This window comes from Panicum hallii, chromosome 9, assembly GCF_002211085.1.
Source record: "Panicum hallii strain FIL2 chromosome 9, PHallii_v3.1, whole genome shotgun sequence".
Classification (NCBI taxonomy): Eukaryota; Viridiplantae; Streptophyta; class Magnoliopsida; order Poales; family Poaceae; genus Panicum; species Panicum hallii.
Genome location: NC_038050.1, coordinates 66,477,806 through 66,579,864, shown reverse-complemented (window position 1 = coordinate 66,579,864; position 102,059 = coordinate 66,477,806). Strand labels below are relative to the sequence as shown.

Genomic DNA, 102,059 nt, shown 5'->3' with positions numbered 1-102,059 from the left:
GGACTCGACCGCGCCGCGGAGCATAGTACTCGTTGAGCGGGGGCTGTCTGCGACTGGGATGCGGAGCATCACGGAAGGCCGTGAGGCCCATCACGAGCTCTGCTCGCCGCCGGCCACCATCCTCGTCTCCGACGGCTCCTGCCGCCGGATCCACCACCGCCCGCCGCCACCACGCTCGGCTTCTTCCTACGCGCCCCCATTAGTGTTAGACGTGACGTGTATCTTTACGGTGAGACAAGGTACTATATCACTCAACGCATTCGTCACGTCGCTTTAGATCTCGAAGATTGTACTCACGTCTCGAGAGTGCTCGACATGCCGGAGACGATTGCCTGCTTCCGTGGAGTACGCAGGCTGCCGGGCTGCTGTTGTTGGTAGGGATGAAAACGGTCGCGGCGAAAGGCTTTTTTCATTTTTATATTTTTTATCGGAAACGAAAATGATACGGTAACGGAAACGAAAATGGCACCGGGTAATTTCGGAAATAAAAATATACGATCGAGAATGCATTGATGAGAATGCATTGATAATGATCGAAACCCATCAAAATGATATTTTGAAAAACACTAAATATATTAAATAATAGACCACAACACTAACTATATGACTTGTCATATTCTATACACAAGTACTGATAGTTAATATATTAATCCAAGTATCCATTCATCCATGAAACTATCCGTAGTCCCATGAAACTATAACATGTATCTTATTTTATAGTACTAAAAATTTAGATATTAGTCCCACCATCCATAAAAATATCCATAATCCCGTGAATTCAGATCGCTAGGTTATGATTTTTAGTTAGAATAAATGAGTCATGAATCTAAAAATATAGATATGATATTCTAAAAATATAGATAGTGGGGTGTGCTGGTATTGTATATGAATATAATATTTCTATCGGTAAAATATGGTAGAATACCATGAAAATACGATATTTCTCAAAAATGATCAGAAGGTGCTCAAATTATTTTCTTTTCATTTCCATATTTTTCTATCATTTTCGTTATATTTTTCGGATAATTGTTTTCATTTTCATTTAGCCTTAAAAGTTGATAAAATTTCGAAAATGATTTTCGAAAATCAAAATTTCTATTTTTGTTTTCATCCTAGCTGTTGGAACGCGTCCTTATCGAAATGGACGCAGCCAATCCTGCCGAAGCTAACCCAGGAGTGCTCCTTGGACCAAAATAAGCTGGGCGCTGCTCATAGTAAGGTTTCGATGCGCCTCCGGCTCCTGATCTGCGGTGCTCGGACCATGCCCCCCGCGCCTGTTTCTCAACTGGTCGCCTCCATCGATCAACTTGGCGCCGGCGTTTAATGGTCTCAGTGCATCCGCATTTAACCACAAGGAAAAAAAAACCCAGCTTTTCCGACGACACCATGCGTAGCACGGCGGGACGTGCACGGAGACGGAGGGACTCATCAAGCGACGCCGCCGCCGAACGGCCTGCGCGCGCCCGTGCCTCGCTCCAACCACCACGCGCGGCCACGCCGGCACGCCCCCCGACCCCGCGCCGCAACAGCGGAGGACACCCGTCAGGATGCAGATTCAGTGGGTCAACCCACTAACCCATTGCCCTAAATATCCGGCTTGGTGTAAATGCCCGTCCGATCGACCTACTCAATTCTAGTGTAAATTGGTACCGAACGTTCTAGTTTTACTGGGTAACCCAATCGACACCCTCCCTTCGCCTATCTCGCGGCTTGCGAGTTCCCCAACTTCGCTGCAGGCAGGCAGCCGTGCACCGGCCTCACCCGTTGCCAACCCACCTTCCGTGAGGCAGCAGCAGCAGGCGGCATGGCCGACACGCCTGCACCGGCGCCACGGCCGCCGCGCTGGTGTTCGCTGCGTTGTCCGTCGCCGTGGCGGCTTTCGGCTACCTCTTCCCGCGTGTGCGCTAAAGCTGGGGCATGAGGGAGAGCCGGAGTGGGGAGGACAAGTTGCAGCAGGAAATTCAAACGGAGCGGAGCGGAAGCCATCGAAGGAAAAGGGAGGTCTACCTCGATTTGGTTCCAATTGATTGAGACCCAACCGCCGGATAATCGGAGCCATCCATCTCCGGCGAACTGTGGCCAGTGCGGGTTCCGTTCCGTGCGGCGGCGGCGCATGGTTACAGGCTCACGGCTAGAGAGCAGAGAGAAGAGAGAAATTATTGCTTCATTCTCCGTATCGACTTGCTGGGGTCGAAGACTTATCGTTCCCGGCAGCCGCGGAGCATGATGATTCAGGCGTGTTTGGATCCAGTGATTTATTTTTATTTCGTATTATATATGATATTTGGATGTCAATAAAAAAAAGTATGATCTAATTATAAAACTAATTTTATAAATGGAGACTAATTTACGAGACAAATCTATTAAATCTAATTAATCTATCATTAGCATATATTTACTGTAGCACAACATTAATAAAAGCATAGACTAATTAGATTTAATAGAATGTCTCACGAATTAACCTTCATTTATGCAATTATTTTTATAATTAGCCTATATTTAATACTACATTCAACATCCGATGTGATGAAAATTTATTTGTAATTAGAATATATTTAATATCGCGTCTAACATCCAACATGCAATGCAACGGGGCGTTTAGTCCCTCGAACCAAACGGGACCTCGCTCGGCTACAGTGTTTTGGTTGATCGTTTGGGTAAACATTGAAATGCGTTAGTATAACCCAAAATCCAAAAATAGTTTTGATGGGTACTCTGGGTCAATCACGGGCTCCGCGGACATTGCTGCTGCTTTGTTTAACGCTCATCATTGACGACGATGCTACTGCCAACGACCTAAATGTATTGCCGCAACCTACTACGACCATCATTACTTATTGTTTTTGGTTGGTGCGTCTCTCGCCGATCTGATGTCTCCCTGTCCCTGTCCCTGACCCTGAAGGAGTGAAGGCCATGCCCCGGTGTCCTTAATTTAATTGGGATTTGCCTGATGAGAGAGAGAGAGAGAGAGAGAGAGATGTCATCACATCAGTCCTGCATTGCATTCACACTGTAGTGTTTTATTTCAAAAAAGAAAATCGCACTGTAGGGCAACTGCGCAAGCTGCTCGACTGTATTGGTATCGCCACTGCAGGCGCTATTGTGCACTGATATTTTTGCGACTGTGGAACCAGTCCAATGCACGGGAGCGAGGTCAGCTACTTGAAGGGGAGATTATTTATTTTTTTTACTTTCTTGCGAAGATTATACATTTATTTATTTATCCTTGTGTTGCATCAGAGAGAACGATAATGATGGGAACGTTTCCTTTTTCTCGTTGGCAAAGTTAAGCATGGAAACTTTGCCAAAGGTATGGTTTGAGAAAGGATGGATACCAAGGTCCAAGTACACACACCGAGCACCACCTTCGATGAGCGAGAAAATCTTCCCTGTTTCTATTATAAGATACTGCTCCATTTAAACTGGAGGTCGTTTCATCGAATCTAGATATCTATACATCTCGATGTACAGTATATATTTAGATATATAGAAAAAATTATATACTTAGATTTGCTAAAATAAGAGTAATATATATGAATTTTGACTCGACTTAAAGCGATTTCAGTTATTCAGAAGTGCAAACCAATCTCTATCAGCTAAACAAACAATATACTACGTAGAATCATCTGGCGTGAACTACAGGGCAGCAACAGATCTAGAGCCTCCTCTCCGTGTACTTCCGGTGGCTCGGACCACGAATTCTCGTCGAGATCGACTCGCTGGAAGAAAAAACAAGAAAGAAAAGGCAGCCAAGTCGCGGCCCTATCCGGAATCGAAGCGGAGAGATACCGACCTCCGCACTGCACCGGGTCTACCTCTCCGTTGGACGTCGTCGGCGAGCTCGAGCAAGTCGCCGCTCCGCATTGTAGCATGACGATGGTGATATGATTGAGAAATGCCCGTAAACATCGCTGCAACTTGCACCAAAAGCGCCGTACAGCAACCTCCACCGCGGCCGCCCGGGCGATCGGTTTGACCGCCGTCTGTCACAGCTTGCTTGCACCAACCACGTCGCCGGCGCCGGCGGCGGAGTGGCGGCGGACGAAGTCGGCCACCTGCGCGGTGAACTCCGCGGCGCAGTTGGGCTTGAACAGCTCCATGGCGTGGTACCCGGCGCCGTCGAGCCTCGCTTCCACGGCGACGCCGGCCTTCTGCAGCGCGTTGGCCAGCGTCCTCGTCCGGTCCCGCGGCGGGTCCTTGCGCCGGCCGAGCACCAGGCAGGGCGGGAGCCTCCGCAGTCGCGCCGCGCCGACGCGGGCGAGCATGGGCTCCGGGTTGCAGTACTCGTGGTCCCGGTCGGCGCCCACGGGCAGCGCGAGCTCCCAGAGCAGGTCGTTGGCCGGAAGCGGCAGCACGCGGTCGTCCACCGAGGCCGCCTCCGCGGGCGTCCGCGCCGCGCCGCCGAGGTGCGGCTGGTTCAGGATCACCCCGCGCAGCTCCACGCCGGCGTCCGCCGCCGCCAGCGCCGCGCGGAACGCGATGCTGGCCCCGTTGTGGCTGCCCATCACGAACACCGGCCGGCCGGCGGCCGCGTGCGGGCGCGCCCACAGCACCGCGTCGGCGGCGTCCTCGAACGCGGCTGGGAGGCGGTGCTCGGGCGCCAGGCGGTAGTCGACGGACGCGACGACCGCCGGGGCTGCGGCGGCGAGCGCCGTGCAGGTGTTGTGGAACGGCTCGGAGGCCGCGCGGAAGAGGACGTACCCGCCGCCGTGGAAGTAGAGGACCAGCGGCAGCCGGGCGTGTCCGCCGGACGGCACGAAGAGGCGGAGGCCCGTGCCGGCGGCCTCGCTGAGCGGGACGTCGTTGGAGTGGACCACAATGCGGCGCGGCCCCTGCTCGCCGTCCTCGCGCCCCTCCGCCGCGACCGCCACGGGCTCCCCCGCCGGCGCCGCCGGGAGGAGCGGCGCCTCCCCGTACCGGTACAGCGAGCCGTCGGGGTTGAACCGGATCTTGAGGTACTTGTACGGGTCCATCGCTCCCCACCTCTGCTCTGCGCAGCTCAAGCTCGGCGGGGAGTTTACTCGCACAGCAACCTGGGACTGCTGAGCTACTCGAGTAGTCGCCGAGTGCACAGCTGAGCTAGAGCGCGGCGTTTATATACCGCGCGGCCCGCCTGAGCCTGACCTCCTTGGCCTGAGACTCCGAGAGCGACGGCCGCGCGCGACCTGGTTGGGTTCAGACGCGCCATGGGACAGGGCGACGGGATCGGCTGGATCGCCATTCGCCCCGGGGGGGGGGGGGGGGGGTGGCGCGGCGGGGGGCGTGGATTGGAGAAGGCGGAAAGGGACCGCGGGTCGCCGGCCTTTAAGCGCGCGCCAACGAGCACCGAGCGCGTGCGCGCCGCGGCCCGCGGCCCAGGGCGCCGAGTGGCCGCGGTGAGGCCACGCGGGGCCGTCCGACCGACCGGGTACACCCGTACACCGGACGTGATGAGGATGGTTGCGCGGGTGCCTCCGTCTCCGTGCTCCGAGCACTCCCGCCCCGTCCTTGAACCCAGGCAGAACGTCAGCGCGCGATTGGCGATCGAGGTGACAGTTTCCCGTTCGATGAGACGGGAGGCTGCACTGTACTGTAACACAAAGTCATGCACGGCCGAAAGAAAATGTCCCCTCTCCCCATGGTAGAAAACAGTTGGCCATGAGAAACAATTGTAAATTCGCTTTTTAAAACGTGCATACACAGTAAATTGTTCAACCAATACGAGTACACGACCCTGCTGGCCTGTTATTCAGATGGTGTTTAGATCTAAATGCTAATATCTAAAAATACTAAATTTCAGCGCTAGTCTACCCAAACATTAACAAATTACTAATAACGTGGGCTAAACTTTAGCTAAGATTTAAAAATTTTAACATAGATATAAGTGCTAATTTATAGATTTAGCATTTAACTTTAGTCTGTCTAAATATACCCTTAGCCAACGCAAAGTGGCACGACGTGCTGCAACCAAGATTTGAGATGACAGTATTATCAGCGGATATGGCACTTCCCGATCATGAAATAGAAACGAAAGCTTGCGCTGTTTGGAATCGTTCAGAGCTCTCGCAGCGCGAAAGGAACCACCAACCAGAGAGGTATGAAAAGGAACTGGACGGAGCACGGTAGGATCTCCCGTCCCGTGGCGATGTCAAGCTTTTTTCCACGGAAATGATTCCAAAGCCGGCTGACCGAGTGTGTACCTGCGCGTGTGAGTGTTCGGTCCGGATAGCTGACCTGTCAGCGCAACGGCAACCGGCCATACCGGGAGGCTTTTCCGGCCACGGCCCATAATTCAAGCGACCGCCCCATCTCGGCAGCTGCACTTGCACGACGATCGCCTTATCCCTGATCGTGTCCTCTTTCCTTTTCCACCGATGGAGAAACGAGCCGGCCAGATGTCACCGCCGGCCGGGCCATGCGCCCGTATGGGTGGAGTCGCCACTCACCGGCCGCTCCGAGCGCGGAAGCACCGCCCGGCCCGGCCGTCCGCAATTCCGCATCCTTTTTACGGGAAAAGACGACGGGCGGGGCGTTATCCGCGGGCTCGCCGCGTCCACACCGGGGGTAGTCGCCGCGGGAGCGAGACCAGCCGGTTCTAGATTTCCCAGCAGTCGCCGTCGTCGGGCGGTGCGCTTTCCCGGCCGCCGGCAGCGGCGGCCGCGCGTACTGTGGACGCGGCCCGCGCGGCGCGGCGAGGACGACGACCCCCGGCCGAACTCGTGCGCCATGCACTGTTGACGCGGCGGCAGGGCGGAGACGTGGGGAGCGTGGCATTTCGGTGCTCGGTTCTCTGTTCTCCCCGGCATGTGGGAGTGGAATGGAACAGAACAACGCCGCGTCGCTGTCGGGAGCCGAGCGGGGCACCACGCGCTGGCCGGAGCCCCCCGGCCCCGGCCCCCGGAGGCGAGATCCTTTTTCGCCATGTGCGGCGCCGTAGCCTACCTAATAGGCCACATGTGCTCGGTCATCCCACTACGACGAAAAAGTCTACTCCTTTTGTCCTTTTCCTACGAGTATTTGTCTACCTACTAATACGGTGAAAGGCAAAGAGTTTGGTTCATAGCCACATTAGTGTTCTCAGCATCTACTTGTAGCTATTGAGATGATGGTAAGAATCTGCAATGAATCTTGCAAGATCTCACAAAGATGAGGTCAAACTCCCAAGTATCAAAGCATTGTAATCAGGCATTGCTTAGATGCCATAATATTTTCTTCGCCCACATGGCTGTAACCAGAGGGAAAAATAATATATTATCATGAAGATACAGTTCGGGCACAAAATCTAATAATTGGAAATTGCACGATAGCATTGCATGGTCCTTGTTTTGTGTCCATTAGCATCGACACAAGTACACAACATCATGGAAGGACTAATTGGCTTGGGACTCGAAGAATCAAATCCATGATACCATGCACCGAGGGAGTTGTGCATGGCATGTTAATTTTAGAGAGTGACATGATACAATAGACACAATAGCATTGGGGCGAAGTTGTTTCGTACGATACTTGTTTTTTGCGTTCATTAGAATAGACAACATCGTACAACTTAACTTGGTTCTCTAAGAAACTAGCTCAAGATACTTCACATTGAGTCGTATCAGACTTGTGTTATATGATGCGGCAATTTTAAAGAAACTAACATGATACAGCAGATTAGGAGTATATGATTACCAAGTCTAAGCGCTTCATTGACGTTGTAGGATGCCATTTAATAAGTGTATGCGCGTCTATATATATTTCTGTTTTTCTGAATTGATTTTTCTAAGACCTGGGTCATTTTTGTCAATGAGAATAAATATCATCACAGGAGAAAGGGGTACTGCATTCGTCTGAAAGTGTACGTCGTTGGTCTTCCAATAAAAATTAACAGCTCACTATGTGGACTCAGATAGATAATATGGCAATGAGTCGCTCAGGTTACAGGGAAAATCAATACTACATGGAAATCAGCAAGATGTACAGCACAAACGCACTATTCTTCGACATCACTGTTACTACAAAATTTTATTTTGCAAGTACTTTAGGTATGAGCAACAACAAGATCAATTCATCAGATGTAGAAATGTACAGGTTATGTACATTTACCAAACGCACACGGCCTAGAGTACACATCACGTAGAAAGGGTTCCATTTCGTCTTCAAGGGAATCTGGCGTGGATCAAAAGTGGTCTGAAAGAACTGACGCAGAAACCCTCTTCAAGGATGAGGAAAGTGTGGAGATGTCTGATTCAGTGTGGCCAGCTGATACAAACAGGCGGATTCCAATGGGAAGTTTGCACCTATCAAGATTTGACTTCTTCGATGTCACAATGAAAACTGAATCTTCCTTCAAGACCTGTTGGAAAAAGAATGTATAAACAGGTGCTTGCAAAAAGTCATGTAAACTGCAGCTTGAAGTTTTACTAGAGTTGATTCAAACTTACCCTCTCAGCAATAGTTTCAAGAAGATCTAGGTCGGTGGTAGGAGAACCTGTCGATTTTTTCAGTTTAAGGAAGACAATAGGTGACAGAACATGGCTGGAAATTTCAAGCCCTGGAGTATCTGATAGTTCTGCAGAGTGAATAAAAAGGGTGTCAAGATGCTGGCCACTGGTATGCTGCTTAATAGTTGGCAATCATCTTGCGCGTGAACAATAGTAGTTAATGCATGCCGTATTATACGTTCTTAGCTCATATAATGGATTATGTATATCTGTTTCACAACTAAATTTTGTTTTACCTTGTGGTTAGGAACCTAGGGCTCACAGGGGCAAAAATATTGTATAGTAAACTCATATAATGACTTGCGTATAGTTTAGAAGTCTACACTTAGGTAGCTGACTAAGTGGCGTGCGCAAATAAATAAGAATGGATCAAGCAAATAGTTTAATGACAATAAAATCATCTTTACCTTTATGCAAAAGAGCAATATTGTTCCTTAGGTTTGCAAGAACTGATGGGTTTTCCTCCAGGTAGTTGACAGCAGAAACAGCAGCACTGGCAAGATAAGGTGGTAGCGAGGCAGAGAAAACATACCCAGAGCTACTTAGACGCTGCAAAATTATATCTCCTTGATCAGATAAAAGATATGCAAGAATTTCTACGTAAAAAGATCGATGTTCCATCAATCTGGTATTGCATCTACCTGATGATCAACAACTCTGACACTTCCTGTACAGAAGCCACCATCAGTGGCCAATGCATTTCCCATTCCAGCAGTGATGATATCAATTTTTTCAATCTGCACAAGCATGGTGGAATTTCAGAAAATGGAAGAATGTGCTCAAGTATCCAGTTAAAAGTACTAGATCCATATTCCATGGATCAATTGGTGACGGCCCAGGAAGCTGTGGACTATAACACTTGGCTTTCTTTTTACACCATTTTAGTGTCACAGCAAAACATGTTGAAAAAAAGCCGAAGCAAAATACTCACGGGAACTCCATAATGTTCAGCAAGGCCACGCCCAGACTTGCCAAGCACCCCAAAAGAATGACTCTCCTCCAGAATAACACGGAACCGATATTTCTCCTTCAACCTGACAATCTCATCCAAGGGGGCAATTTGGCCAGAATTCTGCATTCACAAATCACAACAGCAGTAAGATAAGTTTCATGAATTGATTAGGTGTGCTGTCTCATGTTGCAAACTTTCAACCCTACATACAAAACAGACAACACATATCTACACAACAATCGCAAATGGCACCACACCTGGTAAATGGATTCTACAACAATGTAGCGTCTGATCTTTTCAGCACGTTTATTTCCATGAGTGAGTTTTTCCAAAGTGCTTGCAAGTGAAGCCATATCATTGTGCTTGAAGTACACCACAGTACTTCTTGATAGATGGAGACCATTTTGCACTGCCCAGTGAACACCTTCATCGCTGCAATCACATTCAACATAAGTGGAAATTCAGCAACAGAAAAATAGAAAGAAATAAATTAATGGAAAAAATAGCCAGGTGGAGTGAGGAGCAATAGCAATTAATAGAGACAAGAAAAAGGTGACAACTTTGCTGAAGCTTATGAGCTATAGATAAATTCATGGTGCCTAAAAGGTCAAGCATGTGGTCATCACTACAACAAGCATGTCAAAGTTCCATGACTAATTGTACATTTCATAAATTTTCATCAAAGAAGAAGGTGAACTTACGCGACTATGATATCTCCTTTCTTACAAAAGGCCGGTATCACACTGAATATTGTAGAAATCCCATAAGAATACAGAATGGAGTCTGGAGTTCCGAGGAATTTAGCTATTTTTGCCTCACAGTCAAGGTGGACATCTGCAAGGGTACATTGAAAAGGTAAGTTCCTACTCTATATTTGCAACCGAGGTCATTGTCTGTGAAAGATGGTACTAACCAATTGTTCCATAAAAGCCACGTGGACCACAAGACCCAACACCATATTTCTCCAGTGAACCAACGCAAGAATCCTGAAAGTCACCCACTTCATTTAGATATTCCCCAAAGGCCCAAACAAACAAAAAAAACAATTGTTGAAACAGTGTCAAGCAATGGACTTGTCTCTTACAATAATTTTCTCATTGCCAATTAAACCAAGGTAGTTTGCCGACGCAAAGTTGACAACTTCTTTACCATCAACGATTGTATGCGGTCCGGCAGCACTGTATAAAAGCAGAATAGAAGGGTTAATTCTGATGCTCAGAAGTTCAAATAATATAAGATGTCGAACAACAACAGACATACTGCAATCATAACTACTTCACATCGTATTCCATACTGCATGCATCTATTCTGATAACAGAAAACCAGAAATGTTTCGAGGAAAATTTCTGTGAATTAAATAACATACACAGATAACTTAAACATACTAAAGGTATAGGGGAAGTTCAGCAGAAAGAATATTCCATGTACAAGAGTGACTTCATATATAGCACTGCCATCATAAGGGATGCTCAATAGCCATTCCTCCAAAGAAAATATAAAATGCAATTATAGCATGCAGCTATGCATGCTGGCAGGAATTGCTGACTAAGAGAGCGCACATTGATGAAATTGCCGTGTTATTAGTGAAATCCAATCATAGAAACAACATAATATTGGCAACTACTTGAAGGTACAAGCTTATAACCTGATGGCAAGAAACCCTCCTATTAGATAGATACTATCCAGCACCATACATTAGGTGCACTGATGATTCTACTGATATCAGAGAAGAGAGAAACAATCCAAGAAGCCTGTAGGCATTTGGGTAGCAAGGGAAATGATATTGTATGTGGTTCATGGTGCTCCTAGCTGCTTATTCACGAGTTCATGGTTTCATGTAGCATAAATGTATAATCTAGCGAGAAGAAATGTTCCAGATCAATATTGGTCCTTCACATGGCACTATTAAGTTAAGTGAAAACCAATGTAAGAAGAGCACCAACACCCCCACAATTTTAACAGCGAATCCATCCAGTTAATCATAGATATGAAATAATATGTAGGCCTACTCATCATGCAACAATGATCTGGATTGACCCTAAAAGTATTTGTGAATTCACTTTGAGAATAAGCCACTAGAATGAAAAGTTTTCGACACCATTGGTTCAACTACTGTTTTAACTAGTAGTCATGGAAAGCAAGCCATCGCACAAACCTTTCCAACATTGGAGTGTCAATCCTGGCCCCCTCCTTGATCGGAGGGCATAGTGGCTCTGGCTCCCATTCATCACATAGCTCATCAATCTCCTGCAGAGACCAAAATGCCAACCTTCAGTTATATGCTTCATGAAGCAATGACCAAACAAATACTATGTATCCATTAACTGATCCCAGTAGTTAGCAATGAGAAGAACACCTCACCTTTTCAGTTAGTGGCTTCTTTGGGGGTTTGTAGCTCTTCCTGGTGAGCTGGAACACTATTACTGCAATAAGAAGCCCTTCCACGACCAAGTGCCCTGCCAAATCATATCGCCAGCGAATGTCAGACACTAAGCCCAACCGAGCCAACTCATCAATCCAATAGGAAAGAGGGATTACCGTCAATATGGACCCCGAAGACGACGGCACGGGCAAGAGGAGCATTGAACGCAGCCGAGACACGGGCGAGCACCACCGCTGTGGCATTCACAACGGGCAATGCCATGTCCATGTCCCCCAGGAGCTTCTCGTACGAACTATCAGCGCCTTGAATCTGCCAACCAGACAGTGCCAACCGATCAGATCGATCGCTGGATAGCCGAAAGCAGGGGCCGCGGCGGGCAGTGCGTGGGGGGAACTCGTGGGTTCAGCTGAACCCCTTTCGAATTCTCGGGGGATATAAACCACTGTTACTATCCCCCGCACACAGCAAGGGAACCCGCTACAAATTGGACGGGTTGGAGCGCCCGCCCCAGCAAGGGAGATTCGGATTTGATTGGCAGCAGCGGGAAGATCCAGCGGAAGAACGCAGACAATTCATCCAAGCGAAGCTAGGGCTTCCTTACCGAGAGAGAGGGGGAATCAGCCCCAACTCCAGCGGGATCTCCGCCCCGCGCAGTCTACGAGAGGGCGGCGGGTAGTACAATCCCTCCGATGTGGCGCGCTTCGCTTTGAGCGGAACTCGGAGGCGCTCTCTCGCCGGCGACGGGTCGGCGAATGGACCCGGGAGCCAGGCGGGGGCAGGCGCCGGTAAGTCGGATTCGAGCAGTGGAGGGCGACGAGTTCGAGGCGGTGGTCAGTGCAGCGGCGATGCGGTTGTAATATAACGGGGGGCGGGGGGACGGAAGAAGGAGAGACGACGACGCGGAGGAGGAAGACGAGACGCGATGCGTTTGAGTGGGCTTGCGCCCGGGCGGCGGCGGTCGCCTTTGGCTGGCGCTGCCTGGGCTGGCTCGGCTCGGCTCCCTGTCTGTCGTCTCGACCGGGCCAGCCGGCCAGCGTTGATCCGGGTGGCAATGGTCAATCCCGGCTGATACTAATTCTACGAAAATTAGTGACGTCTGCTGCTGCTGCAAACTGCATCATTTCCTGGGCTTTTAGTGGTTGGTTAACCACCTAGGACCTGCCTGTCTTCTTCATGGCTCCCCTGCCTGATGGCCCCTCAAGACTGACTCCAGTCTAGACTTTTTTTTAGAAAAAAAGATTTTCAGCTCAGACTTCGGAGTTGAGAGCAGCGTCACAGAACAGAAAATGGCATGTCGTGTCGTGAGGTGGTGTTTTGACGTGGTTGCGTTCGGGTCGACCTTCGTGCAGGAGATGGGGGTGGACTGCTTCAACGCACAGGAAAACGGCCTGGAATGAATGACCGGTCAGTCTGTGTGCGAGGGCAGAGCAGGAGACGTCAACTGATTTGTCAGATCTTTTTTTTTCTAATAGAATGTCAAATCTGGAAGGCGTTATAAAATCGCATGTCGTACCAGAGTATCAGAAAAATGAAAAATGATGGAAGAGAGAGAGATCGTGACTGGCTGACTGACTTCTCATCTGGTGCTGCAATAGCATCGGTGCTATTCAGTGGCAGCTTCAGCCTTGGAGGCTAAGGGTGTGTTCGTTTCATGGGGTCTAAAGTTCAGAGGGGTCACGTCAAAGAGAATCTTGTCATTTAGAAGTATTAAATAAAGTCTAATTACAAAACTAATTGCAGAACCCCAGTGCTAATTCGCGAGACGAATCTAATGAGGTATATTAATTTATGATTAGCGGATGATTACTGTAGCATCACTGTGGCAAATTATGGATTAATTAGGCTCATTAAATTTGTCTCGCGAATTAGCACCCAGCTGTGCAAAAAATTTTATAAACAGATTTTATTTAATACTTCTCAATAGCAAGATTCTCTTTGATGTGATGGGTCTAAAATTTAGAGGGTAGGAAACGAACGGGCCCTAAGTCGCACATGACTATGGGAATAGAGTGACATTCTGTAGATGAATTTTGCAGAAAGTCGTGCAGGGCCACCTTATAATGCGCGGATTTCACATGAATTTATCGGAAGTGGCAAAATCCTTGTAGAAATCGGGGAGGGGGAACATACGGATGATTGTAAAGTACGGTGAAGGTGCTTGACTGGGCCGAACGGGATTCTGTCCGCTGGGCTATTAGGTTGGGCTTCACTGACCGTTTTCCAATCCACCAGTTGCAGAAGTTTCACCAATAAAAGAGCCTACTTTGATGGCACAGTTAATCTGAAATTCTTTTTTTAAGAACGTGTTAAGAAGAAGAAGGATTACAACATACAAGTAGCTGAGGCTACTACATAAACATAAAACACAATACACTACTTTATAAAGCAAGAGAGCAACCCGCTACACAGTACGAGAAACTACAGGCCTGATGAAGCCACTGGACATGTAGTCCAATCTTGCATGCGTCAACGAGCCATCACCTAAGCTTCGCGATGAGAGTGAAGAGAAAGAGAGCGACCACCTCAGCTCCACAACCAATGAAGTAAATGCGTTGCTGCTGCTGCCTCACAAGCTAATCCAGAGACCATCGAGCGACACACACCCTCTGTGAAAAGAGAATAGACCGTCGAAACCAATCATAGCGCCCACATATATACAACATGAGCACGGAGAGATCCTTAAGATGACTCCTTTAGGAAGGAAACGACATTCAAGTGCCGCCGCCGTCCATCTGATAAAGACTAAATTTTCACCTAAGGATACAAGATCAAGATCACCATAATGCCTCCAGCAAGATGAACGACATCCGTAGACGTCATCATTGTTTGCGCCAGCCGAAGCCAGGCAACATTTTCGCTTGAGATCTAAAGACCCATCCTCCATCCAAAACTACGGTAGCGAGGCATGAAATCGAAATAGATAAATAACAAAAACGTAGTAGTGCAGGGTGAAAGAAGAAAATGCAGACGGCTCCAATAAAGATATACCAGCCACGACAACCCAAAACCACACCACGGGATCCCACCTTAGCTTGAGAGGGGAACGGACGGGGTGGCCACACGACCAGAGAGGTGGAGGCGGCTGCGGCTAGAGCCGCCCACTAACCCACCCCCGAAGATGACCGGAAAAGGCAGCCTAGACAGCGGCAACGGGAGGCAGCGACGTAGCACTCCCAAAGCGGCGGCCACCAGCGGTGGGAGAGCGTCCAAGTCCAGTAGCACGCACATCCGGACCAGTGAAGGTCCGATCCTGCGTGAGGTGGCCGGAGCAACCCCAACTGGGGGTGATGAGCACGACGACCTCCTTTTTTTCGCAAAAAAGAAAAAGTTAATCTATAATTCCGGTCAACCTTTGGTACGAGCTTATATGCTTTGTATTGGCTGATATTAGCGCATGTGCATGACGTGTGGCACAATATGATTAGATGGACATGTGTTCGTGATTAATTATTTTCAATCTCAACTTGAAATGCGTTTTCTCTCGAACCATGAATCCATTTTCAATCCGTTTAAACTGTCATGTTACATTTTAATTATTTTTTGTTTTTTGAATATAATATTTGGAATGCACTACTTCAACATTGTGAAATATACAGTTCCAACGTTTTAAATAAACTGTTTTGATATTTTCATGTAGATGTTCAACTAGTTTATCCGAAATATTGATTCAGGTTCTACAAATTATTAGATCAAATTTGATAAACCATGTAAAATGTAAAAGGTCATAATCTTGAGCGATTGGAATAGAAAATACAAATCAGAAAAAAGGACAAACTAATCTACTTGTTTGTTTCGTGGTTTATTGTTGGTAGATTGTAATAATTAGACCCAACGGTTATTGGCGATCTGATGTAAGCAGACCATCTTTCACAAGATAGATAAGAGAACCCCAGTTAATTAGCGTAAAAGAGCACTTCTTGCAGGAGATACTACTACTTGCCCAATCAAACAAACAATGACTTTCATTTCGAATTCGTAAATAAGAATCAGAATTATTCTGTGTTAATCCCATATATGTGAATCAGATTTGTGAATGTTCCGCTCAAGTAAAAAAAAGTTCTGCTCAACAAAAAAGCAATGTTGTGTTCAGTCCCATTAGTGATAGCACAAGAAAGAAAATGATTTCCTATTTTAAATTATGAATGTTCTGCTCAAGAAAAAATAGCCTAGCCGCATGATAAAAATGATCTGTCTTTATTTCAAAAAAAAATAAAAATGATCTGTTAGTTGATCTCTAGATGGTTCAGTGTATATTCAATGATTAAAAAGTGACTGACAGGTAAGCAAAATATCAGTCACGGTGAGACAGACCAATGACCTCCTTCCAAAATAAAACAATTGCCTCAGGTCAGTTCGCCAAGACGCGAAAAGCGAACGCTGACATACTCCATAAAACCATTTTCTTTCTGCAGAAATGAATGATTCTGCTGGTTGGTCAAGCCCTCGGTCTAATTAGGAGCTGGCCTTTCGCATAAGGCCGTGCTGTATTCTCCTCCCTGCACCCTCAGATGGCGAGTCCTACTACTGGTGGAGTGGTGGAGGAGGTGCATGGAGAAGATGAAAAGATTGCCCGTCCAGCATATCTGTGTAACAGTGGAATATGCGAGCGCTCCTCATTTCCTTTGCATTCCAGAACCTGTAGCTTTTGCATAAGATGCAAATCTTGTGTCCCCAGCAATGAAACTTGTAATCTGCTTTTCAGTAAAAGCAGGCGAAATGCCTTCCCGTGGAAAAGAAAATACTAGCGAAATCAATCCCGTAGATAGAGCTCTGAAGGTAAATTTCTTGCAAGAACAACCGGCAGAGCAGTCACGCAGTTGTAAATTAGTTGATTGATTATGAGCAGTCACACAATAAGCTTTACATGCACTGCAATATAGGATGGTCGGAGAGCATTGCCGCCGGCCGACGAGCCGCTCCACGGCAGAAGCTATAGCTAGCAGGCCATGCGACGCACTACGTACTAAGCCACTGCTGAACAGGCTTTGTCCAGAACCTGACAGACACTGAGACACAAGACTTGGGCACACCTGCATGCTTCATGCGTATACACACGGCATATACAAATATATATATATTTGTATATCTGATTCTGATGACATGGCGAACGATGGAGCTGTAGCTTATGTCGCCGCCGCGCGCGGTTCCATCAGGTCTGCGGCCGGTTGGCTCTGCCCCTGCGAAATCGCACCGTGCACAGGTGAACCGGGCATTCAGAAGTCAGAACCGAAGCGTGCGTGTGACGGGACTTGGGAAGCGTACGCACTACGCACCTGTTGTTGTTCCTGTTGCCGTTGCGGGCGTCGCCGGAGCGGCCGTTGGGGTTGCCGCCGTAGCCGCCGGACTCGATGTCGCCGACGTCCACGATGAGCTGGGCGTAGTGGCGCCTCGCGTCGTCGGCCGTCTTGCCGCCGCCCACCGCGGCCGCCACGCGCTCCCACCGCCCGGGGGTGTCCTCGTCGTAGGTGGCCAGCGCGCGCTCGAACCGCGCGTTCTCGCTGATGCTCCACGACATGATCCCTCCTCTGCTCAGCTCTCGCCGCTTCCTACCGCACTTAGCCTGTTCAAGGTGACCACCAGCGTCTAGCTACCTCGCTTCTCGACTGGACTTTGGCTACTAGCTCCCTGCCCCGGGAATGGATGGGTCGATCTGTGTTGCTTCGAACCAAGCATTCGAGGCCTGACGATATTTATAGAAGGACAAATAAGAAAGGCTTCGTCGCAACATGGGTCTAAATTAAAACCTCCTACATGCTACGCTGCAGCAAATCGATCGGCATAATAATGGTAGTGATGCTGCTAACAATATTCTAAGAGGCGAGTTGCTAAAGCTCAATGCAAGGGGGTGGGAGGGATCGCAATGGCAGGTAGCCGATGAGCGAGCTGATTGGCGGGAGTTTTATTCGACAGACGTAAGAAAGTATCGGGGCTTTAGACGATGTCGCATTATTTAAACGGCAGCTTGGCTTTCTGTTAAATGGGTGCCAGATCAGAGGGATCGATGCCCTTACCGGCCGGGCTAATAGCTTAGCGCTTAGGTTGCTGGCTTCTACTACTGCAACTTCATGTCATTGTTTTTTTTCAGTTCAGTGTTTGAAAAGATAATGTCAATTCAGTTCATATTTGAGCAGATGTTAGAGAAGGGAATTTTTCATGATAGGGGGATACAGATCATACTCCCTTCATTTCTTGTACTAATCCACCCGTGTATTTCAAGATTCAAGCTTCACAGTCTTTAACCAACGATTAGCTCTTAGGTTTGCTGCATGAAATTGACACCTTTTTCGAAACCATCTTAAAGTAATTACATATATAGTATCATAATTTCATTAGAAATTAGCAGCTAAGTGTTTTCTTGAAGATCACATCAAATCAAACTGCACCAAATATTTTGATAGGAAGGCAGTAGAATTGTACAAAGTAACTGTCGGAGGATTTTTCCAGCGGGGTGGCGGAGTGCACCCGTCTAATCCTAGCTTATGATGAGTTTGGGGGTAGTCAATGAATGCTCGATCTATAGGCGTATGAACACGAGTAGTACACACGGGTTTAGAGTGGTTCGGGCCGCCTGAGCGTATTACCCTACGTCCACTGTGTGATGTATTGCTTGCAAGCTGGGGGAGAAACTCCTAGCCCTGTATGAGTGTGAACCTTTCGGTGAGTGTGAACTCTTCTGAGTCTGTGTTCTAACGTGCGCGCTCTCCCTTTTATAGACTCAAGGGGAGCGCGTACATTGAGCGGGGCCCTGACAGGTGGATCCGGCGATATATTAAATAACGTACAGATTGGAGTCTTAAATACCTCAGATCCGGAGATCTTCCTCGTCAGCCTCCGTGCATATCCTTCGTCTGGATATGGTCTTGTGTCGTCTTGCCAGCATAGGGTCTGCTGCCGCTGACATGCGTAGAGGGAGTCGTGCTGTCGATATAGAGTCAGCTCCGACTGATAGGCGAAGGGGCTACACTGACCTGCCGTGATGTAGTCTTTGCGCACTGTAGCAACGCATGTTGTGGCCTTCCTGCAGCAGGTCATAATAACTCTTCGTCCACGCGGGCGGCGCTGTGATTATACGTCTCCATATCCTGCGAACCGCCTCGGTAACTGGCGGGCCGCCTCAATAACTGGCGGGCTTACCGTGCCGTCACCCATACCTGCCCAACATGTCAAAGGTCAGCCCATACCCTGTTTTGGGTACGCGCATCCCAACCACCCGCATTTAATGCGGTAGTTGGGCTGGCTTCTCGTAGAAAGCTGGAATCCAGTGGACATGTGGCGGTGCTGGTTTAGCGGCCGCTTCCTCAGGAGCACATGGCGGCACCGGATCCCCTTCCTGGTGGGATGGGAGGTCCGGACCCCCTGGCTGGCCCAGGCGCTCAGGCCCCCTGGGGGTCCGGCTTCCACACGAGGGGGCCCAAGACCATCCCGCTGTGGTCCGGGCCCGTGGTAGCTGTTCCTGAGCACTTCGTCCATGCGGGCACGTGGAGGCACCGGACCTGCTAGTACGTGGGGGGAGGTCCGGAGACCGTGCCCCCAGTTGTCATGTCCGGGCCTTACGCCCTGTCGCCCAGAAGCACAGTGCGAGGTCACGAATAATCTCGCACCCCTCGGACTGGATACACTGGTAGGAGGTAGCTCTATCCGTATGTACTGACGGTAACCATCTTCACAACAACAACAAAAGTTCAGCTCATATCTTCGTCTATCCTGGTATCAAACAATAAATAGGTCACTAAGAAGTGTCTATCATGCTTTGATTCAGCATTCACTTGAGTTGTGGCAAAACTGGTTCATTTGGAGTCGACATTACAAAACAAGCTGCAAACGGAATAATACTTAAGCTGCGAATTGTACGTGAGAGCTTCTAATGTTTTGGTTACGTGTTTCTTGGAAACATGATGCGGCTAACCTTGTAGCAGTAACTAATTTCTATACTAATTGTGGTCTGATGCAGGATGCCTGAATCCAAAAATATACCATCAATTATCCAAAAAAAACTACAGCTCAAATAAGGGAAAACAAATGCTTTTGGAAAGTCTCCGTGATGCCAAACAGAGGCAGAAGGTAGTCGGCAGCCGGCACCACATGAACAGTTTGCTGCCGCTGGATGCAACGAATGAACCAGATAATCTAGAATTTTTCCTTTCCTCCTGTATACACTAGTTAAAAAAAAAGTTCCAATAAGCTAGATTTGCATTCTGGATTGCTTGCCTTATATTGAAAAGAGGATAGGCCAATCATGTAGTATCATCTAACAAATTTGGCATGCCATAACAATGGTGCCATCAGGGTTTTGGTCAAGTTGTGCATCTGACTTTATGCCCAACATTTCCCGGCTTTTGGTTCTCGGCAGAGCCTGCTTGGGGATCACGAACAAAAGGCAAATGATAGCGAATAATTGCATTTTTTTTTATATGTAACACAGCCGCAAGTGCACTAAAGGCAGGGGACTTGGATTCCTCCAACAATACTATGCGCACACTAACAACTTCACAGGTGGGTTTGTTATTGCATAATTGCATGGCACGGTGATGGATACAACTTTAATTTACCTGAGATAATCACGCACCAGATAGCATATTAGCATCAAAGAATAGTCTCAGTTTGCAGTGTTGGCGGCATGGAATTTGACTATATATAGTCAGTCTCCTGCAACGTGTATTCACAGACACAAGTAGTGCTTCGAAGGCTAGTCAATATTGTTCCCCTGTCCAGTCAAGTCATATTTTGAACACCGATACAGATATCAGACACACTAATTTATTCGCAAAAAAAAAAATCAAACACACTAATTTGACAAGTAATTATCGACACGGTATAGAAATTCTGCAATGCTGTGAAACTAGTTGTCATGACAAATCTAGCTATAACATTTTTTGAAGTTTTATTGAAATGTTGAAAGGATGTATAGATGGTCAAAAGTTGAATATATAAGCTAGCTGATTGCAGATAACCTAAGCAGTGCTATTTTGTTGTTAGGGAGGTTACAGAAGCAAGGTAGTGACTGATGGGCTTTGACTAATGAGACTTTCTCATGCATAGCCAACTAGGTGAGTGAACCGCTGCAGTATTTCAAGTGCATGCTAATATGATTTCAGTAAAACAGTCCCCACACGGAAAATATATTTTTACAGGATTTTTTTGCTTTTGCCGTGAGGTGGTCCGCCCTCTTGCTTTCACAACTAGAATGTTTCCTTTTTTTTTCATTTGGCGTCGTTCCATTAACATGCTTGCTCATTTTTGCCTCTTCAAACTTACTGAAGGTTGCGGCAAAACTCAAAAAAGGTGGAAAATTCATTGGGAAAAGGCAAGAAGTAGGACCTAGCTCTTTAGCTGGGAAAAAAACAAAATTTTCCACTTTGTACTATACTCGTTCACTGAATCGTGACGTATCTTCTCTAGATCGAGGTCAGAAGAATCAAGGAAAGAATCTACTCAGCTACTGGTTACTTGTGTAAAAGAAATTATAGCACTGAAAGAAAGGTGGCAAGCATGCGTTGGAAGCTCCTAGATGGAGAATTTCACTGCAATTTACAGTCCTCTGTATTATACCATCTTGTGATTGCTCCACAACGATGAACTTTTCCCTCTAATTTTAATTGTGTGGGCGCACGCCGGAAGATTAGATGCTTCAACTTGTAAGATTTTGTCTATCGCATCATATATCGTTCACTAAATAAGAAGCCAAGATAGATGAGCACACTCAAGTGTCTGGGAAGCTTAAAATTATCGGAGCCTTTAGCTTGTTCCCATGCATTAGTATTTTGCATCACTGCTCACACAACAGTATTATTATATTGTCTCTACCGTGGTTACTGGAGCTAAGAGTGTAATGCATAGTGCTGTTTCTATTCCATACCCGATTCCCTTAAAAGGAATCTTCCGTAATGCAAGTCTCAACTCTCAACATATATGTTGTGCTGTGCTGTCGCCTAGAGACATGCTGTATATGCCTACAATACAAGGCTGCAGCTTTAATCCCACTACTTCCCAACCTATCTGCTGAAAACCTAACTTTACACTTCATCCAAAAGCATGCCTTCTTCTTCTTCCCACAAGATTGTAGGCACTCATCAGCACCTGGAGGGTAGCCTTTCGAGGAGGAGACCAATTCAACCTGATCCAATCATATGGTAGTGTGATTAGCCTCGAAAATTAAACCTAAGGAGGTACCATATCAAAAACAACCAAATTATTCTGATGGTTTGGAAGCAAGAATTTACGCAAATTGAAGGATCGCATAAGAAACAATCCTTTCAACCAATCTGTGGTAGTGTTGGATCTCCCAAAGAGGCCTTCAGCTAATCCCTCGGATAAGGCCATGCACTTGACTGTGAGAAAAGTTGAGACCAACTGAGCTGTTCCCACTAGTGCTGATCAGCTCCCTCCCTCCAACTCTGCAGCACACAATAATACCTCGGAAACAATAGGATAATGTTGTTCGATCCATGAGTCAACTACGAAGGTGGCGTAAGGCTACATTCGCCTCTTTCCCCCCAAGAGCTTTTCACGTTTTCTACGACCAAATACTCGCCATATATTCCTCTTCTACGTAAGCATATCTGTCATGCAGATGCGGGGATGCCCTTCTGCGAGGAGCCAGCAAAAGATTTGCATTGCAGTACAGGATATATGCCTGGGATACAGATCAGCACAGAGTTAGTTACATGGGACGAGAACGATGAGCACGACGCCACGACCTCCCCTTTGGGTTCATCTATTCTAAAGTGCCCCGAGAATGTACTTGGCGTACGATGCTTGTACCCACATGCAGATATCTTAATGGACTTGGTGAAGGTAGGCACAATGCTCTCCAACCAGACGCCTACTTAGTGAGCTCAACTTTTCCTCAGGGTAACCCCTAGCTCTGATCTCTCTATGTTTATTCATAAAGGAGAGCTCGACGCTTCCACCACTTTTGTTGTAATATAATGGTTTGAATGGGTGTTTACATATATGATCGACCTAGCCACCTAGGTGGCGCCCCAAATGATAGGCAATGGCCGGCAGCCTCAATGGGGCAAGTCGACACTGTAGCCACCGATCCAACCTTCTCTCACCAGTAAGTGTTCTTCACCACCATCGTTCCTCCTCCAGGTCCCTTCTTTTCCCCTCAACATCCTTTCTTATTCTTCTCTTTTCTCTCGTCACCTTGGCCTATTCTATACAGGCCCCGTTTAGAAATTAGATCACCTGAGTAATTTCACAGAGCATCGACTCCTTTTATTGCTAAAGGTATAAAAGAATTACCTTAATGTCTATTTACCTTTTGATGCGCACGAATATGGTTTGGAGTTTATTTTGTGGTAACTTGGCCTAGTTGTGTTGCAACGTAGTGCCGTGTAGAACGTTAGGACCACTGATTTATGCAACCAAGGGCCTGTTTAGATTCCAAAACTTTATAATTTTTGGTACTGTAGCGCTTTCGTTTGTATTTGACAAATTTTATCTAATTATGGACTAACTAGGCTTAAAAGATTCGTCTCGTGATGTACAATTAAACTGTGCAATTAGTTATTTTTTTTACGCATTTACTGCTCCATGCATGTGTCCCAAAATTGATGTGATGGAGAGAGAGTGTAAAAAGTTAGAATTTTGATGGGATCTAAACAAGGCCCAAGGGCCAGTAATAACAAAAGTCATGCTTATTTTATGAACAAATTGAAGTTCCATCGATTGGTGAATGGCGAATACCTGGCATTCCGGCCGTGACCTTCAGCATTTCCCAAAAGCCAAAGCCAAATTCATAGCCTACAAGCTGACCTCCTCCGAGGCTCAAACCAGAAATAAATAAAGCATCCTGCCCTAGATCTCCCACAATTGTGATCTTCGCGTTCCCTCACGAAAGGCCAAAGTGAGCCCTATCCCAGCTAGGATAAGAACAAACATCCTGACATGCAAAACGGCTTGCAAGTTACAAAGGACCAAAACGACCAGCCATGCGGATTCATGTGGAGGGTTCAAAAATAGAAGCTTAGATCGACATTATCATGTACAATAATCTAAATGTACTTCCAGGGGATGGGACAAAACTTCTTATTCTACAACATTGTCAGCCGTAAACATGCTGAAGTCTCATGTAAACCATGGACGAGGAGTTACAGTACGGTCTTTGGTATGAATTTATTCAAATAGCTTGACATTTCGTCTCGTACATTCCATAGCTACAGGCACTACCAAATCCATGGAAATCTCTAAAATTTCTTATTTTCTACACTCACGGACAGTCCCTTTGAACAATGCGCTATCTTGCTGCAAGTGCAGCACTTATTTGGCATAATTGGGTACTTCTCAATGAAGAGATATTAATGTTACACCTTACTTAAACGGAATTTATTAACAGTAGTATCAATTAATTTGAATGGATGATACAGCTGCTGACACCTCCCTTGTTCTTGGGTCAGCATCTTCCAGGGAAACACCCCGATGGTCTCCTCGAACAAGAAGTGGCAGAACGCCAACTGAGCTCCAGGCACTTGCTACAGCATTACTTGCATCACCCAAAGTCACTGAAAAAACTGCATCAAAGCCACCAGCTCCGGGGACTCCAGCTAGTAGAACACCCTCCATATTCATAGTGGCATCTAGTAGTTTTGTTTGTGACTCTGGCTCAATCTACAAAATTAGGGCGAAAAGGGCACACAAGATTAAATAAGAATATTGACACTATTATCTACACTAATATTGACAAACCAGTAGTGATTCATGTTGCGGTGATCATGCTAAACATCACACCGAAGATACTTCTTAGAACATGCTATACTACAACATTTGCAGTTTCATAGAGGCGGTCTTACTTGAACACCGGCTGCTATGCCCATCTCACGCATATGAAGCCTGATCTCAAGGAAAGCATCCCTTGCACCCAGCAGTGATCTAACGATTACTTCTTGATGTTGGTTAGTAGCCACCTCTGTCCACTGGTAAGAACAAAGAGAAGACTATAGTTTAAAAAAACGGTAGCAGAAAATAAATTATTTTTTTTACTTTTTTGCTTTCTTTTTCTCACAGATTTCAGAATAAAGTGATAGGTGGTGATTAAAAATGGGTGTCAAAGCTCTGGAGAAACAAAAAGGCAAAAGTATTAAGGTTTATCCTTTTTTTGCGAGTGTTTATCCTAACACTGCCATCTCCCTGTTTATCGATGTATTACTCCAAACAAATGTAAGTTGTTTTCAGAAATTTGATAATGTAACCAAATAAATATAGATATAAGTATATAACAAAAAATTGTAGTTACCTTCCCATATGCGAGACGACTACAGGACCGCACTACGGATTCATATGCCTCCTGGTGCTGTTCAGAAAGTTTTTTTAAGATTCTCAGTTGGTTCTCCAGCGCTGAATTGGCAATTCCCAGCTTACTCCAGGTATCTTTGGATTTCTCAGGGTCAGACTTCTGCCACCGTTTCACAGATCCAACCATTGATGGAGTAGATGTTCCTCCAGTTCCAGGTTCCCCAAGGAGCTAGCAAAAAAATCCCAACACTATATTAGAATACTAGAAGACATCCTTATGAATCAACAAACAAAAACAGCACCAAATAAAATAGCAGCAAATACTGTTGGTTCATTAATAGAGGTTCCCCCCTGGTTCTTACTGTGTCTTTTGAATAGAAAGACATTTTTTTGAATGGCATGCTTCAGAATGTTGACTAAGAAATCAACTGTGCAACGGCAAGGCAACATTTTCTTTAAACCCCGTGCTGTTTTGCAATGCATGCCACAGAAGTCTTATAATGGAAATAATGTGAAGAAACAGAGATAGAACTTTTCAAGGAAATTTTTAAAGGGAAGGCAAAACTGTGACAGACTAAGGTGAAGCCAGGGGCGGATCCAGGGGGGGCCTCGAGCCCCCCCTACCACCCTGGCTCCCATGGAAGCACGCGCCCCCCCCCCCCCCAAACAAATTTTGAGGAGGAGGAAGAAGGAAGGAGAGGAGGGAGGAGGAAGAAGGAAAGGAGAGCACCCCCTAGCCCTCAATCCTGGCTCCGCCACTGGGTGAAGCAGGAGGCATATCTACTGATGGTGAGAATACAAACAAACAGACCAACCATTCTACAACTTATCAATTTTCAAATCTGCATGGCATCAACATTAGCATGACGTGCATGTGTGATAGATGTGACATGAGGTTATAACAGAAGTCTTCTCCCATATGCTGCCACTATCAGCATAAGGCATGGCCTAATGGCTATAGCCTAGAGGCATCGTAGCATTGCATGTATTCAGTAAACAAACTGTAAATCGCATATCACTGGTAGCAGACCAGTAGTTCTGGTGGCTGGTGATAACTAGTAAAAATTTGACTACCATTTCATAAAACCCGACCATTGACCATGAGGCATGGAAACTTACAAGGGTCATCAGAGGAGGCAATGAAAATTGTGTATTCTCATGATCCCACCTTCGTGTAACAATATCTGATACTACATCCGGCAAGCAAGTCCCACCTGTAGCCTGTAAATATTGCAGTACATAAATTACCAGTTCATCAAATGTAGTGAGATTCTACTGACAAAGTCGGTGAGCTACACATTATCTAGCACTGAAGTTTCTTACCTGAGCTGAGGAGAGTATTTCTGGAGAGAACCTTATGTAGCGCTGACTCCCATAGACAGCAGCACTAACATCAAAACCACTTCCAATTTTCCCTTGTGCTATACAATGTGCACTTTGGGCAATAGCATGAACCAGGTTAAGATCTCGTCCAGTTGAACCATCACTGGAAGATTGTCCAGGACATGAAAGGTCAATAGCACCAAGATAGTGAAGAAGAGCTGCAACAACTGATGTGGTCATGGCAGCCGATGACCCAAGTCCAGTTTTGGCTACTTCAGGTTTACATTTTTCTCCAGTCATTGTTCCATTAGCAACTTCTGAGTTAAATGTAATTGAAGAGAATGGAGGCAATGAAAGCAATACCTCCGGAGTAAGAGGCAGACCACGTGCTTCAATCTGGAAGAAACAAAGGAAAGCAACAAGCTAATTATTTCCAAATGATATAGTGTTTTCTGGGTGAGCTCTAGTTGCAAACATAAACTATGTCAAACAAGGAAATTTGATATGGTCTGTAGGAGATATTTATAATATGTAAAAGAGAAAGTAAACTCAGATGTTGCAGTTTATTAAATAATGCAAGGAGAGTAACTTCTGAATGTTTTACAAATTACACCCAGCAGTCCAGTTCATCAATTCGACATTTTACAGCAGGCCATTCCTTCAAATTTCATTGAATCTTTAGTTTCATAATGCATAAAGCATAAAGAAGAAGAATCTACACAAACTTTATAAGAAAAGGAAAGCAAACATTACATATAAAAGTAATACTTTGAGTTCTGCATCTGATTTCCTCCTCTACAGTAGGAAGCTCCCTATGCCGATTTTGGTCATAAGTAATACTTTTTATCACAAAGGTATGATCATCATGGAGAAAATACAGAACCAAAGCTCGGTACAAAAAAGTTATACTCTGGCAACCATGCTATTATTTTGGTTGAACATGTAGAGATCATAAAATGTATGTTTAAGATTAGATAGATCATTTTTTAACTGACTGTTCAAGTAAGAAAGCTAAAAGGAGCTACAAGGGTTATGTTAACATCGACTACCTCTTTTCTTTACCAATTGCATTGGGTTTTTGGGTATAGTAGAGTTCTGCAAAAGGTAAGCTTATACAAATAAGAACCTTTACCTGCTTTCTATAAGAATAGAAGTCATTGCAACCCAGAATCGTAATGCTCACACCTGCATGAACAAATTGAAACATTTTACGAAAATGAAATGAAAATATGCTCTAGTATACATCAAATAATGTAACCAGTGTATTGCTTTAGAGGTACTAAGAGAAGCTTCACAACCTTGCAACAGCAGCTTATCTAGCGCATCCTTCCTCTCCTTGTCAGTAATGGTCGCTTTAGCGGCTGCTACGGAGAACTGTATGGCCTGCTCCACAAAAGGGTTTGCAGATTCCCTGAAATGCAACACTAAAACTGTCAGTGATACTACCACCAAACTTGAGTCTCAGCAATAATTCAACAAAACACGAGCACTTTGCCACGAGAATCGTTAACAATGATGAGGAACTCGCCTTGCAGACGTCAATTGCAGCGTCGATTTCTTCAGGGACAGCTTGTATGTGGCCTCCCGGGAGAGCTGAGGGGAAGCCACTTTGACATCCGTCCATGCCTGGCATCAGTACAGGACAAAAAGAGTGAGGAGCAAGGCCAACACACTGTGGCTGCTGAAACCAGCGGAATGGCAGAAGGGGAGTGCGGTGAAGGGGAGGGGCGCAGTTGAAGAGGACTCACCCAGGCCCAGGAGTCAGCGGGGAGGCTGTCGCGGAGGGGGCGGACGACGGCGTAGAATCGGGCGGTGGTGCTGAGGACGAGGCCGGCGTTCGGGCGCTCCAGCACGAGGTAGCCCCCAGCGATGAGCACCTTCCCGGGCGCCGACGCCACCCTGCGCCGACGCGGCACGCGCAGCTCGGTCAGATCGGAGCCCAGAGATAGACGCGGAATCTAGCGGAGTAGAGGGATGGTAAGATGTCGGTGCTAGCGAGCACTCACACTTCCATGGTCTTCGGATTCAGCTGATCGCCACTGCTGGAGCTTCGCGGGGAGTGCAGAGAGAAGAGGACGGACTGAGCACAGCGCGGTGGTACGCTCTCGCGGTCGCGGCGACGGCTGCTGGGGAGGCGCGGGGGGAAGCGTGCGGCGGATGCGGAGGAACCGAGGAGAACTTGGCGACGTGGCCCGTGGGGACACCGCGGCGAGCTGCCGAGGGTGACAGCCCAGAGGCTGCCAGCCCAGATGGCTGTTCAACAGAACCAGGCCTCTCTCGCTGAATCTTGCGTGATCCGCCAGCAAAGTGGGCTAAGACCGACTAAGCCAGCCCGTCAGTTTTGGTAGATGAGTGGGCCGTGCGAGCTGGCTTGGGCTGGACGACGCGGCCGGGCTCTCTGCTGCGTGATGTGCCCTTTTCCTTTTCCTTTTTTTTCGCAAAACAAGCCTTTTTGAAACGATTCTCGAAACAAGCTTTGATCTGCCTATCGCTTCTGCTTGCTTCGAGAAGTTTGTGGGGTTGAACGGTGGAAAAATACAAGGGGATTTGCAGGTAATCAAGCATAGATGTTGCAGAAAATATATCGACCCTTCTTCTGTTTAGCATGCAAACTGTAGAAGGAAAAAAAATGCGAGCGTTTCTGCAATCCTGGCATTGTGAACTGTTGACTCGATTTTGATCTACTCTTTGACCGGGAGTCCTCATCTGCAAGACCTGTGACCCTCTTGTGGAAGGCAGATAGGCTGCCTAACACTGACAAGCCCTAATAGAGACAGATCCAGAAGAACTGCCCGGAGTAGGCGCGTCCGGTTATGATGCAATTAGTTGGAGGAATCTCTCAATCTCCCTGCACGCGAACCACCAGCAGCGGAGGCCCCTCCCGCCGCATGCCACCATCCAATTGGCCATCGCCATGCCACCATCTGATGCGCGGTCAGATCGATCGTTAGCTGCAAATCAAGCCCCCTCCCTGCCCACTGATCCCCACTAAACAAAGCCCGGTCAATGGGGGCGTCGCGGGCAGGCGAGAGCGCGAGCTCCCTCGCGGCTCTGGCTCTTCCGACAGGGACACGTTGTGGTCCATGGCCTCTCGAGCCTGAAGGGGACCCGGCGATCGATCCATGGATCCATCCATCGACTGAGCTGAGCTGCATTATGAGCTGCAACCTCCAGCAGGAGAGCAAGGCATCTGCTCTACCCGATGGGTCGATCAGCTGCCTCTCTGAAGAAGAAAATATATGTGTATGTACAAGTGGCCTGCTTCCGGCCTCTCCTTGAGCATTGTTTGAACCACCGATCACCTGATCCTCAGAGGGAGCCTCATATGATATGATGATTGGGGACGTTGTCTTTTTTTTTTTTTGGTTGGCCTTGTGGGGGCTGGTGGAGTAAAATAGGAGAGGGATGGCATGTGAGACAATGTGGCTTTGTTCCCTATTGAATTATCGCTCTAACAAATTATATTCAGTCACCAGTGCTTTCTTAATTCGGGGGTCAACAGTTGAATTTCTGAACTTTCTGATGATATATATGTACAGTGCGATTAAACCGCTGGGTTAACCGCCAATCCAGAGTTACTAAAAGACCTTTATACAACAGTAGTAGGTGAAAGACCTCAGCGCTCACCGCCTCAACTGAAAGAACATTTTACAAGTTGCTTTGGATCTGTACTGTGTTCAGTTACTAGAAGTTGAATGGCAGGAACTCTTCTCATTGCCAATCAGAATCAAGTGTTTTTGTTTTCTGAACAGCCTTGCAGGTTATATATATGTAGTAGTATTACTGTATTATATATAGTTGTTTATAGAATGGAAAGATCCAAGTACAGAATGCATATATATTACAGTTATGGGCGTAGGAAAGAAAGAAAGACCCCAAGACCGGGCCATGGCGCCCGGAGCTAGGTTCATGAACCTAGCTCGACAATGATTGGTTCGTTGGGCCGAGAAGGAGACGATCGAACAGTTGGCGCGGCCTCGCGAGAGGAGAGTGAGGACGACGACGAATGATGGACGCCCGGAAGCTTTCGTCGCCTCATCAAAGTTTGCGAAAGCGTTAAAGGATCCCCTTGAACTAACCCTTTTTTTAAGATGCTCGCTTTTGTTGCTGCTAGATGAAGCAGATGAAAAGGAGCGCTCCTTGTTGTTCTTGTAAAGTGGGGAAACAATGTGCGCTGCACAACTGTAAATAAACAAGGGCCAGCTCCCAGCTCTCTGTTTGTTCGAGTGTGCGTGCCTTGCCTTGCCTGCACGTCGCCACTCGAGTCCAGTGTCGTTTTTCTCCTTGAGGAAAGTCACTTGAAGCCATGATGGGACCTAGGATCTGCGAGTGTGTGACTGACATGATGAGCAATGATACTATCTTCTTTTTACTGTCCTAGGTTACTGGCAAATCCTAGGCAGTAGGCACGTTGATCGACCGGCAGCTGCTTTGAGCCCGTGAATGCCGGCTTTGTCACCCAAATCGACCGGATCACGCAAAGCATCAGCCTTCGAGTAACCAGCTGAGGATTGAATTGGAGACCGGTGGCGTGCCGAGCTCTCAGGTTCAGTAGCGCCGTGCTGCTTTGTTCAGGCTTCGATTTCTTTTCCTCCTTTTCAGATTCAAAAACTTGCCCGAGCGAAGCAACGTTCCTGTTGCTGGCCGTCCGGCCGGCCGGTCACGTGTCCGTGCTGTCGTAGCGTAACCGTGTATGTACGCAGCTACAGGCCGCGCGGCGCGGGCGGAGCAGGCAGGCGCACGCGGCAGCGCCCTGCAGAGTCGCGCCGCGGTCGCCGGCCGGCGCCGCGCGGCGGGACAGGCGTGCATGGCCGCGAGGCCCGGTGTCGACGCGGCCGGGCAACGTGCACGTACATCTCCGCCCAGCTCGGCTCGCTAGCTACAGCATGCATGTGCACAGTACACTGCACGCACTCGTAATGACTGGACTGGGCGACTACTGGCTTAGCGTACGTGCGCTACACGACGCCGCCCGGTAGTCGTACGCCGCGCCGCGCGTTGCCGGGGGCGGCGTACGCGTTCGTCGCGTTCGGAGCTAATAACGCCACGTACGTGCAGTGCCAGTGCATGCACTTGTGTGGGAGACACGCAAGGAAAGGAAGCATCCTAGCTAGCTAGATGATGCTACACTGGCTCTGGCTGCAGCGTTCAGCTTCAGTATACTTGAGCTGTGGAGCATGATAGTTGGCTGCAGTGTTCGCCGGCTTGCGTGCATCTACAGACACTAGTTGGACTCAGGACTAGTACCACACGTTTTCACTGTGCACAGAGAGAGAGAGAGAGAGAGAGAGATTGCCCATCCTCCTATAGATCTATCAACCACCTCTTGCTTGAAGATGAGTTGCAGTCTCGCAGACGCGACGGGAGCGGTGAACAGCACACGCGTTACACTTCACCGACAAGCTAAAAGGCAGGCTACAGCGTGTGTACATTTGACTCGATGCCATTGCTGCGCAGCAGTAGCACGTAGTGGCTGCTGGCTCGTATGTTTAGGAGATCGACCAGATCGCGCGCGCGCGGTAGCTAGCACTAGTGTGTTGCCTAGAGCAAGCTGGCCACTACGGAGTATTAGCCTACCAGCTGGTTGCTTGCTCGGGCAGCTGCGCTGACTTGTGCGTGGAGACGGAAGGATCAAGCAGCCCGAGTGGCTGCGCGCAACTCCAAGCTCCGCACAGGGATCCGCGACGCCCAACACACGGATTCGCCAACCCCAACATCCTGCACGCGTGGATGCGCCGATCGACACAAGCAAGCAAAGTCATCCATGCATCCTCACATGTGTGTGAGTGTGTGACCTCGTTCTTCTCTCCAACTAACCTGCTAGGAACCAGCGACCAGTTTACCAGTACTCTCTGATGCTGGGTAAAAATCAAAATTGCTGCAGTAACCTACACGCTTGATCGAGCCGCCTCTCTTGCATCATCCACATGTAAAGACCACTTCTTTATCCATCGTTTCGGTTTTACCGGTAGCACGCACGGGCGTACACGTCACGATTGTACGGCGGAAATGGTTTCTATACGGCCTCCCAAGTCCATGCTAAGCTGGTGTATCGGTAACCCCACACTGTTCAGCAGAAAACTGGATGCAGGTTACTGCTGCTAGGTGAGTCAGCACAGAGACGGAGAAGAAGCAGATCGCAGTCAGCATCCAGGAACACAAACATGCGTAGTCAATTGCCCGGGGTAGCTGTTGCGCGGCGGTGCCGTGGCCTAGATCGAAGATCGCGCTGCGGGTAATTTGGCGGTGAAAAACTGTCTGGTCGGTTGCAACTTGCAACCGGCCGGTACATGCATGTGGGGCTGCGACTGCGACCGGCTGGGCGCGGCCACTAGTTTTATACCTTCCCAGGTACGATCCCAACTGTCATCTCCGGCGATCTCACTTAATTAGAAGAGAAGATCAGTCTGAGCGTGTCGCTTGTGCTTATTACTGCCATCTGCAGCAGGTGCGAGCTGCACCACCTCCATTACAGAACAAAAAGAATCGTTTCAGTGCAATCCATTTCAGATCTCGCTCGTCCGAAACCCGGCGTCTCTCGTTCGATTCTGGTGTTCCTCAGCGAAGCGGTTAGTCAGACGCGGACAACTAGCACACACCTGCAGCCTCTAGCGCCGGCATTATATTAGCCTGACCACTAGCGCCACAACAAATCAAACAATTACAAATTAAAACGCGCGCAGGTGGGTCGAGCTCGAGCCAGCCGCAAAGCTTCTGCCGGATTCGGCGTCGAACGGCCGGGCAAAGCGATGGAGCGCGCCCTCGCCAATCATTTGGGGGCGCGGCGATGCGAAGGAAATCCCAGCATGTGGCGGCCGCCCCGCCGGCGCCGGACCTGTACTCGCGCGAGTTTTCTTTCACCGGCTCGCATGCGGATCGGGAGCGGAATAAAGATCGATCAGGAATCTTGCCGCGGAAACCCAGCCACCAGCTAGCGGGGAGCGATCGGGAACGAGCTGCGCGCGCGCACGAGACCGGATGCCCGCGCTCAACATGCGAGCCGGCGGGGATCGCAGAATCTCGAAGGGTGGGCGGCGCCGGCGGAGATGCCACTGCCAGAGTCAGAGAGGGCATCAACGCATGCACGCCCGAGCGTGGACGGCCGAACTAGAGGCCTGTTCATTTGCAACTTGGGGAGGATTCATATTGTTCTTAGTTGTGACGGGAACTAGACTGTTTAGTTCCCTCTCATTTTTTCACGTGTCAAACGTAACCTTAACCGTGTAAACGTTAGGTCCCTATACATGTAAGGGGTATGCACTGGCCAGTCACCCGTATACTCACTACCACTAGATTATGAGGGACTTAATTGGATTGGTAGGTTGGGATGAGTTCTGGTGTGGCACAATTTGCGTTCGATTGACTTGTTTAGTCGTCGTGGCTTAGCTTAAAGCTAGGCAGATGTAACAGCTTAGCTATAGGTTAGTGAGAGGGATCGCAGAGGACAAGCGAACAAGTTCATCCATCACCCAATCGAAAGGTGCCGCGTTTGGTAGACGAGCCGGGCGGGGCATCATTCAGCACTAGAATTACGACCGGGAATAGGGGCTTTTTTTTACCTACTCATATTCCTCAAGCCTGGCATTGGGCGCATTTAGCCACTTCTCTTCTCTGAATAAAAATACGGATTGTTCGTTCCTAACTATTCTTCTCGACACCTAATTAAGCCGGTCACAGTGAACGACCGAGCTAACGAGCCGTGTACATGCCGCCTAACCTAACTCGATGCATCTGCCTTAATTATGCGTCGTATGTCTTTGGCACGTACTGGAAGTTGACCTCAGGGTCGATCGGGAAAAGGTTAGGAGCGATACGTGTCAGGTGCATCATCTATTCGCGCAGAGTGTGGCACACGTCCGCCGGCATTACCGTTGCAGACAAACCTACCTTGCCTGCCGGTTTACTGCGTGCTGAGAAGAATACTTAATTGTCACTAGTCTATCAACCGCGCTCCAGCACGGGTTAATTAAAATTGATATAAAAATAAATATTATAGCTAATAATTATAATTATCTCTAATAATTATAATTATCTATCTCATACCCTCCTTCATCTATTAAATATTCTAACACACACTCTAAAAATACATATTCATCATTATCTAGCTAGTTACACTGGATTTCATTTTGCATTACACGTCTCCATGGATGTTTGATATATATTTAATTGAACCTCGTATATCTTCCATCATATATGAATATATGGTGACACACATATCGTGGGTAGTATTTTATCTCAACAATAACATAAATAACATATAATAATGATAGAAATAGTAATTTAAAATTTTATATTGGTGCACTTTAGTATTTTGTTATAATTATATAATTTAGATTCAGATTTGGAGGTTATTTTAACTTCTAATAATAATATAATTGGATTAGTTATATGAAAATTTAGGGATTTATTTATATTATTTTTATAATGGTATAGGTGAGTAATTTACATGAAGATTAGGGGGTTAATCTATATTTTTTATAACGGCAGAGGTGGGTAATTTAGATACATGTTTAGGAGGTTATTTTAGTCTATTTTCAGAATAATAGATGCGGGTAATTTATTAGGAAAGATAACAGATCCGATGACTATTATAATTAGAGTTGTCAGATTGATGGCCGGATGTTTTTAATTTTTGTGAAAATTTCTAGAATTTCTTTATTTTTTTAGTGTTCATCTAGAATCCTAGGTGGTTTCACGTGGAGGTTTCAAAAGATCCTCCAATTCGTTAGGTTCATATACGTCTTACGTCATGAGATACACATGTGGGAGCTCGCTGAAGATGATGCTTATAGACCACGCCTATTTGAGAGCAGCTCCATTGACAAATGCGTAGGCCGTATTTTGGAGCATGTAGTAGCAATCATTTTGCTTATTTAACAAGCTCTAGTGTGTTTTGCAATTGCAAATCTGGTGGAGTTAATGCTGCCACCACTGGCCTGGGAGTCGGTTCCTAACCCAGATTAATTTAGTAGTGGGGCATGTAAAACTGCATCTTTTCTCGTGAAAATTCATGTGTTCCAACTCGACTCTGAATATACCGAAACCGGTCGCGTTCTAGCAGAAAAATACAGACTTAGTATTTACTGTTTTAGAAAACATACCTAGCCATGCATGTATTTCATTAAGAAAATGGGAGAGCACACAACACAGATAAAAGGAGTGCAATATGCAGGTTTGGTATTCCAAAGGCTACTGATAGGGATTAGACCTGAAATGGCGCATGGAGTATTAAAGATCCGCGCTGCATGTATCGGATAGGATCTCACACTCCGCCGGCCCCGGCGGGCGGCGGTGCTGGGAAGCATCAACCCTCCGCGGACGTCAACCCCACACCCCCAAGCCTCGAAAGGCGGATCGACCTACACAGCTAGGCCGGTCTAGGTGGCCGATCATGTCGACGCCGATGCCGCTCTCGCTCTCACGGGCCCCGGCCGCCCCGTGCAAAACATGAACTGATCGACTGAATACTCAAGCATGTCAAATCAATCATGCGCGCGCGCGGCCGATCTCGATCTGTCACCCCATCCGATCCGAAGCCTCATTCATTCCAGCCCTCGTAGGAAAAGATAGCTAGCTGCGCGGGTCAGATCACCGATCGGCGTCCCGGCACCATGTTCGCTTGTTCACTTCAGCAATCAGCAGCTAACAACGAACAGTTGATGCGCGCGGATCGGCCGCGCCGCGCGCGGGGACAAACTGTCAGCACTTCAGGATCTTATCTTCAGTTCTTCACAGCTTTGGAGGAGCTAGCAAGCGAGGTAGCTAGGCAGTGCTCAACTCTGCGTCGCACGACTTGTCATCAGCGGCCTTCGGACGGTCCAGGTGAGGTGACGTGATCTTGGAACACTGGAGAAGAGCTCCTTTTTTTCCCTAGGTAACGACCGGGGAAGAGAAGAGCTCCTGTGATTTGCTCGTGGCAGAACTGTGGTCGAATCTGAGGACTGAGGGTTGCAGGTGATCTGGAAACCCTGTGTGGTTCATCAACGGTCAAAATGTCCGACGTGCCGGCCGATCTCTTCGGGGAACCTGGTTCGATCGGCTCATCGGCAACAGAGAAAAAGAGAAGTGCTTTGCCAACCCCGGTAACTCGGGTACCTGGATAGTATCATCAAACTTTTAGACTAGACTAGAGTATTAGTTTGAAAATCACAACCTGAACAAGAACAAGCATCTCCCAAAAAAAGGAGTACTCTGAACCAAAGATCTTACTTTTACCCATGCAGATGCAGTTATTTATTCGAAAAAAAAGAACACCATGGCAATCTCGTCCGTCCAAAAGTTTTTGACCGAGCATCCCGCGTCCGTTCCCTCCCCGGCAGAGCAGTAAAACACCCGGACACCGAGACCGTTCGGGACCCGATCGACGACGACCCTCGGAGTCGGCGGCAAGGCCCACGCGGCCACGCTGCCCAGTGCTCACCGACGCCGGCCTTTATAAGCGCCCCACCCCGCGCGCTCACACAGACTCGACCCGCACCCATCCCCTCCTCTCCACCCCGGCCGCCTCACTCGCCATGCACATGGAAGCGCCGCCGCCAATGGACGCGGCCCACGACCCCGCGCCCTTCTCCCCGCTCTTCTCCGACGCCGCCCTCTCCCCGCACTTCCCGCCGGCGCTCGCGGCCACGGACGCCGCCGCGCTCGACCTCTCCTTCACCTCCACCGCCTCCGCCTCCACCTCCTCCTTCACCACCGCCACCACCTTCAGCGCGCGGAGCTCGCTGTCGCTGCCCTCCTTCTCCTCCTCCACCTCGCTCTCCCCGCGCCCGCACTCCTCCGCCGCGTCCCCGCACTGGGCGCACCTCGCCGCCGCGCGCGCCGCCACGCCCGACGGCGTGCTCCGCCTCGCGCACCTCCACCTCATCCGCGAGCTCGGCCACGGCCACCTCGCGCGCGTCTTCCTCTGCCGCCTCAAGAGCTCCCCGCCGGCGTCCCCGCTCTTCGCGCTCAAGGTTGTCGACCTTCGCGACGACGACCCGTCAAGGGTCTCCCACGTCCTCGCCGAGTCGCGCGTCCTCTCATCGCTCGACCACCCCTTCGTGCCCACGCTCTACGCGCGCCTCGATGCCGGGAGATACGCGTGCTTCCTCATGGACTACTGCTCCGGGGGTGACCTCCACGCGGTGCTCCGGCGCCGCCCCGGTGGACGCCTGCCCGTCGCCGCGGCGAGGTTCTACGCCGCGGAGGTGCTGCTCGCGCTCGAGTACCTCCACGCCCTCGGCTTCGTCTACCGCGACCTCAAGCCAGAGAACGTCCTCCTCCGGGGCGACGGCCACGTCGTGCTCTCCGACTTCGACCTCGCGCTCCCGGCGTCCGTCGAGCCCGCCGTCCGCCGGCGCCAGGTGCGGAAGCAGAGCCGGGGCAGGAAGAGCATCCTGCTGCCATCGTGCTTCTCTGGCGCCAATGGCGGCGGCGGCGTCGACGACGAGTTGGAGATCGAGGCGAAGGAGCGGTTCGAGTTCGTGGCCGAGCCGACGTCGGCGAGCTCCAAGGACTGCGTGGGCACGCACGAGTACCTCGCGCCGGAGCTCGTGAGCGGGAGCGGCCACGGCAACGGCGTCGACTGGTGGGCCTTCGGCGTGTTCCTCTACGAGCTCGTCTACGGCCGCACGCCCTTCAAGGGCCACACCAAGGAGGTCACCCTCAAGAACATCCTATCCAAGCATGTTACCTACCCGCAGCTCGACGGCGAGGCCGACGCGGCCCAGCTGCGGGACCTCGTGGGGCGGCTCCTCGAGCGGGACCCGCGCCGCCGCATGGGCGCCGCCCGCGGCGCCGCCGAGATCAAGCGCCACCCGTTCTTCGCGGGCGTGGACTGGGCGCTGATACGGTGCGTGGCGCCCCCCGTGGTGCCGGACAAGGAGGCCGCCGCTCCCGCCGACAGGAAGGCGGCGAAGCTCGGGAGCTGGAGCAGCATGGGCAGCAACTGCAGCAGCAAGAAGCGGAAGAGCAGCAGCTTCAACGGGAGGCGGTCGAATTGCGAGGAGAGGCAGGGGGTCTTCCGCAAGCTCATGAGCTGGAGCCAGGAGAGCCGACCCAGCAAGACCAAGACGACGACGGTGAACAGAGTAAAAATGACAGTCTGATGTGCCTCCTTTCTCCCCCTTAATTTTGCTGTGGTTTTGGGGTCCTGGGTTCGGTTTAGCGTCGTTCGTTTAGGTTATTACTCTGTTACTCTAGTCCATGTATAGAGTGGTGTGGTCATGGCATTGGTCGAGTTGTACAAAGAGCGAGGCGATGCATGCCACTGAGCTGATGATCAGCTGGCAAGGTTTGGTCCATGTTCAGATATGGAGAAACTTCATCCCTTTGATTAGTAGTAAGAAAAGTTTTAGCTTCCTTTTTTTTTTTGGTACCATATTCGTACCTGCGTGGGGAACTGGATACTAAAGTGAGATTCAGTTCCGACGATTTGACTGACTGACTCATCAAGGTACAAGTTCTTCTCTGAGTAGTAATTTGTATCTGAAAGTTACTGAACTTGCTACATCAAGTCCCCCCTGCAGGCAGGCATCTTATGTCCTGAATTCCCGAACCCTGTGTAATGCTGAGAAATTATGCAAGTGTTTTTTAACCGATGCCCGTAGTAATGTCACTGTAAAATCTTTTGATTCAAATTTGCGCAGTAATTTAAGGTTCAGAGCTAGATAGCTTATCATCCATTCTCTACTCGTGGCCGTCGTCAGTTCGCGCCCGCGCCTGGACGGATGGCATGGGTATGGAACGAGAAGCGAGGGCCTACTAGCACCAGAAGAAAGCTAGAGATTCAATTCAAAGCACACACTTCAATTCCGATCCGAGCGATTGGCAGCATGTCTACTCCTGCTACGCGATGTGCATCCATAACACCCGAACATGTCCGATCCGGAGCGAAGCCACGGCGGCGCCATTTCTCTGCAGCTCACGCCCACATCCTTTTTCGATCGGGTTCTGGCGCCGCGACGCGATCTGCTCCAGCGATTGCTGTAGCTCAGTAGCTGTAGCAAGGGCCAAGGAGCACGGAGCTGCGGGTGCTGTAGCGCGCACGCGTCCCGCGGTGGAGGCGCACACGTCGCCGGCCGAATCACCGGCGCCCGGGCCGTGTCTGGTTTGGCGCCGGACGTCGCCCGCGAATCGATCGACGCGGAAGCTGGCGAGACGCGCGGGTTGCGATGCGAATGAACTTGCGGAGCCGGAAAGTGGCCTCTGCCGGGCGCGGAATGAGAGGGGACGCCAACCGAACCGAAGCGTGCAGCAGATAGGAGGGAGGAGAGAAAAGAAAAGGGTCGGAAAGATAGGGGAATTCTGGTGCCACCGCCTTTGCGCGAGCAGCACTTTCGCCCCCTTCCATGCGACGGAATGCACGCAACGGCAGCGCCCCGTCCTGTATCTATCTAGTATCGTCTACCTTTGTCTTTGCCTTGCTCCCCTTTTCCAGTCGCCTGAGCTGACGACCACGCGCGGCCTCAAATTCATGCCTGCATGCGAGTCAGTGAGCGGGTGTGTGCACACCAGCTTCTTCTTCAGTTACGCACACATCATGGTGTTTGGCGATGGTATGATGCGATGCGACGAGGGGATCTGGGGCTGGAGTCTGGAGAGCGTGCTGCCAAACTCAACAATCGTTGCGAAATGATGCATGGCGGCATCAGCTATCGTGTAGGAGTATTCGAGGCACTGTTTGGGTCTCTCACAGTTCACTATTACCAGGTGTCAGACGACGGTTGAACAGGTTCAACGAACATCGGTTTGCCGCGGGAGCGTAAACAAGTTGGAATCTGGACGTACGTTCTACTTGAAAAACTTATCTGTTTTAGCTGCTCGTCACGAGCCCAGCACGAATATTTATACTCATCGATCTCATAAAGTACGCGTACTGCAGCCTGCAGACCCAGATTAAGCCTGTCGAAATCCCGGTGCATGCACGGTTGCACATCCATGGAGCCGGATGAATGAACACGAGCTCAACTCCCCCATGGCTGCAGCTGCAGTCACGAGCCGTGCCCGCCCGCCGGACCCCACGACGCACGCAATAATCGAGCGGGGGGCAGGTTCAACGGCCAGCAGCTCCGGACAGTGGATCCATCGGCACGAGACACGGCCGGCGACGCGTCACATGCTTCCCCCCTCCCTCCCTCCCCCAGTTTTATTTCTCAATGCAAGCCACCATCACGGCGCGCGCTCATCCTAATTCATAGCATATCGCCGGCGCTCCTCGTTGCCTGAAAACTATCGAGCAGCGATCGAGCAAATAAAAAAAAGAAGAAGAAGCAAAGGTCAATTATATATATTCTTTCCTCTCGCAGAATTGATTAGCGTGGAATCTCAATCTCGATCGATGCTCTTGCTCGTTCCTCTCGCTGGCCAGTTAGGAGATGCTTCGTCTGAATCGTCTCTGCCTGCATCGGGCGAGGGAGCCTTCTGCAAACTGCAGGCGCGCGCGTGATCCGTGAGCGAATGCATTGGCCGCGGCGAGGAGGCGCCTGAACGTGACGGTGCCGGCGATCCGGGGGCCGGCCAAGCTAGCAGATCCCAGCGGCACGCCGGCGCCGGGCTGCCGGACGAACAAAGATGAAAGGGTGGGGAGCGCCGGGCACACCACCGCGCTTTATTCCGGTAGAAGCAAAAGGGCACCGCGCGTGACGTGCACTCCGTTTAACAGCAGAGACGGCGGAAATGGGCGTCCCCCCTTTTGCCCTCTTGTAGTTGTAGCCGCGGCTTGCTTCGTCTTCGTTCCCAGGGCCCTTTCTTTCTTTCTGAACCCCGAATGTCGTCTTTGCCAGCAGCACATTCCCTTCGCCTTTTTGGCCCAATGCAGGGCTTTATACCGTCATCTCGATCCTGATGCTTCAATTCGGCACAGCGTCACGGCGCATTGACAGATAACCTAAACTTCTCAGCCGTCACAAAAAGCGATTTTACAACTGTCAACAAGCCAGATGACACAGAAACCATTAAGAGGACGCCAGCAACTTGTTGGGGGAGTGGCATTAATAGCTGAAAGGACTTGACATGTGTGTGTGTCTATATATATATACGGAGAAAATTAAATGGGTCTCTTTGGGTTCTCTGGCATTGTTTGCCACATGAGCTCATATGCTTCTAGCTGTATTATACTCCACTGTGACATAGAAAAATGCTGTTTGTGCAGACCTGATCACAAAGAATTAGAGAGCCGGCCGTTCACAGCAGCTGACCAGAGAAGAGAAAACTTAATTAAGCAACTGGCTAACGAATTCTGTACCGTTAAGCACGAGGGAGCACCACGATCCACTAATAATTCAGAAGAGAGCATCATGATACGCGGATGACCACAGCTCGCTGTTCTCGCACCCTCTCTGGGATGTGCTGCTAGCTACCTGCAAGCAAATGCCGCCGCCCATGAGGGAGGCCGGGGAGGCACGGCGATCCGAGGCGAGATGCCCCTAATTTGACATTCATCTAATCATTTCTCATGGGACTGCGCCAACCTGCTATAAACATATCGGGCCGTGTCTTTGCGCGTAGCAACACCGGGACGTGCTAGCTGCGTGGGCTGAGGGGTTAGTTGGATATGTTCCAGTTCGTGGCGACTAGTTTATTGTGATCTTTAGACTTGCACCGGCCAGGAGCATGCATGCTAGCTTAGCTTTGTCCTTGGGTGTCCCCCCAGCTCCATTCAATTCCTCTGGCGAACGATAGTGCATTCGCTGCCTGATCATGTGGTTTATGGCTGTAGGCCAGCTGAGATGATGTAAATTTCAGCCACTTCTAGGAATCATCAGTACTAACACCTGTAAATCATTCCACTGAAACTGATTAGCAGGCAGTACATCTTTTCTGTTGCTCGTCTCCTTGTGTGCCGTTAACAACCAGATTGGTGTCACCTCGCAACCACAACAGAAAGGGAACAAGTTTGAAAGTTGGGGTCAATTGGCAGCTACTAACCGCCCACCAACATTATGAGCTTGCCCTCTCAGGCCTCAACTGCGCCGCAAGCAAGTGCGTTGAGCGAGCTAGGGGGAAGGAACATGATTAGCTCGCAACCGTAGGAATTATGCGGGGGCGCCAGGTATAGTTGAAGTTGACATCCGTCCGTCGCTCTCAACGCCACGCATGCCGAGCCGAACCAGGCGGCCAGGACTCTCCAACGAGCGATTCTCTATTCAGAAGACAGCAGGGTTAGTTTCTGCGAGCACCGGATGGAGTAGTTGGAAATTGAAATGCACTGTGGAACGGCAGAGTACCTGATATCGTATCGAATGAATTTAACCTGCCAAAATGGCCAGACCAGCTCCCACGGCCCATTTTGTGTAGGTTCGATCGATCGGTTGCTTCGCTCCTCTCTCAGTGCTGGCCCAGCCGATGTCGCAAACCGTTTCGCATACAAGAAGTTTGGGCCTCCAGGTTTGGGCACAAAAAATTAATCAGCACCTGACAATCAGCAGCATACAGCCTGCATCCCTTCCTTGCAGGCCAACTCCTCCGTGGTGAACCATCGAATGCAGGAGGAGTTGGCCTATACCATCCTGTACGCCCTGAAACAAATGCAACAGCTACAACAGAGTATCAAATTTCATACCTTCGATGTGCTTATCATATATGAACCATGTAAAATCGATATCGTAGTTAGCAGCACGTAGGAATAGGATCCTAACTTGACATCTCAATACTGCAGAGAAAGAGAGAACGGCAACGGACATCTGCATATTAGATATGCACAAGCTAGTATGAAACTAGAATGATATGATAAAATGTGAGATGATGAAGGCACGTCAGAACTAGTTAGGATGAGAAATCTGGAGGAATCATAGAGTGACTGAAATTTCTAGTCCAACATTTACTGGAAGCACCATCACATTTCGCATACAAATACAATGCACTTGAATAAGTTGATAAACACATGTATCAAATACCATATACAATGTTTACATTTGATGTGGTATTGTTGTTTGAATTCAGTTATAGATATGTATCTCATTTCCACTTTCCACTTAAGCTGCAGGAATAATAGGAGCATCAACTGTACATATTCCTAGAAAATATAATCCATGTCCATAACAAAACAAGCATAATTAGAAAGAAAACAAACAAGAAAACAACATTTAGTACAGAAAAGATGGTCACTGATTGCATTCTACAAGTAAAATTTGTGTGAAAAAACCTCCAATTTGATTTCGCTAATACAATAACAAAAGAACAATTTATATCTTGAGACTCTAAGATGTTGGCTCAAACATTAAAGTTCCAATTTGGACAGTAAAATGTACGAGACAAAAATTTAATAAAGCCTGAGAGATTTTGAATTATGCTCACGAAGCATATTCTTGTGCCCAATAGATTTTAAACTCTGGTCCTGGTGTCATGGCAAGTAAAGAAAAAGAACTTCTGTGTAACCATAAAGAATAATTCTGTTGTTTTTTTGAAATTTTGGTCAAAATTCTTACTTTGCAGGGATTGAAAGACAGTTTGTTACATATATTCTCTGCTCTGCAACAAGACAAAGGGGCCAAAGAAGGCAGGAAGTGAAGAATCAGGTCAGATCCACAGAAAGTTCACACTTCCAGGATGGCAATAGGTGTCACTGAGTTGTAATAGCTGCCAAATGTTAAGGTCACGTGGTCAGTGAGTGAAGAGAGATCATATCATATATTACAAAGTCAGAAAAAATGGTACATACCTAATAAACATTTTTCTAGACGTAAAGTCTAATAATTGAAAGGTGATCAGGATATACACGACTTCAATTTAAAAAAAACAATAGGAGAAAAAACATCCAAGAGCATTATCAATTGGAAGTAAATCCCCAATAGAAGGTAAGAGTTGAAAGTACGCATAAGAAGGAACATGATGGCTAACATCCGGTTGAGTTCTACCGAATTGTACAAGAACTAGCGAGCTACAAATGTCATGTTTAATTATGATAATAGGCACAATAACACCAGTTCAAGTAGATATGGCAGATGATTACTGTGTTTGCAATAATTTACAGTTTAACACCCATCACTTGACAAAATATTATCGAGGCCGAATCAGAGGCACAAATCCAACAGAGCTACTGAAAGAATACTCACTGCTAAATCATCAAACCCCATCACTAACAATACAAGCCCAGGTGGGCATTGGATGGCAGCAGGTGTGATGAAATGGAAATGCAGGACCCAAGAAATGTTCCACGAAAAGCTAACAGCAGAATATGCCATGGGCTTAACAGCAAGTCGACAATAGAGGTTCCAAACTAATCTTGCAAGATGATATACCATGCAAGCACAAATGGCACCAAATAATTTCTATTTGATAGCCATGGCAGCACACCTGTGCCATTAGGAGCAGGCTTATCCCGAGAATCTCATGCAGGAAAAACCTAAGGAAGAGTGATAGCTATAGGTGCTATATGTGGGATAACATGTCCCGAGACACTTTGTTCACAGAAAAAATAAACCATAACAATAAGTTATACACGAGCGCATAAAGCATCTAAGAGTATTCAGTTTCAACAAGTGTACACAGCTCTCCAGAGCCCCCTCCATTTTCAGTTTTCATGACATCAACAATGATACCACAGGGCACTCCATTTTCAGTTTTAAAATGCATACAGGATTGTTCTTTCATTAATGTTTCACATGCAGGTGGTCGTTGAATTGATCCAAGTGTTTCACATGCAGGTCATAGTCCAATTGATCCAAGACTAGAAAGCTTCATGTAACAGCAAGAAATGTTCCTCATGAAGTCATGAGCATAAAAATAAGTGAAATTAATAAAACAAGATGACCGATGATCCTCATTCGAGAAGCCCATCTCAATCTGAGATCAATTCCAAAAGATCATCGATGGAAGCGAGAAATAGAGAAATAAAAAAAAATTGGCCGACACAGAAGCTACTAGAACGCAAAACTGACAGCTCCATTTGTCATGCACTATGAAAGAACAAACATTCCACAATTTATTCAAAGAGCCCTGCATTAGTACAAGAGGTCACCTCCCAAATCATCGACTAGCACCGAGGACTGACATTTAAGTAGCAGACATACATATACAAGTAAATGCATAGCATACTGACAGTTCATTTGAGATTTTACACCGAAGCAACTACTGTTTGTGATAGAAAAAAGAAATAGACATTACCTAACACAGTGGATGAGCACCTGGTAAGCAAATATTTGCTCAAAAAGAAATTAATCAGTAACCAAGCAGCTCTGGGTCTCCAGTGTATTCTGCCATCTGGTCATATCTAATTCGCACTATATCTTTTGTATCTGCATCCTCCACCAGTCCAATCTCCTCTTCAGAATTCTTCTCGACCAGGTGCCCATACATACCCTTCTGCTTCCCATAGAGCACAAGCACTCGCCCGTTTGTCCGTGGAAGTACTGTTTCAAGCATATCCTGTTCCACCCCCTGCACCAGTGATCCATCATCCATCATAATGTCGCATGTTGTTGGTCCCACTACATCCACGACCTTACCCTTCATCAAGTACAGCCTCTTACTCAACTTCTCACTAACTACGCGAACCCTGATATGGCTCTGTAACCACCGGATGGCCTTGCTACGAGTATCATTGCCATTACTTGTGCCTTCTCGGCTATCCCGTCCATTCCTCTCCTTTCCACGGGCCTCCTTCTCAGCCCTTTGCTCACCTGATCTCTTCTTCCGGGCACTAGAATCACTATCATCCATCTTATGTCTACTATCTCTGTCCCTCTTCTTCGCAGACCCATTCTCGGACGCCTTCTTCTCGCCAACAATCCAGTCACCAGAGCGAGTCTTGCGAGGGTCAGCCTCAGAGGGGTTGTAGCCTAACCCCTGTGTGCCAGCACGGCGGTTGTACTCAACAACCTTGGTATCCCCCTTATTGTTCCTACCAATGCCCTTACCCTCTGTCCAGCCGTATCCAGCCAGGAGCGCCGCGCCGAATCCCTCCACGGCTATCTCGTTGAACTCGTCGATGCCACGGTGGTCCGGAAGGGTGGCCATGTCCTCCTTGTACCGCCGCAGCATGAGATCGCCGGCCGGGGCGGTATCAGCTGTGGCTGGAGGAGCTGGAGGCGGTGCCGGTTGTGACGCCTTCTCCGATTCCTTGGCGGCGGCGGCCTCGGTTGCGCCGTTGCGGAGGGTGAGGCCGTAGGGGATGTTGGATGATGGGTCGTCGGGGGCGTTGGAGGTGTCGAGCACGAACGAGGGTCCCCCGCCGCCGGATTCCGCTGCGAGGGCGGCCTCCTCCTCGGGGGTGGGGAGCGAGGACGGCTTGCGGGGGCGGTGGGTGAGGAAGTTTCCGGAGTTGGGGAGCGGCGCGATGACGGCGCGCGGCGCGCCGGAGGCGGCTAGGGTTTGGGACGGGTCGAACTCGGTGACGAACTGCTGTGCCGGGGCGGACGCGGAGCGGGGGCCAGCGTCATCGTCGTCCGCGGCGGCCCCGGGGCGTGAGGGAGGCTTGGGCGGCCGCTGCTTGGAGGAGGAGATGGAGAACGAGAGCTTCTTCTCCTTCTCCATCGCAGCGGCGGCGGCGGCAGAAGCGAGCGATCCGGGCAAAATGCGTGCTTGTTTGGTGGAGGAAGCGCGTCGTGTGGGCCGTGGGCGAGTGGAGATGCCGGTGCGGCGAAAAATTATACTCGTGGACTCGTGTCCCGTGACCGAGTCGGAGGCGGTGTGTGTCGTCGCGTGTCCGAGTTGAGAATTTGGGCCGGCCCATCTAAGGTTTGGGGCTTTCGGCCCTGGTCCCGGTTTGCCTGCACTAACCTCAAAAGCCTCGGCCTCTCTCACGCCACCGGTCACGCGTCTCACACACGCAGCGCATCTTCTTCTCTTCTCCGCTGCGTCGCCGCCGGACAGCAGCGCCGAATCGATGGAGGGTTGGGACAAGGGGACGAAGAGCACGGTGGGCGAGATTCCGCTGCTGACTACACGGGCGGGTCCGCGGGATGGCGAGGCGTGGCGGCAGCGGCTGAAGGAGGAGTACCGCGCGCTGATCGCCTACACGTCGGTGAACAAGGCCAAGGACAACGACTGGTTCCGCATCGCCGCCGCCAACCCGGAGGGCACCCGCTGGGAGGGCACCTGCTGGTACGTCCACAACCTCCGCCGCTACGAGTTCCCTCTCCAGTTCGACATCCCCGTCGCCTACCCCCAGGTCGCCCCCGAGATCGAGCTCCCCACTCTCGACGGCAAGACCCACAAGGTACCTGATTTACCAACTGGTTACTGTGATACTGCCTGTATTCTTGCTTAATTGTTTGCATTTGAGCAATGATTCCTGACTTGATGGCTGTTCGTGGGCGCAGATGTACAGGGGAGGGAAGATCTGCCTCACCGTGCACTTCAAGCCGCTGTGGGCCAAGAACTCCCCGAGGTTCGGGATTGCGCACGCGCTGTGCCTTGGCCTCGCGCCGTGGCTCGCGGCGGAGGTCCCGATCCTGGTTGACTCGGGCATGGTGAAGCACAAGGATGATGAGGCGGCTCCTGCCGATGCATCTGCCTCTGCTGCTCCTTCTTCCTAGTTGCAACTTGCAACAGAGTTGTTGTCTGATGAGCTAAGTAATGATTGGAAATCAACTCGGTGGTGAACCACCAAATAAGAGCAATACTTGCATATCTAAACCGCATGTTCGATGTCAGCTGATTGCTGACTGTGATTTGGTGCTCTTGGATGCAATTGTTTTGCATCCAATCTTCTGAATTGTCACAGGTTTTTATAGTCCATCTGACTAATACCATCTGAGGAAACTGAATTCAGTGAGTTGGTTAACAAAGTAGACCGGATAGTTTCATTCGTTGGTTGTCAAATCTGTTCGTGGATTTTATATGTTTTTTTGCATATTCTTTTTAGTAATTCATTTTTTTGTTGGATGTGTAGTCATCTGTGGTGCAGCTGTTTTTGAGATTTGCACTTGCTGAATATTTTACCATAAACTGTTTTCAACACCTATTCTGGTTTATGTTGTGTATTCCTCTATCTTATTCTCATATGGTACACGAAGCATACAATTCTTGCTTTGATTTTGCATTTTCCAAGTGCTGCAATTGACCTGATGATGCACGGGTAAGTTAGTTTATCCAAATCAATTAGTTCTTCATATGAGAACGACTTGGGTGTTTGAGGCAGTTGCTAGTCATATGGTTGAGTTGGGCATGGTGAAGCACAAGTAGGCTGAGGCAGCCCTGTTGAAGAATCTGGCCCTGCTGCTTATTGCTGACACTTCACAGTTGCGACACCTGAGTATGGTTTCTGTCTGCTGAGCAAAGGATTAAAACTACATTCAGTTCATCAGTTTTGGTTTGGGTTTGGGCTAATAAGGAGCGATACTTTCATATCTACACATCTTCCATGTCTTTCGATTACTGGCTCTGAATTCTGATTTGGTGTGCGTCAGTGGACTAGGTTTGTACCCAACTTTCTGAATCATAAAATTATTCTTATGCAAGAATATTACCATCTGATAAAACAAAAGTGCTTAGCAAAACTAGGCTGGATAGTCAATTGTTTTGTTAATTTGACAATATTTTAGTGCAATGTTGTTTTTATCAATTTGCTCTTTTCAGTTTGATGTGTAGTAATTTGTTATTTTTATTTGATGTGTAATCTGTGGTTTGCACAATATTTTGCTGAATATTCTTACCAGAACTATTTTCAACACCTCTTCTGGCTCTAGCATATGTATACTTCTCATGTGGTCAGTGAATAATATATGTTCTACTTTGCTTTGATTTTTCTTATATTAAGCATTAATAATAACCGACCTGATGATGCATGGATGCATTACCTTGTCCCAATGTTGGAACCAACTAGTTCATATAGTCAGTGACTTGGATGTTTAGAGCAGTTGCTATCAAGTCAGAGATGTTTGGTGCTTAGTGTAGTCTTGTTCTCATTTGATGTTACAGACTCTTCACGCTGTTGTACGTGAAGTTTTTTTTTTGGAAAAATCTGGGATATTGTTTTCATTGGTGAACAGAGGCATTTTTGTAGGTAAAAATGTCAAATGCTCAAATGTTCTACGTAGTCTGAGCTCTTCGGTTATAAATCATGAAATGCGAACAATGGAGGAAATGTTTGCCTGCCGTACGCCTGCATCTTGATGGTTGAAGTTATCAATTTTTCACTCCTAAATTGTTCTCTACCAGTGGTTCCTTCCTTGGATATGCTATGCCCCTTATCTTTATTCTGCTCTGCTGGCGCGTTAAACGTAGGTTACCAAGATGGGCAGGCTTGTGAGTGGAAGTTGGGCACCACATTCTCACCAGCATTCAGAACCTTACGAGGCTTGTGAGTGGAAGTTGGACAGTCGAGTTTTCATCAGCAGCTAAAAATAGATTTCATTCCATCTAGCATCTGCAATCCTCTTAGGTCTCGGCTAAGACCCTGTTTGGATCCGATCCAAACAGGTGGACTAAACTTCTTTGAACTAAAGTTTAGTTCCATCCTAACTAAAGTTCAGTCCATAAAACTCACCTAATTCGGACTAAAGTTTAGTTTCATCCATTTATGTATTTTAAATGGTTTCCCACCTAAAGTTTAGCCCATGGATCAAAACAACTATGGACTAAAGTTAAGGGCCTGTTTGGAGCTCTACCTAAGCCGCCACCGCCTAACCCTAGGCATGCCACGCAATGTTAGGCGTGCGTTTGGCTCCTATACTAAGGTTAGCGCGCCACACAATCTGAGGCGCGCCACAGCTCGCTCGCCACGCAAAAGAACGCCGCACCTGCGGCGCTCGATTTGGCCGCCACAACCAAATCGCGCCGCAGCTCGGTCTCCTCCCTCCTCCGTCCGCGCCGCCAGGTACTGCCGCCCGCCCCCACCCCCGGTCCGCCGCCTCCTCTTGGCCCCCCAGAGCGCTGCCCCCCAGATCGGCGCCGCACCCCCCCCCCCCCCCCCCCCCGCGGAAGCTCCGCCGCCGGTCCGCACAGAAAATTAATTAATTAGCACTGGAATCTCATGATTTGTTTCCATTTTGTTTTAGGTGTCCGTGAGGTACAGGCTGCAAGCTCTGCTCCGAAGGTATAACTATCTTCTTATTGGTAATTATCGTATATGTTGCGTGCATTCTATTAATGTTTGTATAATCTATATAGATGGGTGCAATGAAGCAATATCTTGAGTGTTGTTATTACTATGATCATTATATCAGAAGAAGAAGGATATTTATTTGCATGGCCATTTGTCTTTGTATATTATGGTACAGGTTGCAACAAAATAGATTGGCCCAAAGATGTCTCAAATACGGTTCTTTTTTAGAAAGAGATTTGGAAAGAGAGAGAAGGCTTAACCGTCTTTATAATGGAACTGATGCTGACTGTATTAGTGAGCTGCGCATGCGTAAAGATGTGTTTCACAGGTTATGTGATCATTTAAGGTCCCGTGGATTGTTAGAGGACAGTATCAATGTATCTATTGAAGAACAAGTTGCCATGTTCTTGAAATTTGTTGGCCATAGATGGACAAATAGATCAGTTGCCTTTGATGGTTGGAACATATCTAGCAGCCAAAGAATAAAAAGGTATGCGTGGTTTCTTATCGGCTTCAGCTGAGGTAACATTTCAGTCATGGGTACTCAAGTTACTTTGCGATGCGGGGCTGTGAATTGGCTTGGTGTGGGTGCTGCTATTTTGTTGAAGTGCTCATGTATTACAGATATGTTGTATTCTGGCTGTCATTACAATTACTATTTGCATTTGGTTAAGCTGATTTATTTTACACTTGTAATAGATTCATCGGAGTACTCAAGATGGGTGATGCGAATGGAGGCTGACCGCTGTGAATGGAGGCTGACCATAGGAACTTTTGTTAACTGCTAATGCTCTACTATTTTGTTAATCAGCACCATTATAAACCTCTTACGGTGATTATATGGAGCTGGTGAAAACTATTGATAACTGCTTATATGGGCTGTTTGTAGAGCATTTCTTCTAGGCTGATCATAGAGCATTTTGCTAATACTCTATTATTGCTGCTATGTTCAAGTATTATGGAGCTGTTATGAACCATCGATCTTGTGATGTTCAAGTAATATTTCTGCTATGTCCAGAATTTGGTGGCTTTAGCACTCTTTTTTTTCCTAAAGCTATTTGGCTCTGCATCTTTTCTTTGCCTTGGATCAAGAACGTCTGAACCGGACAGTCCGGTTCGTTACACTCATGCATAAGTTAGGCGTGTTACCAAACAGATGCCACACGTGCCTAACATTAGGCGTGGCAGGACATCAAACACTTACCATACTTTTCTTCAGCATGTCTAACCTTAGGCGCGGCAGTACACCAAACACATGCCTAAGCATGGCTGCAGGCACGCCGCACTTGTGGCGGTTGCCTAACCTTAGGCGGTGGCGGCTTAGGCAACTCTCCAAACAGACCCTAAGTTTTTAATGTTTAGTCACCTAAAAGTTTAGTCCGGACTAAACTTTTTATAGGTGATCCAAATGGAACCTAAGACTACTTGGCAAATAAACTGCATAAAAATAGAGCTCACTGTCATACTGAGTTGTGGACCTGGAGAACATCACAATCAGAGTATCCCAATGTACTAGTTAAATATTTCAGCCTGAGGTTTCTGCATCATTCAGAATTTCAGCATGGACTAGAAAATTTAGCGCGCCTCGTGCACTCACCTCACCAGATGTATTTTATCCCCATGTTCAGTAATATGCTGAGTTATGGGGGAAGAGATGAATCATAGCTAAAGCAAAAACGCAATTGTGGAAGAACGAATAATGGTTTAGATGGTGAATGTGATACATAGAGAATGTGCAGAAGTAAACAATTACCGGCAAGCTATCTTGGCAGAGAGAATGTGCAGTGCAATCTCAGAACTTATGTTGTACTAAGAGTTGACCTTGACAATCCATTCTTGGTAAACAATAGACACTGAATATGAATAATAGCTGGGAACAAATTGATCCATACAAAGCAGCAGCTGCCTACCTCCTCGTGGGCAGACCGACGGGTTTGGTCTGTTTGACACCCAAGACGGATCTTGTTCAACACTAAAAAACCAATGATCAAAGTGGATACAAAGATGGTGATGCAAAAAGGCGTACGAGAAATGTGGTGGTCTTCAATTTGTGCCTGGCCAGCAGCAGAGCCAGGTGCTCCTTTATCAGTCTGCTCCAGCACCACATACTGATCCAATATCCATGGCTGTCTACGTTCAGCAAGATGTTTTTGTATCGTTTTATCCTGAAAATAAAATACTCTTTGCTGTGATGTGTGACCAGTTCACATCGGACTACATAATTGCACTACAACAATTGAGAACCAGTACTAGGGGTAACAGTTAATTAGATTATTCTAAACAAACAATTCAAATGTTCCATGATATTATTGTCTATACGAACAACTGTCAGAATAAACTCGATAACAAAGAAAATGCGCCTATGGTCAGTACCATGAAACGCCACCAGACCATTTGGGAGCTTCTGAAGACGATCATGTGACCATGATTGTAAGCAAAGCTTCCACCTTCCAACACAGATACGCAATATTTGGATCACCGTTCAACCTATCAATATGTAGCGTCCAGGTCTTGCTACTCGTCAGAGTTGACGAGATTGAAAACTCAATTGACCATTTGGGAGATCAATATGTACTTTACTGAAGAGAATACAATCATCCTGAATCTCCAACAGTGCAATTCAGTGGCTGCAATTTACACCAACAATCGCAACAAAAAAAAAAGAATCGCAAACGCACATTCAGGTAGAGGTATCATTTTTGGAAGAGCAGCACAAAAAGAGAAGGAAATGCAGGGTTGATTTACCGGCCAATACAGCATAATCCCTTGCAGACTGCGAGCCATGCGGTGGCAGACCATCTGCTCTATGCTCTGCCACCGCAATCCCGTCAGGTGAGCGAGAAGATGATGCAGCACACTGCATCAGCGAGGGCAAGGACTTCGATCTGTGGAAGCTTTGCCGGAAGTTCAGAGCGAGTGGGCATGGAGCTGAAACAGCGGAGGGCGACGGCACCGCCCACCACGTCCACGTCCGCCGTCCCCCATCCGCCGTCACGTGCAAGCTACTCGGCCAAAACCTGCGCGCGCGAGACGGCCTCGACGCCTGTGGAGCTGGACCACCGCCGAACACCTGCCTGCGCCCTGAAGAGCGCCTCAGGCGGCGGGTCTCCTTGTTGATGCTGCGGCGGCCGGCGGCTGCCTACGGGGAGGGGGTAATGAACCTGTTCCAACCCGGAGGCGTTTCTCCCGCTCCTATTCGGTGGCCGTCGCAGTGACTGGGCATTGCCTCACAGATGAAGCGGCGCCATCCTCCATATCACCCCGCGAATCTGGCGATCGGTAGATCAAAGAGCGAAACGATGGAGCTACGGCCCGCGGCTCTGCCCTCCGCTGTCCGACCTGTCTACTGTCTTGGGCGCCGTGGTCGGCGCCGGAACCGGAGAAGGTCGATTTGGACCTGCTTGCGGTCGTCATGGAGCTGCTGCACTACGGTTTGACAGCGTGGTTCCCAAATCCGCCGGCATCCTCTCTGCCGAATGCTGAGGTCTCCATGATGGCCTCCACGTCCACGGCCCTGCAGGCTCCAGCTTGTAATCGTCTGCGGCGAGGGAACGACCCGTGCTTTGATCCTGCGAAAGCGTATTGCTCAGATGAAGCATTTTTCTTCCTGAAGAACTCATGACGACCTGTTTCTGTTGTATCTTGTATAGTTGGGATAGAATTTGTCTGAGGAGACTTCTATTGGAATTGCCCCCAGTTGTATCTATTGGAATTGCCTATTTTAGAACGGACAAAATCTTTTAGCGTTTGGATCACTATTTTGTAACGTAATCAGATTACGGCGAGCAATCACGTTACTGCGTTACTTGTGTTTGGTTGGAGGTGGCATGTAATCAATTACCATAGAATCGGTTATCAGCATATTCAATCTCGTTACCGCCGGCCGTGGTCTGTTAACGCATTGGGTTGCCTCCTCCATGGAAAAATACTAGCTAGTAGTACGTACTTAGCGCGCTGCCGGCGGACGCAGGCACCGCAGCTCGGAAGCAAGCACACGAGCATTGCTAGTAGCTGAAATTTTCAGTACAAGTGTTATCTGATACCTTTACGATTTTAAACCAAACAAAGTTCATTCCACCTTCAATTACACCGTGAACTGATTTCGTTTGCATTTGCATTATCCACTTTTTCTACCAAACACTACCTCAAGAGCAACTCCAACAGACCCTCTAAATAAGGCCCCATCTTAAATTTGGAGTGTGGAATAAAAAAACCACACTCCAGCAGATCCTCTGCTGAATCCTTTATTTTGAGGAGGTCTCCAAATCTTTTCCCCACCCTCTATTTCTTGTAGAGCCCCTATCCACTAACAAATAGGTCTCATCTTTTAATATTAAAAGAAGAGGGTGAGATTTAGAGTCTATTGCTAAAGTTGAGGTTAAAAAACTAGCCGTCTTCAAAATCCTCGGAAAATAGAGAGAACTTCTACTCAGAAATACTCAGAAAGTAGAGGATATGATTTAAAGAATATTGCTCGAGATGCTCTCGAAGAACTGGATCCATCCATTAGATTCCACTTTCGCCTCCCTTTATGGCCCTGTTTGGTTCCGATTAAAATCAGATTCTTGGTGGAAAAAAGCGAGAATCCCGCCAAACGCCTCGATTCTAAGCTCGATTTTTTCCACCGTCGCTTCTCTGAGAATCCGAAATACAACTGGGGAGCGCTTTTTCTGATCGGGATCCTTTCCCTCGATTCCCAGGAAAGCGAACACATTTTCCTCCACATACCCCTCCCTCAGCTCCCCACCCCGTGCGCCTGACCTCTCCCTCGGTCCGCCCGACCCCTCGCTCTCCTCCCACCTCTTGCGCCGATGCTGACGGTCGTTCCTCCAAGCCGAGGCCCAGCCAGCGCCTCTCCCTGCCGCCGGCCCCTCTGCACCGGCCGCCGCCCCCTCTGCGCCCCTCCCCATCTCCAGGCGCGGCGCCCCTCTTCCCCTGGCTTGACGCTCGGCCAGCGCCCCTCTCTGCACCGGTCGCCGCCCCCTCTGCACCAGCCGCAGTCCCTCCCCATCTCCAGGCGCGTCGCCCCTCCTCCCCAGGGTCGTCGCCGAACAGGGGCACACCATCGAGCCCTCGTCACTAGTCGCAAGATTCATCCTCAGAGGTGTTCCTCCATAGATCCAGCCAAATTGAACTTGCTGCAGGTGCTTCAAGGTGATTTTTCTTCCTCCTCATATATGAGTGCACACATTTGAGTTGATTTTGGTCTGTGAATGTACACCGTGTACACAATTTTCACCCCGGATGATAAGCAACCGTTCACCCTTCTGTGGTCATGTAAATTGGGACAATCTCCTGCATTGATCTGTTTCCACAATATATTTGATGTTTGATGATAAGCAACTGTTCACCCCGGATGTTTCCACAATATGTTTGATGTATTATCGCGGGACCAAACCAAACAATAATAGGTGATAGCAATGTTTCAGAATCGCTGCTCATCATTAAGGATTTGAATGCTCTGCATGTAGATCTTGGGGTCAATAATGTGTACATGTATGTAGAAAATTTAGTCATACATGCAAGAAATTGTGATAATGTTAACCCTATATTTTGAGTAGATTGAAAAAGGAGCGAAGGTTGTGGCGAAATGGGATTCATTTGAGTAGATTGTATTGGTGCCATCGATGGCACGCATATAGAAGTCACTGTTCCGGCATCTGAACAACCAAAATATATTGGTAGTGTAGGATCGAGATGGCGGACTAGAGGGGGGGTGAATAGTCCTTTCTAAAACTAATTGCGCCGGCTAACCGAAACTTATGCGGAATTGAAACTATTCGCTTAGCCAAGACTTCACCCCTCTAACTATGACACTGAGGCACTTCCAAAAAGATCCTACACAAAGCAAATGGAGTGCCAAGCTAATAAGAGCTCTCCTAACAATTCTAATGCCAAGCCACACAAGTCTAAGCACTAGTACTTCACAAACAAGGGGAGCTCCTACACAATTCTAATGGGCAATAGCACTAAGCCAAACCTAAGCTCACTAGATGCTCAAGGACAAGGATACACAATACAAACTCAAGAGCTCAACTTGCTTAGCTACACAATCTAAGCAAGAGTAACTAATTAAACTACACAAGCTAACTAGTTACACTATGATCTCTACTTCTAGCTACACAAGCAAGAAGATGATTAGCAAGCTACACAAACTAACTAAACACTAGAGAGCAACTACACAAGCACAAGATATATATAAATGTAAATACAAGGCTTGTGATTTGGAGAATGCAAACCACCGAGAAGAGTAGACAAGATTGACACGGTGATTTTTATCCCGAGGTTCACTTGGTTGCCACCAAGCTAATCCCCGTTGAGACAAGCTCCAAGGTTGCCGCCGATCCTCTTGCTAGTGGTGACTCTCAAGTCACACTCTCCCACGTGGAGTGCTCACACCGAGCTCTAGCACATGATCCGGACGAACCACTTGTTGCTCTTCACGTCTCGCTCAACTAGATTTGCTCTTCGCGGCTTCCGCGGGGTGAGCACAATACCCCTCACAATCTCTTCTCCGGAGCACCACACAATCTTCTTGTGGGCTTCAACGGAGCCTCTTCCCACCAAGCCGTCTAGGAGGTGGCAACCTCCAAGAGTAACAAGCACACCGGCTTGCAACACGATCACCTAGTGCCACTTGATGCAATCTCTCAAAGCAATCGCACTAGAATCGCTCTCTCACTCAATCGGATGATCACTATCAAGTTAGAGTGAGTAGAGGGCTCTCAAGCATTCTCACACATGGACACCAAGTCCCCAAGGTGCTCAGCCCACTCAAATGGCCGGCCACACCCTCTATTTATAGAGGGAGGCCCCAAACTAGCCGTTACACTCAAATCCCGAGAAAACAGAGATTTCGCGGACTGTCCGCCTCACAGAAACCGGACCGTCCGCTATTCAAAACCAACGGCTAGAACAGCAATTATTATGTGTCAGAGTCGACCGTTAGAGCCCCTGGCGGACTGTCCGCGCCCTTGGGGCGGACTGTCCGCGGTTCAAAACTTCGAACCAACCGATTTGCAAACATCTCTGACTAAATCTGGAAGTGACCGGCGGACTGTCCGCACCCCATGGGCGGACTGTCCGCAGTTCAAAAAGTGAGCACACACAGAAACCGTAGTGTTTCTGTCCCAGAATTTTCAGTAGGAGGCGGACCGTCCGCCCCCAAGGACCGGACGGTCCGCAGTTCATTTTGGACACCCAAGATAGAACTACCAAGAATCTGCGCCCGTTTCATCTTTTAATGGCGGACCGTCCGCCCCCATGGACCGGACGGTCCGCAGTTCATTTTGGACCACCAACAGAGCCAAAAAATGGCTCTGTTAGAGCTCATCCGGGATAACGGCGGACCGTCCGCCCCCCATGGGCGGACCGTCCGCAGGTCTCTTTCCAGCAGAAAAGTACTTCGGTAAAACGGCCATAACTCTTAGCTCCGATGTCCAAATTAGGTGATCTTGGACTCTATGGAAAGCTAATTCAGAGGGCTACACAACCAAACTGAATACTTGGTCCAAAACACAATGGATCAAAGCAGTATTCCACTCCAAGAGACAACCTAATTTTCGGAGAAAACCGAAAAACCTTTCTTGCTTCCCAAAGTTGATCAACATCAACTCCAACTCTTTCTCCTTTGCAAAAGTGCCAACACCACCACGTGAACAACACCATGTGCATGTGTGTTAGCATTTCACAATCATTTTCAAAGGATTTTCACTTGATCTCACCACGCCACTCGATCCTAGCAACATCGCAATGTTAGATCGCTCAAGTGGCACTAGATGACCGATATGCAAACAAGTTTGCCCCTCTTGATAGTACGGCCATCTATCCTAAATCCGGTCATGCACTTCTCTACACAACCTTTGACCGGTGAAATGAAATGCCCTACAAGTCATACCTTTGCCTTGCGCATTTCATTTCATTTTCCCAAATATTGATGCCACACAAGCACCAGATTCCATCAAGCCTTTTGATCATCTTCATGAGTCAACACTTGGCTTGATCTTCCTTGAATGATATGATCCACTCCATATCATCACATGACCTCTTTGGTCCATCGATCTTGACCTTGCTCGCTCTTCACCGTTGCCTCGGTCCATCGGCGCCAAATCTTGCCCAAGCTTCACCGCCTCGCGGTCCCTCGCTTCAAAGCCTTGACTTGCCCTTCTCCATTGCAACCGGTCCATCAAGCCAAGTCTTGTCTTGATCTTCTCCATTTTGGTCACATAACTCCATGTTATGTCTCATATGCAATGAGCTCCACGATCACACTATATGAGCATAGCATCAACCCTTAGCCATTTCTCCTCCATGGCACATGTTGCTCATACTAGTGTCTTTGTGTGGACTAATCTCCTGTGTATCTCAACATAAACACTTATTAGTCCACCTAACTTGTCCATCAATTACCAAAACCAAACAAGGGCCTTTCAATCTTCCCCTTTTTGGTAATTGATGACAACTCTACAAAGATATGGAAATTAAGCATATTCCAAGCTAGCACTTTACACACGTGTAAATAGCTAATTTGGTTTGGATTTTATGTTTCTTATCCATCATTAAGACCACTTGTGGAAGATTGGATAAGCACCATAAAGATCCGACTTGGTAGTGATAACTCCCCCTACATGTGTGCTCAAGAGATTTAATTTTTAGACTCACACACATGCATAATTATGAAATTTGTGGGATTTTTATCACTACTAAGTGATGCTAAGGTATATAGGATAAACCTTTGAAGCGTGATAACAATTTGAGTTGCATCCTTGAAATCCATTCCTTAGCATCAATGAGTAACTAGACATTCATCAAAAACTCAAGATACCTCATGAGATCAACAATATTAGAAAGGCTCTTGATTTATTTGTAAAAAAAATATCTAGCTACAGTCTATGCATGCTAGTTATCAAATCATCAATCAAGTTCTATGACTAGCATACATCACACACACGCAATGCATATATATATTTTAAAACTTATGCAAATGCAAGCAACCACATGAATATGCACATATCAAATGCAAACAACTAAGTTCATGAGCTTGCTCCCCCTACTTGTGTGCTCCTCTTGTCCAAGAATATTGATCCTCCTCAATATTGCTCCTCTTGATCCATGTCCATGATCACACTCTCATCTCATCTCCCCCTTTGTCATCCAAGGATAATTCATATCTTTGTTCATTTATCTCCCCCTTTGTCATCAATGACCATAAAAAGGGCCGAAACTACATGAAATTTGCCATGTGAAGATCAATGGCTACCACTTGAAGTTGTACCTCTTGTACTTGTAGGGTTTTCACTTGAATACCCCTTGTAGGCAATCATATGAAGCGCTTGTGGTTTGATACAAAGAGTTGGACTTGGGTAGATGGCTGAGTCTTGAATCTTCATTTTTGATGGACACTTTAAATTTGATTAAAATTGACACCACTTGTAACAACAACATGTGAAAGCATGAAGACCACATTTAAATGCCACATGTAGGATACTAGTAGGATTCTTGACCTTGATACCTTGTAGTGGGGCTCCTCCCCCTATGTCAAAGTGTTTATCAATCTACTTGAATGTTGAGCTTTTCTTGATGAGGGTTGTTTTCTTGATTTGAATTGATCACTTAAAGTAGAGGATCACTTGTGGAACCACCATTGTTGCACTAGATCTACTTGAATGAATACCATTTGTATAACCATGTATATCACTTGTAGAGATATAGTGATATACCTTTTCTTGAATCTAGTATCACTTGTAAAATCATGATGGACCACTTTGTTGAATTTGACATTGATAATCAATTCTTGAACTAGATTGTTTCCATGAGCTTCTTTCTCTTTGACTTGATCTAGACTACTTGCCCAAATAATTCAACTCGGTTTGAACCAATGACAAGCTTCTTCACACCTTATTCTAAGGGTTATCTTGACAATGTTGAGTTAAACACTTGAAAGCTCATTTTCTAGATCAACTACTTGGGTTTACTAGCTCATAAACATGTCATATGTTACCACTAGATCATATCAAGTATAAAAGCAATAGTGGCATCATAAAACATTTAAAATTATTTTATTTTTTATGAATGATCACTATATATGACTATATGCACTAATCATGTCCTTAGCATAGTATGAATGCATATGTCAATCAATTTCACCTTGCTATGTTGGAGTAGAGGATAGTCATTAGATTCCAATTTAGCTCTCCAAATAGCATCATGAAGTTCAATTATAATAGCTTGGTGAAGACAATGAATACCAATATGAAAACCATTCTTCACCCATATGAAATGAATACCACTTATCATGAAATGCACTATCTTATTGTGGTTGGCTTGCTTCATCTCTTTGATCCTTGCTTGCATGAGAGAATACCATTTGAATATCACTTGAATTATCATGAATCTCTCTATGTTCGGTGTTGCTTGCTTTTCTTGATCTTCCAATTTAAGTACCAAAAATATGATAAGTACACACTACAATCAAATAGCCTTGTACCTAATACTTGTCATGCTTCTAGCTCCTCTCAAAACCAAACCTAGGTTCCTCAACCACTTGTAACGATGATTCCAACTTGAGGACCTTTCAATTTAAGTGACTCAAGATCAATCCAACATTTGTCACTTTTCTGGCAGATTTTGTACTTCTCAAAGAATACATCAAATCTCTCAAATTACAAGTTGAATTGCCACGAAAATTTGTGGAGATGTGTGGAACTAAGTCATCTAGTAGCCATAAAAATTTGAGCTTCAATGCATTTCTAGATTGCTACCAGATTTCACATCTTCACTCATGGGTGCATGCTGAAAACTGCTGCACATGCATTGACAAGATCCACTCCAAAACCAAAGTATTTCTCATCATATTCTCATGAAATTTGTACAGAAACTAGTACCATAAGTGTAGGGCATGCATACCAAATTTCAAGCCAATCCAAATAGATTTGTTCATCCAACTATGGCTATCTTCTCAGCTTACTCAGATTTTCAATAAAGGACAGATTTTGAGCAATTGAGCTATACTTCATCAAATTGAATCAAACTTGGTGTCAACTTGTTTGAATACTCTCACAAGACATATATCCAATTATATCACTTACTAAATATCATCTCATGATCATATCCATTCAAATTGATTCAATTTTGATTACAAGCATTTAATCCATTCAAACATCTTATAGCAAGCAATAAGAGCATATATATCCAATTCAAGCATCTCATATGCACCCAAATAAATGTGATCAACTAGGAATATACCTTTGTAGCTCATGATAAGTTTAGCTGCTTGGATCCACCTGAAAACCGTATGAGCGGACTGTCCGCGGATAATGGCGGACTGTCCGCGCTACCAAAATTCAGACAGCCCAAAATTTTGACAACTTTCGTAATTTCAACTTTGGATTGGTATCATTGCTCATATAAAAATCTAAAAATCTCAAATCTTGCATGAAAATCTTCCAAAGACTCATATGAGCAAGTTACAACAAGAATTCAAAAATAAAACGAGTAAAATCATAAAAACTCATAAATGGCTCAAAATTGCTTCAAAAATTCAGAAAAATGAAACAAAGAGTATACATAAGAACCAAATGTCATAAGTACTAGTTTTCAAATCATTTTTGAGAAGTCAATGTCATTTAACTCATTTTCCAATATGCAAAATGATTTTTCATCCAAAACAAGATTCAACTCAAATAAATTTGCAAGCCATCAAATATTTCCAATAAATCATCACAATTAGAATAAGACATTTGTATGTTGTAGTACTTGGATGTTTTGACTTGACATTGGGATGAGAATAGCACTAGGCTTCAATTACTTGACCCAATCACATAATGAACAAGATAAAACCAATTGAGTCAAGCCTCCAATGTCATTGGTACCTACACACATTTATCCACATTTTGATGGTACCCAAACTAGGTTGGGTCCTCTCAAGTTAGGAGCAACATACTTTGGCAAAGCCTTAGTATGAATAGCGGGATGTTTTGTAATAGCAACAAATGAGGTACCATTACCATCCTTTCTAAGCATAATATGTGCATCAATTGAAATAGGCTTAGAATTATTACCTAAGGGACATGAATAAGCCATGTGTCCCTTTTTCCGGCATAAGTAGCATCTTCTCTTTTGTTGAGCCTTTCCTTCCTTACTCATTTGATACTTCTCATTGCCTTGCTTCTCATTATTTGCTTGAGCCTTCTTCTCAAGCTTGTTTGGGCAACCCGAAGCTAGGTGACCCAATATTGCACAACTATGGCACTTGATGTGAGCATGTGGATTCTTATCTTAAATCTTGTTCTTGCTCAACATCTTGGCATCTTGAACATGAGTTGGATGTCTTGCTCTTGCCTTGCCACCCCTTCTTGTTCTCTTTTTCATCATCTTCAAGTCATCAACTTGATCATCATGGTTGATCTTGACTTGAGGTTGGGGTGCCTTCTCTTGCTCAACTTGTGGATTTGGTTGAGCTTCTTGTTGCTTCACTAATTGCTTGGTTGGACACATTGAGGTGAGGTGACCCCAAGTGCGGCAATTGAGGCATTTGACATGTTTAATCTTTTCTTCTTCCTTCTTCAACTTGAGGTTTTCTTTGTTGGGGCAACCATTTGCAAAGTGTCCCATCTCATGGCATTGAAAGCACATGAAATGAGATACCTTCATTTCTTCTTGCTTCTTCATTTTCCTATCATATTTATTCTTGCCCCATCTCTTGCCTTTGGCTTTGCCCTTGTTCGAACCAATGCCGCTCATGTCACCAAAGTTTCTTTGATTTTTGATTATGCTTTCAAGGGTGACTTTTGATTTTGTCCATCTCTCTATCTTGTTGCTCAAATACTTCACTTGACTTTGGAGCTCTTTGTTTTCTTCTACAAGGTTAGTCTCATATTGCATAGTAGAAGAAGAACAAGCATCTATATGTGAAGTACATGGCATAGACAATAAATCATCACATGAGGTGGATACATGTTTCTTGCCTACATCACAAGGGTTAGCAATATTTTGCAATTGATCCTTTGACCCATGTGATGAGCTCTCACTAGTTTTAATTTCTTTATTAGAAAACTTGCTATTGAGTAAAGCATGGTCTAGTACCAAGTTCTCATGAGCAACACTAAGCTCCCCATGAGTCAATTTCAGCTCCTTATGTGAACAACTCAAGACATAAAGTAGATGTTTTTGTTGTTCACATGTGTCTTTGAGAAATGAGTTTTCTTTTTCCAATTTGATTGTTTTGGCTAACACTTTCTCAAATAATTTGTTCATACTAGCATATCTACTCAAGAGCTCATTATATGAATTAGGATTAATCACATTGCAATTTGATACCTTTGTGTCACCTTGTGACGTGAAGCAATATGATGATGGAGATGAGCTTGAAGTAGAAATATCATCCATGTATGAACCAACTTGATCATCAAGTGTGCTTGGAGTAGGATCATCATTTGCAGCACTTGAATCATCACCATCAATCATACCAAGTGAGCTAGTTGTATATTGATCATCATCATCATCACTTGACCATGAGGTGGAGCAATCTTCCACAACTACCATATCGTGGATGTGCTCACCATCCTCATGTATTTCCTGTATGGCCTTAAAATCATCATGATCATCGGAGGCCACCCCATATTTCTCATTTAGATAACTCCAAATCTCATGGGCGGTTTCCTTGTCCATGACCTCACAAAGAATGCAATCATGCAAAGATCTAAATAATATGTTAGTAGCTTGGATGTCTAGATCTAAGCATTTCTCTTGTGTTTGAGTTAGGTTTCTTTCATCCAACACATGAGAAAAACCTACATCTACCATCCACCACATTTGAGGGCAAATAAACTTAAAATTGCATGTCATCCAATTTTTCCACCGTGCAAAGTGTGTGCTATCAAAAATGTGTGGACACTCAACATCTAGCCCATAAGACGCCATCCTCTCGGGTCGGTAAGGACCACAAATGAGAGACCTCGGCTCTGATACCACTTGTAGGATCGAGATGGCGGACTAGAGGGGGGGTGAATAGTCCTTTCTAAAACTAATTGCGCCGGCTAACCGAAACTTATGCGGAATTGAAACTATTCGCTTAGCCAAGACTTCACCCCTCTAACTATGACACTGAGGCACTTCCAAAAAGATCCTACACAAAGCAAATGGAGTGCCAAGCTAATAAGAGCTCTCCTAACAATTCTAATGCCAAGCCACACAAGTCTAAGCACTAGTACTTCACAAACAAGGGGAGCTCCTACACAATTCTAATGGGCAATAGCACTAAGCCAAACCTAAGCTCACTAGATGCTCAAGGACAAGGATACACAATACAAACTCAAGAGCTCAACTTGCTTAGCTACACAATCTAAGCAAGAGTAACTAATTAAACTACACAAGCTAACTAGTTACACTATGATCTCTACTTCTAGCTACACAAGCAAGAAGATGATTAGCAAGCTACACAAACTAACTAAACACTAGAGAGCAACTACACAAGCACAAGATATATATAAATGTAAATACAAGGCTTGTGATTTGGAGAATGCAAACCACCGAGAAGAGTAGACAAGATTGACACGGTGATTTTTATCCCGAGGTTCACTTGGTTGCCACCAAGCTAATCCCCGTTGAGACAAGCTCCAAGGTTGCCGCCGATCCTCTTGCTAGTGGTGACTCTCAAGTCACACTCTCCCACGTGGAGTGCTCACACCGAGCTCTAGCACATGATCCGGACGAACCACTTGTTGCTCTTCACGTCTCGCTCAACTAGATTTGCTCTTCGCGGCTTCCGCGGGGTGAGCACAATACCCCTCACAATCTCTTCTCCGGAGCACCACACAATCTTCTTGTGGGCTTCAACGGAGCCTCTTCCCACCAAGCCGTCTAGGAGGTGGCAACCTCCAAGAGTAACAAGCACACCGGCTTGCAACACGATCACCTAGTGCCACTTGATGCAATCTCTCAAAGCAATCGCACTAGAATCGCTCTCTCACTCAATCGGATGATCACTATCAAGTTAGAGTGAGTAGAGGGCTCTCAAGCATTCTCACACATGGACACCAAGTCCCCAAGGTGCTCAGCCCACTCAAATGGCCGGCCACACCCTCTATTTATAGAGGGAGGCCCCAAACTAGCCGTTACACTCAAATCCCGAGAAAACAGAGATTTCGCGGACTGTCCGCCTCACAGAAACCGGACCGTCCGCTATTCAAAACCAACGGCTAGAACAGCAATTATTATGTGTCAGAGTCGACCGTTAGAGCCCCTGGCGGACTGTCCGCGCCCTTGGGGCGGACTGTCCGCGGTTCAAAACTTCGAACCAACCGATTTGCAAACATCTCTGACTAAATCTGGAAGTGACCGGCGGACTGTCCGCACCCCATGGGCGGACTGTCCGCAGTTCAAAAAGTGAGCACACACAGAAACCGTAGTGTTTCTGTCCCAGAATTTTCAGTAGGAGGCGGACCGTCCGCCCCCAAGGACCGGACGGTCCGCAGTTCATTTTGGACACCCAAGATAGAACTACCAAGAATCTGCGCCCGTTTCATCTTTTAATGGCGGACCGTCCGCCCCCATGGACCGGACGGTCCGCAGTTCATTTTGGACCACCAACAGAGCCAAAAATGGCTCTGTTAGAGCTCATCCGGGATAACGGCGGACCGTCCGCCCCCCATGGGCGGACCGTCCGCAGGTCTCTTTCCAGCAGAAAAGTACTTCGGTAAAACGGCCATAACTCTTAGCTCCGATGTCCAAATTAGGTGATCTTGGACTCTATGGAAAGCTAATTCAGAGGGCTACACAACCAAACTGAATACTTGGTCCAAAACACAATGGATCAAAGCAGTATTCCACTCCAAGAGACAACCTAATTTCCGGAGAAAACCGAAAAACCTTTCTTGCTTCCCAAAGTTGATCAACATCAACTCCAACTCTTTCTCCTTTGCAAAAGTGCCAACACCACCACGTGAACAACACCATGTGCATGTGTGTTAGCATTTCACAATCATTTTCAAAGGATTTTCACTTGATCTCACCACGCCACTCGATCCTAGCAACATCGCAATGTTAGATCGCTCAAATGGCACTAGATGACCGATATGCAAACAAGTTTGCCCCTCTTGATAGTACGGCCATCTATCCTAAATCCGGTCATGCACTTCTCTACACAACCTTTGACCGGTGAAATGAAATGCCCTACAAGTCATACCTTTGCCTTGCGCATTTCATTTCATTTTCCCAAATATTGATGCCACACAAGCACCAGATTCCATCAAGCCTTTTGATCATCTTCATGAGTCAACACTTGGCTTGATCTTCCTTGAATGATATGATCCACTCCATATCATCACATGACCTCTTTGGTCCATCGATCTTGACCTTGCTCGCTCTTCACCGTTGCCTCGGTCCATCGGCGCCAAATCTTGCCCAAGCTTCACCGCCTCGCGGTCCCTCGCTTCAAAGCCTTGACTTGCCCTTCTCCATTGCAACCGGTCCATCAAGCCAAGTCTTGTCTTGATCTTCTCCATTTTGGTCACATAACTCCATGTTATGTCTCATATGCAATGAGCTCCACGATCACACTATATGAGCATAGCATCAACCCTTAGCCATTTCTCCTCCATGGCACATGTTGCTCATACTAGTGTCTTTGTGTGGACTAATCTCCTGTGTATCTCAACATAAACACTTATTAGTCCACCTAACTTGTCCATCAATTACCAAAACCAAACAAGGGCCTTTCAGGTAGGCATGGGTATACTTTACAAAATGTCATGGCTGTTTGTGACTTTGATACGAGATTTACATTTGTTGTCACTGGCTGGCTTGGGTGCGTACATGACACTCGAGTATTTTTGGATACTCTACTCACATATCAGAACCAATTCCCAAAGCCTCCCAATGGAAAGTATTATTTTGTAGACTCCGGATATCCTAATAGAAAAGGGTATCTTGCACCTTATTGCACCTTATAAGGGATAAAGGTATCATGTTTCGGAATGGCAACATCACCAACCAGTGGGAGAAAAAGAAATGTTCAATCAAGCACATTCATCACTTAGAAATGTGATTGAATGGTCATTTGGAGTGTTGAAGATGAAATGGCGTATCTTGTTGCACTTGCCTAGCTATTCTATTACCAAACAAGCAAAAATTATAGTTGCATGCATGGCTCTTCACAATTTTATTAGAGAAAATACCAATGAAGATCTAGATTTCAACTCCGATGTACAAGATGATGCTACCAGTGGCAGCCAACCTACCATGATCGATGCTAGTGATTCAGGAGATGACATTGATATGGGTGCCTTTCGTGATGCTATTGCTGCCTCTATGATGTCTTGAATATCATTGTAAAATTGTATTACTTATTAATCTATGTTCATCATGACTATTATTTATTAGTTTATTTTATTATTATTGTGTGTTTTATGACTATAATTCTACTATAACAAAATTCTGGAACTAATAATATACTTAGAATTGAAAATGGTAGAGAAATCCGATCAAAATGAGCTATTACAGGACTCAGGGGCATATAGGTCATTTTATAGTCAGAACGGACAATCCAGTAGAAATAATCAGCATTGCCAAACACCCTAGATTCTTCAGACAGCAGATTCTCCAGACAGCGGATTATCAAAAAATCTTGATTCTCAGATAACCGATTCTCAGGTGAGCGAAACCAAAAGGCCTATTTCTCTTTACAGGGGAAGTCAGTCTGGCACGAATCTTCCTCCTCCCTACAGTTCTTCAGGTAGCGCCCACCTCGAGTCGACGAGCAGCACCTTCAGGTACGGGATCACGAGGAACCCGATCGCGGCGATGACGGCAAGGAGCATGACCGCGTTGACCACGGCCATCGGGGTGCTGACGCACAAGGTGCCGCCGTCGGCCGCGCGGGCCGCGGAGGCCCGCCTGGATCGGGAGCACAAGGAGGCGGAGGTCGACCTGTCCGCCGCAAGCCTTCCGGATCGTCTTCACCGCTGCCCTCGCTGGCGGCTTTATTCCGGTTTGGGGATGGCAAGGGGACGAGCGGCTCGGAGGCGAAGAGATGACAAGGTCTCTGCGCGTGGTGCCGCGGCCTGGCCGTGCATGAGAGGTGCAACGCCGGCGGCCGAAGCCACCGCCGTCGCCGGTTCCGGCCGAAGCATTTTGCAAAAGATTTCCAATTTAAGGGGGTTATGTGCAAAAATCTTGGATGCGTATTTTTAAAAAATCCCTCATTTGGATCGCGATGAATTCAGGGGGTATCTGCAAAAACCTATATGCGTATTTGTAGACGGCCGGAACGCCGAAGCCATCGCTGCCGCGGCCGTCGCCGACCCCGGCGAATCCCGAGTTTGCCAGCACGGATCCGGAGGCGATCGCCGTTCTGGACGTCCTTGGTCCTCGGACCAGCCGTACCCAGCAAGGAGTGTGGCAGCGTGTCCCTTCGCGGACATCTCGTGGAGTTCTGTTGTCAGCGAGCAGAGGCCGCCGTGGAGGTGTCGAGGACGAAGGCGGGGCCGCCGCCGCTAGGGGATTGGGCGCCGACGTCGGCCTCCCCCTCGGACCTGGGGAGGAAGAATGGCTTGCGACGGCCGAGGTTGCTCGAGTTGGGGAGCGGCGCGATGACGGGGGTCGCCGCGGCGGGGGGGGGGGGGGGGGGGGGGAGGGATGGGTCAAACTCGGTGACGAAATGCCGGCAGGTGGGCCCAGGCACGGAGACAGAGCTGGGGGCATCTTCGGCGGCGGTGTGGCGGGAGGGTGGCCGACGCTTGCGGGCGATGGAGATTGACAGCTTCCTCCTCTCCTCCATGGCGGCCGCGGCAGAGGAAGCGGCGACGTTGGTCTGGACAGCGAGAGCGGTGAAATTACGGGAGCAGGATATAATAGTCGTGGGCTGCCTGAGGCCATTACCTAGGCCGGACCATCCTAATGAGTTGTTTCGGCCCATTTTCTGGCTGACGGGCCCATGGTAGGTACATGCAAATGCTAGGATTCCCGAATGCGATCTCGCTGGAGCGCAGAGAGAGAGTTATGTGCACGCAATCAGTAACAGGATTACAACGCCTAACTGCTACTACAGGATGAACTAGGCTATGGCGTGCACTCAAGTCAGAATCAAGTGCTCTGATAAAAAAAAAGTTAGAACTAAGTGGCAGCTCCTCCTGCTTTAGATTCAGTCAAAAGAAAGTTAAGCATTTGCATCAACAGTACACATGTGGTCACTGTAGTTACACCCTGATTAACGTTGTCCCAGTTTCCTAAAATGCTCTTAGTCATGAGAAACCGCAGCTCACCATTCTCTGTGCATCAACGCTGAGTCAATGGCGCAGAGATTTTCAGGTTCGCAAAATCCTTACTGTTCCCGCCTGCGATCTCTGTGTCGAGCGACCTCCTCGCCGGGGCTGCTCCGCCGCACTAATCGCTCCATTCTTGAGGCTCCCTACAGCTGATGCAGCCAACCAGCCTTCCTTTGCCACCGGTCTCCTCCACCGGGCCTGTTGCCTCCCCAACGATCCTTCATTCCTTCTGACTTCATGGTGGACATCGCCGGCAATGGCGTACGCAGGTGCCTGATTTTTTTTTAAAGGTAACAGGTGCCTGAAATTTAAGAGAGATGTTTCAGACTTGAGGCTCGTAAATCACCAAAGTTCAGGAACAATACACATAGTACAAGTTCAACAGAGGAAGATCCTTGTCACATCTCACTCGCTACCATCTAGTACGACAAGACAACAACCATCCATCAAACTTTTTTCACTGATTGAAACCCCACTTAAAGCCCGTTTGGACACATGCAAAACCATGGAATCTGTTCCTTTTCTCTCCTTTGACAGTGAGGATTATGCACCTTGAGTTACACTAAAACACTTTAGCCGCACATGCCCCTGGCTGATGAAATCAGTGGCCGTTGGGAGACAAGGATGTAGCACACATAAGCCGTCCTCACGCCTGGACCGGTTCTGAAAGTGACGAGTCCTGACCCCCCCGGCCCTAATCTTGCTTCCGGCGCACGAAGGCCGACGGGCTCGGCCGGCTCGATGATTCGGGCAGCAACTTGACGACGACCCATTCCAGTTTGCTGGCCTCGTCAGCCTACCTAATCAGACCTAATCATTCCCGGCTCTCAGCAGGAAGGACGGAAGGATTGGACTCTGCAGGAGGCAGAAAGCTAGCGCTGAGTGCTTGCACCTGACCTTTTCTCTCAGTCATTGCAAAATTGCACGAGGAATGAGAGCTCTCTTCTGCAACGAAGCCTGGTCAGAGATCAAGCCAAGTCAAACACTTTTGCATCTCAAAAGAATCATAAAATTCTCTGACGCTTTTGCTCCATGGAAATCAAGTGTAGGACCAAACGAATTGTGACAAGTACAAATATGATATATATATATATATATTTATATAAATATCCTAGCCTTTGGATTTTCCACACATGCGCGGATCCGTTGCGGGCCACGGTGACTGCCGTGAGGATGCAGAGATGCAGTCCGTGTTCCGTCGGTCCCGAATCGGACGAGACACAAGGTGAGTGCTCCAACCGCTTCTCCTCAAAGGCTCAAACCGACGAGGACAAGCGAGACCAGAACAGAGCAGCTCTCGGAGAGGAAGCCTCCAAGAACTGGCTTGATGAAGCCGCCAGTGGTTAGGTCGTTGCTTGATCACAACACATGTCCTGAACCACCACATTGCTGCTGCTGGATTGTCACATTCACTTTCCTGATGCTACCATACCAACAATCCCCAGCTACCGATACCTGACACCGTGACCTAGCTTCATACAATACAATCATGGGAATTAAGAAACTCAAACTAACTGCAGTACAGTTGTCTGGTTCAGAGCCTAGCTAGCGTCAGAATGTGCACTGTGGTCAGCAGGATTAGAAGGTACCATCGAAACCATATTTAAAACGTCGAAAGAAATGGGCAAAGAAGAGGAAGAGGCTTTGAAGTTTCGTCAACAAAAGTCTGAATTGCTTCAGCAAAAAATTAAGCTAATTAAACGTGAACAAAAAAATCGCACCTTTTTACCATTGTGTAGATTGTACAGCAAGCAAAAGATGAACTAAGCAAAGGTTTCTTTTCTTTCTTTTTACAGATTTCTTAGGGGAGGATCGACTCCGGTGAGAGTATGGATCAAACAACGCTGTGGCAGAGGCTGGATTTCCACTGCGACTGCCTCGTCTCCACCCACGCCAAGAACCGGTACACCTTGCCGAAGACGCTCAGGAACACCAGCCCGGCGACCAGGCTGTAGGCCGCCACGCCGACGCCGCCGCCCTCCGCGGCCACCCACCCGACGAGGTACACCGCGTCGGCGGCCACGAACACCCAGCCCACGGCCTCCAGTGCGGACCGCGTCCACGCGCTCAGCCGCTCCTCGCCGTAGATGCGGCACACCATCCGCGAGCAAAGCGCGAAGATGATCGCCAGCGCCGTCTTGGACAGGCCCCGGTACTGCACCGCCGTGCCGCCGACGACGAGGGGCTCCATCCGGCACAGGCACGACGCGCACTCCCCGGAGAAGCGCGACCACCGGAGCGCCTCCAGCCCCGTGTAGTACGGCAGCACGACGGCGTCCAGGTACAGGCTCGCGTGCAGCACCCCGGACACCGTGGACGCCTCCAGCACCGCGTACCGGACGTCGCCGTCGGCCTCGTTCCGGAACGCCAGCGCCGACGCCTGCAGCAGCAGCAGCAATGCCGGGCCGAGCTGCGCGAGCGGGAACACGGCGTTGATCCGCTGCCCCTTGGCGAGCGCGAGCAGCACCAGGGGGAGCAGGAACGGGCCCGAGGGGAGCAGGTACTTCCTCTTGATGCCCCTGACGCCGGCCGCCGGCGCGCTGCCGTTGCCCCGCACCAGGTCGAGGACGGTGAAGGCGAGCGTGGAGAGGAAGCAGTACGCGGCGAAGGCGGCGACGAGGAATCCGACGGCGGCTGAGTAGTCGCCCGGGTAGGAGCTGTCGCAGTAGTAGTGGTAGGGGCAGGTGACGAAGTCGGTGGTCTCCTCCAGCTGCCATCTCGTGCACTTGAGTATCTGCCTCGTCACGGCGTCGCCGCCGCCGGCCGCTCTCCACGCCGATCGCCCGGCACCGAAGAGCGGCGAGAGCATCTGATCATAGGACATGGTGGTGGCAGCAACCAGCCGCTTCTCGGCGCCCCTGCAGCTCTGCTCCTCCTTGTTCTTCTTCCTCCTCTTCTTCTTGTCCTGTTCGCTATATGCATGCCTGCATTTGGTAGCCAATGATGGCTTGCTTTCAGAGGCAACTCCTCACCCTCCTCCCTCTCGTTCCTCTTCTTGGAGGCTGGTGTGCTGCTGCTGTTGCTTGTAGGTGGAGGGATGGGGTTGGAAGTTCGGAACTGGATAGGGAAGGTTTAACTGGCAACTTTGAAGGAGCTTGACAAGCATGCCCTTTAACCTGAATTTTTCAAACATTGTGTGCTAATCAAAGGATTACCTAGGAGGATGTCTCGGATGACTGATGGCAATGGCATGGATTAATCGGGGGTGTAGGGGTGTTTTGGGCATATGGCGTTGATGGTTTGCTGTCATGGTGGTTGGGGTGAGGAGGGGATGGAAGCTGATGTATTTGTTTGACTTTGTTTTTCCTTTGTCATGCGTTGGTAGGCCAGCAAAGGGAGGGAAATAGAGACGAGGAGAAACGTTTGTTTACGTGTACCTAGGTGTTAGTTAAGGTTTGTTGGAGGATTGTATTTCCTCTGAGTGGTTTGTTGGGGTATTTGGTGAGGATATAAGGACCAAATGGCCAAACCACCTCCCTTGTTTAGTGCATGATTAACATCTAGAACTAGCTAATAAGCCAGTCTTTGCATGTGTGTGTGTAACCTATGGTTCTTCTCAGTTTTCCAAAACGGTTTGGACTGGCAGAGGCATGATGGAGCTATCATTTGGATTCCAAAGCAACAAACTGGACGCCCAAATCTTTTATTCGCCGTGAGAGTTGAGGATGATGATTCCTTTGTTTGGGACTCGGGGAATTATTCTGGTGGTTGGCACAAAGCCAGGTAGGCCATGATCCAGGATGAAAGGGAGAAGTGCTGTGGCGGCCCTGTGGTGTGGTATCCCAGTCTGACGCCCGCGCACTGCTGCATGTCTGTCTCTGAGATGGTGGCCGGATGTTTCTGCCGCACAACGCGTCCTCTGATCTTTTTTCTTTTTTTCTGTTTGTAATCCGGCCAGCTTTGGATCTTCTTGGGGGCAGCTCTTATGATACTCCCATCCTTCGCAATCGCATAGATGACCCAACTGCTCCGTTGAATACGCATACATGTCAAATGGATATGGGCATGCATCATGTGGGGAGGTCGCGTACTTTGTTTATTGTTGCCATGACCGAGCTCTGCTGTTCTCTTCTGTTCCTGCCTATCTTCTTGCCCAACATGTGCTGACACATGAGATGGATGGATAAAGGTTGGCTGGGACCTGGGAGCGGCAGCTTCCACGGCAGCCTTTGTTGCAGATATTGAGCGAGCTCCATCTCCCAGCAATTTACAGGGAATTTTAGCAAGTGGCCTGTTTCTAGTTTTCTACTCCATTGCACGAACAAGATGGTTTCAGCAGGCTTGAAGCAACTGCAAATTTAAATGCAAGGGACAGTGAATCTAAGCTTATGGCCCCTGCCAAGTCAAAAAATAGGACCATGTCTCTGAAAGTGACTGCACGTACGTATATACAAGACATCCTACTCTCGTACATTGGACCACTAAACCCAGAATGTCTCGACATCAAGCGTCAGACGGAGCATTATAATACCAGATGCTCTGCCTGCATCATAAGTGCAGTGACAGGCCCATACTTAAATTTAGGCATACACATCAGAACGTCCAGTTCCAAGATACAACCTTCGCAGGCCAAAAGGGTTGCATCAGAGAGCAACGGTTTCGACCGCAAAATACAAGTAGAACCAGGAATCTGGAGTGATTCACACGGTATCTGGAGTCACCACTCCTCCGTTTGTTGACCGGTAAATCAGACTGCAAGTTGTTCCACTGGATGAACGAGACCTCATTGTTTTCTTCCGAGCAATGAATAGATCACCTATCATGCTGTTCGTACAAGGGTCCGGGACGAAACTTAAAACCAAACGTTCATTTCCAAGATAAGAAAGCACTTTGCCACGCTCCGGACTTTTATGGTGAGGCGATGCCAAGCTGGGAATTGACAACACGATGTGGCCGCAGGCAGAGACTTTGATCGCTGAAAGATAATACATCCACCACCCTGCAAGTCTGTTATGGGAGCAGGTAAATCTAAAGGCATCCTACTTATAGCTTAGCTCCAATCAGGCATGGTGATGTAGCGGGGACGAGGGCGACCTGTGCAAAGGCTGGAGCCTGGAGCAGGTAGAGGCCTGACAGCGAAAGGGCTTGGTCGGTAGGAGGCGAAGAGCCACCCCCACATGCTTCTGTTGTGGTAGATGGAGATGGAGCCAAGGCAGCATGAAAGGATATTTCACTTGGCTGATTGATGGCTTGAGGTGTGTGTGCAGCTATAGAATAGTTTCTGGTCGATGCATGATGGCAAGATGAAATGACTGAGCCTTCGGATCTGCATCGACCTGCAGCAACAAAGTCTAAAGAAAGGATCCCGGATCCGCAGATGGCACAATGAGATAAAACAAATGGAAAGCGTGGTAAAGAAGTGGACCGATCGTTGGGGCAGAGCAACAGACATGATATGCAAAAGGTTGACGGATACCCAGAGAGTCTCCCACAGGTAGGGTCGCTTTCGCTCAGTGCAGGTACAAACAGCATATTAGAGATCACAATTGACCAAAAAGAACTATATGAAACTGTCCTCCAGAAAATGAGATGTTTTAAATGGTCAAGATTAGATCTATGCTTCGAAATTTGCATTTGGAAAAAAACAAAATAATTCCAAACACAGTCAACAAAAATTACTACGATTTTTCATAGATGACTTAGAGAGTTAGGCCACATTGTTTGGACAATATAAGCTACTTATGAGATCAACATATCAAAAATACCCTTAACATCCAGGAATGCAGGGCTTTCCCCAGTTAATTTGGGGGTACAGCAAACTTTTTTAAAGAAACATTAAAACATTTCGAGATATCAATTGTCCGAATTCTGAAACCATTTGCCTTCTAGTAATGCAAGAACAGGTTATTACTCCATAACACAGGTTTGCTGCCAGTACATTCTGAAAGCTTGTTCCCAAGTGTACCAACCCGCCTGGACTGGTTCGTAACATTCTCAGTTTAGCCAAAACTTGTTTTTGATCTTCCCAATTGTGCTAAACTCTAAACAAAAAATAAATTCAATAAATATTGGCAATAAAACATTATATACAAAAATGAGAAAAATAAGAATCATGGATAGTCAACTAAAGAGTCAAATGACTTCACGGAGTTGAACCGCACCAGCAGTCCTTAAACTTTTCATGCGATGTCATCTACTAGGTCCCTAAACTTGCTATGTGAGCCACTTCAGGTACAACCGTACAAAGCTCCCTAATTAGCATAAACATGGTGCCTGACATGCAGGGGGCATGATAGCAGCTATGTATGATCCTGAGCATGTAGCATAGCATGGAGACATTTCAGGCTCCACTCTAGAGTACCACATACATAATTGCTTGTTGATTAGGGTGACTGGGACCTCCAGTCGCATATGTTCATTTCTAAGTTTATCAGGGACCTAGATGGTACCCCATGACAACTTTTAGGGCCACCCACTTCACGTGTATGGATAGGAACTTCTGGCTTGAAAGAAATGTAGGATCGTTCAAAGGTCATGGCTAGGAACTTCTGGCTTGAAAGAAATGTTGGAAGGTTTAAAGGCATCAAAATACAAGCTACTTACATTCAGAAGAAAAGCGTTTATTGATAGTGAGCCTACTTACTCCTATCATCAGATTATTGATTATTGAACAAATATACATACAAAACTGACGAACATCGAGTCTAAAAGGAAATTGGTCTGACAACTATCCATGTTTGAGGATTTGAACAAACTACTACAGAAAAAACATGCTTCATGCATGTGTTCATATGCCCCCTTCGCCTAAACAAGGTAACATCTATGGTATCAAAAGTATTGTTCCACCTTAAAAGATGTTTACAAAAAAATGTATTTCGTAATAACATGGATGATAACCACCTTCTTGCTAATTTGAAATTACCCATTGCAATATTTCGTATGACCATGCTGGGTAAGGTTGAGGTTGCTGCTGTCCACATCAGCATGTTAGGTAGATTCTTTGTACAAAATTTTTTTAGTGGAGCGTTACTAATTCTATAATCAGTACAAGCATATTTGAAGTTTACAATTCAAAAAAGATCATCAAAAACTTTTATGATCAAACGATAATGCAGAGCAGGATATAATTAAAAGGATAGTATAAATATGAATTTATCCGGGAGATGAACCTTACAACATCGTGCCACGGCTAGCTTTTGTTTCTTGTATCCTTACGCTGGTAAGTATGATTCTAACATCAGTTGTGTTTTTGCATGTTGTGGAGACACGATTTCAACAACAAGATATGTGAACTTCCATGTCCGGTCAGAATTATCTTTGAACATCTCTGAATACACCTTTCCTGCTCCATGTGGCCCACGAATGAGAAAGTTCACCTGCAAAAAATGCATGTGAGCAGCGTAAAAACAGCTATTCAAATATACAACTTACATCAATGCAACCTTAGTGCCCCTGTTTCCAATTAGCAAAAGATTGCCTACAAGCACATAAAATTGTAAAGGGAATCTTCTCTGGTGTTGACACTGCCTCAGGATTAATATTAGAAATGAAGGCCATTAATTCCCCTCTTGGTACCTCTCCCTATGTTATGATTCACTAACTCTTTCTATGCTGCTTGCTTTTGTTTATGAGAAATCATTGACCCATTGTCAAATGCTGCTAAGGCACTAAAGAACTCCAAGAGCAGTTTCCCACCAAGCTTGCACAACAGACAGAACAATTGTAACCAGTAAAGTTGTCCCTTTCTAGACTTGGCGACAGTATACCCGTGCAAGTAAATGGCACAATGGAAGCAGACACAGTAGCAGAGACAAGAGTATATGCTACCTCTACATGTTCAACACCATCCTCGTCTGTCCAAATCTTATTTGGAATTCGTTGCCGAGCTGCACGGTTTCTAGTTTCCTGGCCATATCCAGTAATGGGGTGGCCAATTCTTGCTGTGACCTGACAAAATATATAAAACTAATTAGAGAGGGAAAGAACAACTACCTACAGGAGAATGACATGATCACCAAAAACCTGGCTATCGCTCTGAATTCTTGCTAGAGCTTTCCCAAATATCTTGTACCTGTAGGGTGGTAACAATGCACAAGGGTTAACTAATAAGTAATATCCCTTCAACTTCAAGATTATTATTATATATTTATAGCACAGGCATTCTTCCAGGAAAAAAATATATGATAAGGCACACTGAGACAAGAAGCAACAAATTATTATGCTGGATTTCAACTATAGCCTACCCCACCTTGCTTGGGACTAAAAGGATTTGTTGTCGTTCAGCTTTATTGGGAGCATAACACAATACATAGTATTCTAGTAGTGAATCAGGCCACTCTACTGGTTAGGAGCACCAGAATTAGACCCACGACAACGGAACATCAAGAACAAAACCTGTCATAGTATTTGGTCATCTTCATTTTTTCAAAATAGTACAATTTTGTTTATGACAGGTAGCAAACCAACCTATAAGCTAAAACTAGGCTGGTATAAGCATGGCACAAGTTGCAACAATAAAGCTTCTGCACTAAATGTTGTTCTATGAGCCAAGGAAATGAGAAGTGTAGACACATGTACCCTAAATAGACAGTAACGCGTCCAGATCAAGTTGGCGTGTATGTAAATTAGTAGAAAGGACAAGAAGAAGTTCCATAATACACATCATATTAACTCCTGTAAACTTGTACAATGCACAAAAAGGCATTAGTATTTCCTACAGGAAAAACGACCACTACAAAACTCTGACAAATTACTATTTATTAACATGTTTGGTAATATCAAAATACGATTAGTCATAACTGTATCACTTAGCACTCTGCAAAGTTCAAATAGAAGCTAAATAACAAATGCAAGGGACTTACTCTTTTGGTTCAAATATAAGTTCTTTGAACACAGCATATCCAGCCAGAGCTGCAATTCCAAGTCCAGCAAGTATCACAAGACTGTAAGAAGCACCTTCAGTAAATGTCACTGGCTTCTCAGGTATATTGTAGGTAATATCATCAAAGGGATGTTCTGTAGTTGACAAGTCTTTTCCCTCCTGAGAACAGAGAGAACAGTCCTTTACAAGTAATAAAATATCACAAAAGTGTGCAACAACATAACTACACTAAGTTACTAACTATTGTATTCCGCTCAAAAAATAAGTTACTAACTATTATGCTTACAAGTTGCAATATAATGAACAAACATTCATTTGACTAATGAAACCAGTCATATCAGTTTGCTAAGAACACACAATTTGGATCAAGAACTAAAGGACCAAGAGACCGAAAACAAAAAACTGACTGTAGCTGTCTTAGGTGATTAAAACTGCCAAGGGGTACAACAATAAAGAAAACTTGAAGTCTTCTCCAGCAGGATGCTGTGAATGGAAAACTGGATGACAGTAAACACAACGCTCTCATAAATTCCAAGGAAAAGAGTTGATTCAAAATATGCTTTCTCGCATATGATGGAAATGCGCTGTAGAAAATAGCACTGTAACTGTAACACTTCAAGTACTTCTGGCTTTGGCTAAATGAATAGCATAATTGGGTCCCCGCTCATACGAGACCACCATGATTATGAATCCATAAGGCAAGTATCTTGGGAGCGGATCATTATTACAATATTTTCAACATATTAGAATCACAAAATTTGGAACCCTTAACAATATTTTCTAAAGAAGTTGTGGTTGTCCAAAACAACATTAGTACATTACAGTGGCTAATGCATATAAATTAGTCAATAGATGTGATAAGCAGTTGCACCAGAATTCAGATGATCTCCGTGAACAGGCTGAACACAATAACTAAAAGTTTATATATTGCACTTCAACCAGCCTTAGCAGCATGTTCAAAAATAAAACGATGAACCACATTCATTGTAAGCTATACCAGCAATATTAAATTAAATAGTTCAAATCAGCAAGCAGAAGTAAATAACGCAAACCTGTTTTGGATTCTGGTCTGAAGCTTTTGTGGAGTAAGATGCAGATGGCCGTATGAAAGAAGGAAATGCTTTGCGGCACTCATAATGAGTCGTCAAAGGACCTGAAGTGTTTGACCTGGTCATGTACCACCTTGAGTTTTTCAAAGACGAAGCTGGATGTTTTCCCAAAGAAAATTATGTCAGCATTAACAAATCCTAACGTGGAGAAATAGTGCAACAGGAATATCAGTCCAGATATAACAAAAAAGCACATAAAGTTAGATAGTTTTCAAATGTCTGGAAATAATGAGACCAGATAACCGAGAACCTATTCTTTGCAAACCTAGCCATACATGCTCATAACATGGAACATAAGTAGAATCAACCGTTAAGACATATTCGAATCAATTTTGTTAATTAAAAAACTGAGCAATTCACATCAACTGAGCCATAATGAAGGGAACTACGAGCAGAACAATCACAATGTATCCAACTTATCATTCATTTCACTATACAAGCAGATAGCTCAAGTCTTATCAACACCTTTTAACTCCCCGGTTCTGAACAATTCTACATAGAGATTCTTTTTACCAATAAATATTTCATTCAAGCATATCCAGTGCATCAAAAAAGTATCACATACAGTCATACTGGATGCAGTGTTGCAGTGGCAGTACATTCTTATGGAAGGTTTATACTAACCCAGTATGGCGGTACGTGAGAGCTCTTTGAAGCATTTGTTGAAAGTAAGGTTGAGAAATAACGCATGTATATTGTAACAACAGGTACTGTAGCAGCTTGTCCAGTTTTATCCAGATTATATTATATACTAGCTAAAAGATGCTAAGTCGGTACAGGCTAATAAGGAAGCCACTGAACAGTTTACTCTGATTTGCAATGTCACCATACATCTAAAGGGCTAAATTAAAAGCTTGATAGGCATCCATAGTGTTTAAACTGTCAGAGATGCGGTATCCATCCAGCACCGCAAAACAGACACAGATTCACTGATGCAACAATAAAAGGAATGTTGAAAAAAGACATGATTTCAGAGTGGCAATGTGATCAACAAAACACGGCTTCTAATCAGAGGTGGGGCTTGACCTTCAGCCTTAGCAACATCCTGCAGTTAGACAGAGGAAATTACAATGTAAAGAATTTCCCAGAGCCAGAAGAATCAATATATTTCCAAATAAGAAATAAAAATCCAATAAGGAATTCACAATGTGAAGAATTTCCCAAAACCCCAAAAGAATCTATGCAATCACAGATCAGGAACACAAATGGAATGGCATTTCCTACTTTCCGGATAGAGTGCCAGCACAAGCGTTGCTTAAGGCCCTAAGCAGATGGAAATAACAGGGCTAGAAGAATAGGCTGGCATTACAGAATACAACAATACTCCCAAGTAGTAGAAGCTAGTAAGCACAACCCTCCACAACAGTCGTTGCTTCAGAAGCTAACACAGAGCACCCGTTCGGCTCCCTTCAGAATCCTAACCAGCCGCAACACCGCAATCGCAGGCAGAAAAGACAGCGGCGTCGATGGCAAAATCAGCCTGAGCATTCCATCGAACACCTTGGAGGGGGGTTTAGAGGGGTTCAGGGTTATCCCCATCGCTCCTGAGGGGTTACCTTGGAGACGGCGGCGCCGGCGCAGGGAGCGCGCGGCGCGCGGCGGGCGGACGCCTCCGCCGCGGTGGCGAGGAGGCGGCGGTGCTGAAGCAGCCTCGCGGTCCGGGAGGCCATGGTGGGCGTGTTTCGTTTACTTGGGGGAGGGGTGAAGGGAGGGAGGGAGGCAGCGAGGAGAGGGAGGGAGGGAGGCAGCGAGCGAGCGATTTGGGTCGCGTCTGGGCTTTATTTTGGTGCTCCCTGCTCCGCCGCGACGGGAGTTTTTGCGCCTCCAGAACTCGTGCCAGCCGGTAGGCTAGCGATCCGAGGGGTGCGTTCGTTTAATGCCCTCTGAACTTTATATCCGTCACGCATCACGTCAAAGAGAATTTTATCATTTAGAAGTATTAAATAAAGTTTAATTATAAAACTTTTTGCATAGATGGGTGCTAATTCGCGAGACAAATTTAATAAGCCTAATTAATCCATAATTTGCCACAGTGATACTACAGTAATCATCCGCTAATCATAGTCTAATATACCTCATTAGATTCGTCTCGCGAATTAGCCCTGAGGTTCTGCAATTAGTTTTGTAATTAGACTTTATTTAATACTTCTAAATGACAAGATTATCTTTAATGTGACGGGTCTAAATTTTAGACCCTAGCAAACGAACGCACCCTTAGACGATAAGCACAGATTCAACGATCACGATCTTCTTATTACCTGTCAAAATTAACCGTCGCGATCGTTGTAAGCTCGTAATTGACAGGATTTAAAAAAAAATTGTGATTGGCAGGAGATCGATTCGGATTGTGTCAGCCGACCACCGCTTGGGTGTGTATCTGTTTGAATTGTCAGTAACAGATTTTGGCCAAGACCTCTGGTATGTAGGCTGTACTGATACTAGTGGCCGGGTTTGGTGAAGAACGCCGTTACTCTGAGGTAATTATTACCTGTTTGAAAACAACATCTGATAATGTTGCGAGGTATCCAGGCAAAATGGGGTCTTATGAATTATATGACAGAAAGACTGCCCCAGGCAAACTCAGGTGCTCAAGTTCAAATTTTAGGCCCGTTTAGATTTACGCGTTTTATGCATTTTGATAGAAACAATTTTGTTTCCTGCGTAAATATATATAGGGAGAAAAAATCCCGTTACACATGGGCCTTAGGCCTTACCATCAATTTAGACAGAACATACAGTAGTTAGAAAAAAGTTTGAGCAAGAATACAGTATATCCTGGTTGAGTTAAACATCAAGCTAAAACCAGAGTCACCAACTGCCAAGTGCCAACACGCAGTGAATTAGCCCATGAATCAAATTGTCCCAGATAAAATGGAAGAAACCCAAAAATAACCATCTTATTGCTGTCTGAACCGTAGTACGGAGTAGTCCCGATCCCCCGGCGCCAAAATTGCAACTCCGCCGCCTACTGCAATGGTGACTCAGAGCACTGGGACGAAGCAGGCCTTGGCGTCCTCGCCCGCCCACTGCAGCGCGTTCCACCAGTGCTTGTCGCACTCGATCCGCACGGTGCCCTGCTGCCCGCGCGCCGGCCGCAGCGGGATCCTCTTCAGCCGCGGGCACCCCCTCGTCTGCAGCCGCCGCAGCTCCGGGAACGCGCACTCCCCCTCCACGCGGACGGCCTCCAGCTTGGGCAGCCCCAGCAGCGCCAGCAGCCTCAGCCGCGGGAACACGACCACCTCCGCCGCCGCGCTGCCGCCGTCCTCAGCGCCGCCCAGCAGCGTCGTCAGTCCGTTGCACCCGCTGAGGTTCAGCGACTCCAGGCAGGGGAGGTGCTGCACCCACGTCAGGTGCGTCAGGGAGTGGCACGCGCCCATGGCCACCTCGCGTAGGTTGGACGCGGCGGCGTGGGACCACGCCATGGCGCGCAGCTTCGTGAGGAAGCCAAACTTGATGACCTCCAGCCCGGGCACGTGCGCGTCGGCCACGATCTCCTCGACGTCGGACGAGTAGGCCACCAGCTCCCGCAGGCTCTCCTGCACGCCGCCCAGCACGGGCGTGTGCTCCGCGGACAGCAGCGGCAGGGCGCGCGCCCCGTCCAGCTTGCGCAGGTGGAGAGACCGGGCGCGCACGCCAGGCGCCAGCCGCGCGAGCCGCTCCACGTCGCGGGTGTTGTCCAGCCAGATGCCGAGCGACGCCACGCGCGCGCCGCTGCTCTCGAGGTCGTCGATGACCGGCGAGACGTAGTCGTCCGCCACGGAGACGATGCTCGCGGTGAACACCTCCAGAACCTGCAGCTTCCCGAGCCGCGAGACCAGCCCCGGCGGGATCGTGATCTGGATGTAGTAGTTGTCGCGCAGGTAGAAGTACTTGAGCTGGCTCAGGTTGCCAAGCTCCACCGGCAGCGACAGGATCCTGTTCTTGGATAGGTTGAGGTACTCCAGGTTGACCAGGCAGCAGATCTCCATGGGGAAGGCGTCCTGGATGCCGGTGTCCTCGAGGTCCAGGTACGCGAGCTTCGTGAAATGCTGGATCGCCTGGAGCATCCTCTTCGGGAGGGCGCGGTTGCCCTGGAGCATCAGCGACGCCGGCTGCGCCTCCGCGAGGGCGCTGCCCGCCTTCGCCGGCGCGTCCTCGATGCTGTTGTGCATCAGGGACACGCGCTGCGCGCCGCGCCACAGCGCCTCCTCGCGCGGGGGCTCCCTGAGCCCGGCGCCCGCGCGGACCAGCCACTTGCCTGGCGCCAACCGGAGCGCCGCGTCGCGCACGACGTCGTGGAGCCTGACGTGCGTATCGGACGGGAACATGTTGTACCGGTGGTTGTCCCCGGCCTCCAGGAGGCGCGCGGCCTCCAGGATGGCGATCACCGAGTGCGTGAACCGGTGCGCCTCGTCGACGGCGTCGCCGCCGAGGTCGGGGAGCAGGCCGAGCCCCATCCAGCTCTGCGCGAGCTCGTCCTTGGTGATGTTGTGATCCTCGGGCCAGAGCGCGCAGGTCAGGAAGCATTCCCTCACCGTGTCGTTCTCCAGGTTGTCGTAGCAGAACTTCACCAGAGCGTGCGTGCTCTTGTCTGAGGCGGGCGTGGTCGAAAGCTGGGACGCCTTGAGGGCGTCGAGTGCATCAGCCCACTCATCTGGTGTGCGCTTATTTGACATGGCGCGGCCGACGGTGACGAGGGCCAAAGGCAAGCCCTTGCATTCTGCAGCCACCTGTTCGATGGAAGAACAAGTTAGCCTGAAGAAATCAAAGTATTGTAACTGAAAATTCAGTACTCGACAGGAGATGTTCGGTTTGCATGAATACTCCCTCTATTTTTATTTATATGCCGTATTAGGCTTATTCTAAATTAAATTTGGCTAATTTTGACTAAATTTATAGAAAAGAATAATAACATTTACAATACCAAATTTATTTCATTGAATTTGCCATAAAATATATATTGATAGTGCAAAGGTTGGGTAGCATAGTTGTTGCTATATTTTCCTATAGACCTGGTTAAAGTTAATCAAGTTTGATATAGGACGAAATCTAATACGACATCGACATGTAAATAAAAACAGAGGGAGTATTTATGAGTATTGGCTAAATATTTGTGTCAAAAAAAAACAATTGTAACTGAAAATTCAATACACTGTTGCCCAGATAGTCATGCAAAGAAAAAAATGATCGCATTTAAAAGGACTGAATGTGATGTAGAAGAAATGGACCATGCATTGACTAAACGCCCGTAAACATAAGTATTGCCAATAATTGGCTTCCTAGGACATTTTGTAAAACTAAACACAATTAGCGACCAGACATGATATTTTGTAAACATGTTAAGCACTAATCTATTTACAAAAACAGAATGGACACTGTGAATCAGTAAACATCCTATGTCTTTGGGCCGGTGCCATCCACTTTAGATCAGTCAGCAAGTAGCTACATGTCCTTTGGATCAAAACCAACCACTTCAACACGCAAGTAGCATGATATTGATTGATCCAAGGCATAGAACGCTAACTGAAAAATAAGTAGGTTGCAAGTAACTGAAAAATAGTCACAACCCCATCAAAGAAAGAAAAATAGTCACAACGAAACAACTATTTTAGACTGAGCGAGTGATAAGTACCCCCAAACAGATGATTTGAACAGATCCATGGCTTCCAACGTTGAACCAGATACAGAGTAGAGCAGCTGATTACCTGTCTCGCAAGCGTGAGGATTTCAGTGTGGCGATGGATGGCGTCCCCGCCAACGTTGGCCTCAAAAAGTCTGCACGCATCCTCCTCGTTGAAGCACTCCATCTTGATCTTGTTGCGGCAGCCCATGTCGGCGCACAGCGCCTCGCTCCTCGACGCCACTATGACCTTCCTCACCTTGCCGTTCGCCATGCCGAGCGGCTGCGGGATGCCGACCCTCTCCAGGTCCAGGCGCTCCCACACGCCGTCCAGCAGGAGCAGGAAGCTCTTGTCCCTCAGGAAGCTCAGGATCCCTGCGGCCTGCGCCTGCTCCGTGGGCGCGTCCCGCAGCCCGAGCACGGACACCACCTCCCTCTGGAGCTTGGCCACCGTGCAGTCCCTGGAGGCCGCGACGAGCAGGACGTGGTCGAAGCGCGCGACGCGGCCGCACACCTCTCGCACCAGCTTCAGCACCGTGGTCTTGCCCACGCCGCCGGCGCCCCAGACGCCGAGCGCGGCGTCGCAGTCGCCGAGGAAGCGGAGCGCCTCGTTGAGGTAGGCCCTCGCGGGCCCCGCCTCCGCGGGGAGGTCCCGCAGCTCCTCCGGGTCGCAGAGCAGCGGCGGCGGAGCCTGCGGCGTGGCCAGCGCGGCCTCGAGGATCGCCGCGCCCTGCTCCCGCAGCGCGCGCACCGCCTTGAGCTGCTGCTCGGCCAGCCCCGCGACGGGGCCCGTGGGGAGGAGGAGATACTGCACCAGGCGGACCACGTAGAGCTGCCCGCCGTCGTGCCGCTCCTTGATGGACGCCAGCTCGTCCTGCGCCTCCTGCACGCGGCGCAGCCACGCGCGCACGGGATCCGACGACGGCGACGGGTCGTGGCCCAGCACCTCCGCCCGCTGCCGCAGCAGGGCCTCCACCGCGTCGGCCAGCTCCTTGACGCGCCAGTCGGTGTCGGCCAGCGGCTGCCACCACTTGCCGAAGAAGAGAACCAGCACCGCGCCGCCGAGGGCGAGCGAGCCGAGCACGGCGGCGAGCTGCAGCTCCATCGGATCCCCGCCGATCGACCTGCGACCAAACTAAGATCTCCGCCGGCGGCGCGCTTCGATCTCCCGCGCGTTGGACAGCGGCACGGCGGTGCTAGGGAGACAGCGGTGGCATGCGCGTGCGCAGTGAGGGACTGAGGGCTGAGGAACTGAGGCGCGGCTAGGTTTAAGAGGACGGAGTGAGTGAGTAGGTGGGGTGGCGAGAAGGGAATTAATGGTGCAGTGAATGCGTGAGCGGAAGCGGTTGGACGACGCCGGACGCCTGCCGGCGCGGACCTGGCGGCGCGTCGGAGTCACGAGGGCGGCGCAGGAGTGCAGGCAGGGGGGGATGAGGAGCTCGGGTTGAAGATCCATCCAAGCTGGCTCGCCGTGAGTGGCCACGCCGTTCGCCTGCTGCACCAGCCGCATTCACTCACGCCATGGACGCGCGGTTCGCCATGGACTCTGTTCCGAATGCATGGGTACTTCAGCATGTCCCAAACTGCGGGCAAGAAACCGCTCGTTCTCACGCGTCCGCGAGATTTCTCAGGGCACGCGCCATGAGAACTTGAGAAGTGAGACGAAATGAACGGGGATGCAGAGTTTTGAAAGGAGATGACTTAACATAGGCTAAGTGAAAAACAAATGAACACGGTATTAGTTGTGCAATTTAAACTTTGAAACAAGTGTACCTGCGAATGTTGACATCAGCTATATGAACTTAAATGTCTTGAAAATGTCATATTACGAATACTGTAATTATATTCATTCAGAAAGACAATCGCAATGAATTTTTCCCACTTTTGGGTGGACGGTGCCAACAAATCAAGGTACGAAGTGAATATGAAAGCTACTGAATTGCACTTTTAGACACTTTGACAATCTTTATAGGTGCAGAGGTGGGAGGTTGTACTGAAATTGTCTAAACAGGTGTGCTATAAATATGTGTTATAATGGAAAAACAGCGTTCAAAATCGTACACCTTGAAGATTGTAAAACAAACTACCAAATAATGTTATTTTTCCAAAAGGAGTATACCATACCCAGGGTCTTCCATCTGAAGATCAGCTTTTGGGGTCTGTGGCTGAAAAGGAACTATGAGAAAGGACTTCAGTTAACATAAGAAATTAAATAAAATCATTGACTTCACCCGAAAATAAATAAATGAAATCAATATCAGAGTGTTAACATTCATAAATAAATGCGAAGTGATGGACCCATCTAAGATTTGAAGTCGTCGCCCTTTTTCTCAGAGAGTAGGAAAGAGATATACGGATACTTGCAGTAAACTTCTCATAGCCGAGTTTTAACTTTATTGACTTCTTTTCGGAACAGCTATATAGCTGCAATACCTAATACGTGGTATATAGTTAGAAAGTTCTTTCCGGAACAGTTATATACGCTGTTTATATTTTTCAAGTTTAAATATTTATATCAGCAAAGTTTTAAAATTTTAAGCACATTTCACCAAAAGAATCAAGATATGTGATGGGAATACCGTTAACTAAGTAGGTAATAGAGAAGTTTTTACTTTTTTTCCTTAGAAAGACGTTGGAACTTATTTATACAAACATAATTTTACATTCAGCGCCTTACAAGGGAACCCCCCAAAAAGAACTAAAAATACATTGAAGTGCTTTAAAGGTCCTGCGATCGTCTTCTCTGCCTCCACAGCTCCACTCCCTGAATCAATGCCATGACGCTTTGCTCCAACACTGTGACGCAAGGAAAACCATCGAGGTAGAAGCTCAAAGCCAATTCCTTTGATGAAGATGCATCAAGCTTTAGAAATGGAAGGAGTGGTACACCAAAAAAAAAATCTGACATGCACTTGAAACGTTGAACGCGCTGACAAACACCAATTTCCCAAGTTTTGTGGACTAATACATACCTTGCAAACTCAACTTCAGAAGACAGGCCATCACTGCATTATTGCCAGAGTTGATACCACCGAGGATCTAAAGAGCTTTTTCCTAAAAAAAGAGAGAATCTGAAGAGCTAACCCAAATCGCTATAAACTTGGTTATAAACTACTCTAGGTGTCTCTCCATTGTTACCCTCACCAATAGCCTCACGAGAGGTCATCAGAGTGGCGGAGGGGTGGGACCAGTTAGATCAACGCCCACTGATGTAGGACTGGAACCAAAGACTGTTGGTTGCCACGCAGTGAAACACAACTAAATAGGACGGGGTCCGACTCCGACGGCCGACTTATCCCCGTCGACTTCTTCAGCGCCACACAGCCACCCACAAACGAAAAACAGAGCACATCCGGACCTGGCCACATCATTTTCGTTCCACTTGGTACACACGCAGACACAGATCCCGGGCTCGGCGCGCCCTGCCTTGGTCCAGAATCTCCGAAACTGCCGTGCCCGTCTGCTCGTGCGGCGTGCACCACAAACCGCGATGATTCCCGGCTCTCTGCAGCCACCGGAGCTCGGAGATTCCCCACAGGTGAATCCACAGCCAGTCCAAACAAACGGTGAATATACTAGGCGGCGAGGCGAATCCCCTCTCGCCACTCGCCACAGTCTGAGCGCTCCCCCAGCTGCGACGGCGCGCGCCACCGGAGCTCCTCGCCAATGCAGGGGGGCATCGCGCGCGCGGCGCTGTGCCCCAAGGCCCGCCGCGCCACGTTCGGCTGCCCGGCGGCACGCGTGCGCCACGTACCGAGAGGCCTCTCCGGCGGCGGCGGCGGCAAATGGTGCGGCGCGGCTGCCGCGGGCGAGAGGGCGCGCGACGTCCCGGGGGTCGCGGACGCGCGCCCGGTGGCTGAAGGGAGGCACGCGGCGGGCGCGAGGGCGCCGCCCCGCGGCGCGCGGAGAGGGAGCGTGGCCGGCGCCGCGGCGCTGATCGTCGGGACCAGCATCGGGTCCGGCATCCTCGCCGTGCCGCAGCGCACCGCGCCCGCGGTGAGTTTTTCCTCTTTCGCCACACACCCCGCCCCCTGATCAGTTTACCATGGGCGAGCGCGGCACGCCGTTAACGCGGAGGCCCGCCGGAATTCATTTCCGCGATCCGCTCCCGCAAGTTGCGGGCAAGTGCAACGACGAATCCGCTGGTGAAAGATGCTGCTTCCAGGACAATGATTTCCCCAATTATCAACGGTGCTGTCCTTCTCAAAAAGAAAACGGTGCTGTCAGTACCAGTAATTGCCACCATGGACCAGCTGCAGCATCTCTCTTCCTAACAATGAATGGATTCATCCAGTAACAGTGACAGTAGAAATAGAATACCAGTAGAGAACAGCGCGTGGCCCCATCTGAATAATCACTTCTTCTTCTTTTTTGAAAAAGAAGCGTCTGAATAATCACTCGACCATGTACAGTACCTTGGAGGAGCATATGACCCAACCAACTGAATTTCTCTGCCAGAGTTATGAGCATTCAATCGGTGTGCACGACGATCGAATCTACGCGTTTAATTCCCCGACGTCGAGCGCTGGATCGGTTCTGAACTTCCGATCGATCTGGAAACATTTCCTGAACGGAAGAAACATCTGCATTGATCAGATCCAACGCCCATTTTGTCAGGAAACCAGCACTGACCGTTGCCAAAACTGATGGATGCAGGGCTTCATCCCGAGCGCGGCGTGCATGGTCACGTGCTGGGCGTTCCTGGTGGCCGAGGCCCTCCTCATCGCGGAGATCAACGTCCACCTGCGCCGGAGGCGGGACAAGGACGTTAGCCACGGCGGCGGCGGCGGCGGGGGCCTGGACCTGGAGGTGATCTCCGTGAAGAGCATGGCGCAGGAGACGCTGGGCGCGTGGGGCGGGCACCTGGCCGCCGCCGCCTACCTGTTCCTGGCCTACACGTCCATGGTCGCCTACGCGTCCAAGTCCGGCGAGGTGCTGTCGCGCCTGGTCGCCGGCGTGCCCGAGCCCGTCTCCGGAGCCGCCTTCACCGCTGCGCTCGCGCTGCTCGTCGCCGGCGGCGGCACGGGCGTCACCGACCGGGTGAACCAGGTGCTCACGTTCGCCATGACAGGCAAGTACTCGCTGCTCGCAATCTCGATCGCGTACGTGCCAGGACAGACTTGCATGCCGTGCCATCGATGAGCTGCCATTGCCAATTACTACTGCAAACTGATCATGCGTGCATCAATGCTGCCATTTCCTAGATCTGAATTAACACGCGCCCGGGAAAGAATCTTTGCTTTGAGCCTTTGATGGCCCGGCTATTTAATTCTGATGCATTGATATTTGAAGACATGTCAGCAATGTCTTCAAGTATACCACCTGCTATATATGCCCTCGTCTGCCTCAAAATTTTTCCCAACAGAGGCGTCCCATGTTCAAAGGGATGTACTGGCAAGCAAAATACTGTGCCGAAGTAAAGGCAGAATTCTCAGCACATACACCTTGCCATGTTCGTGTTCATGAATCACGATGCAACCGACGTGATCCGATCTGCTGCTCGATCGGCCACCTCTGCACTACTATGATCATCATCAATTCATGAGCCCTAGCTTAAAGAAAAAAAAAGGAAATAATGAACTCTCGTGTGACCACTTAGCCCTGATCTGTCTGTCTGTCCATGGCAACAGGTTTACTGCTGGCGATTGAGGTGTCAGCAGTGGCGGTCGGCGGTGGCCTGAGCCTGCCACCGAACGCCAACTGGGAGCAGGTCCCGGCGGCGCTGCCCGTGATCATCTTCACGCTGGTCTTCCACGACATGGCACCAGGTACACCCCACCACCCGATCCAGCACGTCGCCGAACCGTTCAGACTTCAGAGCTGCTAGCCTATCACTCGGGAAATGGGAACGTACTGACCGCTCGCTGATCTCTCGCAGTGATCTGCGCGTACCTGGAAGGGGATCTCGCGAGGATCCGGCTGTCCATACTGCTGGGCAGCCTCGTGCCGCTGGTGTCCCTGCTCGTGTGGGACGACATCGCGCTCGGCCTCGCCACGGACCTCTCCGGGCTTGACATTCTGGACATGCTAAAGACAGAGTAAGGACACGGCGGTACCAAGAACATGCATGCGCGCATCTTTTTCGGCAATCTGCGTCGCCGCCCAATGCTTGAGGTTTACTAGATGGATCGTGGCGCCGACGCCGAGGCATTCAATTTCAGAGACGTGAATAGGGTTCTTCGATTTTGTAGATGGAGCTACACGGTGGTGGAGACTTTCTCGCTCCTCGCCGTGGGGACGTCGCTGATCGGAACGCTGCTTGGGGCCTCCCAGTTCTTCATCGAGCAGCTGACCAATCTGGCATCTTCACCATCAGCCCAAGAACATGACATTATGAAGGTAACCAAGCAATTTCTAGGAACAATATGTGAAGTTTTCTGACTAAACAAGTGGTGAGTGCAGGAAAAGATCAACAAAGGCATTGGTGTATTTCGCAAGGAAGATGGATCCGGGCATCCTGGTGCGGTCGCAATTCTGGAGAAGAACAGGCTCAGCTACATCGCTACTGGGATCGTGGTTGTCCCGACCATGGTCATCGCAGCTACTGTCCCGGATTCTTTCTCCATAGCTACCGACATCGCAGTAAGTATTCATGAAAACATGTGGCATCTTATCCTGGTTAAATTGAAGCAAACATTTCCCATCTTCATTGACTTGCTGCACTGCTGTCCTGCACCAATGTTCAGGGCGGCTACTGCATGACCATCCTGTATGGCGTTCTCCCTCCACTGATGGCTTGGGCCATCGGCTCCAACCTGTCTGGCCCTGGTGCCGGACTCGCAGACGAAGAGCTTCCGAAAGACAGGAGGGGTAAATGGGACATGACGAGTGCAAGTGCAAAGCCTGTTCTGGTCGGGATGGGGGTGTTCTCTGCCCTCATGGTCCTTGAGCAGATGGTTCAGGACTTGCTCAGTTTCAAAGCCGCTCTCGTTCCATAGGCTGGATCAGAAAGCTAAGCCGCGCCGCCAATATTCGTCTCGCGTCAACTACGGGTTGATGCGAGACTGTTAGGCAGGTCATGTAAAATTGTAAGTAGCAGTAGCAGTGGTAGTAGCGTATAGCACGAAGTACACGAACTGGTTACTGGAAGCATGCTGAATTGTTGATTGCTGCAAGCATGCTGTCAATTTGTCGCTGTAGATGGGTCGGCGTTTTATCGTGGAACAACTGCAAAAGGAAATACGCCAAATTCACATCCTAGGGAATAAATGGGCTGAGCGGCCGAGGCCCAAATCTGACCTGTTTGCTGCTCCGCTGCTTCTTGGGCTAGATCGGATTAGCATCAGTTTTCACGGCCCGAGAGAGAACAAAACAAGGAAACGAGCGACGACGCTCTCTCTTCCCTCCGAGGCTCTATGTTTGGGCTCTTCGGCCTGATCAGGCTCCTGTGGGCTCGATCGAATTGAAGCGCGGTCCACGCGCCCCGAGAGAAAATGACCCCTGAATTTGGTTCATGTCAACATTTTGTCAACACCAGCGACACCTGGAAATATCAAGATCCCCTGCCTCCTCCACGGTCCTGCTACTAACAAACGCCAGCCTCTGCAAGTTTCGGGCCGTGCCGGTGACGCACCAAGTATCGATTAACTGAAACGGATCGCCATGCATCGCGTTGCGTATCGTCCTCCGTGCAACACACGCGCTTGTTGTTTGCGGCCCGCCCCGCCGATCAGACGGGAATAGTCCCTCTATTTTTATTCACGTACCATGTTACATTTGTTCTAAATTAAATTTAATCAACTTTGATCTAATTTATAGAAAAAAAATAATATTTATAATATCAAATTTGTTTCATTGAATCCAATCTGAAGTATACATTGACAGTGCATACGTTGAATATTGTAATTGTTGCTATAAGATTTGGTTAAAATTAGCTAATTTTAATTTAAGACAAACCTAATACGATACGTAAATATAAATGAAGGGAGCATGAGATCATCACCGGTTCTATTAGTAGGACAAACGGGGGAGGGGCTAGAGCAGGCAACATGCCCGCGGGGCCGTAGTGGTTTTTGGTTTGTCTCCGCTTCGTTCTTGTGTTGTCCACCACCGTCGGTGCTGCGAGTGGACGTGCGCTACCCGCTAAATTTCTTATGGAGCGGGTCTCCCTTTTTGAACGACCTATCATCTTGTCGGCTATTCAAAAGGTACTCGCAATCAACTTCCGCTGTCTGCTGATCCGGACTACGGCGACCGCCGAGTACAATCGAGCTTTTCCGGTGATCGATCAGCTCTTGTACCTAGTTGCAGTAGATGTTTACCCTTGTTTTTTTTCCCATCTTGTTCCAGTTACCTTGATGAGTACAGTACACTTGTTGATACAACCTGCATCAATCTCAAAACTTATTTATAAACTATCCAACGTCTCTTGTTGGCGTCGTTCAGTTAAACATGCATTTTCCGAATAGTTTTATTCCGGAAGGTTGCCTTGTTTCCAAATTTTTTTAAAAATAAAATATTCCGAGAGGTTGCCACGTGGAGTAGTCCCACCGAACTCCGGCCTTGAAGTTTGAAAAGGAAGCGTACGCGTACGTGCGGGCGAGTGGACTGGACCCCTGTCTGTACCATACCATACCTCCCACGAGCCAAAGAGAGCATGTTTTTCTATATTTAGCATCACGCAAACTCTTATCACCTCCATTTTTTTTTCTAGACGCGCGTGATACGTTCATACCCCCATGATCAAACAATAATGAGGAATTGCATGTTGTTAATTAGTTTTTACGTTTTTTCTTAAAAAAAGCTGTGGACCATCTGTACCACTTACATACGCACGGACTACGATGCACGGCCTACCGTTGGACGGACGGGCGACGTTACAACAGTCTACAGGATGGGATTGGATGCACGTTGATCTCAATCAATCATACAGGCCACGCCTCTTCGGTGCCCGTGGAAGATACTACGGCCACCGTTCACCCCCCGTGCGCCGGCGACAAAAGGGTGGCTGTCTGGATTCGGAGGCCTACAGGTGCTGGCTTGCCTTTCCGCTGGAGAAGTAGAATAGCTAGGATGCGATGGCGTGTCGACGGGAGAGCGCGTGTCCTTTGTAAGTTGTAGCCTATACAATGCTGCGGTGTGCATGCGCGCGTGCATTAGTCGCGTCCCGCTCGCGCCTGGAAACCTGGGGCTCCCATTTGGCACTGCTCAGCGGAAGGCATGGGCATCTGCCCCCAGCATGACATCTAACCTAATCGCCTCGACATAATCAATCGAATGCCTGCTCTGGGAGTGAGCCTGATCGAGCCAACGGCTCACGCTTGAAGCAGAACAGAGCGCTCCGACCACAGGATGGGCTCCAACTCCAAACTTGCAAGCTGCGACCAGGCAGCTGCCATCACTCTACCCATACCGAGCGGCGGCGGCTTACGGCACAAGCTAAAACAAGGCACCCTAAAAACAACGGCGTCCGGTCACGCAGTTCTGCACAGTGCACGGCTGCGCCCCCGTGAATTCTCGTTTGGTCCCTTCCCGATGTCCGCGCGCGGCACACGTGAGCCTCGCCGTGACGCGGCCGCGCCAACAGGCGGTGGCTGGCAGCCTGCCAGGGCGCAGGCAGAGGGAGCAGCACTCAAGTCCGTCCGCGTCCAAGAAGACCAAGAGCGGTGTGACCACGAACCGACCGCACGGACTCGTGCGCGGAGCCATTGACTTGCTCCGCGTCGCGTACGGTCCGCCCCAGCGAGCGGAGGCGGAACGGGCGGCGCCGGCGGTGCACGGCAGGCGTGTTGGCACTTGGCCGCGCCAAGTCCGCACAAGCATCGTCGGAGAGAGGGTTGCGGTCCCGCGTGGCAGCGAGGGGCGGAGGGAAAGTTTCCTCCTTCCTCTCCAGTCTCCACGGAAATGGCCTGCTGACTCGGTGGTTGTGCCGTGCGGGAAGAGTCCATTTGCAGCGGCCCTCCCCACAGCCGTCCCGTTGCGTTTGACCAAGGGATAAAAAAGGGAGCGGCTCGTGGACCCGCCGCGCCGCGGACGGACGGAGGCGGTAACGGGAACGGGTAACCCGGCTGCCGGCTCGAGGTTTAGGTCTAGGAGGGTTTTGGGCCCGTGGACTGTCCGTAGCTCAGCGGCAGGGGCCCGTTTGGCCCCATCTCGGCGCCAGGTGGACCGAGTTCTGTAGACCATCGAAAAGCGGCACGTTACTCCAGGGTTTCCTCCTGCCGTGCACCGATCGATGCATGGCGCTGATTGTGCAGGCCCTGCTTAGCTGGAACGTGCCAGTGGGCGGTGGCCAGTGGATGTCGAAGTGCCACCTGAAGCCACACCTGGGCAGTTGAGCCGTACGCGACAGGCAGACGTGTAGCGTGCAGGCCTAATCCCGAGCTCGCAGCCTTGGGGTTTGCGAGAACGGAGCAGCGCAGCGCAGCGCAGGCTGCAACTGCCACTCGCGTGCTGTCAAGTCTTTGCAGAAATACTGCCCCCCCACCCCAGATTCGTCACGGAAAAAAAAAGAGGGACCGTACAACGGCACGACAGGCAAAAGTGCAGGCACATCGTATGCTCGCGCTCCTCGGCGCCGCGGCCGTGGACCGCCTCCACGCAGGCGCAGGCGTCCACGGTCAGTCGGTCACGGCACCCCGTCCCGTCGCCTGCCTCGATCGTGCTGATCCACCAGGCTCTAGAACGGCCGTGCTGGAATCAACCGGATTAATTACTCCCCCGCTCTGGCTTCCCGGGCCCCACCACCCGGATTAATTGCTCTAGCTTAATCCAGCACGAGTCCAGGTGACGACCGCGCCGTGACGACGCCAGCTTCCTCCTCCTCCTCCGTGGACCCGTTCCACGGCCTCCGTCTCTCGCCTCTGGCCGTGGAACGGCCCGCGCCCCTGCACCCATCCGTTACGGCGCAGTAGCGCGACACGATCAGAGAGGGGAGAAAGAAGACGACGAGTCGACGACCCCGCTCCCTGCTCACGCCTTTCTTCGGCTCCCTTCTTTCTCCTTGCCTCCTCGACCGGCCGGCCTCATCAGCTTCCCCTCTCCCGCGCGCGCGCGCACCTTTCCGTGCTCGATCCTTCCTTTCCCCGCGTGCTCTGGCGCGCGCAAGGATCAAAAGGCGCCCGCCCGCCACTAGCGGCGACTGGCATGTAACGCGCGCTCCCCGGCAGCCGTGATCTTAAAAGGGGGCGCGGCGGGCGACAAGAAGGCGAGCGGGTCTTGGCCGGCAGCAATCTTTGCGAATCCGCAAGAGATTCTCTCTGCTTTCCTGCGCGGTTGATTCGCCGAGAGGTTGACTGTGTTGGCGGCTGAGGCGGGCATGGACGAGGCGGAGGAGATGCAGGTGGAGAGGCTGCACGAGGAGGCCGACGCCGGGGGCGCCGACACGGACAAGCTCAGCTACGAGATATTCTCCATCCTCGAGAGCAAGTTCCTGTTCGGCTACACCGACCCACACCAGCTCTGGCTGCCCAAGGCGCCGCCGCCTGCGCAGGCGTCCGCTGCTGCTGCGGCGGCGGCGGTCGCGCCGGGGAAGGCGGCGCAGCGGGGGAAGGTCTGCGTGCTCTGCGTCGACGGCGGCGGGGGCGGGCTGCGGGCGCTGCTGGCCGGCCGCGCGCTGGCGCACCTGGAGGCCGCGCTCCGCCGCGCGTCGGGGGACCCCGACGCCCGCGTCGCCGACTACTTCGACCTCGTCGCGGGCACCGGCGCGGGGGGCGTGTTCGCGGCGATGCTCTTCTCCACGCACTCGCGCGGCTCGCCGCTGTTCCACGCTGACGACACGTGGCGGCTCGTGGCGGACCACGCGCCGCGGATGTTCCGCAGGCCCGCGGGCTCCTCGGCCTCCCTGTTCTGCCGCGGCAAGAAGCGGCCGCTAGCCGAGCCCACGGCGGCGCTGGAGGCGGCCATGAGGTCCGCGTTCGGCGAGGAGCTCACCCTGCGGGACACCATCAAGCCCGTGCTCATCTCCTGCTACGACCTCAAGACGTCCGCGCCGCTGGTGTTCTCGCGCGCCGACGCCCTGGAGAACGAGAGCTACGACTTCCGCCTCTGCGAGGTCGGCCGCGCCGCGTGGTCCGAGGCCGGCCGCTTCGAGCCCGCCGAGGTGTCCTCGGTGGACGGCGCCACGTCCTGCGCCGCCGTGGACGGCGGGCCCACCATGGGCAGCCCGGCGGCCGCCGCCATCACGCACGTCCTCCACAACAAGCACGAGTTCCCGTTCGTGCGCGGCGTCGAGGACCTCCTCGTGCTCTCCATCGGCGGCTGCTCCGGGGGAGGTCCCAGCGCAGCCGCCGACGCGGACCTCCGGCGTATGCGCCGGTGGGGTCCCAAGGAGTGGGCGCGCCCCATCGCTCGCATTGCGGCCGACGGCGCCGCCGACCTGGTCGACCACGCCGTGGCGCGCGCCTTCGGGCAATGCCGCTCGTCGAACTACCTGCGCATCCAGGTGAGCGAGCGGATTCTTGCAATTTACGCTTGGTTTTTTTGTCCCCTCTGCATCAACCTCATTAAAATGGGCTCGTGATCAGGCGAAGCGGGAGAGCATGCCGCCGTCCGGTCCGGACGGGGAGTACGAGCCGACCCCGGGGAACGTGCGCGCGCTGCTGGCGGCGGCGGACGATATGCTGAAGCAGCGGAACGTGGAGTCGGTGCTGTTCGAGGGGCGGCGGGTCGGGGAGCAGACGAACGCGGAGAAGCTGGACCGGTTCGCGGCCGAGCTCGTCGCCGAGCACCGCGGCAGGGGATCGCGGATCGCGCCCACCGTCGCGTTCAAGCAGGCGCCGCAGAAGCCGTCGGCGCTGGGCTGAGCTGGTGACACCGTGGACCCGTGGCGTTGAGGACATGTAGGCCTCGAACTCCCTTTCTCCTTGCTTGGGCTCGCGGCTGGAATCCTGCTGCATATTTTTTACGCGGCAGCGTGGCATGGCGATACGGCGTTGCTCCCGGATGCATTCGCCGCTGTGAACTTTGTGGAAGGGGGGAAAATATCAAAGGAATATTTGCGATATATATTTGATTTTCAGTTGAACTTAGGGGATAATGTAGTTTTCTACATGCAGAATTTTACTGCCGAATCTAGTTTTCGCTTGGGGCTTCAACTTTTAAGTGTCGGTAGAGCTTGCTGTGTACCATTACGTGCAAAATTACACCGAAGATACATCCCAGACATCCTTTCAGCCTGAACAAGAAAAAAAAGAAGCAAGAAATTGTAGGTGTGCAAGTGCCGTCGCCATCTTGGAACTGGTCAGGATTCCTCCACGCAGACTAAATCGAGTAACCTTTGCTTTGACAGCATGCCATGAACACGCACAGGAACAGGCGCCTCGAAGGCTAAGCGTTGTTCCATGACAGCGAGAGGACTAGCAAAGTATAAGCTGCTCGCGCTACAGCGCCGCTGGTGCCCCGCGTGGCTGTGTGCGTGCGCTCGATCTGCAACAGTTCGCGGCAGCAGTAGCAGCCGGGCCGGCCGCCGTCGCCGGGCTCACAGCAGTTGCTGATCGCAACGGGGCGGGGGCTGCGACGGCGAGGCATCTGTGTCGTCGAAGCTCCAGCTTGTTACCCTCTGAACCATGCTGATTTTGCTGAGCTGAGCCGGGCTTGAGAGCGAGCGTCGTCGCCGTCGCTTGACGGGGGCTGTCAGGGAACAGGCGCGGCTCCATGATTGCTGGTTGTTGGATTTGGAGTATCTAGCATCTCGCTGTCGGGGGCGATCACATCGCCCTCGCCACCGAGATCAGGGCGTCGCCTCCCCGACTCCCCGTAACTCTGTCAACCGACAGATAGAGATCATTAGCGGCATCGGGCGTGGCGCTCTTCTTCAGAGTAATCATCAGCGGTGAAGAACACCTACAGCTGTGGGTTACACTTTCAGCCAGGGATCTTCGGCGTCCATCATGGCCAGATGTACCGGCCGGAACGATCGTGCGTGCCATCGAAATGGCGGTAGGGTTACGCCACGCGATCCTCAGGTTCTCTCACACTTCGATCGGCTGCCGATTTGTGCTCGTCAGCTGCTAGAACCTGAATGAATTGGGTCGCGCCAAGATGTCCTGGGAGCGTGCGCGCGGAGTACAGCTCCTGCTACGGCTGTGCGAAGTTATGGAGGGGCGCACGGAGTTTGGTGCGCCGCCTTTGTTCTGTTCGGGGGCGGCGCGGCGCGCGTGCGCTAGCTCCAGGCAGGCAGCCAGGCTTGCTCAGTTGCTCCGTTCTGGTTGGGAAGCGGCGGGAGCCCGGCACGGAGCGCCCCCGCCCCCGTCGTCGTCGTCGTCGTCGGTGGACGCTGGAGGGCTCGCTCGATCAGTCGCCCACCACGACGACGGCGAGGCGCGAATGATTAGTGGCCACGGCCCCGTTGCTTTCTTCGGCCATCTCGGAGACCGCTCGGCGGTTGGTGCTAGGACGGTGCCCTGTTCCGCCGGTCGTGTCCCTGCCTTAAATTGGGGGGTTGCTCTCCGCCAGTGCAGGCTGTTAGTACACTGCATGCAGGTCCTCTGGATGGATTGACCCAAACCCAACCGCTGAATTTGTTGTCATGCTCATGCATGGCTTCGAGCTTGAAAACTCTCCCTTTGTTTCTCGAGAGCACCTTGTGGTTGGTCAGTGGGTTAACCAAAAGAGGCCGTTCTCTTTGCGTAATCGCATGGCACGATTAGTCTCCGTACCTTCCAATGCTCATTTCCGCTTGGTGCTCATGTAGTCAGCCTGTCCCCGGATAGACCATAACATCACTACGTGTAAAACTGTCAGGGTCGAGCTCACTAAATTCGTACCAACTAACGGGCATGTCGCCGTGACACTTGGACGATATTGTATTGCCAAGCGGTGGCCAGGGCCATGTCCTGAGAACCTCCCTAAAAAAAACGATGGCATCAGATATGGACGCCAAAGTGGAGAGCGGTACGGATCATAAACTATTCTTGCGACAACAACCGTTGAACTAATCCTACGTCCTAATTCCGTTGAGTGTCGGGGTTACGCTGCCATCAGTCGTAAGCTTCAGTGCTAGTAGCTTGATTGCTCCGTAGCTGAACACCTGGTTCCTGAAAGGCGCAAGCTGTGACGGCAGCTTCATGGTGCCAGGTACGTTTGGCCGTGCAGTAAAGAGCTCGGGGCCTCGGGCATACTGCGGTGAAGGTCTGAAGGAAAAGGCCAGGCAACTGAGGCCCGTGCGTGTGGTTCCTTGTGGAAACATATTGATGCACCTCGCATCGTTCAATTTCCTCAAAATGAATTTATAATTAGCTGTAGAGAAAATACAATTCCAAACAACCGTTAAGATTCTTTAAATGGAAACAAGTGGACAAGAGTTTTGGCGCTAAATTTGAGGAGGCGAGCGCCATCCGTTGTGGACAGACAGACAAAAGAGGGCTCAAGATCAAGCAGCCTTTGCCCTTTGATGTGTCCCCCGCCACATTATTCTGATGGGAACCCATGATGGAGATTGATTTGACATACTCTATTCAGAATTTGAAAAGCATTAATTTTTCGCGCTTCATTTCCCTTGAGCGAGTTTGGTTTCTCTAGTTCTCTCCCTTGGTGAGCGTGCGGCGGCCAGCCGGCCATGTCCACGGCAGCTTCAGTTCCTCCCATTCCCATCAGGTGCCCAGCTGTAAAAGTGAAAAAACCGCCTGCCTGCTGCGCCAGCCGCCGCAACAGGCCAGCTCCGCGGCTGCGATTGTTCATCTCCAGTCCAGACTCCGGACAGTCCAGAGCCGCCCTGCCGTTGCTATTTTCTTTTCTTCTTCTTTTTATCCCGGAGACAGAGAGTGACTGAGTCAGTGAGTGGAGGTGTCACGAGGCACAGCAACGGCTGCAACGCAGCGCGACATGTGACATTTGGTAGTGCGCCTCACGTACGGCGACACGGTACTACCGGCAGCGGAGTGACGGGACGGGAACGCTATGCGGTGCGTCGTGCAGGCCGCCTCGCTAGCCGCAGCGATCCGTCTCCATTCACGTGTTTCCCCGGCCAGAAAACGCTGCCATCCTCCGTGCCCCAGCCGGCCTCCGCAATCCTCCTCCCCTCCTGCTAGTTGTAGCCCCTCGGGCTGGGCGGCGAGGCCTGCCCGCGTGGGGCGCTCGTCCGCTGGAGCCACGCGCAGTACGATGCCCGATCGGCCGGGCGAGCCTGCTCCGCTGCTGGGACGCCTGGCCCCCCATCTGATTCTTCGGCCTGGAGCTGGAGGTGGGCGCGGCGAGGGCGAGGGGAATGCCGGACGCTTTGCTCGTTTTGGAGGTGGCACTGGCGCCTGTCCCCCCCTCCGCGCTCTGCGCCGCTGCCGGCCCGGCAGGGGGTAGCTCGCCTGCTCTGCTGCCGAAAGCGCTGTCAGGGGCGCGGGGACGACTGCATGCGCGCCATTGCTGACTTGCTGTGTGTGTGGTGGATGGATTTTACCCAGTTCTTTGTGCATTTCTTTTCTACTACTCCGCCTACATTACTTCTGAGCACTTGAGAAAACCTATCGCTGCATGCTTTTTCAACCGCATTGGTGCACGGGCAGCAGCGACTTTGAACGGTCGTCCATGGACCGCAGGTCCGGAGCACATGCGACTTGACACTGCTCGGAACTCTGGTACTGTCACGGGCCTGATCGGCTGCCAACTGGCAACACATGTCAGGGGCATCTTTGCCGTGCGTGGGTAGCGCGGCCCCGGGCCAGGCCATCCCTGTGCACGGCCACGGACGCAGCCGCGGCACGCGAGGCAGGATACCATGCGATCGGGGGGGAGGGGGGGGGGGGGGGTCGAACCGGAGACCTTGCAGGTTGACGCGCGGGCGCAGCGGGAGCTTGCCCACCCGCTGCAAGCGCCTCGCCGTGCGTCGCGGCTGGGCAGGCTGAAACCCCACGTACCCAAGGCAGCAGGCAGCGGAGCAGCGAGGGTCACGTACGACGCAGAGGGGGCAGGCCAGAGGCATGGCCGGTGGCCGCTTTCCTCCAAATTTCTGCCATGCGCCTGGCCAGTGCATGCATGAGCTAGCCGTGTGGCTCACGAGTCACGTGTGGGGGGTTA

General features: G+C 49.1%; 12 protein-coding genes across 16 annotated transcripts; 4 read left to right on the top strand and 8 right to left on the bottom strand.

Annotated features, from left to right (window-relative positions):
- Nucleotides 1-3,477: 3,477 nt before the first annotated feature.
- Nucleotides 3,478-5,231, bottom strand: LOC112873719 (probable carboxylesterase 8). Its single transcript, XM_025936743.1, has one exon. It carries the CDS (start codon nt 4,971-4,973, stop codon nt 3,987-3,989), a length of 987 nt encoding a protein of 328 aa, XP_025792528.1. The 5' UTR covers nt 4,974-5,231; the 3' UTR covers nt 3,478-3,986.
- A 2,605-nt stretch (nt 5,232-7,836) lies between these two features.
- LOC112878026 (long chain base biosynthesis protein 1a) lies at nt 7,837-12,769 on the bottom strand. The gene is made up of 13 exons (XM_025942409.1): nt 12,399-12,769; nt 11,953-12,106; nt 11,776-11,870; nt 11,570-11,661; nt 10,499-10,592; nt 10,328-10,400; nt 10,116-10,248; nt 9,672-9,846; nt 9,394-9,534; nt 9,104-9,199; nt 8,870-9,011; nt 8,403-8,530; nt 7,837-8,314 (listed from the first exon to the last, which is right to left on the bottom strand). Exons 2-13 carry the CDS (start codon nt 12,062-12,064, stop codon nt 8,138-8,140), a joined length of 1,458 nt encoding a protein of 485 aa, XP_025798194.1. The 5' UTR covers nt 12,065-12,106; nt 12,399-12,769; the 3' UTR covers nt 7,837-8,137.
- Nucleotides 12,770-16,633: 3,864 nt separating this feature from the next.
- Nucleotides 16,634-17,433, bottom strand: LOC112877767 (protein RADIALIS-like 3). The gene is made up of 2 exons (XM_025942130.1): nt 17,071-17,433; nt 16,634-16,974 (listed from the first exon to the last, which is right to left on the bottom strand). The coding sequence occupies exons 1-2, from the start codon at nt 17,310-17,312 to the stop codon at nt 16,947-16,949; spliced, it is 270 nt and encodes an 89-aa protein (XP_025797915.1). The 5' UTR covers nt 17,313-17,433; the 3' UTR covers nt 16,634-16,946.
- Nucleotides 17,434-23,892: 6,459 nt separating this feature from the next.
- On the bottom strand, nt 23,893-28,559 carry LOC112877724 (phosphomevalonate kinase, peroxisomal). Its single transcript, XM_025942079.1, has 10 exons — nt 28,363-28,559; nt 28,105-28,255; nt 27,885-27,982; nt 27,655-27,767; nt 27,489-27,541; nt 26,357-26,752; nt 26,153-26,254; nt 25,035-25,262; nt 24,592-24,714; nt 23,893-24,409 (listed from the first exon to the last, which is right to left on the bottom strand). Exons 1-10 carry the CDS (start codon nt 28,368-28,370, stop codon nt 24,143-24,145), a joined length of 1,539 nt encoding a protein of 512 aa, XP_025797864.1. The 5' UTR covers nt 28,371-28,559; the 3' UTR covers nt 23,893-24,142.
- An 8,263-nt stretch (nt 28,560-36,822) lies between these two features.
- Nucleotides 36,823-38,700, top strand: LOC112876879 (serine/threonine-protein kinase WAG1-like). The gene has a single exon (XM_025941058.1). The coding sequence runs from the start codon at nt 36,871-36,873 to the stop codon at nt 38,440-38,442; it is 1,572 nt and encodes a 523-aa protein (XP_025796843.1). The 5' UTR covers nt 36,823-36,870; the 3' UTR covers nt 38,443-38,700.
- A 3,364-nt stretch (nt 38,701-42,064) lies between these two features.
- LOC112874705 (protein MOS2-like) lies at nt 42,065-46,881 on the bottom strand. 3 transcript variants are annotated; one of them, XM_025938185.1, is made up of 4 exons: nt 45,440-46,881; nt 43,762-43,912; nt 42,562-43,017; nt 42,065-42,476 (listed from the first exon to the last, which is right to left on the bottom strand). In XM_025938185.1, exon 1 carries the CDS (start codon nt 46,805-46,807, stop codon nt 45,494-45,496), a length of 1,314 nt encoding a protein of 437 aa, XP_025793970.1. In that variant the 5' UTR covers nt 46,808-46,881; the 3' UTR covers nt 42,065-42,476; nt 42,562-43,017; nt 43,762-43,912; nt 45,440-45,493. The 3 variants fall into 3 exon arrangements, with proteins under 3 accessions (XP_025793970.1, XP_025793969.1, XP_025793972.1); XM_025938187.1 differs by having other exon boundaries at nt 42,087-42,476; nt 42,562-42,870; XM_025938184.1 differs by having other exon boundaries at nt 42,562-43,912.
- A 194-nt stretch (nt 46,882-47,075) lies between these two features.
- On the top strand, nt 47,076-48,066 carry LOC112875441 (ubiquitin-fold modifier-conjugating enzyme 1). The gene is made up of 2 exons (XM_025939296.1): nt 47,076-47,492; nt 47,596-48,066. Exons 1-2 carry the CDS (start codon nt 47,160-47,162, stop codon nt 47,809-47,811), a joined length of 549 nt encoding a protein of 182 aa, XP_025795081.1. The 5' UTR covers nt 47,076-47,159; the 3' UTR covers nt 47,812-48,066.
- A 23,213-nt stretch (nt 48,067-71,279) lies between these two features.
- LOC112875701 lies at nt 71,280-72,884 on the bottom strand. Its single transcript, XM_025939643.1, has one exon. The coding sequence runs from the start codon at nt 72,405-72,407 to the stop codon at nt 71,418-71,420; it is 990 nt and encodes a 329-aa protein (XP_025795428.1). The 5' UTR covers nt 72,408-72,884; the 3' UTR covers nt 71,280-71,417.
- A 2,292-nt stretch (nt 72,885-75,176) lies between these two features.
- Nucleotides 75,177-81,271, bottom strand: LOC112877429 (probable mitochondrial import inner membrane translocase subunit TIM21). Of its 2 annotated transcripts, none has more exons than XM_025941738.1 (8): nt 81,070-81,271; nt 80,540-80,558; nt 79,457-79,608; nt 78,385-78,563; nt 77,546-77,594; nt 77,351-77,470; nt 76,693-76,899; nt 75,177-75,564 (listed from the first exon to the last, which is right to left on the bottom strand). In XM_025941738.1, the coding sequence occupies exons 1-7, from the start codon at nt 81,181-81,183 to the stop codon at nt 76,735-76,737; spliced, it is 798 nt and encodes a 265-aa protein (XP_025797523.1). In that variant the 5' UTR covers nt 81,184-81,271; the 3' UTR covers nt 75,177-75,564; nt 76,693-76,734. The 2 variants fall into 2 exon arrangements, with proteins under 2 accessions (XP_025797523.1, XP_025797522.1); XM_025941737.1 differs by having other exon boundaries at nt 76,698-76,899.
- Nucleotides 81,272-82,166: 895 nt separating this feature from the next.
- Nucleotides 82,167-86,884, bottom strand: LOC112878001 (disease resistance protein RPS2-like). Its single transcript, XM_025942376.1, has 2 exons — nt 85,198-86,884; nt 82,167-84,222 (listed from the first exon to the last, which is right to left on the bottom strand). Exons 1-2 carry the CDS (start codon nt 86,215-86,217, stop codon nt 82,495-82,497), a joined length of 2,748 nt encoding a protein of 915 aa, XP_025798161.1. The 5' UTR covers nt 86,218-86,884; the 3' UTR covers nt 82,167-82,494.
- A 1,732-nt stretch (nt 86,885-88,616) lies between these two features.
- On the top strand, nt 88,617-92,276 carry LOC112872614 (tyrosine-specific transport protein-like). 2 transcript variants are annotated; one of them, XM_025935674.1, is made up of 7 exons: nt 88,617-89,108; nt 89,769-90,183; nt 90,743-90,880; nt 90,991-91,150; nt 91,304-91,451; nt 91,515-91,694; nt 91,799-92,276. In XM_025935674.1, the coding sequence occupies exons 1-7, from the start codon at nt 88,779-88,781 to the stop codon at nt 92,048-92,050; spliced, it is 1,623 nt and encodes a 540-aa protein (XP_025791459.1). In that variant the 5' UTR covers nt 88,617-88,778; the 3' UTR covers nt 92,051-92,276. The 2 variants fall into 2 exon arrangements, with proteins under 2 accessions (XP_025791459.1, XP_025791460.1); XM_025935675.1 differs by lacking the exon at nt 91,799-92,276 and having other exon boundaries at nt 91,503-91,632.
- A 3,668-nt stretch (nt 92,277-95,944) lies between these two features.
- LOC112875830 (patatin-like protein 6) lies at nt 95,945-98,088 on the top strand. The gene is made up of 2 exons (XM_025939824.1): nt 95,945-97,494; nt 97,577-98,088. The coding sequence occupies exons 1-2, from the start codon at nt 96,370-96,372 to the stop codon at nt 97,853-97,855; spliced, it is 1,404 nt and encodes a 467-aa protein (XP_025795609.1). The 5' UTR covers nt 95,945-96,369; the 3' UTR covers nt 97,856-98,088.
- Nucleotides 98,089-102,059: the final 3,971 nt, after the last annotated feature.

Coding starts and splice junctions, on each gene's coding strand:
- LOC112873719 (XM_025936743.1), bottom strand. CDS start 4,973: ATGGACCCGTACAAGTACCTCAAGATCCGGTTCAACCCCGACGGCTCG.
- LOC112878026 (XM_025942409.1), bottom strand. CDS start 12,064: ATGGACATGGCATTGCCCGTTGTGAATGCCACAGCGGTGGTGCTCGCC. Junction 10,249..10,327: donor TGGCTTTTATGGAACAATTG/GTTAGTACCATC, acceptor GTACCCTTGCAG/ATGTCCACCTTGACTGTGAG. Junction 9,200..9,393: donor CTGAACATTATGGAGTTCCC/GTGAGTATTTTG, acceptor ATGCTTGTGCAG/ATTGAAAAAATTGATATCAT.
- LOC112877767 (XM_025942130.1), bottom strand. CDS start 17,312: ATGTCGTGGAGCATCAGCGAGAACGCGCGGTTCGAGCGCGCGCTGGCC. Junction 16,975..17,070: donor GGCAACAGGAACAACAACAG/GTGCGTAGTGCG, acceptor GCGATTTCGCAG/GGGCAGAGCCAACCGGCCGC.
- LOC112877724 (XM_025942079.1), bottom strand. Junction 26,753..27,488: donor TCTATTCTTATAGAAAGCAG/GTAAAGGTTCTT, acceptor TGTTTCTTCCAG/ATTGAAGCACGTGGTCTGCC. Junction 26,255..26,356: donor AAATACTCTCCTCAGCTCAG/GTAAGAAACTTC, acceptor CAATATTTACAG/GCTACAGGTGGGACTTGCTT.
- LOC112876879 (XM_025941058.1), top strand. CDS start 36,871: ATGCACATGGAAGCGCCGCCGCCAATGGACGCGGCCCACGACCCCGCG.
- LOC112874705 (XM_025938184.1), bottom strand. CDS start 46,807: ATGGAGAAGGAGAAGAAGCTCTCGTTCTCCATCTCCTCCTCCAAGCAG.
- LOC112875441 (XM_025939296.1), top strand. CDS start 47,160: ATGGAGGGTTGGGACAAGGGGACGAAGAGCACGGTGGGCGAGATTCCG. Junction 47,493..47,595: donor TCGACGGCAAGACCCACAAG/GTACCTGATTTA, acceptor TCGTGGGCGCAG/ATGTACAGGGGAGGGAAGAT.
- LOC112875701 (XM_025939643.1), bottom strand. CDS start 72,407: ATGTCCTATGATCAGATGCTCTCGCCGCTCTTCGGTGCCGGGCGATCG.
- LOC112877429 (XM_025941738.1), bottom strand. CDS start 81,183: ATGGCCTCCCGGACCGCGAGGCTGCTTCAGCACCGCCGCCTCCTCGCC. Junction 77,595..78,384: donor CTTATATTTGAACCAAAAGA/GTAAGTCCCTTG, acceptor ACCACCCTACAG/GTACAAGATATTTGGGAAAG. Junction 77,471..77,545: donor GAATTCAGAGCGATAGCCAG/GTTTTTGGTGAT, acceptor ATATTTTGTCAG/GTCACAGCAAGAATTGGCCA.
- LOC112878001 (XM_025942376.1), bottom strand. CDS start 86,217: ATGGAGCTGCAGCTCGCCGCCGTGCTCGGCTCGCTCGCCCTCGGCGGC. Junction 84,223..85,197: donor TCCTCACGCTTGCGAGACAG/GTAATCAGCTGC, acceptor TCCATCGAACAG/GTGGCTGCAGAATGCAAGGG.
- LOC112872614 (XM_025935674.1), top strand. CDS start 88,779: ATGCAGGGGGGCATCGCGCGCGCGGCGCTGTGCCCCAAGGCCCGCCGC. Junction 90,881..90,990: donor CTTCCACGACATGGCACCAG/GTACACCCCACC, acceptor GATCTCTCGCAG/TGATCTGCGCGTACCTGGAA. Junction 91,151..91,303: donor CTGGACATGCTAAAGACAGA/GTAAGGACACGG, acceptor TCGATTTTGTAG/ATGGAGCTACACGGTGGTGG.
- LOC112875830 (XM_025939824.1), top strand. CDS start 96,370: ATGGACGAGGCGGAGGAGATGCAGGTGGAGAGGCTGCACGAGGAGGCC. Junction 97,495..97,576: donor CGAACTACCTGCGCATCCAG/GTGAGCGAGCGG, acceptor GCTCGTGATCAG/GCGAAGCGGGAGAGCATGCC.